This window comes from Nerophis lumbriciformis, linkage group LG02 (assembly GCF_033978685.3).
Source record: "Nerophis lumbriciformis linkage group LG02, RoL_Nlum_v2.1, whole genome shotgun sequence".
In the NCBI taxonomy this organism is placed as follows: Eukaryota; Metazoa; Chordata; class Actinopteri; order Syngnathiformes; family Syngnathidae; genus Nerophis; species Nerophis lumbriciformis.
Window position 1 is genome coordinate 33,619,225 of NC_084549.2, and position 144,179 is coordinate 33,763,403.

Below are 144,179 nucleotides of genomic sequence, written 5' to 3' on the forward strand. Positions count from 1 at the left end.
TCTCATATTTTTTAAATCTGTTGCAATATCAAAGCCCTGTCTGTACTTGGCTTAGAGGAAAAGCTGACTATAATTTTGACTGGTCCCCAGTAAATCACAGGGCGACGGTCAATGCAGCATTGAATAAAGTAAGTTATGTGAACCACTTCACTAGTAATGCAAATTTCCTCATCTGACTAGCTGACTTTAACTCCATAAATGGTTTGGGTTACAACCGTGTGTTGTTTTTCCTTTTTATTTTACTGCCATCTCTATATAGGATCCATGGAGTTCAGCTAAACAGTTTTGGGTCACCTCTTGCACCGAGGTTCTCCCTTGATACTTCAGTTTGGCTTGGTAGTCAGCTTTCGGATGAGTCGCAGTTGTCCCAAACTCCTGTCATCTATGAATTATAGAAGTCACTGTGCTCTTGGGAATAGTTGCTTTTTTTCTGTAGCCATGCTGGAATCACAAATCTCTAAGCTCTCCAGACAGTTATTTCAAACTCACTGCTCCTTTTTTGCTCTGATGTGCTTTGTCAGCACTGAGGCTCAAATACGTTAGCAACAATTTCTAGAATCCTGTGCTTTGCCAGCGAAGGAGGTCTGAATACTTCCTGATGATTGAATTCTAGTACAGCTCCAAGTAAGTTATTATTACTTGCTCAACAAGAACAGAGAGGTAGCTGGTCTAAGGACAAAGGGAAGCTAGTTATTCATTAGCTCATTCCGACAGCATCTTCATTTTGCATTGCTGCAGGAGGGATGCTTCATGACCACAGAGAGAAGGAAGAGTATAAGCATTGAAGACATGCTTACATGCTAGCCTTCCATTGATGATTCAACAGAAGAAAAATAACAGAAAATCAATATGTTGCTTACGGATGTCCTAAGATTTCACGGCCATGTTCATTTCCTTTCAGTGGCTTCATTGTTTCAAACAGTGTGCCAGCAGGACTAAGGAAGCAAGCAAACTGAATAAAAGATTGTAGAAGAACATCAATGACAAGTTGATGGATACCACAGTGCCGGGCATTGACTCCATCGAGTTTGCAGTCAAAGGCCCAATGAGACTCTGCTTGATGACCCCCACCCCCCACATGTGAGACGCTCAAACAACGGTGGGAAATAAATTATGTAAGGGAAATAAAAAGTGGAAGCCTTTCGTGTCACCCTTGAAAATTCAATGAAAGTCTCCCTCCGAATCTACAACTGCCTCTTTATTTCTTTACAGTTCTACTGCAAGAGGCAGAACTGGAGGAGGAGGAGGAAAAGGCAGAAAGGTTAGAATGCTTTGTTAACTGGCCAAACGTTTGTTACTATATGAAAATGAATAGAAGTTTTGTACCTTTCTCTTTTAATGAAGTGTGCTTCAACTGTGGATTAAAATATTAAGTCTATGGGATTTACAGTTTTCCACCCACTCCTGTATCTCTTTCAGAGTATTTTTTAAGAAGTGTAGCAGACAGCTTGAAGTTGTAGGTCTGAGTACACACGGCACAAGGATATAGTACACATGGCACAAGGATTTTTGGGGGCCAGGTCAAGCTGTGCAGTAGGTTTCGGAATGAGGGGGTGTGAGCCGGCATAATGTACATAGGAGCATTATCCAGGTTTAAAGGGGCGGTTTGGGGCGGCGTGGCTCAGATGGTACAGCGGCCGTCCCAGAAACTTGAGGCTACCCCCATCCTAGTCACAGCCGTTGTGTCCTTGGGCAAGACACTTCACCCATCGTACTCCTGATTGTTTGTGGTTAGCGCCTTGCATGGCAGCTTCTGCCATCAGCGTGTGAATGGGTGAATGTAAAGTATAATTTTAAGCGCTTTGAGTATCGTGCAGTTATAGTAAAGTGCTATATAAATACAGACTATTTACAATTAATTTGCAACTTGCTCACAATTAAATTTTTAAAGCAAAAATCTAAAAAGAACACCAATGGCTAGCCTATGTTACCATTAGTGGCTTGACAGAGAATTTGTTTTTTAAAGTGTGTATATTTGTCACAATTACTAATTATATTGGATAAAAAATTATTGTTGCCCCAGGGAATTTGTTTGTGTGCACATACACAAAAGTAGTCCCAGAGAAGGAACCAACAATTTGTAGTTTGTTGTTGTTACGATAGGCTATGCATTCAATGATAGCTAATGTTAGCTATCGAAATCACTATCATTAGCTAACAACACACAAAGCAAATGCCCAGGATGTTACATACGAGCGTAGTTACGTATGTCATTACGTGCTGAAAGCCAAAAGAAGTTAGGATATTATGCTGAAAACACTTTGGAAAGTTACACCCTCTTAGCATCCGCGTGAAGCAAGGGTGTCAAACTTGGCTACATCGCAGTTACGGCTGCTCTCAGAGGGCCGCTTGTAACAGAAAATAATATATGAATTTGCCTATGCATGTGATTATTATATACAATTTAAAAGCAATCTGTAGATTTAATGTAAAATATACAGTGTTTTTACAAGATATTACAGGAAATGGAAGACTTTTTTACAGTAAAAAACTGGCAGTTTATGCGCCTGAATTTTACTGTAAAATTTACGATGGCTTTTATAACATATTACTAAAAAAGAAAAACAGTACCGCTGTTTTTTTTTTATTCTGGCACTGAGCTGCCAGTTTTTACCGTTAAAAAAAACAACAATCCAAGATTATACGGTACAAAATTGGCAGCTTAGTCGACAGAATTTTACCGTAAAAAACAGTGGTAGAGATTGTTTAAATTTACAGTAATATGCTGTAAAAATTTGACCTTAAAATCTAATGTAATTTTTACGGTGTGCAGCTTGATAAATATCTTGCCTTAATATCATAAATCAAGCAGATATTTAAGTATTTCATTTTTATTTTGACAACCAAATTATTTGGAAATTATGATAATATATTATTTGTTGCAATGTTGAATTATGGGTTATACTTGTATAGCGCTTTTCTACCTTCAAGGTACTCAAAGCACTTTGACAGTATTACCACATTCACCTATTCACACACACATTGGCGGGAGCTACCATGCAAGGCGCTAACCAGCAGCCATCAGGAGCAAGGGGTGAAGTGTCTTGCCCAAGGACACAACGGACATGACTAGGATGGTAGAAGGTGGGGATTGAACCCCAGTAACCAGCAACACTCCGATTGCTGGCATAGCCACTCTACCAACTTCGCCACGCCGTCCCCAATGATATTGAAGTTCAAAAGGTATGGAATTTCATGCAGTACATTTATTTTTGTCTGTCAGAATGGAAAGACCGAATAATAATAATTAGCTTTATTGTCTCCCAGGAGAAATTTGTCTTGGACAACAAGCCACAGCATTTTACATACATACATACATACATACAGTTCATCCGACAATACAGTGACGACAGAGAACAGTGCGCAGCTACATCAATTAGTTATGAGATCACACTTTACACTCCCCTCGCAGTATCCCAATATTGCACTCCTTATTATTGCATGGGGTTATTACAGTAGTTTTCTGTTGTTAAGTGCTTTGATTGCCACTGGGACAAAGGAACATCTATACCTGTTGAGTTTGTATGTTGCTGTTCTGTACCGTTTACCATTTAGCATCAACACAATTTCACTTGAAGTACCGTATTTTCCGCACTATAAGCCGCCCCGGGTTATTAGCCGCACCTTCAATGAATGGCATATTTCAAAACTTTGTCCACCTATAAGCCGCCCCGGACTATAAGCCGCGCCTACGCTGCGCTAAAGGGAATGTCAAAAAAACAGTCAGATAGGTCAGTCAAACTTTAATAATATATTAAAAACCAGCGTTCTAACAACTCTGTCCCAAAATGTACGCAAATGTGCAATCACAAACATAGTAAAATTTAAAATAGTGCAGAGCAATAGCAACATAATGTTGCTCGAACGTTAATGTCACAACACACAAAATAAACATAGCGCTCACTTTCTGAAGTTATTCTTCATTCGTAAATCCTTCGAATTCTTCGTCTTCGGTGTCCGAATTGAAAAGTGTGTGTATAAGGTAAGACATATTATCTGACACTTTGTTTCGCAATATTATGCAAACACAACTTTTCTTACCTTCTGGTACCTGCTGATCTGTATTTGGGATCTCTATAAATCCTGAAAAATTGTGCGAGTCCGCCTTTGTAGTCCGTGACGACACCGTAGTCTATAAGCGTCTTTTCATGAACCGGAAACACCAAGAAGCACCACCTTTAAAATCATCCAGGTGAAGTTCGCTTGCTAGCGTTGTTGCCTTCATTCGAATAGTGATGGTGCTGACACTTCTGCTTGCTGCTCTCTGCTCAACAACCCACTGTTCGAGTTTGTCCTCCAACAGTTGCCATCTTGCTTTGTTCCCTCTGTTTTGTCTTCTTTACCTGGCGCAGGTCATCTTCTTGCTTCCTCCACCTACGCACCATTGATTCATTTATGTTATATTCTCTTGCTGCTGCTCTATTTCCGTGTTCTTCGGCATGACTTATTGCCTTAAGTTTAAATTCTGCGTTATACGCGTGTCGCTTAGTAGGAGCCATTTTGTGGTCTGGTCTTTACAGATGTAAACACACAAAGGAAATGAAACGAAAATCCGCGCGCTTCTTCTTCTTCCGGGGGCGGGTGGTTGCTTACAGTAGAAGAAGAAGCGCTTCCTGTTCTATGGGGGCGGGTGCTTACCTTGGCGGTTGCTTGCGTAGAAGAAGAAGCGCTTCCTGTTCTACCGGGAAAAAAGATGGCGGCTGTTTACGGAAGTTGCGAGACCGAAACTTTATGAAAATGAATCTTAATATTTATCCATATATAAAGCGCACCGGGTTAAAAGCCGCACTGTCAGCTTTTGAGTAAATTTGTGGTTTTTAGGTGCGGCTAATGGTGCGGAAAATACGGTATGTGGTGTGGTTCACGGGTGATTTTAAGACCCTGCTTCCTCACGGTCTTGTCGAATATTTCTCGACGGGAACAAATAATTTTACCAGCCCTTTTGATAAGGTTTTGTAGTTGGGTTTTGAGTTTGCCAGACAGATTTCCAAACCATGTGGAGATGCCATAATGGACGACAGATTCAATGTTTGCCTTATAAAACAACATCATGGTATTGCTTGCCACACCGTGGACCCTAAGCCTCCTTAGAAAGTGCAGGCGCTGGGGAATACTTCATTGACACATATTATTTTCAGGCATTCACGGGCCATTTAAAAATATGTGACTGGCCACATCTGGCCCTGGCGCCTTAAGTTTGACACCTGTGGCGTAAAGGTTAGAAACAGGCCCTTTAGAGCCCCGTTTTACACTAAGTAAATCACACCTAACCTTATCCGTGTCCACACACAACAATGCCACCGTTTAAGACCACCACCCCCCTCCGTTCGCCGGTGCAACGCGACCTAGTACGCATGCGCGGAAAATGCGCACGTCATAGTCACCTTTGTGTGCAAGTTCTTAAATTTAACTTATCTAAACAATATCCAGTGTTGTGGTATTTCAATTAACTGGAATTCAGTATGCTGCGGGGCCCTATTGTAGTGAATCACACCTGAGACATCATAAATTAATCAAACCATTATTAGACATGTAAATAATGTGATAAAGAACATTTAACATTAATCAATCTAGGGATCTAGACACTCCTCACTCCTTTGCCTTCATCTTCATTGTCCATTCGTTTTTGGTGACTTTATATACTCTGGACCGAGACGTTGAGTCCGCGACATACATGGCGGATAATAACTGATACAGTCTGCTTTGCCAGTCCAAATGCATTCACCGTTTTCCTCGACGACCAGGTAATTCAAAGCACACGCTATCTTTTTTATCAAATCCATGGGAGCTCGCATTCTCGTTGTCTCTCCTTCGACAAATGGACGAAGTTTTTCGCTAAGTAGCATCACAGCTGACCCGGCCGGACATTGGAAAGTTCTCTTGCCGTCTGAGAAGTGTTGTATCCCAAATAGCTGCAATCGCTTTCTCTTAAGGTATTCATGTGTGATTTCCACAAGCGTCTGTACATGTAGAAGAAGGAGAAACACAGGCATGTCTGGATGACTCGCCTTCATATTTGCAGTGGTTAGCTCCGAGCTACGAAACCGCTTCATTATGAAGCTGGCTGTGGCGCGTTCTTTCTGGCATCACTTCCTGTGTGGGCGCGGTCTTTCTGGCATCACTTCCTCTCCGAACTCACTTTGTAAATGATCAATGAGTCCATACAAAGCTAATAGCTTTGTATGAACGGCTGACTTACCCGTTTAAAAATTTGTCAGAGGAGGGGGACCTTAAACGATGGTTTAGTGTGGCTGAAACGGGGCTTAGGCTAAATAATTATTAATTTAAGGGGTTAAACGACTTAGTGTCGACATGGCCTAATTGTGAATGGTTGTTTGTTTGGCCTCATACTTGCATGTGAGTGTACTACTGGTTAACACACATAAGATTGTGCTAATATTTAAATTAAAATGTATCACGTGCTGTAAGAGGTCATGGGTGATAACCTCTCATTCTGTGCTATCATATAATTATATTTTAATGTGCATTTGTGGGACTGCGTGGCAATAAAATAAAGGTGTACTCACCTTGCTGTGACTGACTGTGGGAGTGGCAGGCAGGTGACTTCCTGGTGTGACGCCCACACATGGCTCACGAAACAAAATAGTGTTTATATTCGAATTCAAGTTAAACATTGCATGCATTTACTTGTTAGTTTGCTTTCGTGTTGTTATTTGCGACTTTTCGTGTGTCCCCCGTGACACCCGGAAATGTAGTTGCCCCCTTTTGAGCGGGAGATAGCGCGTCTTGGCCACCGGGGGGCGCTCTATCCGCGGTGCGGAGCCAGGGCCCCTCCTTTCTCAGCGTGGCTCCCCAAGTTTGAGTGACTTGAGAGCGGCCACGGGAGCAGCCAGACGGCCCATTTTTACGCGCTCGCATGGGCGGAGAAAGGCGGAGGCCCAAAGGCACTGCGGCCAGGAAGCGACTCGAGTTACAGCGCGAGGGGGGCCTCTGACACCCCGGAGGAGGGAGCGAGAGGGAGGGCAGTGTGTGCGTGTGGAGACGTAAGGAGGAGAAGACGCTAGTAAACCTGACAAAGCTTCTGCTGTCGGCGAAGAGAAGAGGACACACGCTGATGGATTTTAAGACGTTTTACCGAACCTCGTAATCCCACAACCCTTTTTTTAGTGACTTTCTTTTTACTTGACAAGTGCACAGTTGGATTGTTGGAGAAACTATTGGTGACGAGGAGGAAAGTTTCGGGGCTACTTCGTTGTGCCTTTTTTTTTTTTTTTTTGGAGCCCCACTTCCACGGATAAAATACCTAAAAGTGGGATTTTCTCTGCATGGCAGCGGACTGCTCTCCGAATCGAACTTGGAATATACTCTGTGATTTGTTCTGAATGTGGATTAGTCCAATCCGAACACATTTTTTGGTGCATTGAGGAGTTGGAGACGTTTGGATTGAGCCCATGTTCTGTCCTCCCTTCTTAACTGTGCATGCCAAAACAAAAAGCTCCACCACTTTAGCCCGCTTTGGTAAGTTTTATTTTTTTTATACTGTTTATGATCAAAGTCATTAATTTGGGCATTTTTAAACTCATTCTGCATTCATGCATTCCGAATTTAAATGTACCAAAACACATTAAAACTTTAGAATATGCTCTAATACCTTTTTTATTATTGAATTATTCCCCCCTCATAGTAAAAATCGACCTGTTTGTTTTTGAAGAACTATACGGCACCTTGCACCATCGCTTTAGAAGCCATTAGCATGCGTCCTGGTTATTTATTACTATGCTTCATTTTCTACATCGCCTTTATGGTGCCAATTATCCTGTGACCGCAGTTGTTTTCCACCGCTTTGGTGCCGGCGCCCTAAATCACTGAGCAGCTCCAAATGACCCCCCATTGAGGAAAAGCCAACTGATTTGCATCCCAATAGGAATTCAATCAGCGCCAAGAAATTTCATTCAAAGTCTGCTTTAAATGAAGTGTGGAGCAAAGCAGCAGGCTTGAGCACAATTTTTCTGATCAATTGCACATTGTATGCATTATTTATTGAAAAAGCCTCTATCTTTGCATCAAACTTTTTGTAAATTTCACGTTATTTGTGTTTGCCAGGTAAATATCAAATGCAATGCATGTAGATGACACGGTTAAGTGTCATCAACAAGTTACGGAGATTGATTGAAACTAAATATGTGCTGTGTTTTGTGGAAATATAATTGGTTAATACAGTGATTCTAAAACAGTGGTGGGGTACTCGGGCTCTATCTAGCGGTATGCCAAATAATCACTCAATTAAGTATTCAAACACAGTGTTACTGTTCAAACTGTGTGTAATGTTACAGTGGCCAAAATATACTTGGTAAATAAAACCTCTGCCTTGTTATTTTTTTTTATATTGAAGCCTACAACGCTATTGATTTTTAATGTTAATCATTATGGTGGTACTTGGAGAACCAAGTGTTTTCTGAGGTGATGTTTGGTATAAAAACAAATCCCAGAACCACTGGGTAATGCATTTGTAATTTACCTTGGGTTTAAAATATTTAGGAAGACTGCATCTTACTTAATCGTGTTGTTGTTTGGATGCACTTAATTATACATATGACCATTTTGTTTGACAACATTGTAAAACCTGCACTTGTGTTGACACTGTATACCTCACTAAAGTCCTAAAGTCATATCACCAATTCACAAACTAATGTATATTTTTTTATTCACAGATCGGGTGAATTCCACTGTGTGACAGGCGGACCCGACAGCAGTTGATGGTTGGGCGGACCCCCTCATATGGGATCAGTGTCCAGGAGGCGGTGGAGAAGGGGGATATGGGGAGCACTGGCAACAAATAACGGGATGGCCTCGTGGGCTTGGCTGCTAGCTGCCGTCCTGCTGTCTCTGCTGACTGTCAGCGTGGCCCGACCGCCCCTAACCACCACCAAGGAGGAGGAAGCCACCCTGGAACCCGAAGGTGAGCAATCGTTGCTGGATGGCACATATATGAAGATGGATCAGGATGTCAGAACCTTTTGTTGGGCTTGTTTTGACAGAGCAGATGGGTGACGGGAACAGAGCCTTCTCAAACATGAGCCACTGAGTTTAATTAGACTATTCAAAATAAATCAAATTGTGGATGCCTGTTTTATTTTAGGTTGTACTTGAGAGTGAAAGGCAGGTGGGTGGGACTGTGTTTGGTCTGGTGTCGCTCTCCTGTCCCGTCTGCCTGGAATTAGGCAAAAATGAAAGGGACAACATTTTGATATTGCTATAATCTTAATTGTACTGTATATGGAGGAGGTACAGTATGTAGTTATTTAGTGTTGATCCAAATTGGCATTAGTAGAGGTCTGTGGTCTTGCATTGTTTTTCTTCTTGTCATGGTGTCTGTTGATGAAGTAGTTGTTCAGAGTTTTTGTGTTAAGTAACCTTCCAAAGTCTTTTATCCTCTTATGCTAATTGTATGTTTTGACCATCAACAGGTTAAGAATGATTGCTTGTTGTGTTGATGAGAGACTGTCTCATTTTGCTGATGTGTCACAGATAGGTGCCGGTGCTTAAACATTGCCAGAATAGCCACTTAAAAAATGGATAAGACATACAATTGGTTTAAAAAACATAACTTTTGTGACATGCAAGTCAAACAGAAAAGTAATTTAAATACATCAATGATATACAAAAATGATACCCAAGTAACTAAATCTGCATTATAAAATGAAATCCAATAAAACCAGCATTAATACAGATCACCAACAATGTTCCAAAACACGACATGCTTTTGTTGTAATGTTGATGTGTTGAATTCTGGGGTTGGTGAATGCACCTCGTTTGCTGTTACTGTGAGTGGCGCATAATGAGGAAGCGTTATACGGAGAAATGTGTGTGCGGTGTTGGGACTGAAAATAACTGTTAGCGTGTTAAGGTCACCAATAAATATTCTTCAGATTATGTGTGACGACGCTACACTTACTTATGGCGAAAGTTTTTTGCACTAAGACGTTACTTGCACAATTTTTCTTTCATGCACTTGCTGCGTGTGGCTGGATTTGCATTAATTAAGTACTAAAATTAGGCACCTATAACTACTTCTCTCCATTTAGTTTTTACAGTGCCTGTGCCACTATAAAACCAACTTACGTTACCCATCCCTAGTCCCAGATAGAGGGACCTTTCAGACATTCCAGGAGGATTTGTGTATATTTTACTCATTCTTTAAACACTGAGATTTCATTTAGATAGCCAGCAGACAAATCATGAGACATCAGAGGCTCTTGGTCATGGAGATCATGGTTCAAACTCAGTCTTGCTCCCATGGGTGTCACCTGGAGGGCGTACATGTTAGCGAGCCAGTGTGACTGCTGCTGCCGCCTTCTCAGTCCTAATAACACCCCCCTACGGAGATGTTTGGGATTCCCTTCAGCGCTCTGTGCCCTGCAGCCACGCTACCTACGTGCATGTGTGTATAGGTGTGTCTATGGGAGTAAAGTAGCCATTGCTGGATGAGATTGCATATCAGTGTTGTCTCTGTAGAGCCTGTGTGGCTCTGCTAGTTTGTCTACCTGCTGTAATAGTTGTAGTCGAGCCAGCGTGGTGGTTAAGGCTTTCACAACAGAGCCATTGTTGTCACTGAGGCCTCTGCGGTATCTGTGGGAGCGTGTTTACCTTGTCCAGGCGCGCGCCAATTGCACTGTGATTGAAATAGTCTGACAATGGCACCAAACACTGTGCTTTACATCGGTTCTGTCTCATTTGCAGATCGGGTTTTTTGCTTTCGTAGAATAAAAGTGGCACAACTGGAAGACGGCCTGAAAGAGAGTGCAGCTGACAAAAGTTGGTTCATGACTTGGCCCTCGTCCTGCTCTCCCTGCCAAACTTTGTTCTTTAAAAAAACATTCTGAGCAGCAGGGAGACCGACTTCTCCAAATAGTTGAATGCTTAGATAATTAGAGACAGCTAAGTCGAGTCTTTCATGTTGAATACTGACACTGTTTATACTGTTGACTGTGTGGAAAACTATATTCGCCCTATTGCCACACACTACATGTTTTTTATAAATGTAATGCTTATAGGGTTAGTCCCCTGGTCAGGAGGTTGCAGAAACACAAAGAATGTGATTAAGAGTCTGTAATTTGGGTTACGGCTTCCAAATGACTGAAGTTGTGTAATAGTGTGTGTGTGTCTGAAGATGCAAAAGTTGTTGCGTCTTTCATTACCATTTTGTAACACTGCGCAATCTACATAGTAGGCGGGCAGCTGTAAAAGTATAAAAGTGTCAGTTGAATCACTAATGACATGAAGAATGTGTGTGTGTGAGTGAATGTTTGCTTGGGAGAATGAGGGAAGAGTGGGGGTGGGGTGACTGTGTTTTTGACAATAGACCTGAACTCCAAACTAACACCTGAAGTGTTACAAGTCCACAGCAGGAGGCAGATAAAAACAATGAAAGCGTTTACCGGTGTAAATTATTACTTAATGGAGTTTGCTTTAACACATACGTGTCACAAATATCAGCCTTTCACATTCACATCGTATCATCCTTTTTCTGTATGGTTCACTTTTTTTTGAGTCACTTAAAATGCAATCATGCATACACCGCCTGGTCAAAACATTAGCTATGCCTGCATACGTATGTTGCGTTAACATTTGCTATTTGCGTTGAAGGTGCACAGTTTAATGTTGATCCAGAGTGGAAGTCTACCTTCTTTTAAGTGTCAAAAGTTTTCATATACAATGTAAAACAATTACCAGGATTTCCCAGCATTTAACAGTATTATTTCCCAGTAAAATACTGTAATCAAAATGTACTGTAACATTAGAACAAACAACTGTAAAAATTACAATACCCTCATATTTCACAGCAATGTAAATTCAAACCGATTTGTCTCTTTAGGGGTTCTGTAGACTAAGTTGCACACTCTTTTTTTCAGTAGGTAGCAGTAGGCTGTTGAAACAAGGGAGTAATTAACGATACAATAGTGAAGTTACAAATATAGTTACAACTTTATTGTAATTAACTGTAAAATCACAGCTCTGCAGTTATAAAAATCACACTAAATTACTGTGTATGTTACTGTGAAAGTAATGCAATTAATCACCAGTAATTTGCTGTGCATTTACAATGAAAATGTTGACAGTGTAGCTCTTTATTGAATCTAATGGATGTGTGCAGGTGTGCCTGATGTTGTATCTGATGAATGAGCATTACTGTTCTGGTAATGTCCCATTAAAACAGGAGTGTAAGGTATAAGGAAGGGCTGATCATCCTAATCCTAATCTATAGAGAGATATACGTATCACTCAGAGTTAAAGGGGTCAGGTGAGGTTGAGGGCAAGCTTTGATTGTAGGGGTGAAGGGGTGGGCAAAATGAGGAGCTGTTGCCATGGATGTTAGCTGGGGGGGCCGGTTCACGAGCCTCTCTCTTTGTCATTGCATAAAAAGCGAAGAATGGATTTGAATGAGAAAGGACGTCAGAAAAAGAGGGAAAGAAAAGTCCGGGATTTTGCTATGTGAGCAGGATTTAAAAGGGATGTGAAGAGAATAAAAGGAAGGAGAGATAATTTGATTTGGACTGTGTGTGCATGCTGAGATGGGATGGCAGTCATTACATTTGGTCAATGAGAAAATAGGTAAGTAGACTTTGTGATGAACAAGTCTTTCTTCAGAACTAAATATACGAGCTCTGCTTCTTTCTACTCCTTTTTGGACATGTTGTAAAGAGAATCTGAAAATATGTGAAGTACAATTTGTTCGAAATAAATTTGAACTATAATGACCCTAATTATATTTGGGTAGTTATTGCTGTTTTAAATTTAGACACTTTCCACTCTGTCCACATCTCCTCTCAGTCTGGGCGTTCAAGGCAGGCCGACAGAAAGACAGGTAGGCAGCCGGAATGGCAAAGAGACACTTTCAGAATTACTTGCCAGGCACTCTTTTTTTTTTTTTTTTTTTTTTACAATGCAGAGAGAAAAGGAGAAGACCACTTTAATCTATCTCACTGATAGATGATGTGGACGGCAGGAAGAAAAAGCTGAATGATATTGAGGAAAATTATGTGTGTGTGTGTGTGTTAGAGAATGGGGAGATTCCCCACCCCCTCCTATGGCGCAGAGGGGGGTGCAGCTTTGCTGAGATGAAAAATCTGTCGTTTCAACTCTTCAACTGAGCACGCACGGTCGCACCTATCTATTTGTTTGTGTCAGTTGTGTGTGCTGCATCTATTGATCCTTGCAGTCATGTTTTTAACCCCAGCCCTTCCTTGGGCTGCTGATGTATTCACAGTATGTTTCAGCCTCCTCACATACGACATAGGTTCCCATGAACAGTCAGGCATGCTGGAAGTGTCAAAATGGTCAGGTCAGCCAGGTCAGAGGTGAGAGCGGGTGTGTGTGTGTGTGTTTGTAGAGGGGATGTTTGGGATGGGGGAAGGAGAAGGTAAAACGGAAAAGGAGGTGAAAGAGAGAAATGGAGGGGCAGCGGGAGGTAGGCTTAATGGAGTGGGACAGATGGACACAGCAGAGATAAGACAAGCAATGAAGGCAGAACTAACACATCAATGCTTTCTTTAATTAAACACACCATTTGGAACCCCACCCCTCCCCCTTATTTGTATTTATTTTCCCCCTTCCCACTCATATCAAATGTACAGTCGCGATCAAAAGTTTACATACACTTGTAAAGAACATAATGTCATGGCTGTCTTGAGTTTCCAATAATTTCTACAACTCTTATTTTTTTGTGATCGAGTGATTGGAGCACAAACTTGTTTGTCACAAAAAACATTCATGAAGTTTGGTTCTTTTATGAATTTATAATGGGTCTACTGAAAATGTGACCAAATCTGCTGGGTCAAAAGTATACATACAGCCAGAGGTGGGTAGTAACTACATTTACTCCGTTACATCTACTTTAGTAACTTTTGGGATAAATTGTACTTCTAAGAGTAGTTTTAATGCAACATACTTTTACTTTTACTTGAGTATATTTATAGAGAAGAAACGCTACTTTTACTCCGCTCCATTTATCTACATTCAGCTCGCTACTCGCTACTGATTTTTATCGATCTGTTAATGCACGCTTTGTTTGTTTTGGTTTGTCAGACAGACCTTCAAAGTAGGATCTATCGCATGCCTGCGTTTCACCAATCAAATACAGTCACTGGTGACGTTCGACTCCGTTTCACCAATCAAATGTAGTCACTGGTGACGTTGGACTCCGTTTCACCAATCAAACAGAGCCTGGCGATCACATGATTAACTGCACATAAAGTTTCAGCAGCAAACAACAACAAGCTCAAGCTTACATGAACTCAACGTCAAATTTGAGGAAGCACACCGCGGTAAGTAACGTTAGTAGATATTTTAGCTGTCACCGTAGGCTGATGTTAGCTTCCCTACTATGAATCACTGTCAAATGTATATCGTGTGGGGACATTTACTAACACACTGCAGCCTCATAGAGAGACAGACAGAGATACACACACACACACACACACACACACACACACACACACACACACACACACACACACACACACACACACACACACACACACACACACACACCCATGCATAGAAACACCAATCAGAAGTGCACAGTGTGTTCCCAGGTGCAGCCCACACCTATCAGTTTATGGTTTGCGTAAAGGCTAACTTGTTATTTTCCTTTGTAATCTCTGCCTACTGAGCCTATGGTGCTGTTAAGTTATAGCAATCAATCATAGTGGCTCAATTTGCCTTAATTTTTTTTATGTTAATGTATTATTATTTAATATATATTATTGTTTAAGTTGCTTAAGAGATATTCCTGGCTCTGAATTTGTTCAGTGCTATTTTTATGTTTTTGTGCATTATTTGTTGCCGTCATCATTAAACGAACAGGTTACTCATCAGTTACTCAGTACTTGAGTAGTTTTTTTACAACATACTTTTTACTTTTACTCAAGTAAATATTTGGGTGACTACTCCTTACTTTTACTTGAGTAATACATCTCTAAAGTAACAGTACTCTTACTTATAAATGATAAATGGGTTGTACTTGTATAGCGCTTTTCTACCTTCAAGGTACTCAAAGCGCTTTGACACTACTTCCACATTTACCCATTCACACACACATTCACACACTGATGGAGGGAGCTGCCATGCAAGGCGCTAACCAGCACCCATCAGGAGCAAGGGTGAAGTGTCTTGCTCAGGACACAACGGCCATGACGAGGTTGGTACTAGGTGGGGATTGAACCAGGGACCCTTGGGTCACGCACGGCCACTTTTCCACTGCGCCACACCGTCCCTTGTTTTGGTTTGTCAGACAGACCTTCAAAGTAGGATCTATCGCATGCCTACGTTTCACCAATCAAATACAGTCACTGGTGACGTTCGACTCCGTTTCACCAATCAAATGTAGTCACTGGTGACGTTGGACTCCGTTTCACCAATCAAACAGAGCCAGGCGATCACATGATTAACTGCACATAAAGTTTCAGCAGCAAACAACAACAAGCTCAAGCTTACATGAACTCAACGTCAAATTTGAGGAAGCACACCGCGGTAAGTAACGTTCGTAGATATTTTAGCTGTCACCGTAGGCTGATGTTAGCTTCCCTACTATGAATCACTGTCAAATGTATATCGTGTGGGGACATTTACTAACACACTGCAGCCTCATATACTTGAGTATAATTTCTGGCTACTCTACCCACCTCTGCCTACAGCAATGTTAATATTTGGTTACATGTCCCTTGGCACGTTTCACTGCAGTAAGACGCTTTTGGTAGCCGTCCACAAGCTTCTGGCAAGTTTCTGGTTGAATGTTTGACCACTCCTCTTGACAAAATTGGTGCAGTTCAGCTAAATTTGTTGGTTTTCTGACATGGACTTGTTTCTTCAGCTTTTTCCACACGTTTAAGTCAGGACTTTGGGAAGGCCATTCTAAAACCTTAATTCTAGCCTGATTTAGCCATTCCTTTACCACTTTTGACGTGTGTTTGGGGTCATTGTCCTGTTGGAACACCCAACTGCGCCCAAGACCCAACCTCCGGGCTGATGATTTTAGGTTGTCCTGAAGAATTTGGAGGTAATCCTCCTTTTTCATTGTCCCATTTATTCTCTGTAAAACACCACTTCCATTGGCAGCAAAACATGCCCAGAGCATAATACTACCACCACCATGCTTGACGATAGGATGGTGTTCCTGGGATTAAAGGCCTCACCTTTTCTCCTCCAAACATATTGCCGGGTATTGTGGCCAAACAGCTAAATTTTTGTTTCATCTGACATCACATGGACAAAGATAAGACCTTCTGGAGGAAAGTTCTGTGGTCATTATGTTCTTTACAAGTGTATGCAAACTTTTGACCACGACTGTATGCAACATGGAATTTTTAAGGTCAAACACGATCCATTCTGATGCTGGGTGACATTTTGTTTGGATGTCGGAAAAAAATGTTTCCCGTCGGAAACATTGAAAATAGAACTAATCTGTTCCAGAGTCAAACTGTCACCATCATGAAATATTTGACATTTGTACTGACAGTCTTTGAACACTGTTGACTGTCCTACAACTTACATGATAAATATACAAGGTCCCTTCAGCAACGATCTAATTTTTTAGTGTTCTTATTTCTTTACTTCATTTTCAACTTCTCACAGAAAAAAGGTTAACTATTGTAAAACCTGAAATCTACAAAACACTGTCTGGTACTTTGTCAATACATAAGTGACAATGCATAGAAAGGGTAGTAATGAATTCGCTCTTTCACAGGATTTATTCTTCTATTAGCATCCATTGTCTTGACGGCTAAGGAAAAAGCAAAAAGTGCAGTCAGTCATTTGATGCTGTCTGAACTCAGCTTTCTTTTGAGGTACACTGAGGTATTGTGTAATCTACTGAAATATCACATAATGCTGTACATGACTGTTTGTATAAAAAAAAACTGTACAACTTTTGTCTACACATTAGTTAGAATTGTACAACCTTAAGGGGACATGAGTTTGGATTTTTATTTGTGTTTGTTAGTGTTGATGTAACGTATGGTAACACCAAGGCAGTGTTTCTTGTACTTTATTTGTGGTGGTCTGCCTTTAATACATTTGGACTGCCACAAATAGATTTGGCTTCACCTGTTCGGTGACAGTATGAATTGTAACGTCACTTCTTGACAGAGCTCATACACACCTGATCTGCCAGAGAATAAAAAGACGAAGTAGGAGTATCAGTGTTGCCAACTTAGTGAGTATTCAGACCCCTCTTGCCCAGACACTTTTCCTGTGTTGGATAACACTGCTCCTTTTCCAGTGAACAATGTCACCCAGTTGTGTCCAAAGTGCATTTGCAGACCGTGGCTTGTTTTTTTGTTGTCCATGCAACGTGTTAGAAATAAGATGGAATAATAATTGCAAAAGGAGATAATGTATTGAGAAACGCTAAAATGACACTAAAACCTAGTAATAATTAGGGATCTGCTGATTAATCGGCCACCCATTAGTATTGGATGCTTTTTGGGAGAAAGTATTTGATCGGCCACTTAATACCGATCACAAACGCTGATACGCTGACAAACGGCTAACAGCTAAGTAAGCGTCTCCATACACACTGTGAAGCTGCTCCCCTAAACTAATAATAACCACCTCCATTACGACAAATAGACTGCATTTCTTAGTACATTATGTATCCCTATCAAGTTGCATTATCATTGGAGGACGAGGCAAAACATGTCACACATCAAGAGAGAGCCAAGAGCAGGCATGCTAAGAGCTAAGCTAACCTAGCTTTAAACAACACCAAGAAATAAGTGCTTTGTAGATTATGCATTGCAGCAGACATCCATCCATCCATTTTCTACCGCTTGTCCCTTTTGGGGTAAGCTGCATTCTGGCGGAAGGCGGGGTACACCCTGGACACGTCGCCACCTCATCGCAGGGCCAACACACATAGTAAGCAGCTATTACTATGAAATTAACATGTAGATTAATAAGAGTTTAGAGAAAGGATAGTATAACAACACATACAAAAAGAGTAGGATTAAATCGATCCATAAGCTGGTGGTGTTGACATTTACGATAGTATCAGTATATGAGCAATACAAGAGTGATCAGATCTATATTTTCATTTTCTGAAAATAATTTTTTTTTTGTTTTTGTTAACGTTTACAAACTCGGGAAATAATTCCAGGAGGACATTGAGTGCACAAAACATAACTTTAAAAAGTAATAGAGAGTTTTGTTTAGTTATTGTGTAGGATTGTTCCGACCGGATATTTATTTATTTATTAATTTTTTATGGTGAGTACTATTGACAGCGTAAAGCGGCCATGTCAGCAAACTGAGGGCTCCTGGTTCGATCCCCAGCTTCCGCCATATTAATCACGGCCGTTGTGTCCTTGAGCAAGACATTTCACCCTTGCTCCTGATGGGCCGTGGTTAGGGCCTTGCATGGCAGCTCCCGCCATCGATGTGTGAATGTGTGTGTGTGTGTGTGTGTGTGCGTGTGTGTGTGTGTGTGTGTGTGTGTGTGTCTGTGGATGGGTGACTGTGTAAAAAGTGTCAAATCCTCATTTGCCCAAAACTATTCGTCTTTGTTGTCTGTTATCAAGTCTGCTATGATTAAAGCACACTCGCGTTTGTTTATTTTTTTTATTAGGATTTTAAAGAGCCCTGCGATGAGGTGGCGACTTGTCCAGGGTGTACGCCGCCTTCCGCCTGATTGTAGCTGAGATAGGCTCCAGCGCCCCCCGCGATCCCAAAGGGAATAAGCGGTAGAAAATGGATGGATGGATGGAGGATTTTATAGATGATAAAAAAAACTGCTTGAAGATGCGACTAATGGGAGTCACCATTGTAGCCTTTCAAGCTCTCTAACACAACTTCACAACCCTCTATCAACGTTTTGTATACACACTGCAAGTATATAAATAATGTAGTAACAGACACGTTCGTAACAATATGAACAATATGTTCAATATTTACCGTACTTTGATCATTTTATTCAATGAATACTGACTTCTTCCACGCATTGATTTCTGTTTTCATAGCAGCGCACGTCTGACTTCTGGCAACAAATGTGTGTTCCTACTTCCGGAAACAAAACGTTTGAGTGTGTTTTAATCATGGTAGACTTGGTAACAAACAACAAAGACGACTATTTTTGGACAAATGAGGATTCACAAACTTATCTTTTTGAACCTGAAATAACGGAGGATGAACTGCTGCTTCTAGAAGCAAGCACGAAGAGAGTGTGAATTGTTGGAGCAGACGGATGTTAAGAGAGTGAGATGAAAGCGACTCGATGCTGCAAAGGTGGACTTTGGAGACAAGCTATTTCAACATAAATGACGTGCCTACCCGAAATAAACCATAACAAACATACACCGGCCAGCTGGACTAAAGAGACAACTGTCCATCGAGTGAGTCACACTTTATATTGATCATGATTTACGCAGAACATCGTGCGTGTATATCACAGGATACGCTGTCTGGCTAGCTCTGTATAAACAAAACATGAAATGTGAGCTAATACTTAACCGATATTGTAATATGATTGTTCAATGTTTTTCAGTCAGCACAGATTGGTGTCTTATCGCCTTGGGTTGTGCATTACAAACTCAAACACTTTTCGTCTTGATGTATAAGCTAGCTTACATCTTGCCGTAGCTAGCTTTCACGGCTAATACCAAAGCACACCGATGTGTTACTACAATATAAAAACAGTTCCTCAGTGTTCACTCTTACAATAACAATGTTGCTACAGTTTGGTTATAATACAGGTTAAGGAATGTGAATTAAGTATTCCTGACGGTTTATGAATGCATTTTAAAGTGATTTAGAGGTAGAATTGATTGCTCCCATTAGCTGCATTGCTAGCTACCTAGAACGAGCCAATTTTTACATGTTGGAATTAGGGCTGGGCGATATGGCCTTTTTTTAATATCGCGGTATTTTAAGGCCATATCGCGATACACGATATATATCTCGATATTTTGCCTTAGCCTTGAATGAACACTTGATGCATATAATTACAGCAGTATGATGATTCTATGTGTCTACATTAAAACATTCTTCTTCATACTGCATTAATATATGCTACTTTAAAACTTTCATGCAGAGAAGGAAATCACAACTAAAAAAATCATAATTTTTTTTATACGGTGTTGATCTGGAAATGTTTGCCTGGGCATTTTGATGGTTAGGGCGTGTGGCACCGAATGGAGATGTTGACATCCTGAGTAAGCACTGTTCATTCTCTAGCAGGTGACTTTTCAAATTATGCTACATATTAGCAGTAATGCTACTTTTTATAGCAACGCTTTCGCCCCACACTTGACAAATTACGGTTGTCTGTTCGACATATTCCCACTTGAAGCCAAACCACCGCCAGACGATGGACCCCCTGCTATTTTTTTGGGGAATTAATTATTCCTTAATTTTTACCAGATTCGCACCTTCTTTCTCTCATATTACCGCTAGCATCACAGCTAACGTTAGCCATGCTGCTACCTCTTTGCTGCGCGAGGGCGTATACGTGTGTGACGTATGTCGTGACAGTATGTGACGTGTGTAGAAGCTGCGCTTGCTGTCTGTGAGAAGGAGACACAGGAAAGAGCGAGTAGAGCCTGTAGTGTAATGCCCGCAGCTAAAAGCAACTGCGTGAGAACGCATACTCGAATATCACGATATAGTCATTTTCTATATCGCACAGAGACAAACCCGCGATATATCGTGCATATCGATATATATCGCCCAGCCCTAATATATATATGTATATTTATATAACATGTTGATGGAGGGTTTTATAGTTGTTTTAGAGAGCTCTGCGGTGAAGGTTACAATGGTGACTCCCATTAGCCGCATCTTGCAAGACTTTTTATCATCTTTAAAGTCTTAAACAAAACACAGACGTTTGTTCTTGTCTCTCATAATGATTGTGAATGATAGACAACATTTCCCCAAAAATGCTGTTCCCCTTTGATGTTTTTTTGTTGGTTTATTTTTATTTTGTTTTTTGCTCTATGCTCTTTTAACCTGTAAAGCACGTTGGTTCAATTTAAAAGTTGTCGTAAACGTGCTATATAAATAAAGTTGACTTAACTTGACTAACGTACAATGGACAAGCTTATTGACAGGCTAATGAAAATTAGCAGGGCCGATCGCAGGGCACATATATAAACACACAATCATTCACAATCTAAAATTGTTAAAGTAAAGCTAGAGGGCTAAGCATGGAAAAGTGCTGTAAAGTGTGAGGCAGATCCAATTATTTATCGAAAGAGCTCCACCCGCTTATCAGACCACACATGCAGCTCAAGGTGGGCGAGGGAGGGGTTAATTATTTCCATATCAAAGGAAAGAGAGAGAGAGAAAAATACAATACAGGAACTGTACCTGTGTGTGTTTACTCGCCCAGGGGGAACATTCAGAGGCATGCACACATGCCTTCACCGCTGGCTTGCAGCAGAATTTCCCTTCCTGTTGAGGTTAGAATGTGTATACATTATACTTAACACACATATACACACAGCCAGACATAATGTGGGTGCAATGTAGTTAAAATGGTGTATTAAGGCACAGGAAAGGCAAGGAGTGGCACAGCCTCCATAATTATACATGTCGACCTGTTGCCAAATGCTGAAAATACACATTTATCCCCGTGCAATTCCATTACCCAATTTTCCCTTTTCCTACTGCTTTCCCTGTGTACTTATATACATTTTTGTGCTATTGTGCACAATTTGTTTCGAGTTTTACAGCTGTAAAGGGTTTTAAAGAATTGTATTTGAGCACATCCATTATTCCGATATATCGAAGTACAGACAACGTTTTGAGATATTGAAAACAAAGAAGCCATGTCTCTGACAGTTTTCAGTGTCTAGAAGTTGAGATAGACAGACAGAAACAAAGGAAAGCTTCCCTAAAACAAAACAACAAAACAGAGCACCTCATCCTTCCCTCTTCTTCCTGACAATTTCCATCACAAACCTTTCTGTCTGCTTCTTTACTCTTATAGGTACATTAATGTATAATATATTACCTCTTTTTAGGCTGTCTGTCCGCCAGTCCTACTCACCCATACTTGTATGCACACAAACACACACACACACACACACACACACACACACACACACACACACACACACACACACACACACACACACACACACACACACACACACACACACACACACACACACACACTGCTTGGCGTCTAAGCAAAGGTTAATTGGGTGAAGAGGCTTTTTCTCAAAACCCAATATCCAGTTACTACCTGCTAACAATGCATTTTATTAATATATATTTTTTACTCTACAAATAACTTTGGCTTTTAACTGCATGCTCTCCACCGTAAATGCTAATCACACTGTGCACTTTGTTTTGGTACGGCTGGTATTTTCTCAGGGCTCCATTTCAAATGACTCACTGGGATTTTGTGGGTATGTCATGCTGGTGTTTAGGAAACATGGCCTTTTCTGTTTTTTTCACTGCCTGCATAAGTTGATGGAAGTGCATCCAGTTGGTGGTGTTGTGGTGTTTTTGTTTCTTACACTTTGGCTTGTTTCTTCCTCTCCCACCTCTGCATCCTTTTCATCCATCATCTCCCCCCCTTCTCCTTTTCCTCCACCATTCGCTCTCCAGACGCATCGAACAAATACCAAATATCTAAGCCCACGGTGTGCTCATTGCACCCGGGGGAGGTTCTGAAGCTGAACTGCCCTCTGCCGTCAACGGGGATCATCACCTGGACCAAAGATGGCAGCTCTCTGGGCACCAACAACCGCACACTGATAGAACAGGAGGTGCTGCAGATCCGTGATGCCACGTCCAAGGATTCGGGCCTGTACGCCTGCACCAGCGTGGGCAAAGACGCGGTCTGCTTCATAGTCAATGTCACAGGTGAGTCAGGGACTAGGCGAGAAGGGACAGGATTTGAGAGTTTTGACGCATAGACTTTGAATTCAAAAAGTGTCCAAGGAGTGGATTCCTTCTTGGGGTTCGGTTGGTACTGACAACGTGTTGCTGTCAGTCTCTGTGTGTATCATCACCACACTTTCACAATAGCATCGGACAAAAGCTATTAAATACAATTTCCCACTGAAGAATATCCTTCAAGTCTACCAAATTGCAATGTGGCTGCATACATATGACAATATGTGTGTGCAGACGTCCACAGCCTGAGTAAGGGTGGCGGTAACCCTAGTTACTCTGTGCAGATGCCATCTCGTCGGGGGATGATGAAGACGATACAGAGCGATCAGAAGACACAGGGGCAGACGGAGAACAGCTGAGTGAGTATGGAAGGGACAAATTACTTATACTCCCATCCACTAACTACTGTTAGTGCTTAAATGGCCAAGTTGTTGTCGGCAGTTTCCTTTACTTTAAAAGCTCTGGGTTGTTCGGTATAGCGGTACTAATAAAGTACAGCGGTGCTAATTAATTAAAAAAGGTACTATACTGTCTTTGAAAATACCGGTAGTTTTATTTAATCTGTATGCTGTCGTACGGCGGTGGCATACAAAGCCGAGGCGCATCTTAAGTGTGTCAACACGCACACACAGAGCACATACAAGCACTAACAGTCAGGAGAGGAAGAATGCCAAAAGTGGCAATTTTTCTGGTTAGTAAAGAGTGCGTGAAGCGCAATATGGAGGTATTTGGACTTCAAAAATAACAATAAAGATGAAGCTTTGAACATGAACGCTCCATGCTGCAACAGGTCCGTTTTCTTGCTGCCCTGCAGTCCTCTTTAGGGTTTAGGGTTAGGGTTAAAATAGGCCTCCGTACCGTATTCAACTTTTCATATATTGAAAAGTAAAGAAAATTGACATCAATCTCCTTTATTATTGTTGTTGTTTGAGTGTCCTAACCTGTTCCCACTAAGACATTTTATTGTATTATTTTGAAGTAAAAAATCGACCGCCCCAACCCAATGCGAGTAGAACAAAGTGGCGCTAAGCCGATTATTATTTTAAAACTGTTCGAATCAAATGACTACATATTGTTTCTATACTCAACGAAAGCAATATTGGCAGTGTTTTATTACTGTAGTTAATACTGTAGGATCATGGTAAAGGAAAGACAGCGAGTTGAGCCGCCTAATTCTACTGGGATTTACAATGAGCAGAAGTTTGTAACACCAAAACGTGTGCACCCGCTTAACTGCTGACCATTCTTGTCTAGACTTATGCTAGGCGTGTGTGTGAGTGTGAGATGCTCCAGGGAATACGGAGATTCCTGACATTCCATTAGGTAGACAGGCCTCATGGACCCATCCAGCAAGCCAGTCAGTCAGCTGGGCTCATCTATTATAGAAGAGACCCATGTGGACCCAGTTACTCACCTGATGAGCTTGTGTATTTGAATGTGTGTGTGCACGAGAAGGGAAAGTTTTATCCACGTGTGTCTGTGCTAGTAATATGTTTACGGAGCCAAACACACACACACACACACACACACACACACACACACACACACACACACACACACACACACACACACACACACACACACATGCAATGTCCGCATACACACTCTCAAAAATGGGCTGAAGAGAAGATGAGGGGTTCCACATCTTGTTAAAATTCTCCACACGCACCACGCTATACCATCAGTGCTCCTCCGCCTGTATTCTCGGGCTCACCATAATTGCCTGAAAACCATTTAAAATAGGGAAGAAACCCAGCAAGAACACAGTAGAGGGGAAAATGAAAATAATTATGTTGGTAATAAACCACAAGTAATGTTGTTGTTCCAATACATGCATTGTCTTGCTTTGTGGTGTTGAATATTCATAAATGGGATTATTTATTAAACAAATTAGTGAGAGGATGGTGGAGGCAAGATAAGGGCGTTTTTTTTTGGACAAAAAAACGTTTTCTCTGAGTGTAGTATGATGCTTAGGCCCCAAGTTGAGGCCTGAAGCAGAGTGTGAGCTTGTAGGCATGGTAAGAATGGGCCTGTATTGTTGTTGTTGTTTTTGTTGTTCATGGCTTTTAATTATTTCTGGAAAATCATGAAAAGTTTATTCATTCCACTCAATAAGTAAGATTGAGCAAAAAATCTTGGTTTATGAAAGACATAAAATGAGAGTTTTTCTGGTTAGCAGTCGAAGGTTTTAGAGGAGACATGCCGAGCCTCTTCACTTGAGGGAAAATGCGGGTGGCTCATGCTGATGTCATAAAGAAGGCAATGAGCTACACATTTGTTACAATTTCTCTTGTTGACAACAATCCTCATTATGGTTTACATTTGCTGTTGGTGGGCCTCACATTTAAATAAATCTGCATACTGTTTTAAAAGAATAGCCAATATTTTTTTCTCATACACTGGGTTAAATGTGAGCAAAATAAAGGATGTGCAGGAAGTTACTACAGCAATTCAAACAAAACCACATTTCCCCAATTTTTGCGCTTCATTTCTTGGATGAATATACTCCCACTTTAACAGCACATTTGAACACTATTTGGAGTAGATGAAGAATATTTCCTAAAAGATGAAAACAGGAGCAAACTTTCCATGTGCAGATACTTGTTTTTCACCCAAGATTACCCATAGTTTCGACTTGAAACGGTACTGTGGATGTTTTTTTCCCATATGCTCAGATTGTACAGTAGTGATTTGTGCAGCCTGACCAGATATGGGATATGACAACACTGAATTACTACTTTGGAACAGTGACTTAGCTCTCAGGAGGACTTTATGAAAGAAAAAAAAAGGTTGACTCATAGTCCAGGAGTTAGATAACCTCTGCTCACCCCGAGCCATCATAGGATAACCAGCCATGACTGTGGCTCCAGATGCATGGCGCATCAGGGTAACAGGGGGTCCTGGGCGCCACAGCAGTTGGCCACTTCATCCGGTGAGAGGTTGGAGGGTCATTTTGTTTGAAGTTCTGCCCCTCCGGACGGAGGGCATGGGAAACAGCAGCGCTCACCTTTCATGTCTCAGCCTCATCCTCTAACCTGGCTGCCACTTTAGGGTCAAAGGTCGTTTCGGAGAGACAGGCTTGCAATGTGACAGTCTTCACCTAATCGGAGTCTGTGGGAATGGAAGCAGTGCTGACAAGGAGAGTGGAATTGAAGACAGTGAGGGGTGAAGATACAGAGGAAGAGCAATACAGATAGTGAGGGTGAAGGGATTTCAGAGGAATGACTAATTATAGTTTGAGCACTGAGCATACACTGTATGCACCTATCCAGGAAAGAAGAATGCTGTTTACTGACTTTGCTATCCAAGTATGTGCTGCTTGTCTGGATGTAGATGCCAGAAAAAAAATATGATAATACGCAGACTGGACAGGCTCTACAGAGAGTTAATATTCTCCTGGGCGATAAACATATGTTTGACGGCAGTTGTGGACTTATTAGTGGGAATTCCCTCTGTTGCTTGTCTGCTATACAAGAGAGGAAGTGATGGCGTGGTAGGCCGTTTACGTTGTTGTTCAACTTTCTCTTTCCCTCTCAGTCCCATCTGCTTTGGTAATCACGACACCAGGTGCAGGGAGAAAGTGGCGGGCGGGGTGCTGGGAGGAAAATCCAGCTGTCTAAAAGACAAAAATGGGGGAAAACAAACACAACACAGCAAATCTGTCAGATTTCATCAAAAGTGTTTGGTCGTCAATCTGAACTAATGGGCTCTTTTTTGGTAACTTCTGTTTTGGTCTCTGACAGCACATAATGGTTTTCCAAGGGTGATAAGCATCCGTACTCCTGCTGTCTGCATCGTGCCAAGTGACGGGCAGATAAACATGGGGGCTATGGGAATTGGAGGAAGTCAAGAGAGAAAGAAAAGCTGCTAAGTTGAATGAGATGAAATTGAATGTGATGGTCCAGTAACCCTCTTGGCCACGCCCATTCCCCCTTAGAGGCGATGTTTTTTCCTACTCTGTAACACAGAGTGGAACTTTCAGGAAAATACTGTGTTTTTGTTAAACTGTGCAGCTCTGTGTGGTTTTATTCCGACAGTGGGTCATTTAGTGTTGTCAGGGTGGGTGTCTGGGAGTGTTCTTTGTTGGCTGGTATACTCCGTGTCCGAGGTCCTGAAGCGTTAGCATTGAGGACATTTTTAGGAATTTCAGCCGAACTGAACACAAACTGCTTTGTGTTTTCTAGGTTCCCCGTACTGGACTTCGTCGGCTAAAATGGAAAAGAAGCTGCATGCGGTTCCAGCTGCCAACACAGTCAAGTTCCGCTGTGCTGCAGGAGGCAACCCCCGACCAAAGCTAAGTTGGCTTAAAAACAGCAGGCCTTTCCGCCAGGAGGACCGCATGGGAGGTTATAAGGTAAGACAAACACTAACAAATCTGACTTTTAAGAATCTCAGATGTCACACTTCTTAATCTCTGTGCTACGAATAATTCCAGCTATTGATGATTGTGCACGTGACAGGTGTCAAAGTCTTTTTTGTAATGATTATGATTACTATTCTTTCTCCTCATTTTCACGCTTTGCTTGCGACACGAGGGCAGTGTTTCTGGTGTGTAATTGGAATTGCTCATCCTTGAGCCGCTTCTCACCAGGATTCTTTGCAGAGTCTCTGACTGTAACTATTAGAGAGCCAGGCGTGGGACCTAAGGGTTGAATACACCCCACAGACAGTAAAGAAAAATGAGGTTGAGTCAGGGTTGAGATGAGACTGCTGAGGTAACTCAAATTAGGGAAAACAGGTCCCACTCGCTTTTGGTATGTCTATGACTGCAGTGTCTAATTCTATTATTACGTGTGATTCACTAAATAGTTAATGATTCATCTGTAGGAGGTTTATGTTGATCCTGCATGTGACAAAGCAACTGTGTGTAATTGTAAGATTAGAATGAAGTTAACAATTGTGGCTCAGATAGTAGCGCAGCCGTCCAGTAACTTGAGGGCTCCTGGTTAGAATCCAGCTTCTGCCATCCTAGTCACGGCCAGTGTGTCCTTGGGCAGGACTTTTTACCCACCTTGCTCCAAGCGCCGCTCACACTGGTCTATGAATGTGCATGAATGTTTGGTGTAGGTGCAAATTGGCAGTCACGCATCGGTCAGTCTACCCCGTCAGTCCACCCCAGGGCAGCTGTGGCTACAAATGTAGCTCATCACCATCAAAGTGTGACTGTGGAGTGAAAGACTGATGGGTTCTCAGTTCTCTCTGTAAAGCGCTTTGCGTGTCTAGAAAAGTTCCATATAAATCTAATCCATTACAATTATTAAAACATTAGGTTTCTTGTTACAAAGCAGGAATAGGACCTTTTACATCCTGGGAGTGGCAGCTCTATTTTGCTTTGTCATAAGAATAATTCCACAGACAACTTCTTCGAAGATACTTGCCAGGAGAGTATAGGGTGTAGATTGTGTTAATGAAACTGGTAAAGTTGCATCTACTCCGCCTTTTGCAGGTTTTTCACAATGTAGACAAAAACAGCCAGGCGAAAATTGATACAGTCAGCCTGCTAGAAAAAAACACGGGTAGCTTATTTCCTTTTTTTTGTCAACAAATGTTGGACAAAAGCTATACCTGAGCCCAACCCTGTGGAATAATCTCCTCTTTGTGTGAAATGTGGGCTTGTCTTGCAACAGTCTCTGCTTGTAGATCGAAATAATTAGATTGTTTGGTTGTTAATGTGAATTTTGCATATTCTAATGATAATACGTATGAAACGTCTTTGGTATTAGTTTATTTTGTACATGCATAGAGTTACAATGTGGTGCATCACATACACACAGTTTCTCATTACATGTCCATAAAGGAGTAGGAAGAAGCATAGTGTCTGTAGCCTTCTAAGAATCTATCTTTTCTATGGCATGCATTTTTAATTTATATTGGGTATTTGGGCTCTTTCGAAGCCAATTAGTATAAAAACAAAAACAAGTTGAAAATTGCCATCTGAACTTTTGGATGTGTTTTTAGCCATCTTGAATCTAGCATGTGATGTGGTATGCACTTTATCCATCAATAACTGACTGTATAAAGTCCTCTTAAGTCAAAACCAAGGTTTTGTAGAGAAAAATGTTGCATTGTGGTCCACATACTGCAGGGCTTTTCAACTGGCGGGGCGCGGGCTACATAAGGCCCACCAAAGTTTTTCATTTGGCCCGCCGAACATCACCCAACCAAACCATTAAAACTAGGCTGGCTCATGTATGCAGTACCTGTCACCCTGCAGGGAGAAACAGTGAGGCAAATGTGTCACAATGAAGCAGCAATGAGATTAGGAGAAGAAAAGTACTCAAAAAATGGCACTGTACACTTTAAAAACAAATCTAAATAAATGGCGAAAATCTGACTTTTAACAGCGACTGGACAACAAATTTTGATAGTTCTGCCCCAAGCCACTGCTTGAGTCATTGTTTTCTGCTAGACATCTTCAGCAGCGAACACTGTTTCAGACCAGCAACAACGGTAGAAATCCACACGTGTAAGCTTCATCACAAAACTTGGTCAGATCTTTGTAAGTAAATATATTGCATAAATATATTACATTTGTTTTGTATTTAAATATATGACTTTGTGATGTCTCTAGTAGTCGTGGTCATGTTATGTGTCTGAGTAACTCTGGCGCACAAAGCTCGTTTAATACATGTAGCGCAACATTTTACCAGTAGAGTGCGATAACGCTACACCTTAGGTTTAATTGTGTTTAGCCACATTCATGTTTGCTGTGGATGTTTTTAATTTCTATATGCGTAAGCATCCATATTTTATTGTGTGAATGTATTAACACTAAACCTTCTATTTTATTTATGTAAAATACACAATGGGCATTATTTATGTATGTAATACACAATATACTTTTGTAATGTTTATTTTATGTTATAGTTTTAGTCTTACAGACCTAAATGAAGGAAGAAGTGTAAATAAATAAAATTAGGAAGGAACATAATTTAAAAAGGAGGAACATCAATCCTCAACAAAACTTCTGGATCTTCTGTTTCTTCATGCTGTTAACTATCTGTCTTGCTGCACATGCTGGGAACGAGTAGCAAGGGCTTAATAATGAATTTATTGATAGCCCAGTGTGAAAGGTAACCAGTGTAGGCACTTTCTGACAAAACATCCACATTTCGATGTCCAGTCCCTGAACCCTTGCCCTTATGTAGTTGAATAGCCTTGACATAAAGTATGTGGACGCCAGGTCCTTGGAGGTTAAGACAAAGGGTGGGATTTGTACTAGCAAGATTACCCTTACTGGTTTTGTGTCACTTTATTCTGTCTGTCTAACCATTGGGCGCTCATTGGAATACTTGTTTGTACCTGAGCTTTTTCAAAATGTTTAATTATTATGTTCTTAATCACTGCCTTGTTTTTACAGATACGAAGCCAGCACTGGACTCTGATCATGGAGAGTGTGGTTCCATCAGACAAGGGCAACTACACCTGTCTAGTGGAGAATGAGTTTGGAGCCATCAACCACACCTACACCCTGGATGTTGTGGGTCAGTAGCAACATAAACATACAAATCTTAGAGCTCACACAGGAAGGGTAGAGGAAGGCGAAGCCGATGGAAGAAAGAATTCTGGCATTGACAAATGAGTGCGTATTTGATTAATCAGTGACTCTTAGACAAAGGTGCGAAAATAACAGTGTCCGCATGTCATAGGCTTCAACTTTTATAGTTATTTATTGAAACCCCAGCATGATAATGATCTGAGTAAGCAATTGAAATAGATGATTGGGATCAATTCCAAATGGTTTGCATGATATCAATATTAAATGATCATTTAACTTTTACACCACTTGTGGCAGTAATAATCTCAAACAAACAGAAGAAGTGTTAAGCTAATCACATAGAGAAGTTTCTTAAGCGCAAAAATTATAAAAAATGATGGTGAAGCTGCATTTTCATTTGAGCTATACTTTATTTACAGTTTAGTTAAAAACATTTTTAGCACTATATAATTGTGTATACAATTATTTTTCATTAGTATTTATTAGTCACTTCTTTTAAAGTATAGTTGGTTAGTACTTATTTTTCTAATCAGCCTGACATTTACCTAATGTTACTGTGTTAATCACAAAAAAATATTATTTATTTAACACATGCTTTCATATAATTGATGACTAATTCGGTATCACCTTTTGAGTAGATGCCAGGGCCCTTCATAGTGGAAAAGTTGGGCCCCCGAGGTAAAAAAGGTTAAGAGCCCCTGGTCTAGTAATATGTTTATGTATATGCTTTGTTGTAAATTTGATAGTTGTAAATCTTGCTCCACAATCACTTTTATAACACGTTTTGTTAGTCTGTCTGCAAGATGTTCATTCCAAGATTGCAAATGAAACTACATCCAAACCCCTCCAAAAGTATCTTTTGAAAATATACAGTGTTTGAATATATATCGGGCAGCACGGTGTCACAGGGGTTAGTGCATGTGCCTCACAATACGAAGGTCCTGAGTTCAAGCCCAGGCTCGGGATCTTTCTGTGTGGAGTTTGCATGTTCTCCCCGTGACTGCGTGGGTTCCCTCCGGGTACTCTGTTTTCCTTCTACCTCCAACGACATGCATCTGGGGATAGGTTGATTGGCAACACTAAATTGGCCCTAGTGTGTGAATGTGAGTGTATACTATGCATAGCGAAAGCTATTTATCAACAACACCCAGAAAAGTGAATGTGAATGTGAGTGTGAATGCTGTCTGTCTATCTGTGTTGGCCCTGCGATGAGGTGGCGACTTGTCCAGTGTACCCCGCCTTCCGCTCGAATGCAGCTGAGATAGGCTCCAGCACCCCCCGTGACCCCGAAACTGACAAGCGGTAGAAAATGGATGGATGGATGAATGAATATATATCTTGACGATGTCACTGCAATTTCTTTTTCGGACATGGTCAAAAATGAACTTCATAAACATTATATAGATTCAACCATTCACAACATTAGGTATACTAGCACACGCTCTGATCGTATCAGACCTGCATGAAAAAAGCTGCTTTCTCCAGCATTTATTCCACTGCATGTCGCACAATGTCGTTATTATGTGCATGCCAAGATTAGATGAAAATAATACTTTATACTACCTTTGCTCTGCTCTTCCTGCTCTGATTGAGAGCTTGATTGAATATCCAAATAAGTATGTCCACCTCACGTTGACGTCAAAACGCAGCCACACTGCAAAACCTCGCTAACAGTGGCATTCAAAACTACATGCAAGCTCATGCCAAAATGCATGTACCTTATGATTTGACGCTATGGCATTGTTTAACACGAGTATCCAAAATTGTAAAAACATTTTTAAGTCAGAAAAGACTAAATTATTTTTTGGTCCCTCTTAATGTCCCTCTCTGAGTCCATAACAGCCGGCGCGTTCAGATCATTACTACCACACAGTTCACATTTAACTTGGTCCACACTTTCTAATGACCTTTGGAGCACACAAAGCAAAGTGTGTTTTTCTGCCGAGTAGGCAGAATCAATAGACACTGGGATAAAGATAGTGGATCAATTTGTGTATGTCTGTTAGAGTGCAGATCATCTCTACTTTGGACTTGCTTAACCCACTATACCAATAATCAGAGCATATGGACTCAGTTATCTGGCTGACGAAAAGTCAATAATACATACAGTGTAAGTGGGATGGTATTTAGTAGAATATGTTTGATCCTCATAAAGATGTTTAAGGTTCCACTAGTCATACATGCCTCTCAAACTCTCACCATTGTCCTTAGCAGACCATGTTTTCAACAGTACTTCTCTCTAACAGGCAGTGGTTTATCAAACTAAATACTTGAGGCTTCTTGCACAATGAGTGTATAGCCAGACGCACATTCATACACGCTCATGCTCCCTAATTCAGGCCCCCTGCTCTGGTCCGCTCGTGAGCCAAATCTCTGCTTTAGACTGCATATTTCTGTATTTGTTTCGTTTTATAGCTGAGCAGTAAAGCCTTTAAATGTCTGGCTCCACAGCCACTGCCCCCTGCAACCTCTTGCTTCATTTTACCCCTTTATAGTGCTGTGACAAAGGGAGGGGAGAGACTTTGGAAGAGAAAAGGAGGGGAAATAGACAGAAAGGTCTGCTCTTATCAGTCTAAGCTGTGAAAACAAGGAGAAACCAGTGAATTCTGGCTCAGAAAGGACAACAGTTGGACAACCATTAGGGACATGCACGATGAAAAGACATATATCGTGAGGGGTGGGGAAAGGGGTTGTCAAAAAGGACACACACACTGGCTGCTGTGACGGTTTTTGCTTGTTGTCCTGTGCCATGCTGCTCCCTTACTATCCCTCAGCCCACACCTGTCCTTTTAGAGCTGAGTGTGCTAGAGTTCACCTGGCCTTTGTCTCCTTTTCATAAAAAAATATAAACTAAACAAATGATTAATATCATTTGCTGAAATAGATCTAATCAAAGATTTTGAAATGTAACAATAAATTATAGCTTCTTATCGAGCCACAACAAACGTCGCCTGGTTCTCTTCTACTTTTAATCTCTTTATCAGCTTTTTTAGGAGCAAACAGGTTTCTAGTGATGACCAAATAAATTCTTAAATTAACATTCCCTGCTAATAATTGATCAATGGATGTACTGTTTCCTTTCATACTGGAAATGAATCCCCATCATGCTTCAGGGAGGGTTTTATTTGGGTTCCTGTATGAAATTGACGTCTTCCCTCCTTCAGTATAGCCCCCTTGTGTGAAGGATGGGATGTCTTGCCAATGACCCCCTTAATGATTGTTCCGGTTGAGCATACTTTCACAGGACATTAGATGGTGACAAATTCTTCGGCTTTTGCCAGTTATTTTATTATTGCTAGCAGTTTTACATTAACTTTGGAAAAGTATGATAAACCTTGTGAACCCCTAGCTCTGTAAAAGATTTAAAGGGAGAGAATATAAGTAATATAAAAAGTGCACGAGAGAGATAATAAGGGAGGAGGGTTAAGGATGAGGAGGAGGAGAGGTAATCATCTTATCTTACACATTGCAGAAAGATAGAGTGTAAAGACAAGCAAGGAGACACTTTCCAACTGTTCATTACTTCTCTTCGTTTAGTGAGTCCCCTAATTCCTTTTGTCTTTTAGTCATTCAGTCTATAGCTCTTACCACATCCTCACACGCTGACCATTAGCCATAAGCCTCACCCAACTCATAGATGCACATGCTCATACATGCACACAGTTCAGTTCACAGAATGAACTTTCAGGCTTTGTTTTAAAAAGGCATCACAGTGCGTCAGGCTGTAGGTGATATCATTCTGTGTGTTGTATGTAAGTGATGGCAGCGAGTGGTTGCTGTCAGTGTGGGGGTTGGTATGCTCCTCAGCGCGCTTGTGACGGCCTGGCGCTGTTTGAAAGGGAGCATTGTTCAACAGGTCTCGCTCTGTTTGGATTCATAGGCCAAACGTTTGCCTGCTTGGGAATGCAAATAGCAGGACATTGGGGGTACAAGGAAGGTGCTTCACTTATGTGAGCATACTCCGCTACTCAGATGCAATATAAACACCTAACTTAATGGACGTCCTCCTCCAGCCTGAATACCTTAAAGGATATATGTCCACCTCCTTGTATAGTGTGAGGCTTGCCAAATTCTTTTAAGATAAGATGAGAACTGTCATGTTTCTACATGTCTGAGTTTGCTGGAAAATCTTTGCAGAGTTAAGAGGTCCTGGAAATACTATGAACATGTAAAAGCAATGGACATCCATCTGGTGCACAGACATTTAATGACACTAGAACTACATTTCTACGAAGTCGTACAGTTCTTGTGGCTTATGTTTCCGCCATGGGGTGCATATAGGTGGAATAATATAACTGCGTCAGCAATGTAAGTAGTGTCAGTACACCACTCCAACAGAGTGTAACACCTAATTTAGTTCTACAAAGCAGACTAATAGGTAGCTAATGACAACAATGGAGGACATATAGCCAAAGACCAACATTGAAAAACAACAGTCGCGTAGTAAGGCACTGTAGTAGTCTATTGCTAAAAGAGACAGGTATGATTTTAGTCTACATTTAAAACACTTCCTTGTGGTCTAGATAGTATATATTGGATTTTCTTTGGTGTAAATTTTGCGTAAATTTAACTCAACAGTCACATTTATAACCTGTTTTTATGAGTCTGTATGCAAGATGTTTGTTTCCGGAGGTGTTTCTAGACTGCAAATGAAACCACGCCCATCCTTTACAAAGGTGTCATATTTTATCTTTAGAAAATGAAAACCGTTTAAATATATATCTTGAAGTTGTCACCACTATTTTTGTCCAGACACGGTCAAAAATTTACTTAATAATATATAGATTAACCCGGTCACAACATTAGGTAGACTTGCACACTCTCCAGTCGATTTAGACCTGTTTAGCAGCTGTTATTATGCGGATTCCACGATTAGACAAATATAATACTTTTATTCTACTTTTTTATTTGTTTCCTCATTGCCTGAAGTAGAGGGGGAGGAGTTAGACTGAGAGCTTGACTTAAAGTTCAAATAAGTATGTCCACCTCACTGTGATGTCAAAATGTAGGCAGACTGCAAAACCCAGCTAACAGAGGCATCCAAAACTGTGTGCAAGCTCACGCCAAAATGCATGAACCTTTTGATTTGCGCTTAGTTATTGTTTAACACAAGTATCCATCTTTGTAACACCATTTATAAGTCAGAAAAAACGAAGTTCATTTTAACACTTAGGTCGGTCACCCATTGCATGGTGCAGAAAGATGTGTTTCGGGTGGATAAACTGATGTGGTGATAGTTAGTTCCATTCTACACAAGTAGACGTATCAAATTACTGCAACCAATTATAGTATTGCAAAGATCTTTCACATTTATTTTTAGGCAAATCACAGCTAAAACTTGCACCTCAACTCAACAGACCCTTCTCTCTCCACAGAGCGGTCGCCTCACCGGCCCATTCTTCAAGCTGGCCTGCCCGCCAACACGACTGTCTATGTAGGAGAGGACGCCCGTTTTGTCTGTAAAGTGTACAGTGATGCCCAACCTCATATCCAGTGGCTGAAACACATCTCTCAAAATGGGAGTCGCAATGGTCCCGATGGGAACCCTTATGTCAAAGTGCTCAAGGTACATTCCTTTGATTTTATTCTAATTCCTCCACCCTTTCTTTCTATTATTTCCCTAGTGACAGCAGCAAACTGATGATGATGATGATGATAATCTTTCCTCCCCTTTATATTAACAGGTCTTTTCTGTAGTGGTTCCTGGTGTCTTCTACCTTGTCCTGTTAATGCATTCTTGTAGCTGTTGTCGTCATGTTACATGTCTGTATGCTTCAGGTTTTGACCCGTTTCTGTAATAATCTGTGAATTTCAGCGTTCAGGCATTAACAGCTCTGACGTGGAGGTGCTCACCCTCTCCAACGTGACGGAGGATGATGCTGGGGAGTATATCTGTAAAGTCTCCAATTATATAGGCGAAGCCAGTCAGTCAGGCTGGCTGACGGTCATACCAGGTAACCCAAAGACGTGACCCACCCCCAACCCCTCCTCTCCTGGTGTGGTTTCCTGGGCTTCATCCTTGGCCTGCTGTGCTGTGGCGGTCCTGTTGGTGGTGTCTTTCCTGGGTCCTCACAACCTTCTCTCCCCTAATTAGACATTTGTGTTTCAGTTGCTGAGGCTGGTTCAGTCTTGGAGGCGGAGCTGTTTACCTTCACACTAAAATCATCACAACACTTATTTTGTTTCTGTCTTCCTCACCTGTAGGCTGTGTCAATATATAGTTGATGTACTAGTTCTCTGTGTGTTTGTCTGTGCATGTGCCTGGTCTAATGTACGCATTAGACTGCTTTAGCATTAGTCTCTTGTTATGGGAAGTTTTTTTGGTTTATTTAATGTTGGTTTTATATTCCCTTGTTTTGGTGACACATTGGGCTTTCCATGTCTTTTGTTACACCCCACTTTGCCATCCCATAACGCCCACCCGATATAAGGGATTCAACGATGGACACCACCCTTATTTCTTTCTTGGTGTTTTGGGTCTCATTTGTATTCTCTTCTCCCTCTGTTCTCCCCCATCTTTCTCTGTGACCTTGCTTTCCACCAACCCTCCCCATCTCTTATCTTTTACCCTCTCTTTCTTCTTTTCCACCTCCTCCTTCTTCTTCCTCTCCCCAGACCGCGGGTGTAAACACCACAGATAAGGAGATAGAAGTTCTCTACTTGCCCAATGTAACATTTGAAGCTGCTGGGGAGTATACGTGCTTGGCGGGTAATTCTATTGGGATCTCCTATCACACTGCTTGGTTGACGGTGCTTCCAGGTATATACACTATTTTACTCTCTTCTTATTCTTTTTCTTCCATCAGCATAGTCAAACATGTCCTCCCTCTGAAGCACAAGGCACACAGCTCCAATTGTCAATTACTCTAATCTAATGAACTTGCATGGTCAAAATCCAAGATAATGTCATGCAAGAGCATCAAGGGGCATATATTCTTTAATATTGTCTGGATTGGAGAGCTGTTGAAAGCTCAATGCAGATAAGAGGCTCGTTTGCAGACAAATTATTATAACTCAGGGACGGAAGTGGAGCTCCCAGAGCAGCTTGAGTGTCTACAGACTCCAAAGGGAGGGAAGGGTTTGTCTTCCACGTTCCCCTCTGTCACATCTCTCTCCTGTTCCTTAAGGAGTACCAATTTTTTTTTCCAATTTAACATGTAAAATATCTCATTGCATGAGTTTCTTTTATGCTCTGGAATTGAGTGCAGCACATTCTCTTCACTCTTCTCCTGGCTATGATAATTGTCGGTTTTTGAAGCTTTATTTCTAATAGAAATAAAGAAGGAAAGTTAAAGCTCAACCTGTGCATGAAGTTGGTTTTGCTTTCTCAATTATCAAGGGCCAGCAACTGTCAGTTTCTAAACAAAAACGCATGCATGCTAATGACGGTTTGTTTGTGTTCATTTATCAACTTCTTGTCATACTATTTTAGCTCATTGCTCCACAACAAGCCTGCAATTATGCATACCAGAGGATCAAATGTAGACAATTTTTGAGTAGCTTTTAGCAGCTTAACCCACACTAAAGGAAGGAGTGTTTTTGCTTCACATCAAGATGCCATCCATCCATCCATCTTCTTCCGCTTATCCGAGGTCGGGTCGCGGGGGCAGCAGCCTAAGCAGGGAAGCCCAGACTTCCCTCTCCCCAGCCACTTCGTCCAGCTCCTCCCGGGGGATCCCGAGGCGTTCCCAGGCCAGCCGGGAGACATAGTCTTCCCAACGTGTCCTGGGTCTTCCCCGTGGCCTCCTACCGGTCGGACGTGCCCTAAACACCTCCCGAGGGAGGCGATCGGGTGGTATCCTGACCAGATGCCCGAACCACCTCATCTGGCTCCTCTCGATGTGGAGGAGCAGCGGCTTTACTTTGAGCTCCCCCCGGATGACAGAGCTTCTCACCCTATCTCTAAGGGAGAGCCCTGCCACCCGGCGGAGGAAACTCATTTCGGCCGCTTGTACCCGTGATCTTGTCCTTTCGGTCATAACCCAAAGCTCATGACCATAGGTGAGGATGGGAACGTAGATCGACCGGTAAATTGAGAGCTTTGCCTTCCGGCTCAGCTCCTTCCTCACCACAACGGATCGATACAGCGTCCGCATTACTGAAGATGCCGCACCGATCCGCCTGTCGATCTCACGATCCACTCTTCCCTCACTCGTGAACAAGACTCCGAGGTACTTGAACTCCTCCACTTGGGGCAAGATCTCCTCCCCAACCCGAAGATGACATTCCACCCTTTTCCGGGCGAGAACCATGGACTCGGACTTGGAGGTGCTGATTCTCATCCCAGTCGCTTCACACTCGGCTGCGAACCGATCCAGCGAGAGCTGAAGATCCTGGCCAGATGAAGCCATCAGGACCACATCATCTGCAAAAAGCAGAGACCTAATCCTGCAGCCACCAAACCAGATCCCCTCAACGCCTTGACTGCGCCTAGAAATTCTGTCCATAAAAGTTATGAACAGAATCGGTGACAAAGGGCAGCCTTGGCGGAGTCCAACCCTCACTGGAAACGTGTCCGACTTACTGCCGGCAATGCGGACCAAGCTCTGACACTGATCATACAGGGAGCGGACCGCCAAAATCAGACAGTCCGATACCCCATACTCTCTGAGCACTCCCCACAGGACTTCCCGAGGGACACGGTCGAATGCCTTCTCCAAGTCCACAAAACACATGTAGACTGGTTGGGCAAACTCCCATGCACCCTCAAGGACCCTGCCGAGAGTATAGAGGTGGTCCACAGTTCCACGACCAGGACGAAAACCACACTGTTCCTCCTGAATCCGAGGTTCGACTATCCGGCGTAGCCTCCTCTCCAGTACACCTGAATAGACCTTACCGGGAAGGCTGAGGAGTGTGATCCCACGATAGTTAGAACACACCCTCCGGTTCCCCTTCTTAAAGAGAGGAACCACCACCCCGGTCTGCCAATCCAGAGGTACCGCCCCCGATGTCCACGCGATGCTGCAGAGTCTTGTCAACCAAGACAGCCCCACAGCATCCAGAGCCTTAAGGAACTCCGGGCGGATCTCATCCACCCCCGGGGCCTTGCCACCGAGGAGCTTTTTAACTACCTCAGCAACTCCTCTCTGAGCTGCCACCTTACCGTGGTAGAGGAGTTTGCGTGTCCCAATGATCCTAGGAGCTATGTTGTCCGGGGGCTTTATGCCCTCTGGTAGGGTCTCCCAAGACAAATTGGTCCTAGGTGAGGGATCAGACAAAGAGCAGCTCGAAGACCTCCATGACGAATAAAAATAAAGGACCCAGATTTCCCTCGCCCGGACGCGGGTCACCGGGGCCCCCCTCTGGAGCCAGGCCCGGAGGTGGGGCACGATGGCGAGCGCCTGGTGGCCGGGCCTGTCCCCATGGGGCCCGGCTGGGCACAGCCCGAAGAGGCAACGTGGGTCCCCCCTCCAATGGGCTCACCACCCATGGCAGGGGCCATAGAGGTCGGGTGTATTGTGAGCTGGGCGGCAGCCGACGGCAGGGCACTTGGCGGTCCGATCCTCGGCTACAGAAGCTAGCTCTTGGGCACATCAAGATGGAAGGTTGGATTCCTGTCATGGCTTTAAATTCACTGACAGTAGTTGACTGCCAACTATTGTCAATCCTTCCTAATGCTAGATTGTTGCTCATATGACATTAAAATCACATTAAGTAAAAATAGTCTAATATTTAATTAGAATAAAGTCTTGATTTTACGAGAATAGATGTCTGATATATGAAAGTGTGTAATTTGTATTAAAATAGAGAAGTAACAAAACAAGGACACATTCCACTTCTTCTTTTTATTAGTTAAGTGTTTCAAACACATATTTTATGGCAGGTCTGTAGAGAAGGGTGACGGTTCTGTCCTTTCCTAATTTTACCTTTAGTCCTAATACTGCTTCAATAAGACACTCACTCAGGGAGTAATATGTAATATATATTACCCCTCAACAGGCTTTATATCCACCACAAGCCTACGCCTTATTTTATTTTTTTGGCTCATAAGGTTCCCACATGTAGCCTCACCCCATCTGGATGGCCACTAGGCTTCTTGATTAGACGCACACTAAAAAACAGCATGCTTGTGATTTTGAGGATTCATACACTGTGGCGCATCCCATCTTTAGAGCACTAATGCCCACAAAATAAGTTAGTTTTCTTAGTTTTTTCATCCATGAGCTTGCAATCTCTCGTGCGTGAAATTAAGTGAGGCAGGTGTTGTCCTTTTCTTGGTGTGCTTACATTAGCTCATCTCTCACATGATACAGTTGGCGTGCTGGTACCTGGAGAAGAGAAACAGTTTAGTTTAAGGTTAATGGTGATTACATTTACACATGAGTCACTAGTGTGGCATCTGTCTCTGTCTATCTTGTACCCATGTGTGTTTATTTGAATGGAGAACATCCATCATATCTCTTCCTCCAATTAAGTAATCCATCTCACTGTCTTTCCTTTATTTGCTTTAGCTGCAGAGAAAAATGCAGAGCCCCTTCCACCCGACTATGTGGAGATTGCTATTTACTGTGCAGGCGTCTTCCTCATCGCCTGTATGGTGGGCATCGTGGTGGTGTGCCGCATGAGGAACACGGCCAAGAAACCAGACTTTGGCGGCCAACCTGCAGTTCACAAACTGAGCAAACAGATCCCTCTGCGCCGCCAGGTAACAGAAAGTAGATAAAGAGTTCGATTGCATTAACACCTCTAGAGGAGCACATCAGCCACATTTCATAAAAACACTATAGCTTTAAAGCATGTCCCCCTGAGGACCAGCATATTAAGTCATATGCTGGTCATGGCTGCTTTTTTCTCTGATAAAATAGACCAAAAACAAATTGCAGAGCTAGCTGGTTCTCAGGAGGCTGTAGTGTAACCTATTATAAATCATACAGTATGAAATATTCAAGATTTTAATCATTTAAAAAAAGATGCATGACTGGTGAAACCTAATATATCCTTAACTAGAAACTCCACTTCAGTGTCAACTCTACTACATAAAATTTACTACACTAGATTTTCATGATGTGTGTGTGTTTAAGTCATGCTTTCCCCTCAAGTGAAATCAAAAAAGTGTTGGATTGCCCCCTGCATGCAGACTGAGTCCAGTGTGGAGGTAAGGTGAGGGTGGAAAAAAAGACAAATGCAAGGCTGCTTATCTATCACACATTCTTTGTGCTCAATGTAATCAAAACTGATTCATATCTGTTAAGATAAAACAGACATTTTAGAAATCAAGCATATCAGTGTGCCGAATTGCCAATATTGATGGTAATGTCAATATAAGTCTTACAGACGCAGTTTTAAGTGACTCCTCTTCTCATGTTTTAGGCTTTCTGACCTTTGAACCTAGATAGTGGTGATCAGCCAATCTTTTTTTACCTATAGGTGTCAGCTGACTCCAGTGCTTCTATGAACTCCAACACACCTCTTGTACGTATCACCACACGGCGGAGTTCAGCACACGATGACCCGATTCCTGAGTATGACCTTCCTGAAGATCCACGATGGGAGTTCTCGAGAGACAGGTGACCATATGTATTTTTATCGTTGACACATATTCTTACAACAGATCATTGTAATGCATTTAAAATTGATATTGCACTATACCTAAAACGGTTTTAATGCAACTTTAAGTGTTGTTTTGGGGTATTGGCTTCAACTCTGCAGCACTCTATCCTCACTATTGTTACACAAACACCTTCCTGAAGGATCAACATTTTCCTACAAGTTGCGTTTCATCAAGAAGAGATTGACTTAATTAATGGTGGTCCGTTTAAAGCTTGTGTTCAATAAAGCAATCAAGTTTTGAGTAATGAAAAACTCACTTGGAGTCTATTGAAACCAAACAAGAAGGTCTCTTAGCATTTTATTAATTTAAATTAAATGTTTTTTTAGACTGAATTCATCTTGGTGTATTTCTCTTTGGGTCTTTATACTGCGCTTGTCACCCAGTGCCTGAGGGATCATGTCGGAATTGCAGAGTGCCGAGGAATGCAAACATTTGTGGCTTGTGCGGAGGAAAAATAACATCAATTATGTGCGGCTGGACGGACAGAATGGTTGCCATTGAGTGTGGCGAGTGTGTGTGGACAGATAGGGGATTGTGTTACTGTGGCAGGGCGCCGACCTCAGGTCCTGGCCCTCTCCCGGCGCGCATTGAGAGTTTACATAGCCAGGATGCTAAAACTTATGGGAGGAAGCGACACTTGTCAAATAAAGGAGGAATTAAACAAAAACAAACAAAACTAGTAATGAGTTCTAGAATATGCAGTGATTGTGAAAGGTAGACTGTTGACTGCTTATCTTGCAGAACTCAACTACCAGACATGTTTTGAACATTACATTCAATCAAACAAGAAATATATCTTACAGGACTGATTGTGTTGACACATTTACCTTAACACATATGGGTAATATGTGTCCATATAGATGCTTTATAATGTGGATGGAATGTATTCGACTGTTTCTTGACATTTATCTACTTTGCCTATTTTCTACCAGACATGTTGGGCGTTAATATAATATTATTTTTCCAATTACATCTGACTCTGAACTAAAAGCCTGTAAACCCTCAATTCGTGCTTAACTATAATACTGTTTACATTTACATTATGGCACACTAAACACACAAAAATAATGACATCTCTATCTGGTACTGAAATGAGCCCCAAAAGTATGACAGGACTTGGCAGCTGGCTTGTGCAGAATTCTAAATTGAAATGTATTGAGAATGTCTCACAAGTTATTTCAGAATTATGCTTTGCAGTAGACCATATTCCATATGGATTTATATATTTCATAGAAATATTGTTATTGTAAACCTCATATGCACATTTAACTACAGCAAAAGTTTTTCTTTAACAATTAAAGGAGCCATATGTAATAATGTGGCCAGAAATGGTACTGCAATCACAGTCAAAATTATGTAGTCCCCTCTCTCTCTCCCTGACTGAGGTTGCCAGATACGCAGCCGAATCCAGCTCGATCGACTGGGCTACTCCAAGGAACTTCAAACTTCCACTGCCTCTTACTAGGGGTTGAGGTGCTGGGACCATAATAGCTGAATAGACAAGCGTTTTGTCAATAACAAATCTCTGACCAACACATTGGGCTAGTTTCATGAAGACGTACGTCATGCCTGCGTACATTATCACAACAAATGGTAATCATATGGTTATTGTCAGTACTATCAGAAAACAAAGACTAAAACAAAGTACAACCAACACTCACAATTGTTATACTGGTGAAAATAAGTAGAGCATGCGTAGCAGCCTAATGTACGCCCAAAACTAAAGAGGGGACATTTTACCAAGGTATGCCTATAGGCTACACAAATGAGGAATTATTTTATCATGTGATTTGGCTGTCTCCACATGTTTCACATTGCCACGATGAAAGCTGTGCTAATGTTGGAACCCATTTCCTCAGCGTATCAGCATATTGACAACGAAATAGGCACTGACACTACCCATATCCACATAGGTTTTATTTGTCGAAAATATATTTTGCCCTGTCAGTTTGAATACACATCAACATACAGGCTAATGGGCATATATTTCCCCCGTTAGTCTATATGTCAATGTGTCATTGACCGAGCTAGCATGCTAAGCATTACACTAGGAACTTAGCACCATCACACTAAGCATTCGTACAATACAGTTTAAGATCATAGACTGTATTGGACAATATAGTTTACATACGAAATGTCCATTTCCATTTATTACAAGTAATAAGAAAATGTAAATGCCTTACTTACCTATGAAGGAGAAAATTAGCAAGTTTGGCGTCAGATGAAAAAATCTTCTCCGCCTTCAATCGTCTCCATCTTTCAAAGGCACCCCCGATACAAATCCTTGTTTTGTTCCTGGCTTTGTCATGAATAAGTTGAGAATCGTAACGACGCCTTTTAGATTTACTAAGGTCTGATATGTTTAGTAACTTTACCAGTGGCAGTAGCCAGAAGAAGAGGACGGTGCTTAACTGGCAACCTAGATGTGACACGTTCACGGACTTTCTAATTGGTCAAACGATAGAAGGCGGGACATCGAAATTAAGATTTTGGGGCTGTAAATCTAATTTTGAAATGAGCATATCCCGGCTGAACTACTGTTATCAGTTATAGAGGTATTCGAAAAGAACATGATTTATTAATGCCTTTTGACATATCAGGGCCGTTTAATGATGACTTGACATGAAATTATTACATATGGTTCCCTCAAGAATAAAATCATATTCTATAACTGTGGTATCAAATGCTGTTATGGCTGCCCTCAGAGGGCTGATTGTAATGTATATGAATATTAGGGGTCCTCAAAAAATATATTTATCCGAATCACCTATTTTTATTTATTACAATTCTAAATCTACTCAGTTTGTTAGAAACACATTTTTAACAAGATATTTTTTGGCCATCTTTGTGCATACTTGCGACGCTTATACTGTATGTCATACATCAGCAAAAAAGGGGTGCTTTTGTAACCTGTTTTGAAAAGGTTTTATATTTTTTAGACCAAATATGTTGCGAGAATCAGTTCGAATTGAGAATCGTGTTGAATCGAGAATCGCTTCTGAATTGTGAGTTTTTGTAAAAATCACACCCCTAATGAATACAAAAATAAAATCACCTTACACAATAGCCTATGCATTTGATCATTATTTTGGTATGTACAATTGGATGGATACCTTGCTTTGAAATCATGAGTTTCTATGATTAGCAGATATTTAAGTATTCATATTTATGCTAACACAAAATGTTTGGCATTTATGATAGTATATTGTAGTGTAATATCTGTTCCATGATCAGATATTAAGGTCTGCAATTGTGCACTACATGCACATGGGGTGAGTTTTTCCTTGCCCGTATGTGGGCTTTGTACCGAGGATGTCGTTGTGGCTTGTGCAGCCCTTTGAGACACTTGTGATTTAGGGCTGTATAAATAAAGATTGATTGATTGATTGATTGATTGATTTTCTGTCAAAATTTAAATGACAACATTTAGTAAAAAAGATTACTTGCTTTATTGACACACATTATTTATAGGCTTTCTCGAGCCACATACAATTATTTGGCGGGCCAGATCTGCCTCCTGGGCCTTAAGTTTGACACATATTCTATAAAACAGATAATTTATTTAAATGTATTAACATTTTGGAAAATGGTGGGAAAGTACTTGCATAAAATGGATGTTCTCATTCATCCAGATCCATCATTCTCAGGGCATTCAATCAATCGCAACTGGACTGTTTGGTTTGTCTTAGAAGACGTTTCGCCTCGCAAGTCCAATCTAAGTCTATGATCATTAACTGATGAAGCCTCCTTGGACGAGAGACAAAACGTCTTCTAAGACAAACCAAACAGTCCGGTTGCGATCGATTAAATTATTTGTATTATTCAAGCCAATACTTTAGTTAAAAGTCTTCCTGTTATTTGTTTAAATTGAATTTCTATGAACTGTAATGAATTTAATTTGACTTCCTGTAATTCAAATTCATCAATCTGTCCTGTGGGGTACATTCAACATAATTCAAATTCGTCAAAAGGATTGAATAGAAATGTGAAATTCTTCACAAGCCTGCTTATCAGCAATCCCCCATTAAAGATGAATGTGTCTGTGCTGATATAAAGCCAGTTGCACAAGTAATTGTATACTTTAGCACTTGCCAAAGCAAGGTAAACAGCTTAGAAGCAAGTGCCTTCACCCTGCTTTATCAGATGTTTATCGGTGCCATGCTTGCTTTCCTACCAGCTTCTCTGACTGCAGTCAACGTGCCAATACAGCGCACACACACACTCACTATCTGATTGAAACAGAGTGCACAATGTGTTAGAAAATATGTATCCACTTGTACCACAGCAGTTGTAGGCTGTTTTCATTTGTACTTCAGCTGCTAATCAGTCCTCTGGGGGGTTTTTGTGTGGTGACTGCAGGTTGACCCTGGGCAAACCCCTCGGTGAGGGCTGCTTCGGCCAAGTAGTAATGGCAGAAGCTCTTGGCATCGATAAAGACAAACCCAAGGAGGCTTTAACTGTCGCTGTTAAGATGCTGAAAGGTAAGTAGATCCTGCTTCACAATCACAGTGTCTGATTTGGTCCAACAATGGGACGACTGGGATGTGATGTACACCAATTCATGATGTATGTGGGCAACTAGAGCACGTTTTATGTGATATATTCTCCAGTGAGAGTTAATAACCGGGTAAGGTGGAGCCTATTGTGGTCATTATTTATTATTGGTGCTTGCTGAGTGACACCTATGGGAAAGGCGGCTAGTATAGGTAAGGGTTAGGGGCGGTCACATAGCTGACCCCAGAGCAGCAGCTGGCTGGGGCTCATTCAGCACCCACACAAAGAGGCGAGTCACACTGCTGTTATTAATGAAGGTAGCTGTAGATCAGGTAGTGCGGCAGACCAACCTTGTCCAAAGAAATGGTCTTTAGTTAAGCTGTAGCAGTGCAGAGGAATGCAGACAATGCCATTCTACCTCTCTGTCCTATGAAAAGGGAGCCTTTGCCACAGATAATGAATCCAGATTGAGCATCTTTAAGTCATTCATTTCTCCTCCCTTTGGCACTGAAAGGGTGCTTCTGAAGTCTGCACAAGGAGCTCCCCTCACTGCTGTAACTTTAGTCCACATTGTCTGTCAGCTGCATTTAATCAGAAGCACCCTACAAAACAAGGTGCTGTCTGACTGGCGGCCAATGGAGCTGTGAGTCAAGGGTTAGAAGGAAGGCAGGATGTGGGCGTGTTTGTTTTTCTAAGCAACTTTCCATCATTCCTCTGCTCTTAGATGACGCCACCGAAAAGGACCTGTCTGACCTGGTGTCAGAGATGGAAATGATGAAGATGATTGGCAAACATAAGAACATCATCAATTTGTTGGGGGCCTGTACACAAGATGGTAAAGATGGCACAATTAAATTATATACCATCTCACAATCAAGCTATGTACAGTATTTGTTTTTTCAAATATTTTAAAGTACTGCAGGTCCTTTTTTCCTCTGTGCGATTTTCAGTGATTAGAATTATTCCTCCCATGCAGGCCCTTTGTATGTGATAGTGGAGTATGCTTCCAAAGGTAACCTTAGGGAGTACCTCCGAGCCCGCCGACCTCCTGGGATGGAGTACTCCTACGACATTGGCCGTGTCTCTGACGAACAGCTCACTTTCAAAGATCTGGTCTCATGCACTTATCAAGTGGCACGGGGCATGGAGTACCTAGCATCCCAAAAGGTAAGAGGGTACACATACTCTACATGAACACACATATTCACCCCGTCTCGTTTAGGTGACTTAAAGAGATTTTTATGCCAAAGTGATTGTGTTGTATCTAGGAAAGAGTTTGTGACACGCTGTGCTTGTGCGTCACTGTGGGAATTCTATCTCCTAAAAACACTGATCTCAACCCCTACCAAACCCCTTCATTGTGTCTCATTTCACAACAAAGGCTCTCTGTGTGAAGGAATTGTCATTTTTTCACAATAGTGGTGCAGCCATGTTGTCCAGATACAGCCTCACGCTCCTGCTCACTGTTGGAATGTGACACTCTCACTTGCACGCACACACACACACACACACACACACACACACACACACACACACACACACACACACACACACACACACACACACACACACACACACACACACACACACACACACACACACACACACACACACACACACACACACACACACACACACACTTTCTTGCACATGCATGATCTCTAGATCTGAGTCCAGCTTGTGAGGACTTATTCAGACATATACTTACAAGTACAGACTTAATGAGGTGATGGTATTTAGTGCAGCAGTGCTACCTGTGGTCAGACAATTTCATTTATTTGTAGAATGACGTAAATGTCTTGTTTTTCTCTTGCCCTCATTTTTCCGCTGTGACCCCCTCCCTTTTCCCCCTTTCCCAATGGCATTTTTCACTTCTCACTCTCTCTTTTCCTAGTGTATACACAGAGACCTGGCAGCCAGAAACGTCCTGGTCACAGAAAGCAACGTCATGAAGATAGCTGACTTTGGCTTGGCCCGCGATGTCCATAACATCGACTACTATAAAAAGACGACCAATGTGAGTCATCACCCTGCCTCCTGCAAACATGGCATGATGTTTGTGGAGCCACAGAGTGTGATTTACCCATCCCTCTAATTCACTCATCTTTCTTTTTCACTCTTTACTTGGAGTTGTGTCTTGGCAGCAGCAGTAGGTTCCCAGGCAGCCTGTGAATGTAGGGATTCTGGAGGCTGCCTTGTTTACCCCTCTCCCTTTAGTTCCATAGGCACTTATACAATTACACAGAAAAAGAGATGCAGCAAGCAGGGGAGCGGTTTAAATATAATTGACAACTCCATAGCAGCCCAGTGGTGTCTTTCTTTCCCACAGCGGAGCAGCCTGGTCCGCACACCCTCATTTAGTATGCATGGTTGCCGTTTCATCGCATGCACCATCTTGCAGAGAACAAGCTGTCAACAACAACAATATGTAGCGATGTTGAGAAGAATGATGAGTATTTATAACAATGGCTGCCTTGACAGTGACGAACACTTACGTTGTTAAATCTAGAAACCAGAGGTCTCTCAACAAGTAGCCTGTGAGTTTACCGTTGGCTCGCAGGCTGTTTTTGAGTAGCTCACAAAAGGGTAAAAAAATATTTGCCTGAACTCTCAGAATTTGTGTAGCTGTTCAATTCAGACAATATGCCATGTAATGATACATCTCAAAATAGCACGAAGACAATGACCTCACTGTGTGAGTGGAGATCTGCTTCCTAATTAAAGTACAATTTAAATGTTGCCAGTTATTTAAATAAATCACAAAGGGCCTGATCTACTAAGATCCAAATAATACCCGCTAAACACAATAGTGTGTGCAAACTATAAAATAGGTGTACTATTTAGTGGCCGTGTTGTGGGTGATCAACTAAGACTTTGTGGACAATTGATAACAAGTGCAAAAGTGGTGCAGACTGTCCTTTTTAAAATGAGGTTTTTGCATGTACTTTCAGCACTGTGTGCCCATGGAAACACTAATTTCCCTCCACATTCATGTTATCATGCTACTACCTGTAGGGTTTTGCAATTTTGCACAAGAAGCACACATCTATAATCTGTAACACCTTTTCTGCAGTATAGAATCGCAATTTAGACAGCAGAAACAATTTTTTGCACATGGAAGATGCGCTCTACAGGGAGGAGGTGAACTATTACAACACCGCAGCGCATTTATGCATCGGATATTATACAAACGCAAGAAAAGGCATCATGCAAGATTTTTTTCATATAAACATATATGATAATAATACATTTCCTAAATTAAAAAAACTAACTCAATTAAGAAAGACCAAAAACTATCAGTTGAATTTGTTTTAATCAGCCCCTTAAGTAGCTCTGAAATTATGAAAGGATATTGCTGAATAGACAATATTTCTAATATTTTTATTTTTGACCGTCCAAATATGTTGACAAGCATACTGTATGTAGGATGGAGCTATAGCGCGATCACCTCCTTTCTTACAGCCATTTCTGTGGAACTGTCAGTTTGCACGTCCTTTCTTTCAGAACAGTTTCAGCCTTGTTAAATCACACTAACTGTGCTAAATAATTATATTTGTATCTTCTCCTCCCAATATTGTGGGAATTCTGATGATCAGCATATATTCTGCATATTCATGAAGACAGACGCTAAATGGATTTCTGTCTCTATTTTGTTTATTTAAGAGACGCAATACTCAGTTTGCGCGCGCTATCAAGTTTGCATGTGTTTTAAGACGTGGCAACCTTTAGTAGCTCAGGCCCAAAATCTTTTCTTTTTGTCAAAGTAACTAACAATAATTTAAAAAATTAAAAAAAGAACTAGAAAGAAATGCAAACTGTTATGTTATTTTTGTTGTGGCAAACAAAGCCTACTTCTTTTGTTTGGGTTGAAATAAGATATGAAAATAAACATTACAAAAACGAGTAACTATTGGCCTTTTTTATTTTGTAAAAGTAACGCTCAGAAGAAAAAATGTTGGATATGCCTGATCTAGACAGTCATCATTGGTGAGCTGCTCTTGCTCTTGTTTAGTTCTTTGACATTGCCATAGAAACATGACATTCTAGATTTCCCTCTTGCGACTATAAACGTTTTGCACATATACATCTGTTTTTCATTTAGAGATCATTTAACTGAAGCATGAGTCACCATTAAGCCACCAAACAAATATTGATTGTGGCTGCCTTTGCCTTCCTGCTATTGCTTAAATATCACAAAATAAACTGCATTATCCAAGACTTGTTTACCAGATTTATTGCTTGAACAAACGGTTCCTTAGGGAATTACCCTAATGCCACTTGCGTATATCGGTCTTTCTCAAACATCCCAGCAGAGAGAGGACAAACAAAATTTAATTTAAAAATTAGAATTGAATTGATTATTTTGTTTGACATCTCTCCTTTCTTTTGTCTACAGGGTCGTCTTCCTGTGAAGTGGATGGCTCCCGAAGCGCTTTTTGACCGAGTCTACACTCACCAGAGTGATGTGTAAGTAATTCAAAACAGCAAATGCAATTACCTTCAGGCATCAGTGATAGTCTTACACTCAGTTTTTCACTGTCATGCACACAATCCACTACCTGGAGCTTTAATGTGGCTGTTGTTGTGGCTGTGGCCTGAAACTGCAGGGTTATAGGTAGACGACAATGCGGTCTTGGGTGGGTGGAGTGTTTGCTGCCTATAGGGGGCTAACGCTGGCCAGTTTGGGGCAAAAGTGAGGATTTCACGCTAGACTTGTAACCAATGCTGTGTTACTAATCTGAGTAGCTTCAAAGGGCCCTGGAAGGAGCCCAGAACCCGACAGAACCTCCTCCCCCACTGATTCAGGTTTTGCTCCTCCGGCCTAACTCGGAAGTCTCCCCTCTTTTTGGGCCCCCTACGCACATGTCTAAATGCGACCAAGCTGCAGTCCTCCTCCTGCTTGAGCCCCTTGCCTTCCACTCACTTTGAACATGAGGCTCATCGTTTTGAAGATGCTCAAAATAATCCCTCGTTGAATCTTTCACCCCCACCATTCTTATTTTCATTCATCTGGTATGTGAATTGCTGACCCGTCGCTGTCTCCCTTTTTTTTAAAGTTCAAGACCACTCATTCTAAAAAGAGAACAAAGGAAGAGCATTACTCTCTTTTTGGTGTTTGAGTCGTATGCGACCTGACAGCCTTGTTTGAAGTTTCAGCTCCAGAAGCAAGCGGCAGAGGGTGTATGTGGCAATTAGATGCATGCCTTGCATGCTGACCTCTGGAAAAAGAGATTTTGCCTGCGTCTTTAAGTCATGCACCAGTAGCAGTCTAAACAAGCTTATTCAATTAGGTTTATTTTGAGGCTCTCTTTTATGTCGGCATCTGTATTTGTTGGGTGCCTTACACAATATGTGCACATACCGGTACTTATGATGATTTGTCCGTTCCACAGAGCAGTGCTATTCAATCAAAACAGTCACCGTTAATTAGAGTCCATCACTTACTTTTAGGTAATTGTTTTTCTTCTCTTATATAACACATGAAAGCAAAAGGCAGCCTGTAGGGGGGTGTTCTACTCAACATCAGAGGGGCAGGCGTTCCATATATGACATCAGATTAAATGAATAAATGAATTACAATGGGAGTCGTCCCTTGTTGGACTGACAAATCTTGCTGTCATATGTAAAATGTTTCAGCTCAATGCCAGAGAGATGCTTTCTTGGCCAATCCCGGCTTATATAGACTTCAATTCATCCATTATTTTCTGAAATGTTCTGAATTATTTTGTGTCATCCATATTCATGATCCTCTTTATCACTATCATAAAATAGGACACAAAGCGTAGGAAAAATGTGGCGACTTATAGTTCGCAATTTACGGTAGTTGTTGAAGGAAAAAGTGAACTTTGTGATGCGTCTGTTAAAGCAATGCACCACTGTATGCTTAAAATGAGCAAAATATGTAAATATTACAAAACACAAAACCAGTGAAGTTGGCACGTTGTGTAAATTGTAAATAAAAACCGAATACAGTGATTTGCAAATTATTTTCAACTTATATTCAATTGAATACACTGCAAAGACAAGATATTTAATGTTCGAACTGAGAAACTTAAATTTTTTTTGCAAATAATCATTAACTTAGAATTTAATGGCAGCAACATATTGCAAATAAGTTGGCACAGGGGCATTTTTACCACTGTGTTACATGGCCTTTCCTTTTAACAACACTCAATAAACATTTGGGAACTGAGGAGACCAATTTTTGAAGCTTTTCAGGTGGAATTATTTCCCATTCTTGCTTGATGTACAGCTTCAACAGTCTGGGGGTCTCCGTTGTCGTATTTTACGTTTCATAATGCGCCACAAATTTCAATGGGAGACAGGTCTGGACTACAGGCAGGCCAGTCTAGTACCCGCACTCTTTTACTACGAAGCCACGCTGTTGCAACACATGCAGAATGTGGCTTGGCATTGTCTTGCTGAAATAAGCAGGGGCATCCATGAAAAAGACGGTGCTTGGATGGCAACACATGTTGCTCCAAAACCTGTATGTACCTTTCAGCATTAATGGTGCCTTCACAGATGTGTAAGTCACCCATGCCTTGGGCACTAATACACCCCCATACCATCACAGATGCTGTCTTTTGAACTTTGCGCCTATAACAGTCCGGATGGTTCTTTTCCTCTCTGGTCCGGAGGACACAATGTCCATAGTTTCCAAAAACAATTTGAAATGTGGACTCCTCAGACCACAGAACACTTTTCCACTTTGCATCAGTCCATCTTAGATGAACTCGTGCCCAACGAAGGCGGAGGCGTTTCTGCGTCCATCCATCCATTTTCTACCGCTTTCCCTTTTCGGGGTCGCGCGGGGTGCTGGAGCCTATCTCAGCCGCATTCGGGCAAAAGGCGTGGTACACCCTGGACAAGTTGCCACTTCATCACAGGGCCAACACAGATAGACAGACAGCATTCACACTCACATTCACATTCACTTTTCTGGGTGTTGTTGATAAATAGCTTTCGCTATGCATAGTAGAGTGTTAACTTGCACTTACAGATGATATCCTTTACACACTGATGTCAGTTTTGATGCTTTACCGCCTGAGGGATCGAAGGTCACAGGCATTGCCGCTTACATGCAGTGATTTCTCCAGATTCTCTGAACATTTTGATGATATTACGGACCGTAGATGGTGAAATCCCCAAATTCCTTGCAATAGCTCGTTGAGAAATGTTGTTCTTAAACTGTTCAACAATTTGCTCACACATTTGTTCACAAAGGGGTGACCCTCGCCCCATCCTTGTTTGTAAATAACTGAGCATTTCATGGAAATTGCTTTTATACTCAATCATGGCACCCACCTTTTCCCAATTAGCCTGTTCACCTGTGGGATGTTCCAAATACGTGTTTTATGATCATTCCTCAACTTTTTCAGTCTTTTAAGCCACTTTTGCCAGCTATTTTGAAACATGTTGTTGGCATCAAATTCCAAATATGCTAATATTTGCAAAATATAACTTTTACCAGTTCGAACGTTAAGTATCTTGTTTTTGCAGTGTATTCAATTGAATATAAGTTGAAAAGGATTTCCAAATCATTGTATTCTGTTTTTATTCACGATTTACACAACATGACAACTTCACTGGTTTTGGGTTTTGTACATTTAACCGTTGCCGATATGCCGATTGATTGTAGTTTGTTGTTGTTGGCTAAAATACACGAGAGGTCAGGTGGTAGGGCACTCAAAGTGACCCAAAGCATGTTTGTTTGTTGAGTAAAGGATTGGTGCACGTGGACATGGGGAAACAGGGCGACACAGTACTGAGATGCATTTACAAAGTAGCCCAGAAAGGCGAGACGAGTGTGTCAACAAGAGGAGAGACCAGCATAGACCTGGGGCTGCTTGTGTAAACAGATGAAGGAACTGATATACACCAGTCGCACCCGCGTGTTGCTTTCTAGCACCTTGCTTGTATCCCCCTGTGTTCATCAGCATGCCTTTGTTATAGGTGAACACTAAAAGACTGAGTGGCTATGTGGGTCCAGTCTGTTATTTAGACCCGCAGCAACCGGCTCATAATCATAGTTACAAGGGATGTTCCGATCAGGGTTCCATGCTGACAAACCCGATCCCGATCATCCATGAGTGAGATCAACCGATACCAAAACCTATACGGATCACAAGTAATAACTGTTTATTTTTCACTTCATTTATGGTGAGTGCTATTTACAGTTTTACAATATCAGCAACAATAAGTTCCTTATTCTCTTGTAAATAACTAAACAAAATCAAAATAAAATTTCAATTACTCATTAAAATAATTTTGCCCCAAAGTCTTCCTATGTCCAAGGACTTATTGTCTAAACTTGTAAACACGCACAAAAACAACAAAAAATTATTTTGGGAAAATAAAAATCTTGATCTCATCACTCTAGTATCGATCATATACTGATACTAACCTTGGTATCGACGCCACCAATTACGGTTTGATCTGCCCTTTTCGTTTTGTGTACTGACTGTGACAATGCTGACACACCAACAACAGTGGTTGTTATATTATCATCTCACTAGACCACATGTATCAAACTCAAGGCCCGCTGGCCAAATGTGGCCCACCATATCATTGTATGTGGCCCGCAAGAGCTAAAAAGGTATGTTTAATGTTTTTGCGTAACACTCATTTTGAGACCTTTTATTTTGAAAGTGTCAATTCCGCTTCTGGTTTTGTTTACGTTAGATGCGGTAACTTCTCTTACTTATTCATCCGGTGCACAAGTCTTTAAAGGGGAACATTATCACAATTTCAGAATGGTTAAAACCATTAAAAATCAGTTCCCAGTGGCTTATTATATTTTTTGAAGATTTTTTCAAAATTTTACCCATCACGCAATATCCCTAAAAAAAGCTTCAAAGTGCCTGATTTTAACCATCGTTATAAACACCCGTCCATTTTCCTGTGACGTCACATAGTGAAGCCAACACAAACAAACATGGCGGAAAGAACAGCAAGCTATAGCGACATTAGCTCGGATTCAGACTCGGATTTCAGCGGTTTAAGCGATTCAACAGATTACGAATGTATTGAAACGGATGGTTGTAGTGTGGAGGCAGGTAGCGAAAACAAAATTGAAGAAGAATCTGAAGCTATTGAGCCATATCGGTTTGAACCGTATGCAAGCGAAACCGACGAAAACGACACGACAGCCAGCGACACGAGAGAAAGCGAGGACAAATTTGGCGATCGGCTTCTAACCAATGATTGGTATGTGTTTTTTTGGCATTAAAGGAAACTAACAACTATGAACTAGGTTTACAGCATATGAAATACATTTGGCAACAACATGCACTTTGAGAGTGCAGACAGCCCAATTTTCATCAATTAATGTATTCTGTAGACATACCCTTATCCGCGCTCTTTTCCTGAAAGCTGATCTGTCCAGTTTTGGAGTTGATGTCAGCAGGCCAGGGAAGCTAGGGTCGATGTGAGCCAAGACATCCAGAGGGTTTAGCTCACTCGTCTGCGGGAACAAACTTCCGCCATCGCTTGCCGTGCTACCGAGGTCTTTTGTCCCTGAATTGCTCACACACTCCGGCAGATTCAATGGGGGTCTGGCGGCAGATTTCTTTGACTTTATCGTTGGAAATGCATCTGCTTTGAGTGTCGCAGGATATCCACACATTCTTGCCATCTCTGTCGTAGCATAGCTTTCGTCGGTAAAGTGTGTGGCACAAACGTCCAATTTCTTGCCACTTTCGCATCTTTGGGCCACTGGTGCAACTTGAATCCGTCCCTGTTCGTGTTGTTACACCCTCCGACAACACACCGACGAGGCATGATGTCTCCAAGGTACGGAAAACAGTCGAAAAAACGGAAAATAACAGAACTGATTTGACTCGGTGTTTGAGAAAATGGCGGATTGCTTCCCGATGTGACGCCACGTTGTGACGTCATCGCTCCGAGAGCGAATATTAGAAAGGCGTTTAATCCGCCAAAATTCACCCATTTAGAGTTCGGAAATCGGTTAAAAAAATATATGGTCTTTTTTCTGCAACATCAAGGTATATATTGACGCTTACATAGGTCTGGTGATAATGTTCCCCTTTAATGGTTAGTCTTTTATGAGAAACATATTTGAAGCATTAATGGCTTTTTCTAAATTTTTGTAATGTTTATTATTGTTTTGACAAAAAAGTTATAGCTGTGTCATTTAGTAAAGAGCATATGAAGGCGACTTGAATAACTATTATTGCTGATTTAAAGCAACAATATAAATAATATAAATGATAAATGGGTTGTACTTGTATAGCGCTTTTCTACCTTCAAGGTACTCAAAGCGCTTTGACACTACTTCCCCATTTACCCATTCACACACACATTCACACACTGATGGAGGGACACTGATGGAGGGAGCTGCCATGCAAGGCGCTAACCAGCACCCATCAGGAGCAAGGGTGAAGTGTCTTGCTCAGGACACAACGGACATGACGAGGTAGGTACTAGGTGGGGATTGAACCAGGGACCCTCGGGTCGCGCACGGCCACTCTTCCACTGCGCCACGCCGTCCCTATATATAATTCATTCTATGGTTTTGTGCAGCTACTGTATGTTAGCTGCTGTTGTTTGTATTGATATTCACTTTCTATAGATATAAGATACACTTTGAGTTTAGTGTTTCAAGTAAAGCTTTACAACAAACCACAGCCCAAAAAAAACTGAGTTGTTTAACAATATATTCTATTAGACGAAGACACTTAATTAGCTGTTAGCTTTTCAGCCGGGGGATTAGAAATAAGACATACAGTAGGGGATTGGCTTTGTGATCGGCATTAAAAGTCATTAACCGGCAATTGTGATAACTTTTTTTTTTTTAAAGAAAATCTGCCAATACTGATCGGTGGCTGAGTGACACGTCCCTAATATTTACAAAAGGGAAGTCAGTAATAGTTTATTGTAAACGAGTTGGTTGCCCTTTCCTCCTTTTTCTATCATTGGGTGGCCCAGTTTGTTTTTGTGTGGTGTGAGTGGACAATGCCCAAACTGTGTGACTAAACTGCCAGGCACAAAAGCTATTGTTGAGCGCCATTGCACTGGGAATGGGTCGGTGTCACAAGCTGAAACTACCGCCATTCACACATGACCTTATGTAAATCACAGATAAAGACTGGATGCCTTAAAATACAGTAATACTGTATGCTTTTCCTTTTGGTATGATTTTGGGGTTTCTGTGGGAGCTTTTGTTCATTCACCAAGGAGAGAATGTGTAATATTTAGGGATGGTAATTCATAAATGGTAAATGGGTTGTACTTGTATAGCGCTTTTCTACCTTCAAGGCACTCAAAGCTCTTTGACACTATTTCCACATTAACCCATTCACACACACATTCACACACTGATGGTGGGAGCTGCCATGCAAGGCCCTAACCACGACCGATCAGGTGTAATGGGAAAACCGCTCTATCAACCGAGCCATGCTTCTACCACGAGCGGGGACAAAAAGAGAACAACAAGGTGGATTGGCATACAATTTAGTTTAGTTAAGAAGTAACATGACTTTACAAAGCCTACGGTGAGGCCTTAAACGGGAACTTCACTTTTTTTGTAATTTTGCCTATTCACAATCATTAGGAATGACATGTCGACAGATGGATTTTTTTAATGCATTGTAACAAAGTCACAGCAGAACCAATGGGAGGTCCTCTAATCCGCCCATAAAACCCAATAAAAAAAAAAGAAAAAAAAGAAAGGGTTTTCAAAAACTGTAAGCCATAATCATAGAGATTATAATAAAGGCTTGTCATATCTCACTTTGCATGTATTGAGTTAATATCAAATATTAGTTTCATATTTGAAGTTGAATTGCTGACAATATTCTAATTTTATGAGTTTCACATGTATAATGGAAATGACTGAAAATTTGGTTGGAGGAAAACTTGCAACTTTTCTCTGATTACAATTGAACATTCACCTATTGTAGCAAATATATGCTAGCTTTTGACCACAAACTTAGTCCCTGCTCGGTGACATTAATTAATCTAGCGGCAGACGTGAACTGGAGCGAGTACTGCCCGCATGGGAGCCAGTCAGAATCTGTCTTTTGTCATTCGCATCTAAATGAGAAGGCATTCCTTTCGATTTAACAGATAATAGTGCTAACATGATAGGCGGTGAGTTAGTACTTGTTCTATTCAGATGTCGTACTAGCGTTACTGCTGCTGGGATGAGATCGGCGCAGTTAAAAAATGTGACATTCATTTATAGTTTTTGCATGCTGTGTGTTCAAATGTTTCAGCATATTGCTCACATTTCATCCTAATGAATTAGCAGCCTTATAATTATTACAGGTTGTCCTGTTGCAATCTTTTCTTGAATATTATTGCCAAACTTTGGAGTGTTTCTGCGACCTGGTCGCCATGTTGCTGTCTGACGTCACCACACATGTTGTGTAATAACAATATTCCCACCTGCAAGAATTGTTAAGGGAATCGTTTGAAAAAATGGCAAGCGATTCCAAGGAATTGATACACTGGAAACAGGTTCTGAAAAAGAAACGGTTTTCAATTGCCAGTAATATTGGCTGTGACTTTACAAATGTCTGATGAGAGAACCTTCATTGTTTGTTCATCACAAAGGTGTTTGTTTGAGTTCCGGACTCTCCAGACCTTTTACATCAAATTGATCAAAACTTGAAGCCGAGTTTATTAAGAATTTAAGATACAGGAAGAACTAAGTGATTTGCTCAACCCCTAGGAATGGGTACGGACCAAAGTTTTACGTCACGTCTGGTTGCATCCACGACACTGCCTCAAGCACTTAACCAAGCAGTCAAGCATTCAGCACAAATTCCGTCGGACTGTCTCCAGGTGATGTTACAATTTTCAAAGCCAACAAAGTGAAAAATAGGCGCTCGAAAATAGACTAAGGGTCCACTATTCAAAATGTGCTTGCTCTATGCTAATTTACATTGGATTTGCTATAAAAAATACTACAATTTACATTTTACATGGTGTTTTTGTCACTTCCAAATTTGGTAATCAAAACCACAATCAAGATGCATGTTACAATCAAACAGCTGGTGATAGGTACAATACTTACAGTATAACGACTTTGTTGGCTCAACAAAAGAAAAGACTGGCATATTCAACTTGATGGCAAAGACTGCTTCCTGGTTTAGGCAGCATACTGTAATCTCCACTACTGCCGTCAAACTTATTGGGATTGCAACTGCATGCAAAGTCTGTAGAACGGCCGTGCCAGAAACTTGAGGGTTCCAGGTTCGATTCCCGTCTTTGGCCATCCAAGTCACTGCTGTTGTTTCCTTGAGCAAGACACTTGAGCCTTGCTCCCCGTTCACACTGGTGAATGAATGCTGGTGGTGGTCGGCGGGGCCGTAGGCGCAAATTGGCAGCCACGCTTCCGTCAGTCTACCCCAGGGCAGCTGTGGCTACAAATGTAGCTTACCACCACTTTAAGTGTGAATGTAGAGTGAACGAATAATTCAGCTCAACCTCTACCTGATCTGAACCACTATTGATCCCCATCAACTCTTCAAAGCATCAAACAGCTTTATATGTGGTTATAGTGTATATATATTTTCTCATTCTGTTTTTCACACTCTTGGAGTCAACATGTGCATAGTCATGTACATAGTGTATATACCACCCCCCATTTTTTCTATATATTGTTTTTCAAATCACCTGAAATGTATACTGTGTATATGTACATAATTTATAAAAAAATGTTAAACCTAATTTTTTATATACATGTTACAGGTTATATATATTATATTATTGAATGTATCAAATGTGATGAATATTTAATGGTCCACAATGGAAACAAGACTTTTGGCTTTGTGTGCCATCCATTTGCCTTTTTAAAGCATTACATGGATTACATTCTTTAAGATATCAATAAACTTCTCAATCAATCAAAAAGTAATGGGTTCTCACTTCTCTGTGAGCGCTTTGAGTATCTAGTTTAAAGAAATGCGCTATATAAATCTAATCCATTATTTTTATTATCGTTATTATTATAAAATACAGTACAGTGCAGTGCAATCACAGAAGTGTAAGAAAACAATAAAACGTCTACAGCACTGTTTAATATCACGGTTAAATGGGTGATATTATGGTTTTCTTTCACGTGGTCTACATAACATGTAATGGTGGTTCTTTGGTCAATTCTTTACATAGATTATGTTTTGCAGACCATCTTCAAGCTGCTTTCTGTTCCGTCTCTTCAGGATGCCCTATTTTGTGGGCGGTTTTGTTTACAGTCCTCCACTTCAACTGCTTCCTCTCCCCGTCAGCCATGATGTAGTTTTTAGCGCTTCCATAGCGTGCCTACTGACAGATATACAGGACTGTCTCAGAAAATTAGAATATTGTGATAAAGTTCTTTATTTTCTGTAATGCAATTAAAAAAACAAAAATATCATACATTCTGGATTCATTAAACATCAACTGAAATATTGCAAGCCTTTTATTATTTTAATATTGCTGATTATGGCATACAGCTTAAGAAAACTCAAAAATCCCATCTCAAAAAATTAGAATATTTCCTCAGACCAAGTAAAAAAAAAAGATTTATAACAGCAAAACAAAATCAAACATTTGAAAATGTCAATTAATACACTCAGTACTTGGTTGGGAATCCTTTTGCACGGATTACTGCATCAATGCGGCGTGGCATGGAGGCAATCAGCCTGTGGCATTGCTGGGGTGTTATGGATGTCCAGGATGCTTCAATAGCGGCCTTTAGCGCATTTGCATTATTGGGTCTGGTGTCTTTCAGCTTCTTCTTTACAATACCCCACAAATGTATGACATTTTTGTTTTTTTTAATTGCATTACAGAAAATAAAGAACTTTATCACAATATTCTAATTTTCTGAGACAGTCCTATAAGTTTGAACTACACGCTACTTTGTATTAGAAATGGCAACAGTGCAGAATGCATTTGCAATCAATCAATCAAGCATGTACGAGCCTGTCTACACCACAACAAGAAGATAGAGAAAAGGAAGGAACTTATGACTACAGCGCGGACTACCGGTACAATGGTGGATTTGAGCAAACTTAACCATATATTGACATTAGCGACATTACCGCTGACTTCACAAAGAGGGCAAATTCTAAACAGCTAGTTAGGAGGAAGAATGAAGGAAGCCGTTATTGTTTTATAAATATCTCCGCCATGCCTACATGGTTTGATTTTCAAATTTTCGGACTTAAACACACAAAAACAGGGACCAGTAAATAAGATAAGTTGGTTTTGTTACGATCCGCTGCCCGGATCATAGTTTGTTTATGTTTGAGTCACATGTGTTTTCAGCACCTTGAGTTTCGTTTGTTTCTGTTGCCATGTCAGCAGATTATACACACCTGCCTCTGGTTAGTGTCCGGGACGCGCACCTGTTGCCCGAGCGCTAATCAGAGGGCTATTTAGTCTTTGTCCTGGCCTCACTCGGTCTGGCTTCTTAGTTTGTTTTTATGCAACAGTTGACGACTTTTGTTCTGGCTCTGTACCTGTTAGCTTCCACGCTAAACTCCTTTTTTACCTTCTAGCTCCCATGCTAGCTCTTTTAGTTTTTGCCTTATGTGCTATGAGCACCCTTTTCTTTGTTCCAGTATAATTTATTCCGGTAAATAAATCATTTATTTTACCTTCACGCTGTGTCCGAAGTCCGTTGCATCCTGGGAGAACGAAACCCCGCATCACCATGCGACCAGGTCGTTACAGTAGGAAGCCAGCAGATGACAATTCTCCCGCAACGACAATCGAGGAGTTCGACGAAGGTACGTGGGAAGTGTTGCGAGCGATGGAGGCGGAGACTCTTCGCTATTCCCCCTCGGAGCGCCAGGACCTGATATGGGGTCCTAACGTGCTAAACCGCAACCTCCTGCACGGCCACCGCCACCAGTCTTTCAGCGTGCTAAGCCGCAACCTCCTGCACGGCCACCGGCACCAGTCTTTCGGCGTGCTAAGCCGCAACCTCCTGCACGGCCACCGCCACCAGTCCTTCAGCCTGCTAAGCCACAACCGCCAGCTAGGCCACCTCCAGCTGCACCTTGGCTAGCATCTGCACCTGTTCCTGCACCTCGGCTGACATGCCAAGCTTCGTCTCCTGTACCTCCACCACGCCAAGCTCCACCACGCCAAGTTCCAAGGCTGGTTCCCACACCAGCGCCGGCTCCAAGGCTGGTTCCCACACCAGCGCCGGCTCCAAGGCTGGTTCCCACACCAGCGCCGGCTCCAAGGCTGGTTCCCACACCAGCGCCGGCTCCTCGGCTGGTTCCCACACCAGCGCCGGCTCCTCGGCTGGTTCCCACACCAGCGCCGGCTCCTCGGCTGGTTCCCACACCAGCACTGGTTCCCACACCACCGGCTCCAATACTGGTTCCCACACCAGCGTCGGCTCCAAGGCTGGTTCCCACACCAGCGCCGGCTCCAAGGCTGGTTCCCACACCAGCGCCGGCTCCAAGGCTGGTTCCCACACCAGCGCCGGCTCCAAGGCTGGTTCTCACACCAGCGCCGGCTCCAAGGCTGGTTCCCACACCAGCGCCGGCTCCAAGGCTAGCACCAGAACCTGCTTCCACGGCGACGACGACTCCTCCTGCTTCCACGGCGACGACGACTCCTCCTGCTTCCACGGCGACGACGACTCCTCCTGCTTCCACGGCGACGACGACTCCTCCTGCTTCCACGGCGACGTCTGCTCTCTCCTCGTCTCCGGTGGGCTTTTCCAGGACGCCGCCACCTTCCTCGCCCTCATCGTCGTCTCAGCAATCTCGACTGGTCTGGCTGCGCAAGCGGCGCTCTCTGAGGTTTGTGTATGGACGCCAGTGGCGCAAACAGCAGCGACACCCGAGACATAGACTTAGAACTCTCCGGCTGCTGAACTTCTGGCGCCACTCACGCCCACCTTCTCGGCAGCCACGAATGTGGCCTTTCCGTGGTCGCCCGCCTCGCCTGCGGCAGCGGCGTTCCACTCGCCACCGCCACCTGACTCTTCCCCGGTGGATTCGGGGACACGTGGCCTGGCGACCCACCACCAAATCCTCCCTCCGCCCTCCCTTGACTCTCGAACTATTTCTTGTTTTTTGGGTTCTAGTTTTATTTAGTGTCAAGGGACATCTGGAATCTGTCCTTTAAGGGGGGGGGTACTGTTACGATCCGCTGCCCGGATCATAGTTTGTTTATGTTTGAGTCACATGTGTTTTCAGCACCTTGAGTTTCGTTTGTTTCTGTTGCCATGACGGCAGATTATACACACCTGCCTCTGGTTAGTGTCCGGGACGCGCACCTGTTGCCCGGGCGCTAATCAGAGGGCTATTTAGTCTTTGTCCTGGCCTCACTCGGTCTGGCTTCCTAGTTTGTTTTTATGCAACAGTTGACGACTTTTGTTCTGGCTCTGTACCTGTTAGCTTCCACGCTAAACTCCTTTTTTACCTTCTAGCTCCCATACTAGCTCTTTTAGTTTTTGCCTTATGTGCTATGAGCACCCTTTTCTTTGTTCCAGTATAATTTATTCCGGTAAATAAATCATTTATTTTACCTTCACGCTGTGTCTGAAGTCCGTTGCATCCTGGGAGAACGAAACCCCGCATCACCATGCGCCCCGGTCGTCACAGGTTTTGCACAATAGGTCCCCTTTAAAAGATTTTAATCCTTTTTTTGTAAAACAATTTACATTTACACCCACAAGTTTTGACTTCCATGTTAAATTGATTCAAATGTGAAAAGATTGATATATTTTAAATAAAGGATTAGACCCCACAATTTATCTCCTGTTTCATCCTTTTTTTTTTAATCATGTTTTGCGTTGTGGATAACAATTTCATAATTGGTCATTGATAATTTTGATGATTGATTTTGGGTTAATCGTGTCTTGAAGTGAAATGGACGATGGAAAAATAAGAGCACACTCGGCTGCAACCAGCAGAGGCGCTGCTGATTTGCTGCCTAACGAAGCACTTGTCAGTTATGTGAAGTTGAGCCACATTGGCAAAACCTCCACTATGGAACATCTTTCTGTTTATTTTGACCTTAGGTTGGAAACAGGAGTCCAGAACATTCAGAAGAAGATTTGATTCGCCCATGCCTTTAAGAAAACAATTGATTCATGAACTAAATTCGCCCTATAGTCGATTGCTTATCCCTAAACATGCTTATATTGTTTTCTTTACACAGGTGGTCTTTTGGGGTGCTGATGTGGGAGATCTTCACCCTAGGGGGGTCCCCATACCCTGGCATTCCAGTTGAGGAGCTCTTCAAGCTGCTCAAAGAGGGCCATCGCATGGACAAGCCTGGCAACTGCACCAACGAGCTGTAAGTCTGCCAAGCATTCAAGAAGCAACAAACGCACTGGTCCTCTTACGGCCACCATCAGATCTATGACTTTGCACCAACTCGGTCTCCTCTGTCCATTCTGTCAGTGTCACAGCTGCCACTGAGTGCTATTCGTGTTTCACACTGAGGACGATAGCACAGCTTTCTAAGTGTTGGTGGAAATCTAAAGAGAAAGCAGAAGCAGAGGAAAATAGTATTTGAAGGTTTCAGAAAACCTTTTCACGGTATGAAAATTGGATATTGCTGATGTTTTCAGCATAGAAATTATGAATGTTTTGATCAGGGTTTTTTGCTGCCGATTCAAATACCGATCATCCATGTGCAAGATCGTCTGATCCAATCACATGTATTAGCTGTAAAAGTTTCAATGTATTTATCATGAGTATTAATGACCGTTTAACAATATCAACACAATATTTGAACTAGTTCCTTATTCTCTTTTATTGCTGACAATTGTTTGATCAAAGCGAAGTCAATAGTACACTATAACTAAACTATTTACTACTCATTAAATAATTTCCTATTGTGCTCAGGGAATTACTTCCTCCTGAGTTTGTAAACATTAACAAAAACAAGAAAACAAGGATTTTGAGAAAATAAAAACATTTCTACCTAATCGCTCCAGTATCAATCATATACTGAGGTGGTATCGGTGGTATCGACGCCACCAATTTATGGATCAATCCGCCCTCTTCTTACATGTCGTGTACTGACTGTGACATTTGTTGTTATCCACTCTCTAACTCTTATCTACTTGTTAATTTCCTGTTTGCATCTGCATACTTTCTGCTGCAACAAGGTTCCATCTACACTTCTTAAACTTTACTAAGCACTTATTTCTTGGTGTTGTTAGCAATTATCCTATCTATTAGCATGCCTGTGCCGCGCTTGCTCTCCGTGTGCATAGCCTCGTCCTCCAGTGATAATGCTACTTGATAATGCTACTTAAGATACTAAGAAATGCAGTTTATTTTCCATAATGGAAGTTAGTAGAGCAGCTCCACACTGTGTATGGAGACACGTAATTAGCTGGCGCCCTCTTTGTCAGCTGGGGCACTAAAAATAAATGCAGTGTCAAAATAGAAAAATACTTTTAATAACACTTTGTTTCTCTTTTCCGCTTTGTGTCTCTTAGCTACATGATGATGAAAGACTGCTGGCACGCCATCTCATCCCATCGACCAACGTTCAAGCAGCTCGTTGAGGATCTGGATCGCATCCTCACCCTCAACACCAATGAGGTTAGCGCAGCTTTAATAGTTTCCCACAAAGTTCCCAAAATAATTTAGGGTGCTTCCAAGCCATACTGCGCTAATGTTATGGTTTCCCGGCAAATGGAATTTGGCCCTTTTATGAAAATAAAAAGGAATAATATGATACATTCCTACACTGCGTAACATGAGTTTCCATCCAACCCAAACCTCCTGCAAGTGCATGCAGGGTTCAGCAGATTGTTGCTGAAAGTTTTAGGAGCGCTGTCAGCGTTGTTGGTACTAGGTCCTAATAGTCACCCCCACTGGCGCACGAAAACACTCCAAATGATTTGATCCAGGCCCACCATGACCGCCAAGACTCTGCAACGTTGACCTATCATTGCAACCATGCTCCCTATGCTGCGCCCCATTCCCCTTCCTGTCTTTTGCGGTATCCGCTGGCTTAGCTGCGGAGATGGAAAGCTGTCAAAACTCGTCTCTCCTCTGGAAGATGTTGAATTGGAGCCAATAAAGCCCAAGTTCTTTCATTTTGAACTTTTGAAATGCAATAAACCCCCAACCCACCATTCCCTCTGCCCTAAACCGCTGGCAGATGTGGAGGTCTTTTGGAATGTGAGCCGGAGAAAATGGAAGCCAGTGCTTGTTTCGAGCAAACCCCAGTAAAGGCGTCTCTCTCACAAGTCGACCCAGAAACAGTCATCAAAGACAAGGCGGGGACAGAACAAAACGTCTTCTCTGCTGGGCCGCGATAGAATTAATAACAGGACGTCTGTGGTTTCATCTTCTTTCAAGTGATGTGTTCGTTTTTCCTATTGCTGTTAGATGGGGATGAACTTCAGAGCACTGTCAAGTGATACTGGATCACAGTGGTGTCCAAAGTGCGGCCCGGGGTCCTGCAGCTACTTTTTATTGACCCTCTGCATATTCTACATTTAAAACTAATATATTTTGAATGATATATATCAGTGGTCCCCATTGGTACCGGGCCGCACAAGAAAAAAAAAAAAAAAAAAAAAAAAAAGTTTTATTTATTTTTTATTTTTTATTAAATCAACATAAAAAACACAATATATACATTATATGTCAATATAGATCAATACAGTCTGCAGGGATACAGTAAGTTTGTCAAATATAAACACAAAGCTAAGATGTTTTGTCCGAAAGATTAGCATATTGTGACATAAATTGGACTGATTTTAGCATCTTTAATGTGCAAAATGTATCAAAGTGGCCCGTCCAATAATCTTACTGTGCGTGGCCCTTAGTAGAAGAAAAGTGTGGACCTCCTCTGATGTGAAGCTTATAAACATCTAAAAATGTTTCCTTGACATATGCATACCGTATTTTCCGCACTATAAGGCGCACCGGATTATTAGCCGCACCTTCTATGAATTACATATTTCATAATTTTGTCCACCAATAAGCCGCCCCGGACTAAAAGCCGCGCCTACGCTGCGCTAAAGTGAATGTCAAAAAAACGCTGCGCTAAAGTGAATGTCAAAAAAACAGTCAGATAGTTCAGTCAAACTTTAATAATATATTGAAAACCAGCGTTCTAACAACTCTGTCCCACAATGTACGCAAATGTGCAATCACAAACATAGTAAAATTCAAAATGGTGTAGAACAATAGCAACATAATGTTGCTTTAACGTTAATGTCACAACACACAAAATAAACATAGCGCTCACCTTCTGAAGTTATTCTTCATTCGTAAATCCTTCGAATTCTTCGTCTTCGGTGTCCGAATTGAAAAGTTGGGTGAATACGGGATCCAAAATGGCCGGTTCCGTCTCGTAGAAGTCATCGGGAGTCAGTGTCGCTGTTGTTCTGTGAATCCTGCCTTCCGGAAAGCTCGGACCACAGTTGTGACCGAAATATCTGCCCAAGCATTTACGATCCACTGGCAAATGTTGGCGTATGTCGTCCGAGGCTGTCTGCCCGTCTTAGTGAAGGTGTGTTCGCCTTCGGAGCTGTGTGAAAAAAGCCACCCGGCCTCTTCGCGTAAACTTCCCTTAACCACTCGCTCATCTTTTCTTCATCCATCCATCCCTTCGAGTTAGCTTTTATGATGACGCCGGCTGGAAAGGTCTCTTTTGGCAAGGTCTTCCTTTTGAATATCACCATGAGTGGAAGTTAGCATGGCAAGCTAGAACCACAGTGAAGGATGACTTCATTCCCTGTGGTGCGAATATTCACCGTACGTGCTCCCGTTCCACAGTGCGGTTCACAGGAATATCAGTTGCTGTGAAATACGGTAGTAATCCGTGTGCGGATGGAGAGATTGCGTCTTTTTATGAACCGGATCGCTTATTAGGAGCCATTTTGTGGTCTTTACAGATGTAAACAGGAAATGAAACGTACGGTGATATCCGCGCGTTTTTTCTTCTTCTTCCGGGGGCGGGTGAAGAGCTTCCTTTTCTATGGGGGCGGGTGAAGCGCTTCCTGTTCTATGGGGGCGGGTGAAGCGCTTCCTGTTCTATGGGGGCGGGTGCTTTCCTTGGCGGTTGCTTGCGTAGAAGAAGAAGCGCTTCCTGTTCTACCGGGAAAAAAGATGGCGGCTGTTTACCGAAGTTGCGAGACCGAAACTTTATGAAAATGAATCGTAATAAAGCGCACCGGGTTATTAGGCGCACTGTCAGCTTTTGAGAAAAATTGTGGTTTTTAGGTGCGCCTTATAGTGCGGAAAATACGGTACTTTTTTTTAAAAGCAGTCACATAGGTCAACCCTGCAGCTACTGAATTCTGCGTGTGTTTAAGGAATTCTTGCAAATCCATCTATGTTTACAGTATATAATCCTTTGGCCACAATATTAGGTGCACATACACAATATAAATACAGTATATTTAAGTCTTTTGTGTTAAATTTGTGTTATTATTCGTGTTATTTGTGTTGTTTCATATGCAATACTTATCACAGAGCCACATATTTGCAGGTATCTTGAAAGTGTTACAATATTACACACTACTTTTAGGCAGCTCTTGCTCCAACATATGAGTACCATCAATAAGTACTGTTCAAATTGTCCCCCAGGACCATACATATTTACATTTCTTTGTATTTGCTGTTAAAATACTAATAAAAGCTGGCACACAATAATTTGTTAACTAGTTGAGTCTATATTTGAGTAATCTGCACCTTCTTAGGTGAAGGAGGAGCCCGTTTTGAAGACATTTTAGTTGCTCATGCAAACATGGTAATACTCCGATATCGAATAGGCTGTCATAAATCCTGTGCCCCAAGAAGGTGAAACATTATATCGCATTTGAAGTTTACGTTAACATTAAAAAAAACTATAAAAAGTATTCTGATCGCCTCAATTGAGACACCTGCAAACTTTCATTGAGATAAACATAAGGACCACAATGCCACTGTGTATCAACTATCAAAAACCTACAGCGTTTGGACATCCAGGGACATTTATTACATACGATTTCAGTTGGACCGTGATCACTGAACTGTGTGGCTATTTAATAGAAATAGCATTTATCAGACGCTACAAAAAAGGCAGAGGAGTTAATCATCATTGATCACTTTGTTACATAATAATGCACATGATCAACAAGAATGTAGCAAGCATAGTAACTGAAAATGTAATCAATTTTAATGATTTGATTAATGTCAAACTGTCAGCTATCACTCTCTGACTTGTGTTCACACAAACCAGCGCAAACACCATGACACCAAGCAGGCGCGGCCCTAACCAATCTGGCGCCCTAGGCAAGATTTTAGGTGGCGCCCCCCCCACATCGGCAGTGAAGTGTATATACTCACAAGAAACCGAATAGCTTTGTCTTTGACCTTTTTTTTTACTTAAAGAAAGCAAATTAACAATCAGAATAGTTAACAAGATAAAAAAAATATGAATAAATAAATGAATGCAAAAAATGAATATATGAAATACAATATTTTTTACATACATATTGCTTAATTTACATTAATGATGTGCACTTTAACAACTAGGCTTACAACTATACCTAATATATAAAGGGGTGGAAAAGTGACTATTACCTGCAGGGCAAACATTAGCTAACCAGAAGGCAATAACAATGTAAACAAAAAACACCTGCTTAAAAGATCTAATACAAATGTCCCTGAGGAATGTAAGGTGGGAGTACTGTAATTACCTAACGTTATATTATTATTTTCCATAACAATTTAGCCCCCTCCACAATATTAACCCGACGTTAAAACAGAACTAGCTATTTATTGATTAGCAATTGCCGAATCATGTAACATTAGCTTAATGCTAAAAAGCCAGGTTACTATCACATTCTGTAACAGACAAATAATTTCATGTAGGCTAACGTTACCTACCTGCTACCTCTTGTCTTTTTCTCGTTTCTCCTCCTCTTCTTTTCTCTTATTTCCTCCCTGGGCACCTGACAGTTTTGGCCGTTTTGACATCTTGTGTTGATTTTTCGATGTGGTGACGTCCAAAAAGAGTCATGATACGGGAAGGGAGGGGGAGGGGGGGGGCGTAATGTTGTAACAAATAATATTTCTATTATATAGGCTTTACTTTGCATTTTAATTAACGTGGGATTATTTTTTGTATTTAGAAATAATAGTACCAACTTTTTTTTTTTTCTCCAACATTTGTGGCACTGGCGTGGCGCCCCCTGATGGACGGCGCCCTTAGCATTTGCCTATACGGCCTATGCCACGGGCCGGCCCTGACACCAAGTCATCATGACAACACACGTATACATGCCATGCACTGCCTGGTTGGATACGACTTTTTTTACATGTAAAGTGTTATCTTTTCATGGATTTCAACGACATTCATAAGTGTTAGTAAAACTTTTCACGCACCCGAAAAAAAGGCGCCACGGCAAAGTCGGCCTCATCAGTATTGAGCCCATCTTCATTGCAGACTTAAGCACTTTCACCTGACTTACGGGCAGGGGTGTCTCCAGGCTGGATGGGAGAGCATGAATAAGACAAAACGTGCGCGTAAAAACACTTAAACGCAAATGGGAGACTATACGACCAAAATCTAAAACTTATTTTGCCTTTAACATAACTTAAATGGTCGGGGGTAGGGCGGGTGGCGTGGTTAGGGGCGGGGGCGTGATTAGGGGCGTGGTTAAGAGAGGAGGAGTATATTTACAGCTAGACTTCACTAAGTCAAGTATTTCATATATATATATATATATATATATATATATATATATATATATATATATATATATATATATATAATAAAATATATAGCTAGAATTCACTGAAAGTCAAGTATTTCTTAGATATATATATATATATATATATATATATATATATATATATATATATATATATATATATCTAAGAAATACTTGACTTTCAGTGAATTCTAGCTATATATTTTATTATATATATATGTATATATAAATAAAATAAATACTTGAATTTCAGTGATCATTTATTTACACGTATACACACACATAACACTCATCTATCTACTCATTGTTGAGTTAAGGGTTGAATTGTCCATCCTTGTTCTATTCTCTGTCACTATTTTTCTAACCATGCTGAACACCCTCTCTGATGATGCATTGATGTGTGGCACGCACAAAAGTGCTTTCATCGAATGCATTAGAGTCTGGAATCTTCCATCTCTCCATAGCATGGCCCAAAACCGGTCAATCTTTGCTTTCTGAGGAAGATCTTCATTGCCAAGCACTTGGTAGTCCACTACTTCGTCCTAGAGGCTATTCAGGTCCAATCGCAGCTGCGGCTTGGAACTTACAAGCTGTTATGAGAGTAGCGTATGTGTGTGTGTGGCCCTTTAATAGGTGAGCATGTGAGGTGAGTGACGTCAGTGAGTGTGTGGGCGAGAGAAGAGAGGGAGCGGTAGCGTGAGTGCGGGCGGGACTAGTTTGTTTTGTGTTGGATTGGCTGTGTGCAAGCAATCAATAAAGCAAGATTTGCAACTAATCGCCGGACTCAGGCAGGAAAGGTGCAACAAAGCGTATTTCTTCATCTTACTCGTCGTCGGCGTCGCCATGGCTGTATCTTCCTCGTTCTTCTGCTTCGTCTCCTTGCTGTGTGCGCAGTTGTGCACTGCACTCTCTAAAAGCCGTATATGTTATTGATGTTATGGATGGCAGTATTGTCCTGTTTAAGAGTGTCACAACATTGCTGTTTACGGCAGACAAACTGCTTTACGGTAGACAAAAACATGACTGCTGTTGTTGTGTGTTGTTACCACGCTGGGAGGACGTTAATGAAACTGCCTAACAATAAACCCACATAAGAAACCAAGAACTCGTCCTCGATCATTCTACAGTTATAATGTGTTTGGGGAGGCACACTGTTTATATCGTGGGAAAGCGGACTCAGGTCCGCAAGGAGCTGGAGGGGGAGTGGCCTCCAGCTCCGCCTGAGTTTCGGGAGATTTTCGGGAGAAAATTTGTCCCGGGAGGTTTTCGGGAGAGGCGCTGAATTTCGGGAGTCTCCCGGAAAATCCGGGAGGGTTGGCAAGTATGGCAATTGGTTTGCTTCCTTTATCGAGGGTAGAAGTGGAGCACTGCAGTATTACACCACTGCAAACTACTAACATATTGTAATTGTAAAATATATAGATTAAAGTCCAATGCATTGTGAAGGTGTATCCAATGTGATATTATTAACCTTATTTTGGTTTTCATTTTTCATTTACATATGATGTCATCCCTGTGTATTCAGGAGTACCTGGACCTGTGCACGCCCACAGAGCAGTATTCTCCAATCTTCCCCGACACTCGCAGCTCCTGCTCCTCCGGCGACGACAGTGTCTTCTCCCACGAGCCCTTACCGGACGAACCTTGTCTTCCCAAGTATCAGCACATCAACGGCAACGTCAAAACATGAGCCGCCCCCAACACCCTTTACCCAAACGCCACACTCTGCCCCATTTTGTCCACCCTCTGGCTCCCAGCTGACTTTCGGACCACTTCGGGACCGGGCTGGCAGCAGCGCTGTTGCACTGCCATTTGCATACGCTACATTCTACACACCCTCGTATCTTAAGGAAAGGAGAGGAACCTTATACAAGCTGAGCTTTTATACGGACGGAATGAACTGACATTCCTTCTCTCTCTTTTTGTCATATGAACAAAAACGTTGATCATATCAGATTGTCCACAAGAGGTTGGGATGATGTCTGGAGACCTCATTCCAGCGGCTGGCATTCCACGATTGTTTGTTTTTTTTCACTCCTGAACAATGGTATGGACCAATGTGAACTTAAAGCAGATGACTATAAATAGGAAAAGGACTAAAGAGAAAAAGCTTTGACTAACAAAAAAAGAGAGTAATAGAAGGAGAGCATGCATAGAAATGGCTTCCCTGTTTATTTTGTAATATTTCCTTTTCTCTTCTCTTTCCCGATTATTGTAGAGAGAAAAAATACACAGTATAATGCAGTATAATGTGTAGTTCTGGGTATATTTGTAAATATCTCCAAATATGTATAAATATATATTATATATTTACAATGAATTATTTTTTTGTATGGACTCAAGAAAAAAGGTACTCACCCCAGACCTTAATCCACTCCCTTTACCCAATTTGGAGTACATATTGCACATATTTTTACATACACATACACACACCTAAAACCCTGTTTTTACACTCGCTTAATAACAAACAGTTAAATATTGGCTTTCAGGGACTAAGGTAGCATGTTAATTTATTGATTTGTGATTTGTTTTTGTATTAATCAGAAAGTCTGGAGAGAAAAAAAATCATAATATTAATAATGTCTAAATAATCCATGAAATGTATTTAAAATGATCCCTCGGCAGTAACAGAAGAAAATGTCTTATTTCTAGTGGGATTGACAGAATCATGTTTTGTCAGTTTTATGTATGAATGTGAATATTAAGTTAAATGTGTACATTTTATAGCCAGCCAATCCCTTTCTCGTGTATCAGCGAAGGCATTTCTACCCCGACCTTTAACACATTCTTAGCATGACCTTAGGATATCAGAGTTGTCACCTGTTACTGGTTTAAAGACGCCACTTCGCCGCTGCCTCGTGTAAATTCAACGTCAAATGTGTTTTTTAAGTTTTCTCCACTCAATCGAACACAACAGTATGACATCATTCAAGTGGTTTTATTTTCTACAGGACCAACATTAAGCTGTTTCTGTGCAGATGTTCATGTCGCATTTGCAAATAAATAATTGAAAAATATATTTTTGTTCGGATTTATTGTAATGATAATTGTCTGTTTTGTGTTACATTTTAACTGCACAATCTTCAATTTGGTACAAGTATTAAAGTATAATTTTGCAAATATGAGTGATTACACATATAGACTAGGAAAAGACTGATTTGCAGCTATTACTTTAAATATTTGTCTGCTTCTCATAGCTAATGAATTGCAGTGCATCTGGAAAGTATTCACAGTGCTTCACTTTTTCCACAATTTTTTATGTTTCAGCCATATTCCAAAATGGAATAAATTCATTTTTGGCCTCAAAATTCTATAGACAAGTTTTTTAATTTTTATTTTTTTTATTTTGCAAATGTATTAAAAATAGAAAAAACACATGCACATAAGTATTCACAGCCTTTGTGCAATACTTTGTTGATGCACCTTTGGCAGCAATTACAGCCCCGCGTCTTTTTGAATACGATGCCACCAGCTTGGCACACCTATTTTTGGGCCGTCTCACCCATTCATTTCATCCAGGATGTCTCTGTACATTGCTGCATTCATATTTCCCTCTATCTTGACTAATCTCCAAATTCCTGCCACTGAAAAACATCCCCACAGCATGATGCTGCCCCCACCATGCTTCACTGTAGGGATGGCATGAGCGGTGCCTGGTTTCTTCCAAACATGACGCCTGGCAAAGAGTTCAATCTTTGTCTCATCAGACCAGAGAATTTTGTTTCTCAGGGTCTGAGAGTATTTCAGGTGCATTTTTTCAAACTTTTTTTTTTTTTTTTACTAATAAATGGCTTCCTTCTGGCCACTATATCATACAGGTCTGATTGGTGGATTGCTGCAGAGATGGTTGTCCTTTTGAAATGTTCTCTTGTCTCTAATTCTGACACAGTGACCTTCGGGTTTTTGGTCACCTGCCTGAATAGACTAAAATCTGTCACCAATTCTGTTCATAACTTTTATGGACAGAATTTCTAGGTGCAGTCAGGGCGTTGAGGGGATCCGGTTTGGTGGATGTAGGATTAGGTCTCTGCTTTTTACAGATGATGTGGTCCTGATGGCTTCATCTGGCCGGGATCTTCAGCTCTTACTAGATCAGTTCTCAGCCCAGTGTGAAGCGATTGGCATGAGTACCTCCAAGTCTGAGTCCATGGTTCTCGCCCGGAAAAGGATGGAGTGTCGGGTTGGGGAGGAGATGGCACAGCGATGCGGACGGTGTATCGTTTCGTCGTGGTGAAGAAGGAGCTGAGCCGGGAGGCAAAGCTCTCAATTTACCGGTCGATCTACATTCCCATTCTCACCTATGGTCATGAGCTTTGGGTTATGACCGAAAGTACAAGATCACGGGTACAAGAGGCCAAAATGAGTGTCCTCCGTCGGGTGGCGGGGCTCTCCCTTAGAGATAGGGTGAGAAGCTCTGTCATTCGGGAGGAGCTCAAAGGAGCCAGATGAGGTGGTTCGGGCATCTGGTCAGAATTCCCCCTGGACGCCTCCCTGGTGAGGTGTTTAGGGCGCGTCAGACCGGTGGGAGGCCACGGGGAAGACCATGTCTTCTGGCTTGCCTGGGAACGCCTTGGGATCCCCCGGGAGGAGCTGGACGTAGTGGCTGGGGAGCTGGAAGTCTGGGCTTCCCTGCTTAGGCTGCTGCCCCCGTGACCCGACCTCGAATAAGCGGAAAAAGATGGATGTATGGATGGATGGATGGATGGCTTCCAATCCAACTTGATGGACCTTGAGAGGAGAGGAATCGGCAAAACTGCCCAAAAATAGGTGTGTCAAGCTTGTGGCATCTTACTCAAAAAGACTTAAGGCTGTAGTTGTTGCCAAAAGTGCATCAACAAAGTACTGAGCAAAGGATGTATATGTCTTTTTCTATTTTATTTTATTTTATTTTTTTAATACATTTGCAACTCAAATTATCTTTATGGGTTATTGTGTGTAGAACTTTGAAGACAAAAATGGATTATTCCTTTTTGAAATTAGGCTGTAACATAACAAAATGCAGAAAAAGTGGAGTGCTGTGACTGCTTTCTGGATGCTCTAACTTGTTATATTTGACTGCCTAATATTGTAAATGTATTCTGTGAATGCTTTGATACTCTTCTTGCTATGCAAAGTAAGGCAATTACCATCATGTATAAGCTTCCAAGCTGGAAGGATGGCATGTTTTGTAGCATCGCTACTTAAGACTACTTTACTCTCATTAGGAGATGGGGTTATCTTAAAATACTGATACCAACCTTTTTAAAAAAAAGCAAAGCTCAGCACAAGGCACACAGTAAACACAATCAGGTCAGATAGCGAATGTATGCAAGCGGTCAAAGCCATTTTGTTAATGAAGAAAGAAGTCATCTTTGTCATTATAGCATCACTCTGTGTCCTGATCTGCTGTCAGACAAAGAGCCATTGTTAGTTACTTGGCAGGCTAATGAGCGCTCTAATTGGCTGATTGGTTTTGTTTGCTCTTACCAGAACAGATTTAATTCTACAGAGTGAGTCTTGCATCTATAAGCACTCAGTCACGTTTATCAACACTGATTTATTGGGAGGCAATATTGGATGCGGTGGCACTACTGACCCATTACCATCCACCATGGGTGTTCTACACTGAACAAAAATTTTGTTTTTGCTCCCTTTTTTTCATGATTGTACTCTGAAACTCTTACTATATACACAAAATACCTATTCCACTCAAATATTGTTCACAAATATGTCTACATCTGTGTTAGTGAGCCTTTCTTTGCCAAGATAATCCATCCCACCTCACAGGTGTGGAAAATCAAGATGTTGGTTAAACAGCATGATTATTGCACAGGTGTGCCTTAGGCTGCTCACGATAAAAGTCCACTCTGAAATGTGCAGTTTTATCACACAGCACAATGCCACAGACGTCGCAAATTTTGAGGGAGCGTCCAGTTGGCGTGCTGACTGCAGGAATGTCCACCAGAGCGGTTGCCCGTGAATTGAATGTTCATTTTTCTACCATGAAACGTCTCCAAAGGCGTTTCAGAGAATTTGGCAGTACATACAACTGGCCTAACTACCACAGACCACGTGTAACCACACCAGCTCAGGACCTCCACATCCAGCAGATACACCTCCATGATCGTCTGAGACCAGCCACCCGGTCAGCTGCTGCAACATTTGGTTTGCATAACCAAATAATTTCTGCACAAACTGACTTGAGTGGGCAAATGCTCACTTTCGATGGCGTATGGCACGTTGGGGAGGTGTTCTCTTCACAAATTAATCCCAGTTTTCCCTGTTCAGGGCAGATGGTGGACAGCGTGTGTGGTGTCGTGTGGAAGAGCGGTTTCTGATGTCAACGTTGTGAATCGAGTGTCCCATGGTGGAGTTATGGTATGGGCAGGCGTATGTGACGGACAACGAATGCAAGCGCATTTTATTGATGGCATTGAATGCACAAAGATACAGTGACGATATCCTGAGGCCCATTGTTTTGCCATTCACCCGAGACCACAACCTCACGTTGCGGCATGACAATGCACGGCCCCATGTTGCAAGGATCTGTACACAATTCCTGGAAGCTGAAAACATCCCAGTTCTTGCATGGCCAGCAGAATCCCAGGAGTATGTTTGGGATGCTGTGGATCGGCGTATACGACAATGTGTTCCAGTTCCTGCCAATATCCAGCAACTTTGCACAGCCACTGAAGAGGAGTGGACCAACATTCCCCAGGCCACAATCAACAACCGGAACAACTCTATGCGAAGAAGATGTGTTGCACTGCATGAGGCAAACGGTGGTCACACCAGATACTGACTGCTTTACTTTAGGTATGAAGCAGCACACACACATACGAGTATTAGGCACTACGGTGCAGATATCATTAAAGAATAAATATACGATTGTTTGTTTTTATTGCCGCTATTTTTACTGTCCTTTGTTTTCATGAAAAATTATACTTTGTTTTTTTCAACACTGGGCCTGTCCTTGCTTTTCAATGGGCACAAGTTAATTAGTTATTTTTGTTTTTGTAACAGCCTAATGAGCAGCACAGTTGCAGTATAAAAAGAAATTCTGAATCAATTAGTCATCTTTGTTTGTTAGCACATACCAAAAATATTCTAAGCTAATGGCTAAATAAGTGCTACTGAATAAGCCTTTTAATGTAACTGACCTTATTATTTTTGCTGATCGGACAATAAACTGCAGTTGAATGTGATACGGCGGGCGTACGCGAGCCAGCAGGTGCTGCTGTCTACCCAAAGCAAGACACAGCTATGGTGGCTGGGAAGGACCAGAAGGTGGGAGCACATTACACCAGTTTTAAAGTTACTGCATTGACTTTCCGTTCGCTTCAGGGTTGGTTTCTACGTTCTATTATTACTTTTTAAATGTCTTAAATGCCTTGCGCCTGCTTACCTATCTGACCTGATTTTACTGTATCAGCCCTTGCCTATCCTGAGGTCCTCTGGCACCAAAGTTTATCTTCACCAAATACCAGAATAAAGACTTACGGTGAGGCTGCATTTAGCCACCATGGCCCCCACCTGTGGAACAACCTGGAGAGCTGCAGAACTGCAGAGAACATTTGAATAAAAAATAAATAAATACAAGTTTGAAGGCGCACCTTTTTAAATTAGACTCTTTACTGATCATGGTAAACTCTTCTTATGTTTTTATTTTTTGATCATATTTTTATTTTTATTTTTATTCATTCGTACTCCTATTTTTTCAGAGTTACCCATCCATCTACTTTCTACTGCTTGTCCGTTGGCAGGGACCTATTCAATGTTGTTTTTATTCATTTATTCATGTATTATTTATATTTTATTTGTTCATATATTTTATAATATATTTCATACTATTTTTAATTTAAATGTATTTTTAAATTACGTTAATTTGACATATTTTTCAGTGTGGACGCCTTAAAGGTGGCATTTTTCCTCAACCCTTAGTGCCATGCCATGTTTTGTTATTGTTAATAGTGCGGCGTGGAGGTGTGTGAGTGTGTTTTCATCTCTTCTTTCTTCCTCTTTTTCCTTTCCGTAAAGCACTTTGTGTTGCCACTTGCCTGTGCATGAAAAATGGTATAGAAATAAAGTTTGATTGATTGAAGAGTGAAACAATATCACAAAGTGACTGAGAGACTGTTAAAACTGAAAGAAAATAAGGAGGACTTTAACACATAAAGGATAGACACATGTACGTCTTGTAAAAATAAAGGTAAGAACACAAATGTTATTTTTAGACAAAAAAAGAATAAAGAATTGCAAATAAGAAGTAATTGAACAATTTTTTTTTACTTTAAACATCTAGGGGACTGAAATTTTACTAATAAGTTTTCTTTATCTATTTTTTGCTGCCAAAAATGAATATGAATATGAATACTACCTACTCAGTGGCCTAGTGGTTAGAGTGTCCGCCCTGAGATCGGTAGGTTGTGAGTTCAAACCCCGGCCGAGTCATACCAAAGACTATAAAAATGGGACCCATTACCTCCCTGCTTGGCACTCAGCATCAAGGGTTGGAATTGGGGGTTAAATCACCAAAATGATTCCCGGGCGTGGCCACCGCTGCTGCCCACTGCTCCCCTCACCTCCCAGGGGGTGATCAAGGGTGATGGGTCAAATGCAGAGAATAATCTCGCCACACCTAGTGTGTGTGTGACAATCATTGGTACTTTAACTTTTTTAACTTTAATATGTCAGTCATTCCCATAATATCAATTCGTTTTTGAGTTAGTTAGAATGGTACATAACTAAGTGTACTTGGAACACCCCCTTTTCCATGGCCAGACTCGAAATGCCGTCCCTCTTGGTGTGACGTCATCTACAAAGCTGGAGCCCATTTCCCAGCATGGACACTTGTCCAAAAAATGTATTTTAGTATATATATATATATATATATATATATATATATATATATATATATATATATATATATATATATATATATATATACATATACCTGTATGTATGTATGTGTATGTATATATATATATATATATATATATATATATATATATATATATATATCATATATATATATATATATATATATATATATATATATATATATATATATATATATATATATATATATATATATATGTCTTAATAAGGTTATCCAAAAAATAGTGCTCGATACCGTAGTAGAGCGCAATATATGTATGTGTGGGAAAAAAATCACAAGACTACTTCATCTCTACAGGCCTGTTTCATGAGGGGTTCCCTCAATCATCAGGAGATTTATCTCTTTTAATGTTTCCTGTCCAGCCACTCAGGCAAATCATTATGTTGATGTGATGCCCATATCTGCACAGCTGTTTATCTATTTTATGAAGGAATGTATTTAATGATAAAACTGGCATCCAATGTTATTAGAAAGAATTGATTCTGAATCGAACATCGTTTTGAATCGAGGATTCAAATCATTTCCTCCAAGAATGGAATCACATTGAATCATGCGGTGCCCAAAGATTCACAACTCTAATAGACAGTGTGGATAAAAGGCATGTAAAACTATTATTTTGATCACTTAATTGCATGTTTTTGTTGCCCTGGTCCATGATTATTTCAAAACTGACATAGTTAATAAGAAAATAAAACAATATAAAATAATTGCCATTTCCGGACTTCCCTGCTCTTCCATCTCCTCTTCCATAGACACCATAGCCTGTGTTTCCTCATGCTCTTTCAGCATTTCCTCAAGCATCTTGAGGAAAACATCAGTAGAAGAGGACACAAAATAGAATACTAGCATCTTTCTTTATTTTTTTTCTCATGCTCTGCTCTTCTTTCTCCGTTTTTCCATCGGCTCTGACTCAGTCTTTCTCCCTTGGATGGTGCTCCTAATTTTCAGGCTTGGGTGTTTTAATTTGTTTCCATCCAAACGCTGACCAAACTTCTTCAAAGTCAGAATCATTAAAATGTTGGCTGCATATTACACTCCTCTTGCCTGGGAAATTTGACTGGAGAGGTCCATACTTTCCTCATATTCCCATTTATTTGGAAATGTTTGCAGGCTGACCCCTTCTTTAGTTTTATTGTTACAACCAGCAACTATGCATCTGGCAGACATATTTGATAATTCCTTCAAATCCCGCATAAAAAAATAGCACGATTCAGATGGAGATGCTACCAAAACCCGTACTAAGCAATATGAAGTTGCTCAAGTCTTCTGTAGGTGACGTCTGCAGGCCCCACATTTTGGGGCTGAAAGTGGGCATTCCAAAATGTGCTGAAACTTGTTAGAAAACAAGCCTAAAACCACTATTGTGTCTAGATCAAGCGTGATGGGTCAAATGCAGAGAATAATTTCAGTTTTATAAAATAAGTGTTAATGTTGTCAGCATAAGAAAGGCTTTTAAAGTAAACTATTCTTGTCATCCTCTCAATAAGAAAAAAAATTGAAAGTCAATGCCTCATCACGGCATGTCTTGACTGCAAGTGTACCTAATGATGTGTCCATTTAGTGTCTAAATAAAAACAGCACACTCAACTTGGGAAATTTAGGGCAACAACAAGAAGAAGAAAAAAAACATCTTTATCCATCCTATCACCAGGTTCCATCTCAGAACACAAACTAGCGGCAAGTCTTCCACTGGACGTGCCTCCTCATGTCTCCGGAACCTGAAAAAGAGCTGGGAGGGGAAATTCACTGTGAAAGCATTCCTCTTATTCCACTGAATAAAAGAAGAAAGGAGCTAAAGCCCTGAAGGATTGCAGGGGGAACTGAAATGTGGAAATGGAGAAAAGTGTCAGGATAAACCTGCACCTCACACACTCATTAAAGACGGATATCCGCACACACTTTCATTAACATGGCCGTCGAGTGTGCGTTGGTCTGATGGCAGGAGAAGTGGTGAGAGAGGATTGGATTGTTCCATTGTTCTTTTGATTTGATCAACACGTCAGCAATGTTTTAATCTGTTGCTTACATTTTGATGTAGGATGAGATAGAGTGGAAGCCATGACCTCATTCCATTCACTGGGAAAGAAAGAAAGCTGAATTGTCAGATGACAAACATTGACAACCAATCCAAAGCTGCAAGAATGCGTTTGAATGTTTGTCAGCGGTCGTTCTTTTCTGATGTTTTCTTCCCTCCTCAAATTCCCAAGCAGTGATATTTTCCTTGACCTGATCTGATAAACATGACCCACCACGGTCACTCCAAGCCTTAAATTACTTTTTCATTTGAAGAGCTTTTGGCTCCATATGCTGCCGAGATTAACCTTTGACCCTCCCCAATATTAGTTTTAATAGTCTTTAGGGTCAGTAGCCCCAATATGTTATGTGTATATATTTCTTTGAATTTTACTCTTTAGCTCAATCAAAGTTTGTCAGTGTAAAAGATACTTTTTTTTTTTAAACCTGGGGTCTACAAGGGTAGTTTGACAAATTATCGTGTTGTTTTTTCCTGTCCTTCATAGTCCTTCTCGGTCTTCTTCACCCTCGCCTTGTCCTCCCTTGCGCAGCCATCTGGTGGGCCTGGTGTGTTTGCACAAATCTTGGTCCTCTGGAATGTCAACACACGGCTTTGTGTAAAGCCTGAGGAGCCCAAATCCACTGCAGATAAGACCCCACCAAACCAAAGACCAAGCGGGGGCTGGGGTTTAGTGGGACGGACTTGAGAAAGGGTAACATTATTTTTCGGGAGACATATGCTTCAAAGGTTGCACAAAAACTTGGTTGTCAAACATCATCGTGTGTGACGTCACGCAAGGCCTCTGCAAAGTTTGGCAGACTTCAGCTCAGTGAGCATCTAAAGCAGGTGTCAAACTCAAGGCCCGGGAGCCAGATCTGGCCTGCCACATCATTGTATGTGGACCTCAACATCAATTAATGTGGTCTTCAACATCATGGTTCACTATTTCAAATAATTTGGCCCATCACATCAATCAATGTGGTCCAGCACCTCATTCAATGTGGTCTTTCACGTCATTTTATGTGGCCCGTCATGTCATTAACTGGTGTCTTTCACGCCATTTAATGTTGTCTTCCACATCAATAATGCGGTCTTCCACATCATTTAATATGGCCTGCTACATCATGTAATGTATGTCTTCCAAGTCATTCAAAGTTGTCAACCACATAATTCTATGTGGTTTACCCCGCATTCAATGTAGTCTTCCACATCATTCAAGGTGGTCCACCTTTTCAATTAGATGGCCCCCCACGTCAATCAATGTGGTCCAGCACGTCGTTCAAAAAGGTCTTCCACAGCCCGTTACATCATTCAATGTGGTCCGCCACATCATTTATTGTGGCCACATCCTTTAATGTGGTCCGTCACGTTATTCAATATGATCTTCCACGCCATTCAATATAGTCTTCCACATAATTTGACGTGGTCCACCAAATCATTGAATGTGTTCTTCCAGATCATTCAACGTGGTCCGTCACATCATTCAACGTGGTCCGCCACATCTTTTATTGTGGTCCATCACGTCATTCAATGTGTCTATGAATGTTCTCATTCATCCAGGTCATTGTAATCTCAGGGCATTCAATCGATCGCAACTGGACTGTTTGGTTTGTCTTAGAAAACGTTTTGCCTCTCATCCGAGTAGGCTTCATCAGTTCATGCTCATAGACTTAGATTGGTCAGATCTAGTCTTACATTGGTCAGATCTAGTCTTACATTGGTCAGATCGAGTCTAGCGGCTGGTGCCAATACCACAGTAGGCTTCATCAGTTCATGCTCATAGACTTAGATTGGTCAGATCTAGTCTTAGACTTAGATTGGTCAGATCTAGTCATGAGGCTGGTGCCAAAACCCAAATATTTATACTCCAAAACCAGGAGGGTGTGTCTGGGCAAGGATGGTTTTGCCCTATTGTAGTGAGAAAAACAACTGATGCAAACAAGCAATCCTATTGTCAAAGCCAACAACAGTCGTTGAAGTTTAATTTCCCCTCAAGCATTGAGGTATTGTGTGGCAGAACGATCGCTGTGGATCGACTACTGCCAGTCCAAAATAGTCGGAATCCCCCACGTTAGCATTCCATTCAGTTGTAAGCAATGGTACAAATGGCATTCTAACTCCTGTTATTTGTTTGAGGCTAAATTGCAGAGTCTTTTAGGAATGGTTGAGAGGACAGTGTTGTATGTGGGAGACAGGTGGTGTCCCTCAGTTCAGGGACGGCTTTTTTCAACCTTGAAATAGATGACTTCCCTCACTCCTCTTCCATTACCATCCGCCCTCACTGTCCAGAATCTGTACATTTTTGTTCTCAAATGAGTGCTGTTCCTCCCTAAGGTGCAGGTAGACAGCTGAGTCTTGGCCTGAAAAGTTTGCCCGTTTACGCTGTGCCATGCGTCGGCTTAGTGGTTGTTTTGTTTCCCCAATATATGAATCAGTGCATTCATCATTACACTGGATAGCGTCCACCAAATTGTTTTTGTGGGTGTGGGGTGTCCAGTCTTTAGGATGTGCCAGTCTCTGTCTGAGGGTGTTGCCTGGTTTGAAGTGTACTGGGATGTTGTGTTGGTTAAAAAATTGTCTGAGTTTCTCAGATAGACCTGATACTTATGGAATGACAATATTTTTGAATTAGCACTTGCGAGTGGCGAGTACTTCAATCAATGTTTCATGACAAAAAAACCTAACCATGCCATATAGAAAACGCTCTAAAGTGTGTCTTGTCTTTTCCTAATGGGATGCTGATGCAGATTATGCTCTCTGCAGTATTTGAGACGTAAACATCAAGGCAAGTGGCGGAAATACTTCAATCTGAGGAAGCACCTGGTTAAACACAGGATTTTTCTCATGGCTGAAGAGTGCAGATTTTAGTTAGTCATACTTGCCAACCTTGAGACCTCCGATTTCGGGGGGTGGGGTGGGCGTGGTCGGGGGTTGGGGTGGGGGCGTGGTTAGGGGCGTGGTTAAGAGGGGAGGTGTATATTTACAGCTAGAATTCACCAAGTCAAGTATTTCATATATATATATATATATATATATATATATATATATATATATATATATATATATATATATATATATATCGAAGAAATACTTGACTTTCAGTGAATTCTAGCTATATATATATATATATTTTTTTTTTAAATTATATATATATATATATATATATATATATATATATATATATATATATATATATATATATATATATATATATATATATATATATATAGATATATGTATATATAAATAAAGGAAATACTTGAATTTCAGTGTTCATTTATTTACACATATACACACACATAACACTCATCTATCTACTCATTGTTGAGTTAAGGGTTGAATTGTCCATCCTTGTTCTATTCTCTGTCACTATTTCTTTAACCATGCTGAACACCCTCTCTGATGATGCATTGATGTGTGGCACGCACAAAAGTGCTTTCATCAAATGCATTAGAGTCTGGAATCTTCCATCTCTCCCTAGCATGGCCCAAAACCGGTCAATCTTTGCTTCCTGAGGAAGATCTTCAGTGCCAAACACTTGGTCGTCCACTACTTCTTCCCGGAGGCTATCCAGGTCCAATCGCAGCTGCGGCTTGGAACTTACAAGCTGTTATGAGAGTAGCGTATGTGTGTGTGTGGCCCTTTAATAGGTGAGCATGTGAGGTGAGTGACGTCAGTGAGTGTGTGGGCGAGAGAAGAGAGGGAGCGGTAGCGTGAGTGCGGGCGGGGACTAGTTTGTTTTGTGTTGGATTGGCTGTGTGCAAGCAATCAATAAAGCAAGATTTGCAACTAATCGCCGGACTCAGGCAGGAAAGGTGCAACAAAGCGTATTTCTTCATCTTACTCGTCGTCGGCGTCGCCATGGCTGTATCTTCCTCGTTCTTCTGCTTCGTCTCCTTGTTGTGTGCGCAGTTGTGCACTGCACTCTCTAAAAGCCGTATATGTTATTGATGTTATAGATGGCAATATTGTCCTGTTTAAGAGTGTCACAACATTGCTGTTTACGGCAGACAAACTGCTTTACGGTAGACAAAAACATGACTGCTGTTGTTGTGTGTTGTTACCGCGCTGGGAGGATGTTAATGAAACTGCCTAACAATAAACCCACATAAGAAACCAAGAACTCGCCCTCGATCATTCTACAGTTATAATGTGTTTGGGCAGGCACACTGTTTATATCGTGGGAAAGCGGACTCAGGTCCGCATGGAGCTGGAGGGGGCGTGTCCTCCAGTTCCGCCTGAATTTCGGGAGAAAATTTTGTCCTGGGAGGTTTTCGGGAGAGGCGCTGAATTTCGGGAGTCTCCCGGAAAATCCGGGAGGGTTGGCAAGTATGTAGTTAGTCGTGCGGCTGCAACTCCTGCATTTGGCACCTTTAGCAACTCGGCTGCAGCCAACAACACGGGGGAAGGAATGGCGTTAACATTTGGTGACGATAACAGCGACATCATCATCCTCTACGTCTGCTCCAAGTAAAAAGCCTACTGTATAAGAATACATTATCTTTGCATTTTAACTATCAATAGTTGTCATAATCAGCTCGGGTCCTTGTACTGTACTTTGTAATGTTAATGTAAAGTTTTTGCTTCACTTTCATTTGTACCGTATTTTTTCAGACTATAAGGCAGACTTAAAATCCTTTCATTTTCTCAAAAATTGACAGCGTGCCTTATAACCCGGTGCACCTAATGTACGGAATAATTTTGGTTGTGCTAACCGACTTCAAAGCTATTTTATTTGGTACATTGTGTAATGATAAGTGTGAACAGTAGATGGTAGTCACACATAAGAGATACGTGTTGACTGCAAAATGACGCTAGTAAACAACACCAAAACTTTAAATGTTCCGTTGAGAATATAGAAAATCTGTCAAAATGTTTTAGTACGACTTTGGTAAGCTATGAAGCTGCACCGCTTGATGGATTGTCGGAGCATTACGGCTACTGTAGTCAGATGTACTATGCTTCAACATACAGGTTTTATTTTGGTGTGTGTATTAGGACCGCAAAATGGCACCCATTTGCAGACATATTATCTGGTGTTTTGTTTCGCAATATTATGTAAAACCAACTTTTCTTACCTTCAGGTACCTGTTGACGTGTTGATGTGTATTTGGGATCTGCATAAGTCCTGAAATTTTGCGCGCGTCTGCCATTGTAGTCTGTACTGACGCCGTAGTCAATAAGCTTCTTCCTTTTCTCTATCTTCTTGTTATAGGGCATTCATAATCCATTGTCAGAAAGTGAAGATGGTCTGTAAAACATAATCTATGCAACATTTTGACCAAAGAACCACCATTACATGTTATGTACACCATAAGGAAGTGTATTACACTTGGAAAAAAAAATCATCATATTACCCCTTTATAATGCGCCTTATAATCTGGTTTGCCCTATGTTCCGTAAAATAGGGTAGTTTAATAATTTTGAAAAAAAAAAAAAAAGGTCTATATCTTTACTCCATCCTCTTTTGCTCATTTGTTTTTAACTTAATTGCCTCCATGGAACCCCATCACATATTTTCCAGAATGAAAAAGAAAGGAGTACATGGAACCGAGTTTTATTTTGTGCAATACTAGGAAAATAACGCTGCATTGTTGTAGATAAGTGTTCTTATGTTGAAAGCATTGGCAAAACAATTGCAAACATGTTACTATACCAATAATTGGATATTGTTTTAATATATTTGATAACCGATCGATAAATAGAAATAAATATGTAACATTTAAACATTTTAAGATTTCATTATGTCACAAATAAACATTTTCTACCACATGAACACACATAAACGTACCAAAAATTGGGACCGTTGAGTACCGGTATCGATTCCTAGGTACCGGGAACTGGTACCGGATCGATTCAAATGTGAACGGTACCCGTCCCTATTTGTCAGAGATGTTTTGTCATGTTATTCTGTGATATTTGCACCTAAAGAAATGTTAGTATGTCAGTTGAAGAATATGGAGGGGGATTTTTCTGGCTGGCTGAAATATTGTGTAAATACAAAATCTGGCAAGACACCAACACACAGTAGGCAATTTTTTGTCATTAAATCGTGTTTGTCCTTTTTGTGTTGAGCTGTTTAAAAAAACATATGTTTAAAACACATTTAATTAAAGCAAATCCATTGTCCATTTATGGTGTTAAAAAGTGAAAATTATCTGTCTAGGGTGCACTTAATTATGATGAAAAATTATATATATCTGCGATTAATCGCAATTTGTTTTTAGTTAACTACGAACAATGCAATTAATTGCGATTAAATATTGTTATTGTTTGCATGTTTAGCCGCACCGGACCATAAGCCGCAGATATATACCGGTATGAAAGATTTTGTAAATGTTTATTTACATACCTTAATTGTTTCCAAATTGTGTCGTAACATGGCAGTAAAAGGGCTGATCAAACAAAACAGAAGTCATTGGCATGGACCTACTAGCTGCGGAAGCTAGCTCTCCAATCAGCTAAACAGACTCAATAACTCCACGGTGCCTTTTTGATGAATTTACGAAACTGAAACAATACAAAACGAATGTCCTTGTAATTTACTAATGCTAACACACTTGTTAACATGTGAGCATATTCGCTACTGCTAACGATGCTAACTAGATTACATTGCGATAGCACATGCAAATATGCATGAAAAAGCTCATGGGATGGTTTAGTCAGTTTGAATTGTTTTAGTTATATTGTAAAACTTACAAATGTTGCTTAGAGTGATGAATGAAGAATCATTTTAAGCAGAAACGCTGCTGCTGAAAAACATCCCTACAACATGATGCTGACACCACCATATTCCACTGTGGTTATGGTATTGGGTATTGTCTACGGAATTTTGAGGCCAAAAAGTAATTTATTCCATTTTGAAATACGGCTGGGACATAACAAAATGTGGAAAAACTGAAGTGCTGTAAATACATTCCGTATGCCCTGTGTGTCCACATGACGTAAGATATATCCATCTCAGGAATGTCCAATTTTCACCTCTGAAACAATATCGATATTACAGCTTTGAATGTTGGCTGGTTGAGATCAATCCCATACTATATTAGTAGAAATAGCTATCTATTACATCACGTGCATGGGAGTATTTTTTATTTTGTTGCCCTTATTTTACAGTAGACGTACGTCTTTATATTTGTTTGACAGTGATGCATATTAAATTATATTCTCAAAAATCGACAGTGCGCCTTATAACCCGGTGCACCTAATGTACGGAATATTTTTGGTTGTGCTTACCAACCTCAAAGCTATTTTTTTTGGTACATGGTGTAATGATAAGTGTGACCAGTAGATAGAGATACATGTTGACTGCAAGATGACGCCAGTGAACAACACCAAAACTTTAAATGTTCCATTGAGAATATAAAAACATCCGTCAAAATGTTTAAAACATAAAGGATAGACACATGTACTTCTTGTAAAAATAAAGATAAGAACACAAATGTTTTTTTAGTCAAAAAAAAGCATAAAGAAATGCAATTAAGAAGTAATAGAAAAATTTTTTTTTACTTGAAACATCCAGGAGACAGAAATTTTACCAATGCGTTTTCTTTGTCTACTTTTTGCTGCCAAAAATTAATCTGTCAGTCATTCCCATAATATCAATTCGTTTTTGAACTACTTAGAATGGTACATAACTAAGTGTACTTGGAACGCTCCCTTTTCCATGGCCAGACTCGAAATGCCGTCCCTCTTGGTGTGACGTCATCTACAAAGCTGGAGTCCATTTCTCAGCATAGGCACTTGTCCAACATTTTTTTTAGTGTATATATATATATATATATACATATATAAAATAAATACTAGACTTTCAGTGAATTCTAGCTATGTATATATATATATACAGGTAAAAGCCAGTAAATTAGAATATTTTGAAAAACTTGATTTATTTCAGTAATTGCATTCAAAAGGTGTAACTTGTACATTATATTTATTCATTGCACACAGACTGATGCATTCAAATGTTTATTTCATTTAATTTTGATGATTTGAAGTGGCAACAAATGAAAATCCAAAATTCCGTGTGTCACAAAATTAGAATATTACTTAAGGCTAATACAAAAAAGGGATTTTTAGAAATGTTGGCCAACTGAAAAGTATGAAAATGGAAAATATGAGCATGTACAATACTCAATACTTGGTTGGAGCTCCTTTTGCCTCAATTACTGCGTTAATGCGGCGTGGCATGGAGTCGATGAGTTTCTGGCACTGCTCAGGTGTTATGAGAGCCCAGGTTGCTCTGATAGTGGCCTTCAACTCTTCTGCGTTTTTGGGTCTGGCATTCTGCATCTTCCTTTTCACAATACCCCACAGATTTTCTATGGGGCTAAGGTCAGGGGAGTTGGCGGGCCAATTTAGAACAGAAATACCATGGTCCGTAAACCAGGCACGGGTAGATTTTGCGCTGTGTGCAGGCGCCAAGTCCTGTTGGAACTTGAAATCTCCATCTCCATAGAGCAGGTCAGCAGCAGGAAGCATGAAGTGCTCTAAAACTTGCTGGTAGACGGCTGCGTTGACCCTGGATCTCAGGAAACAGAGTGGACCGACACCAGCAGATGACATGGCACCCCAAACCATCACTGATGGTGGAAACTTTACACTAGACTTCAGGCAACGTGGATCCTGTGCCTCTCCTGTCTTCCTCCAGACTCTGGGACCTCGATTTCCAAAGGAAATGCAAAATTTGCATGGTTGGGTGATGGTTTGGGGTGCCATGTCATCTGCTGGTGTCGGTCCACTCTGTTTCCTGAGATCCAGGGTCAACGCAGCCGTCTACCAGCAAGTTTTAGAGCACTTCATGCTTCCTGCTGCTGACCTGCTCTATGGAGATGGAGATTTCAAGTTCCAACAGGACTTGGCGCCTGCACACAGCGCAAAATCTACCCGTGCCTGGTTTACGGACCATGGTATTTCTGTTCTAAATTGGCCCGCCAACTCCCCTGACCTTAGCCCCATAGAAAATCTGTGGGGTATTGTGAAAAGGAAGATGCAGAATGCCAGACCCAAAAACGCAGAAGAGTTGAAGGCCACTATCAGAGCAACCTGGGCTCTCATAACACCTGAGCAGTGCCAGAAACTCATCGACTCCATGCCACGCCGCATTAACGCAGTAATTGAGGCAAAAGGAGCTCCAACCAAGTATTGAGTATTGTACATGCTCATATTTTTCATTTTCATACTTTTCAGTTGGCCAACATTTCTAAAAATCCCTTTTTTGTATTAGCCTTAAGTAATATTCTAATTTTGTGACACACGGAATTTTGGATTTTCATTTGTTGCCACTTCAAATCATCAAAATTAAATGAAATAAACATTTGAATGCATCAGTCTGTGTGCAATGAATAAATATAATGTACAAGTTACACCTTTTGAATGCAATTACTGAAATAAATCAAGTTTTTCAAAATATTCTAATTTACTGGCTTTTACCTGTATATATAAATAAAATAAATACTTGAATTTCAGTGTTCATTTATTTACACATATACACACACATAACACTCCTCTACTCATTGTTGTATTTGAAAGTGCAATGCTTTGCAGCCAGTAGCACAGCCTTTGAAGGAGCATAGGTATGGGCAGCATCTGTGAAATTTAATATGCAGGAAAGGAGTGAGTTGTAGCTGAGATAGGCTCCAGGGCCCCCGCGACCCCAAAGGGAATAAGCGGTAGAAAATGGATGGATGGATGGAGTGAGTTTAGGGTTGAATTGTCCATCCTCGTTCTATTCTCTGTCACTATCTTTCTAACCATGCTCAACACCCTCTCTGATGACTTGGAAGCGTACTTCTTCTTCTTACTCGTCGTCGCCATGACTGTCTCTTCTTCGTTCTTCTGCTTCGTCTTCTTCTTGTTGTGTGTGCAATTGTGCACTCTCCAAAAGCCGTAGATGTTATAACGTGACTGGGCCGGCATGCTGTTTATATGGAGAAAAAGCGGCCGTGACGACAGGCTGTCCTCACTCAGGTCCGCATGGACCCGGAGGGGGCGTGCCTTGTTGTCCGGCTGGAAATTGGGCGAAATTCGGGAGAATGGTTGTCCCGGGAGATTTTCGGGAGAGGCACTGAAATTCGGGAGTTTCCCGGGAAATTCGGGAGGGGTGGCAAGTATGATTACGGCTACTGTTCAACACATTGAACTATTGTCTGTACATTAAAACAAGTGTCATGAGCAGCAACCAATTAAAAAGTTGACCTGCATCATAAAAGAGAAGTTCTGTTATGCTTTTATAATAAGTCATTAGTTATTCATGCCAATTATCAATATTTTCATCTTGATTATAAGTTGGAATGTAAGAACACTTTGTCAGTGGAATCAGACTTTCGTATTCCTCAGCCTCATATTTGCATGGGGCAGCAGATAATGAATGGTTCACCGCCAGGTCAGTGTGTGTTTGTGGACTTCGAAGACACCACGTCTGGTCGCGCATGAAAGGACAACCTGGTCCAGTATGTTTGTGTTACATGTGCGAGTAAGGACGGACGAGCTTTGTTGCCCTTTGGGAACTTCTAAACATTTACAGTTGCTGCTGACACGTCCCACTTTGAGTTGCTTTATAAGCTGACGGGACCACGTCTGAAGTAAGAGCTCTGTGTGAGTAATCAATGGGGAAGGAAGAGTGAGAATTAAACTGTTTGGAGAAAGATAACAATCCGGGTCTGAAGAACAAACACATTAATGCAGTATTTAGACTGACTAGATCGGTGGATAATAATGTGTCTCGGTTTAAGAATGTTTACTACACTTATTATGAGTGCTGATCTGTTACACGTAGCATTGGGATTTCATGGCATGTGTTACAGCTTTGGGCGTGTTCTATAAACCATTTTAGTCATAATGTTTGGTGTGCTGGGGTGCCAAGGACAACACTGTAGTCCAACGTCAGCCTCACTCCCCTTCAAATTGTCCTGCACTGATGATGTCAATCGTGACTGCCAAAGCCTAAAAACCGTGACGCAGATGAGTGATACTCAGCCAATGTGTCCAACACAGACTTTCATGTGGTTAATCGTCTTAATAAATTGCATGCACAAACACAAATAGTAATTTATGAGAGTGCATCTGTCATTAAATGATCTTAACAGAAAAAAACTTCACCCAAAAATTACTTTAGCATTTGGAAGGGCGACTCTCTGCAGTTTACTGTTGGCCTGGAGTACTAAAATGCAAGTATATTCATCCAAAATATCGTCATTGGAGTCGGTAACGTCATTACAATCAAGTAGGAATTGCAAGAACTTAAAGGGAAACTACACTTTTTGGGAAATTTTGCCTATAATCCACAATCCTTATGTGAGACTACAACACAAATGGTTTTCCCCTTTCTGTGCATTCTAAATAATGAAAAACAGCGAGTAAAAGGCGGCTAACAATGCAAGTAATGAGAATACAAAACGATTCCGCTTATACAGCACTTTAAAAAACCTCCAACACCGTTTTATATACATGCTGTAAGTACATAATGTATGTACTTACCAGTGACGTGCGGTGAGGTTGATGGCTGGTGAGGCACTGACTTCATCACAGTCAGATTTACAAACATATGAACCCTAAAGAGTATCTTATTCACCATTTGATTGGCAGCAGTTAACGGGTTATGTTTAAAAACTCATACCAGCATTCTTCCCTGCTTGGCACTCAGCATCAAGGGTTGGAATTGGGGGTTAAATCACCAAAAATGATTCCCGGCACGGCGCTGCTGCTGCCCACTGCTCCCCACTGCTCCCCTCACCTCCCAGGGGGTGATCAAGGGGATGGGTCAAATGCAGAGGACAAATTTCACCACACCTAGTGTGTGTGACAATCATTGGTACTTTAACTTAACTTTAACTTTACACATACAAACTGTAGCACACAAAAAAGCACATTTAATAAAAAAAACTTTATTATGGTCTTACCTTTACTTATAAATGAAGTCCATGCGCCGCTCCTTCTGAACAAAAGCATTGATAACTTGTTTATAGAAGTCTTCCTTATCTTTCTTCAGTTTTAAAAGTCTCTCTGTCTCGATGGAGATCTTCCTTTAATTATTACCTCCTGCTTCGATTGAAAGTCCAGTTTAGAAAACTGTTTTATTTTAGATATGTAATCCTCCATGTTAAAAGTCCAGCCGAGAGGAAAAAATAAACGGTCGCTAACTGTTGCTGCTTGTTGTCACTTTTTCTGCGGCTGAGTAGTCGCAAAAATGATCTCTGGGAACACTAGCGCCCTCTACCACCATGAGGCGGGATTACTGCGAGCCTCAGCCAGTGCGTCTTCGCAGCCGTTTTATGATTGCTCAGCACAAGAAATACGTTACACACATACAGTTGTTGACAAAATACACTGTACATTATATACCTCAGCTAACTAAACTATGGAAATGTATAATATAATTCATATAGCAATACGATCTCACTGCACAGCAGGCCAGCAGTTAGCCGAGTCATTGCGCAATTTATGGTGAGGCTCCACTGGCTGTTGATCACCACAAGTCTCTTCTCAGTATTTGAACGGCAAATGTGAAAATTCAGCGATTTTGAATAAAAATAATCTAAAACTGGTGAAATTAAATGGAAAATAACTTTATAGTATAATCACTGGATACATATAACAATTTAATTAATTGTTTTTCTTTTTACATTTTTTTTCTTTCCATGATGGCAGGTGAGGCGGGGCTGACTGCACGTCACTGGTACTTACTTATTATGAATGTACATTCATACTAAGTTGGAATATTTATTGTGTTTTTAGCATTTTTAAGGTAACCTAAACTTCTTTCCTGGTAACATTGATTTCACAGAGCACATAGCAACGATAGCGTTGGTTGCTATGCGCTCTGTGAAATCAATGTTAACAACAACATAGAGAGCACATTCTGTGCAAAACATGCAATATGCAATATGCAAACATGCAATATTCTGTGTTTGCTCGCACCAATGGCAGACTTTGTGTGAGCCTCAGAGCGTTATCATTTAGCACTGTTGCTAAACGTTTCAAATAGGAACATTAAACAGTGACTCACAATGTCCGCTCTTACTGGGATGCTGACGGATGGGATGTTGTATCTTTCAGCACTTGTACTCTCCACGAGCTGCCAAATTCAGAATGATCCTCATTCCTCAGTCCTCATATAAAGAATGCTCCTGAGTGATGGTGTCATGCTGAATTCCATTTGTTGATAGCCAAGCTGAGATCCACACAGTATCAAGTTGGCAGGGTGTGTATTTTCAAAGTTGACCACAACCTTCTACTGTACAGGTGAGATGCATGATTTATAATTTAGCATGAACTTTTCCTAACTCAAACGCAATACAGCAGAAGCAGCTCAAGCTCCTTCCTCTTTATCAGGTTGCAACTTGAGTTATTGCTAGCTCAGGCTAGCTAGTAGTCGGCTACTATTAAGTGGTCGGAGAAGCAGCCTGAGCAAGGCAATGTGTCACGACGCAAAAAAAGTAGTTCCTCTGCGTTAGCGCTTACAATAACAATGATCTCACAGGTGGGTTTATACGATCATGTTACTTCTCAACTAAACAAAGCTAAAGAACCTGTTTGTTCCCCCCCCCCCCCAAAATAAGAATGAATAAAGAACTGAATGTTAAGAAGAATCCAAAATGAAATCCAAATCATATACATGTTATCCTTTCCAATCCCTATATGCAAACATGCAAGCTTCACAGGAAACACCTGCAGTTCATTCCTCACATACAGTTAGTACCTTGGACTGTTGCTGGAAAGAGGATAAAGGATTTCCGAGCAGCTTTTTTGAAAAGCTGGACTTAATTTTTTTCAGCAAAGTTGCAACGTTCTTTGTAACTGTGACACAATGTTATAAATGGTCACAAGATGCAATGTATTTGTATTTAAGAGCCTTTATGTCACAGGTGTCAAACTGAAGGCCCGGGGGCCAAATCTGGCCCACCACATTATTTTATGTGGCCCGCAAAAGCCTGGAAATACTATGCGTTGTTAAAATGCTTCATCTTTTCTTACTAAATATATTTGTTCTTTCCCTTTTGAGATTAAAAATCATGCACTGCATGCACTTGCGTATCTTTTAAAATTCAATATTATCAAAATCTAAATATTATATTATCATGTATTCCAAAAATATTTTTTTGTTAAATTATAGATAAAACTTGAATATCTGCTTGACTTATGATTTCAAAACAAATTATCAATCAAATTGTTTTTTACCGTAAAATCAACATTGGTACTGTTTTTTTTCCCATTTACAGTAAGACATCAAAACATTATAAAAAAATCCCCCCCAAAAAAACATTAAAACAAGATTTTACGGTAAAAAAAACAAAAAACTGGCACCTTTGTTACTTGAATTTTACCGCTAAAAACAGTGGTATTGTTTCTCCATTCCATTCCATTTATTTGATTTTTTTTATATGCTGTAAAAATACCACTGCATTTACTGTAACATTCTGGTGACTGAGCTGCCAGTTTTTAAAGTAAAATCTAAATATTTTTTTTGCAGCTTATGTAAAAAAAATTAATTGTTATGGAGAAAGTCCATAAAGTGGTACAAAGGCATGTTTGCATTCATTTCATAATGAGGCTTTTAGGCTCTCACGTTTACTTTTACAAAGAAACTCCTTCATTTTTTACCACTTATCCTGTTTTGTGGTTCATGTAAACTGGAGCCTATGGCGGACATTTGGGCGAGGTACTAGGTACTAGACTGGTATGCAATCAATCACAGGGCATAAACGCAGCCATAAAAAGTTTCAAAATGCTTATTCTTGATTCATGAAACTAGTGATGTGTCAAACGATACCGAAGCGTCGATGCCATGTGAAACACAAAGAGTGATACTGTCCCTCGATGTGTGTGTGACTGTAAGAAAAACTCATGTGACCAATACAGCAGTGGAATGAATGTGACTGTGAAGCGCCAAGCTGTGTTATCAGAAAAAGTGCTTCTTGTGATCAGTGGGAAAAGTGGGAAAATGTAGGTCTTAAAGCGCCAAATAAGGTACATGTTATTTTCCTGTTTACTATCTACATGGAATTGAATAGGCTTTATTGTCATCCTGCTGAGCAAAAACTCATATAGGTGTGGCACTCACCACCCACAGCGCAAAAGAAACAAACACAACAAAGCAATCAGCAGCAAGTGGTAAAGAGGCATACACAACTAAAAAAAAAAATAAAAAAAAAAAATATATATATATATATATATATATATATATTCATATATTACTCATTGTTAAAAGCGGCCCTCTGAGGGCAACCATAACTGCGATGTGGCCCTCAATAAAAATGAGTTTGACACCCCTGCTTTATGTTCTACTTGATGAACACATTGGGAGTTGTGTCTTCATTTTACCACCAGGGTGCTTTGCCATCTCATTGAGTTAGTATTCTGTTCTCGGCTTCTCGGAAGATCTGAGGGGGACCTATGGCGGTGATTCTTAATGGTGGACGATGATAGCTTATCATTACACATTGACATCTCTGTCAATGTAAATACGGACGTGAGGATGGGGGGAGCGGGGCATATTGGACCGGTTATACAGGGACATATTTGATTAGTGAAATGATGATGATTGATTGTTGGTTGATTGGTTGAAACTTGTATTAGTAGATTGCACAGTACAGTACATATTCCGTACAATTGACCACTAAATGGTAACACCTGAATACGTTTTTCAACTTGTTTAAGTCAGGGTCCACGTTAATCAATTCATTGACCAACATGTGTGGGGTTTGGACAAAGTTACAAGACCGTGCATAATGCGCAGGGATTGGTTGAATTTGCGCAACATTGTGACATTCTGGAGGGTCTGAAAAGGATGGTTTTAAAAAGTCTGTTTGGTCCATTGAGGGGGCAACCTGGCGCAGATGGTACAGCGGCCATACCAGCAACTTTAGGGTTCCATATGTAATTCCATCTTCCGCCATCCTAGTCACGTCCTTTGGGTCCTTGAGCAAGTCACTTCACCCTTGCTCCTGATAGGTCGTGGTTAGCGCCTTGCATGGCAGCTCCCACCGTCAGTGTGTGAATGGGTGAATGTGGAAATAGTCTCAAGGCGCTTTGAGTACCTTGAAGGTAAAAAAGCGCTATACAAGAATAATCCATTTACCATCGACTTCATGTCAGGAGACAGACTTGGACTTAACCAATCCTGCTGCACCCCTAATGTCAGGAGTAAACATTCTGTAGACCAGCCAGTAAAAAACACTTGTAAAAGCAAACAGTCCTCATAAATGATGGTTAACTGGAACTGTGCAGGAGAGCAGTTCGTCAGAGCGATGGCTCCCAGGAGGCGTCAAAGGGACGAAGAGGAGGAAGCATAAAAACATGCATGCACCAAGCGGTGCAGTTCGGTTTGGAAAGGCAAAGTCTGATCTGTCTTGCGAATTCATTGCCCTGTGGATCGGAGGGACTGTGATGGCTGTGACCAATGTAAAGATACAATTACATCACAGCCTGGTAGATGGTGGTCTGTGAACCTGAAACAATCCATAACTCAATGGCAGCATTGTAAATTGTTTGTCTTCAGTCACGTGACTTTTGCTGAGATGTTTACTTCCGGTGAACAAAGTGGTGGTCAACTAAACCAACATTGATACTGTGTGTGAACTTTTTAAGTACACAAGAGGCCTAGATCTTACACTAAAAGCAGGTACAAGCAACAAAACAAAACAAAAATCACAATATGCAATGAAATCGTTCACTGTACTTTATCAAAAAACACATTTTTCGAGTGTTCTAAAGGATTATCCATCGGTCGAGTTCCCAGACATGTCGAACTATCTGGTGCTGTAGACTTCACTCCACACGGTAAAACAGATGAAAACTTGGAAAAACATGGAGGCCTACAACTTCTTTGTGTGTTGGAAATTTGTATTAAAAGACTCTCCCGGGTAAATCGTGCGTTGGTTTTGCTTGGGCAAGGTTGCATTTCATGATTTAACTTGGCGTTTTGCAAGGACACGTCCCTATAAACAAACTGTGAGTAGCACTCGATAGCCTTGATTCACTGTTTTTCATCTTTCCATTATGTTAACCACTCATAAACATAATCAGAGACACCACTGAAGATCTGTCTGGTTGTGAAAGAAGTTGGAGAAGTGATCACAGCTCAGTGTAACAGCATGGTCGGCTTTCTTGTTGTTGCACGTTTTGTTATGCATGTTTTTCTCAGTCATATCAAAATATAACTATAGATGTCAACATTGTGTATGTGCTGAAAGCTTCATTTATGATTGCTGCCTTTGGTAAAAGTTTAACACATTAGGGTGGTGCTCGCATCTACTCTCATTTATTTAGGCTCCCCAAGTTGGTGCTTTATGAAACACATTTGTTTTAAGAGCTCTGAAAAAGGATAAAATACAAATAATATCAAGCTAATACGGGAAATACTAAACGTTAAAAGTATATCAAACAAACCTTTAACAAATAACGAGCATAGGGCATTTTTCTTTGAAAACGGCAAAACACCGTTCAGTATGCCTTGACAACAAATGCTTGCTTGACCACCACTTTGAGCCAAATATATTCAATGAGTCAGACGTGACGTCAGGTGAATACAACATATTGATAAGCTAATAAACAAGTATGTTCAAGCGTGTCTTGTTGTAAAAGAAGCAGAAGGTTATATATTTGCCTTAAGAGTCCTTTGAAACTTTTCTCGTCCCACGAAAATATTTAAAGAGTAAATGTCAGTGTTTATCACAGCAGTAGCAACATTTTAGACTTAGACTTCCTTTTATTGTCATTCAAATTTGAACTTTACAGTACAGATAAGAACAACATTTTGTTGCATTAGCTCATGGTAGTGCAGGACAAAAGAGCAATAAGGTGCAGATATAAATAAATAGATTACTGTACAGATAAATATATTGCACTTTTGCATATGCATCCACGTTTATGGATGTATGTCATATTGTCTTTTTATTCCTGCGAGTTAATCTGTTTTTGGGGGAAATTGAGGGCATTATTATGATGCGTTCAAGAGTCATATGGCCTGAGGGAAGAAGCTGTTACAGAACCTGGAGGTTCTGCTACGGAGGCTGCGGAACCTCTTTCTAGAGTCCAGCAGTGAAAACAGTCCTTGGTGGGGGTGGGAGGAGTCTCTGCAGATTTTCTGAGCCCTGGTCAGGCAGCGGCTTTTTGCGATTTCCGGGATAGGAGGAAGATAAGTCCTGATCATCTTTTCCGCCGTCCTCACCACTCTCTGCAGAGAGTGGATCCCATAGCGTTAACTTGTTAGCATTAGCATTGAGCTCACAAGGCTTGAGGCTAACTCAACAAATGGCGAGTCGCTGACTACTCTCTCAGCATCTCCATCCATCCATCCATCTTCTTCCGCTTATCCGAGGTCGGGTCGCGGGGGCAGCAGCCTAAGCAGGGAAGCCCAGACTTCCCTCTCCCCAGCCACTTCGTCCAGCTCTTTCTGTGGGACCCCGAGGCGTTCCCAGGCCAGCCGGGAGACATAGTCTTCCCAACGTGTCCTGGGTCTTCCCCGCGGCCTCCTACCGGTTGGACGTGCCCTAAACACCTCCCTAGGGAGGCGTTCGGGTGGCATCCTGACCAGATGCCTGAACCACCTCATCTGGCTCCTCTCGATGTGGAGGAGCAGCGGCTTTACTTTGAGCTCCTCCCGGATGGCACAGCTTCTCACCCTATCTCTAAGGGAGAGCCCCGCCACCCGGCGGAGGAAACTCATTTCGGCCGCTTGTACCCGTGATCTTGTCCTTTCGGTCATAACCCAAAGCTCATGACCACAGGTGAGGATGGGAACGTAGATCGACCGGTAAATTGAGAGCTTTACCTTCCGGCTCAGCTCCTTCTTCACCACAACGGATCGATACAGCGTCCGCATTACTGAAGACGCCGCACCGATCCGCCTGTCGATCTCACGATCCACTCTTCCCTCACTCGTGAACAAGACTCCGAGGTACTTGAACTCCTCCACTTGGGGCAAGATCTCCTCCCCAACCCGGAGATGGCACTCCACCCTTTTCCGGGCGAGAACCATGGACTCGGACTTGGAGGTGCTGATTCTCATCCCAGTCGCTTCACACTCAGCTGCGAACCGATCCAGTGAGAGCTGAAGATCCTGGCCAGATGAAGCCATCAGGACCACATCATCTGCAAAAAGCAGAGACCTAATCCTGCAGCCACCAAACCAGATCCCCTCAACGCCTTGACTGCGCCTAGAAATTCTGTCCATAAAAGTTATGAACAGAATCGGTGACAAAGGGCAGCCTTGGCGGAGTCCAACCCTCACTGGAAACGTGTCCGACTTACTACCGGCAATGCGGACCAAGCTCTGGCACTGATCATACAGGGAGCGGACTGCCACAATCAGACAGTCCGATACCCCATACTCTCTGAGCACTCCCCACAGGACTTCCCGAGGGACACGGTCGAATGCCTTCTCCAAGTCCACAAAACACATGTAGACTGGTTGGGCAAACTCCCATGCACCCTCAAGGACCCTGCCGAGAGTATAGAGCTGGTCCACAGTTCCACGACCAGGACGAAAACCACACTGTTCCTCCTGAATCCGAGGTTCGACTATCCGGCGTAGCCTCCTCTCCAGTACACCTGAATAGACCTTACCGGGAAGGCTGAGGAGTGTGATCCCACGATAGTTAGAACACACCCTCCGGTTCCCCTTCTTAAAGAGAGAAACCACCACCCCGGTCTGCCAATCCAGTGGTACCGCCCCCGATGTCCACGCGATGCTGCAGAGTCTTGTCAACCAAGACAGCCCCACAGCATCCAGAGCCTTAAGGAACTCCGGGCGGATCTCATCTACCCCCGGGGCCTTGCCACCGAGGAGCTTTTTAACTACCTCAGCAACCTCATCCCCAGAAATAGGAGAGCCCACCACTCCCCAGGCACTGCTTCCTCATAGGAAGACGTGTTGGTGGGATTGAGGAGGTCTTCGAAGTATTCCCTCCACCGATCCACAACATCCGCAGTCGAGGTCAGCAGAACACCATCCTCGCCATACACGGTGTTGATAGTGCACTGCTTCCCCTTCCTGAGGCGGCGGATGGTGGTCCAGAATTGCTTCGAAGCCGCCCGGAAGTCGTTTTCCATGGCCTCACCGAACTCCTCCCATGTCCGAGTTTTTGCCTCTGCGACCGCTGAAGCCGCACACCGCTTGGCCTGTCGGTACCTGTCCGCTGCCTCAGGAGTCCTATGAGCCAAAAGAACCCGATAGGACTCCTTCTTCAGCTTGACGGCATCCCTCACCGCCGGTGTCCACCAACGGGTTCTAGGATTACCGCCACGACAAGCATCAACTACCTTGCGGCCACAGCTCCAATCAGCCGCCTCGACAATAGAGGCGCGGAACATGGTCCATTCGGACTCAATGTCCAGCACCTCCCTTGTGACATGTTCAAAGTTCTTCCGGAGGTGGGAATTGAAACTCTCTCTGACAGGAGACTCTGCCAGACGTTCCCAGCAAACCCTCACAATGCGTTTGGGCCTCAGCATCTAACAAACTAAATATCAAATATTAAAATGTGAGTCACCTTTGTTTAACGCATTTTCCTGCCCCCTCAATTTCGGCAAGTATCCTCAAACAATGTCGAGTCCTTTGGTCATCCGTCTTGTTGGTACAATAGTACGACTGTTTTTCATATTCTAATACCTTCCAGACACGGTTGTTTTCAGTCACCACATATGACCAAATATTCCACTGTTCAGGAAACAAAGTCTGTCCACCCGACTAGTTCAAACATTACGGCTGTGTAAAAAAACTGGAAGTGTGTTCCATTCGTCAGCGTTCTTCAGCAAACAGATGCCCGGCAAATGTTCCAGCAAGCCGGAAGTTCCAGGAAAAAGCTGCTACTCGCTACTTGGCCCAATTAGAATTTTTTTTATCCCATGGGTAATTTTCGGTGGAAAGTGGGGTGTCCAAACTGTTACCCGTCAGGGCTGCACACTGAACAATTTAAAGGATGTGGGGACCTTTTTGAAATATTTCATTTTCATACAATATATATAGACTTTAAAAAAAAAAAATAAAAAAATAAAAATACAGTTTGTCAGCTTTGTGTTATTAGTAGGGGTGCTCGATAAATATCGGACGGATATTGCCGTTCTGACAAATTATTAGGTATCACATCCATAAATCCCATAGAGCACCCATAGAAATATAGGGAAACAACTACAAATGTGCGCTTCATTCACTAACGGTGTTACAAAAATGATAAATTAGAATAATACATAATGTTGGATATAGAGAACATACAAACCCTTTATTTATTATATCATAAATATTGAAATTGAACGATTTGGTGCATTTGCAAACAGCTAAAATTATGTATACAAGTTTAAGTATAACCTGCTAGCCAAGAATGTACAACAATTCTTTACAAATTCTAACATTTGCAAATTCTGCCTATAAAACATCCAACCACCTCAATTAGGGTTTTATATACATGATGTAAGTATATATGTAATGCAGTAACAGGCACATTTATAATAACATTTAATATTTATGTTGTATTTATTTTAGGCATACGTGACATATTAATTAAAAAAATGCGTCATGACATTCGCTTTTTTTTTAAACTTCATCACTGCAGACGTTATGAGAGCCAACAAACATAATAAAACATCACTTACTGTACAATGTCTGCTGTCATTAGGATGCCGACTGCTAGATTGTTCATGTATTCTTATTTAGATGAAGAATGACTCATAATCTTCAGGAAGAAAAGGGGTGTGGAACCAAGCGTCTTTTCGTGTCGTTCTCGTCATATCCCGGGTATGAATTGGCTGTCAAAGTGTACCAACTTGTCAGAATACATCCTCGTCCTTCCAGGTGAGAGGTATTATCTATGAGCAAGGACAAAGTTTGACGAGCAAGGAAACAAGGAAGCAGCTGATCATTTTTTATAAATAAATGATAAATGGGTTGTACTTGTATAGCGCTTTTCTACCTTCAAGGTACTCAAAGCGCTTTGACACTACTTCCACATTTACCCATTCACACACACATTCACACACTGATGGAGGGAGCTGCCATGCAAGGCGCTAACCAGCACCCATCATGAGCAAGGGTGAAGTGTCTTGCTCAAGACACAACGGACATGACGAGGTTGGTACTAGGTGGGGATTGAACCAGGGACCCTAGGGTTGCGCACGGCCACTCTTCCACTGCGCCACGCCGTCCTATAAATGGTGGATTTATATAGGCTAGTAAGGTAAAGTTTTGTACCTGACACGTTTCGCGTGACACCTCTGATGAAGGCAGCCGAAACTTGTCAGGTTCAAAACTTTACCTTACTAGCCTATATAAATCAACCATTTACAAATACACATCAGTAGGCTAAATGAACCTTTTCAACATAAAAGCAGCTGATCAGTCGATCATGTCAACATTGGCACACACGCTCGTGATCACGGCGCCGCTATAAATAGTTTGTCTGCGTTAGCACATATAATAACAATATCAACAACACTTGGTTAATATTCAAGTCAAAAAATGTTGTATTGTTGGTGCTTTTTGGATGTTTTTAAAGGGTTTTATTGGCGGAATAAGGACCTCCCATTGGCTCCGTTGTAAGCTGATTTTTATTTACGTTTATGTACAAGTTAGAATGCATAAAGAAAAAAACAAAAACATTTGTGGTCATTTATTTCACATTAATTGTGAACAAGAGGCAAAATTCCAAAAAAAATGCAGTTCCCTTTTAAGGGACAAAAGAGTGTGTGTTGGTGTGCTGTTTTCACTGTGTAAGTGTGTGTGTGTGTGTGCTATTAAAAAGCTTAAAATTCATATCTCTTTTCAAACAGAAAGTAGATACTTAGGATGAAAAAACACTGATCCTGTAAGTTTACATCAACATTTCTAGGGTCTTTTGGAGAGAGTTCACTTCAGCTAACGCTGACCTTTGTGTCAGGCGGACTGTTTTCACAATGTGAATGCCAAATGATTGCCATGGTAATGTGGTGGTGAAAGATGGAATATTAATCACACGGGAAACAGGACAGGCCCTGTTCCTTGCCTTTTCACCTGCATCACACTTTCCAGCGCACAAGAAGTCTACTATAATCCCTAAATGCCAACACTTCTCGTTTCTATTCACCCCCTCCACCTACGACTCAATTTGTCACTTTCAAATATGCTTTCAACTTCCTGTTGGTTCTTTTGCAGACTCTTTCTTTGTTTCAGTCTTTTTTCAATGTGCAAAAAAAACCTTACCACTGTATTATGTTTCGTGAGCCTTGGTGATTGTGTGTTGACATACTGGAGCCAAGTAATGGGATACTTTGGTATTTTCCTTATCAATTGTGGACAGCAGGAAAGTAATTAAATAAAAGTGTTCAGTGGGTGAATTATTTGACACCCAAAACAACAGGAGCCTGTTCTCACCTGCCCAGGCAAAAAGGGATAATTATAGCACAAAACTTAATCACCGACTTCAAAGCCTTTGAGTATCCAACATTGTGCATCTTTGGATTTGCTGCCACCCCCCAATAGGTAAACACTCGTATTAATTACAACTCCGAGACAATGATGGGTGTGCACAAGGTGCGGAGGTGCATGCACAAGCAGTCTGCTTCGTGAACTGAACTGCTGATTGAGGCGCTGTGGGAGTATTGGGTTCAATTGCAGGTTAGCGCCTGTCCCAGTCTACCTTGGCCACACATAGAGAGTGCATGTATGAACAGATATGGGCTGTAAATGTTGCTGCAAATGTCTGTGTTTTATCTTTTACACCTGGCAACCTATGTATACTTTCCATCCCCCGTCTCCAAGAGGCGCCTAGCCCCAAGCCGTGCAGTACGAAGGAGGCAAAGCAACGCGGGCTCCTGAAAAGGTGCTTTGTGCTGCTTCAGAAGGGTCTAGTTGTGGTTCTAGGCCAACAGCCAGGCCTTCAGACGCTGGCAGAGGCTCAACTCTACCATCTGGAGGGGCTGCTTTTTCCTGCACACAACCAGGAGGGCCACGTTGTCGATGCCAGGCTGAGACACACCAGTAGCTTTTGCTGTCATTTGTCCGTGCTTTGCTTTATGTTTGTGGTTGTTTTCCTACAGGAGAATAACACACACTTTGGATAAGACCAGTTCATGCGACACAACTGTGACATTGTTCATTTGCCTGCAGCCTCAACTACATATGAATCAGAGGCTTGCAGGGTCATGCCGTGTTTAGTTTGTCAACTGTTAAAACAAAATATGAGATGGGTAAGGGGTATCATTTACATTTTAACCGATACTAGCAATGGTGTGCCGTCAGGGCCAGCAAGGCCTTCTCTGCTGGCCTGACATAACCAGAAATCATGATCATAATTAAAGATAAAAGTATTTTTTTATTTACTTTCCCTAAATATGTAAAAGTATTCATATTCTCTTCATGTCATACTATGCTCCTTCCAGTGCTGTTGTTCTTAGGTCGGAGTTTGTATTCAATCAGAATTCAGCTAACTGATGTTGCCATGCTGTACCAAAACTGCCCGGGACATTCAGAATCAACAACGCGGGCGTACATGCAACATACAGTTGATAGATGATTGCGATAGCCAATCAGATCACGAGTTGTTGTCAGTAAGGCCTTCAAGATGGCCTCACGTTGAACGTGACAATTACGCGTCCTGTGATGGGATACTCACCGGGACCGTTAGCGGACGAATTAGAGAACACATACAGCTGATAGTCAGTTGTGTATAAGAAACATATGTTTAATGTACCGTATGATTTTTTGTTAAAATAAAGCCAATAATGCTATTTTTTGTGGTCCCCTTTATTTAGAAAAGTACCGAAAAGTATCGAAATACACTAAGAGGACGTCAAATATAATTCCGGCGGCTTACTTTATTTTTCTCTCGTTTTTTTACCGCAGGGTTTGCTCTACTTTCTTCATTTTCCCACAGGTTCTGACTCAGTCTTTCTCCCCTTGAGGTTGCTGCGGATATTCAGGATTGCATGTGGCTTGAGTCTTGTAATGTTCTTTCCAACCAAACTGCGACCAAAACCTTCCTTCTTCAAAGTAAAAATCATTAAAACGACCGCGGCAAATTTCACTTCTCTCGCTTGGTTCGTCCCATCTTGCGCAAGTCAGTTTGACTGGAGAGGTCCATACTTTCCTAATTTTCTCATCATTTGGAAATGTACGCACGCTCACCCCTTCTTTAGTTGTATTGTTACAAACCGCAACAATGCATCTGGCAGACCTATTTGATAATGGGCATTTGATATTGGGGCGGTATAGCTTGGTTGGTAGAGCGGCCGTGCCAGCAACTTGAGGGTTCCACATTCGATCCCCGTTTCCACCATCCTAGTCACTGTTGTTGTGTCCTTGGGCAAGACACTTTACCCACCTGCTTCCAGTGCCATCCACACTGGTTTAAATGTAACTTAGATATTGGGTCTCACTATGTAAAGCGCTTTGAGCCACTAAAGAAAAGCGCTATATCAATATAATTCACTTCACTTCATAATTATGCACAAAAATAACGTGATTCCGGATTAAGATGCTACCAAAACACATACTACCCAATAGTGTTGTCCCGATACCAACATTTTTTCGATACTTTTTGGTACTTTTCTAAATAAAGGGGACCACAAAAAATTGCATTATTGGCTTTATTTTAACAAAAAAACTTACGCTACATTAAACATATGTTTCTTATTGCAAGTTTGTCCTTAAATGAAATAGTGAACATACAAGACAACTTGTCTTTTAGTAGTAAGTAAGCATACAAAGGCTCCTAATTTAGTCTGCTGACATATGCAGTAACATATCGTGTCATTTCAATTATATTATTTTGTCAACATTTTATGGACAAGTGGTAGAAAATGAATTATTAATCTACTTGTTCATTTACTTTTAATATCTGCTTACTTTCTCTTTTAACATGTTCTATCTACACTTCTGTTGAAATGTGATAATCATTTATTCTTCTGTTGGTTGGGGAATTTGAGGGGCGTTGGGAGGTTTGGCGGACCGGTACTTTTCAGAGGCGGTATAGTACCGAATATGATTCATTAGTATCGCGGTACTATACTAATACCGGTATACAGTACAACCCTAGTACCCAATACGAAGTTGCCTCCAGTCTTCTGTAGATGATGTCAGCATGCTAATGCAATCCCACACACTTTTTAGTTTTTGAAAGTGGGCGTTCCAAAATTGCTGAACCTTGCTAGAAAAAACAGCTAGGCAATCGTCAAAGGGGAACATTATCACAATTTCAGAAGGGTTAAACCCATTAAAAATCAGTTCCCAGTGGCTTATTTTATTTTTCAAAGTTTTTTTCAAAATTTTACCCATCCCGCAATATCCCTAAAAAAAGCTTCAAAGTGCCTGATTTTAACCATCGCTATATACACCCGTCCATTTTCCTGTGACGTCACATAGTGATGCCAACTCAAACAAACATGGCGCATAGAACAGCAAGCTATAGCGACATTAGCTCGGATTCAGACTCGGATTTCAGCGGCTTAAGCGATTCAACAGATTACGCATGTATTGAAACGGATGGTTGTAGTGTGGAGGCAGGTAGCGAAAACGAAATTGAAGAAGAAACTGAAGCTATTGAGCCATATCGGTTTGAACCGTATGCAAGCGAAACGGACGAAAACGACACGACAGCCAGCAACATGGGAGAAAGCGAGGACGAATTTGGCAATCGCCTTCTAACCAACAATTGGTATGTGTTTGTTTGGCATTAAAGGAAACTAACAACTATGAACTAGGTTTACAGCATATGAAATACATTTGGCAACAACATGCACTTTGAGAGTGCAGACAGCCCAATTTTCATCAATTAATATATTCTGTAGACATACCCTCATCCGCGCTCTTTTCCTGAAAGCTGATCTGCCCAGTTTTGGAGTTGATGTCAGCAGGCCAGGGAAGCTAGGGTCGATATTCTTCTCTTGATCATCTTCTGTGGCATAAGGGACGGTGTGAGCCAAGACATCCAGGGGGTTTAGCTCGCTCGTCTGCGGGAGCAAACTGCCGCCATTGCATGCCGTGCTACCGAGGTCCTTTGTCCCTGAATTGCTCACACACTGCGGCAGATTCAATGGGGGTCTGGCGGCAGATTTCTTTGACTTTATCGTTGGAAATGCATCTGCTTTGAGTGTCGCAGGATATCCACACATTGTTGCCATCTCTGTCGTAGCATAGCTTTCGTCGGTAAAGTGTGCGGGACAAACGTCCAATTTCTTGCCACTTTTGCATCTTTGGGCCACTGGTGCAACTTGAATCCGTCCCTGTTCGTGTTGTTACACCCTCCGACAACACACCGACGAGGCATGATGTCTCTAAGGTGCGGAAAACAGTCGAAAAAACGAAAAATAACAGAGCTGATTTGACTCGGTGTTTGAGAAAATGGCGGATTGCTTCCCGATGTGACGTCACGTTGTGACGTCATCGCTCCGAGAGCGAATAATAGAAAGGCGTTTAATTCGCCAAAATTCACCCATTTAGAGTTCGGAAATCGGTTAAAAAAATATATGGTCTTTTTTCTGCAACATCAAGGTATATATTGACGCTTACATAGGTCTGGTGATAATGTTCCCCTTTAAAAAGAGCTTCAGACTCTGCGGGCTCTGGACGCTACATTACTTATAAGACGTTACTTGCACAATATCACCGCCAAGCACTTGTTGCAGGGGACTGGGTCTGCATTCATCTAGCACCAAAATGAAGCACTGAGGGCTACTTCTTTTTTCTGTCTGGCTACGGCTGTTTACACTTTATATTATGGAACTAGGTTTTGGTACCCAACCCTGGTCATTATTGTCACATGTGCCGGATTATGTTTATAGAAGTTATCACCCTGGCTGAAATTCATTGTACAGCAGAGTCTCCTGGGTCCCCCATTCTTACTTTGCCCATTCAACCCCCTGGACCAAATAATTGGAGTTCCAGGCATTCATATCTTGGATTATCCAGAGAAACAAAGTAAATGTTAAAACTGTTCATGTTAGTGGATTGTTCCACCAACTGCTACCATGCTGGTACTCCCATCAAACTGGTGCTCCTCAGGGATACGTGCTCAGCCAACAAGCTGAATCTCAAATTAATTCTAACTGGTTGGTATTTTTTCAGCATGTTTAATCTAAACAAAGTGAAATTGTTATCTTTAAGAATAAAAAAAGAAAGAAAATATCCTGCACGGTGTTCAGTGATGGCAACATGAGACCCTGAAAACAAAAACTCCCAACAAACTGTAAGAGAAACAGAAAAGAGTACATTGAGTCTTGCACCGGAAGTGCTTGTAAAGGTTTCTATGAGGCCATATCCTGGTGTTCCTTGCTTTCTTTCAGCCACACTGCTTAACAAGGAATGAAATGGAAAAAAAAGTTTCCCCCTTTGACTGAGAAGCGAACAAATTCTTTCTCCATGATTTGAACCACATTGTGTCGAGTGTTTTGTGGGGTAATTCTCCATCACCGCATCCCCTCTGCCAACAGAATACATTTCCTTTGCCTTTCCATTGGCTGCCCAGGCCAAAGTAAATATGGACCAAAATCTTTTATATGAACTTGTGTCACGCAAAAACATTTCTGAAACCCAAATATGTTCATCTCAATTATGTTGCTTTCTTGAGGCCTACTCAGCGGAAAGGCAAACATTACAGCAAAAGTCCAATCTTCTGCAGAAGCCACTTCATAGAACACCCGCACACTAAACAATGTTGGGTTGAAAAAAATAACCCAATTTTAACCCAACTGCTGGTTCAGAAAAGGACAAACCCCTTATTTTAGTTATTTTAACTCAACTTTTTGGGTTAATTTTTTCAACCCAACTTTTGCATTGAATTATTTAACCAAAAAGTTGAGTTATGATAACTTAATGTTGGGTTAGTCCCAACCAAACTATTGAGTTGAATTATTTAACCCAAAAGTTGAGTTATGCTAACTCAATTTTGGTTGATTCATAAACCCAACTATTGGGTTGAATTTAATTAACCCAAAAAGCTGAGTTATGCTCACTACAATGTTGGGTTATTCCCAACCCAACTGTTGGGTTGCGCGATTTAGCGCTCTTTGGCCCAATAGTTGGTTAAAAATTATACATTTTACTGCTGGTTTGTCCTACTCTTTCCCAACTACTGATCAAAATTATTTTTATTCCATTAAAATATACTGAAAAGCAAGATATGTGTGACAATTTTTACAAGAATTACCATACATGGCAATTCTTGTAAAAATTGTCACACATATCTTGTTTGACAATTATAGTCCTTTATAGCATGCTCAAAGATTTTCATGTACATAAGATGTGTGATTGTAAATAATGTTAATGAGATTAAAAAAGAAAAAAGTAACTTTTTATTAAAAAAAAGCCGTTTACCCAAAAATGCGTTACTCATTGAAAAACAACCCAAAAATGGTTCATAATTTTGAAAACCCAGAAATTTAGTTAAAATAATACCCTTATAACCCAAAAATGGGTTGCTCTTCATAGAAAATAACTCCAAAATGTAACCCAACACTAGCAACTCATAAATTGGGTTATGAAAATAACCCAGTATTTTTTAGTGTGCGGGCACTAAGATTGCCCAAAATACAAGAAATTCATCCTGCCGAATTACTTCTATTCTTAAACCGCTACAATTGGGTCTGTTTAACAGACTTGTGCAATAATTCCGATTAATTAAATTTAATTGGAATTGAGATTTGCAAACAGGGAGTAGAAATACCATGTAATTCCTATTGATACATTTTAGTGTGTTCCAGAATCATACTTTATAGTGTATTCCATACATGACTCTTACACATATTTAATATAAATATTATTAGTGTAAACTTCATGTACACAATATGTTCAGTTTCTCATATTCAGACCTTCTAGATCAGACCCTGGCAAAATACGGTCTGCGGGCCAGGTACGGCCCCTTAAACGCCAGACGTTTACAAATAATGTCTACAAACCTTTAACATCGAAACTGTAACCATCGTTAAAATGTGCAGTGTCGTTTTAAAATGACCGTAAGTCTTGAACTTTAGAAAGTATTCCAACAGTGGGAATCTGCGCTTTTGAGTGATATACGGGTTATTACAGTAATTTACGTCACAGAAGCACCGCCCACAAAGCAGAGTGGGCGGGGCTTGTTTCCAGAGCAGCCAACCAGTGACAGGGGTGTCAGCGAAAGCAGATTTTTACAACAAAGTTCTGCAGAAAAGTGATCAAGACACTGATACAACGTTTAGTTCAGTTCAGTTCAGTTCAGTTTCAGTTTATTTCGAACATGCATACGATACAATGGTATGCATCACACAGTTCCAGTCGTTTCGATACAGCACTTCCGAAAAGTAGTAGGAAGAAGCAGAGCTTATTTAATCCTACCCCTTTTCATACCATAACAATTTTATTCTATTTCCTTGTTCTCTGTAACATAACAGTGAACAGATAAATAATAAATAAATAATGTACCATAGTAAACATACACATATTAAATACATAAATAAAATTTGTTTCAATAAAAAAAGGGGGAAAAAAAGGGTTCAAGATGTTCATGATAATTCTTGTTCTGTGTACTTTATGAACACTTATATTGGTGCTCTGTTTGAGTTTTTGGTTAATCCATTCCATAATTTAATTCCACATACTGATATGCTAAAGGTTTTAAGTGTTGTACGAGCATACAAATGTTTTAAATTAGATTTTCCTCTAAGGTTATATTTCTCCTCTTTTGTTGAGAAGAATTGTTGTACATTCTTGTGTAGCAGGTTATAGTTTGCTCTGTACATCATTTTAGCTGTTTGCAAATGCACCAAATTGTTGAATTTCAATAATTGTGATTTAATAAATAAAGAAATACAAAATTTGTATTATTCCCGAGGGACACGGTCGAAAGCCTTCTCCAAGTCCACAAAGCACATGTAGACTGGTTGGGCAAACTCCCATGCACCCTCAAGGACCCTGCCGAGAGTATAGAGCTGGTCCACAGTTCCACGACCAGGACGAAAACCACACTGTTCCTCCTGAATCCGAGGTTCGACTATCCGGCGTAGCCTCCTCTCCAGTACACCTGAATAGACCTTACCGGGAAGGCTGAGGAGTGTGATCCCACGTTAGTTTGAACACACCCTCCGGTTCCCCTTCTTAAAGAGAGGAACCACCACCCCGGTCTGCCAATCCAGAGGTACCGCCCCCGATGTCCACGCGATGCTGCAGAGTCTTGTCAACCAAGACAGCCCCACAGCATCCAGAGCCTTAAGGAACTCCGGGCGGATCTCATCCACCCCCGGGGCCTTGCCACCGAGGAGCTTTTTAACTACCTCAGCAACCTCAGCCCCAGAAATAGAAGAGCCCACCACAGATTCCCCAGGCACTGCTTCCTCATAGGAAGACGTGTTGGTGGGATTGAGGAGGTCTTCGAAGTATTCCCTCCACCGATCCACAACATCCGCAGTCGAGGTCAGCAGAACACCATCCTCACCATACACGGTGTTGATAGTGCACTGCTTCCCCTTCCTGAGGCGGCGGATGGTGGTCCAGAATCGCTTCGAAGCCGTCCGGAAGTCGTTTTCCATGGCTTCCCCGAACTCCTCCCATGTCCGAGTTTTTGCCTCCGCAACCGCTGAAGCCGCATACCGCTTGGCCTGTCGGTACCTGTCCGCTGCCTCAGGAGTCCTATGAGCCAAAAGAACCCGATAGGACTCCTTCTTCAGCTTGACGGCATCCCTCACCGCCGGTGTCCACCAACGGGTTCTAGGATTACCACCACGACAGGCACCAACTACCTTGCGGCCACAGCTCCAATCAGCTGCCTCGACAATAGAGGCGCGGAACATGGTCCACTCGGACTCAATGTCCAGCACCTCCCTCGTGACATGTTCAAAGTTCTTCCGGAGGTGGGAATTGAAACTCTCTCTGACAGGAGACTCTGCCAGATGTTCCCAGCAAACCCTCACAATGCATTTGGGCCTGCCAGGTCTGTCCGGCATCCTCCCCCACCATCGCAGCCAACTCACCACCAGGTGGTGATCGGTTGAAAGCTCCGCCCCTCTCTTCACCCGAGTGTCCAAAACACAAGGCCGCAAATCCGATGACACAACTACAAAGTCGATCATGGAACTGCGGCCTAGGGTGTCCTGGTGCCAAGTGCACATATGGACACCCTTATGTTCGAACATGGTGTTCATTATGGACATTCTGTGACGGGCACAAAAGTCCAATAACAGAACACCACTCGGGTTCAGATCCGGGCGGCCATTCTTCCCAATCACGCCTCTCCAGGTTTCACTGTCGCTGCCAACATGAGCATTGAAGTCCCCCAGTAGAACGAGGGAATCACCCGGGGGAGCACTCTCAAGTATTCCCTTGAGCGAATCCAAAAAGGGTGGGTACTCTGAGCTGCGGTTTGGCGCGTAAGCGCAAACAACAGTCAGGACCCGTCCCCCCACCCGAAGGCGGAGGGAAGCTACCCTCTCGTCCACCGGGTTGAACTCCAACGTGCAGGCTCTGAGCCGGGGGGCAACAAGAATTGCCACCCCAGCCCGTCGCCTCTCATTGCCGGCAACGCCAGAGTGGAAGAGAGTCCAGCCCCTCTCGAGAGAACTGGTTCCAGAGCCCTTGCTGTGCGTCGAAGTGAGTCCGACTATATCTAGCCGGAACTTCTCCACCTCGCGCACTAGCTCAGGCTCCTTTCCCCCCCAGCGAGGTGACGTTCCACGTCCCAAGATCTAGCTTCTGTAGCCGAGGATCGGACCGCCAAGTGCCCTGCCGTCGGCTTTCGCCCAGCTCACACTGCACCCGACCTCTATGGCCCCTGCTATGGGTGGTGAGCCCATTGGAGGGGGAACCCACGTTGCCTCTTCGGGCTGTGCCCGGCCGGGCCCCATGGCACGCCATCGTGCCCCACCTCCGGGCCTGGCTCCAGAGGGGGGCCCCGGTGACCCGCGTCCGGGCGAGGGAAATCTGGGTCCTTTATTTTTATTCCATACAAATTTTTGTCTGATTTTGGCGGTCCGCTCCCTGTATGATCAGTGTCAGAGCTTGGTCCGCATTGCCGGCAGTAAGTCGGACACGTTTCCAGTGAGGGTTGGACTCCGCCAAGGCTGCCCTTTGTCACCGATTCTGTTCATAACTTTTATGGACAGAATTTCTAGACGCAGTCAAGGCGTTGAGGGGATCCGGTTTGGTGGCTGCAGGATTAGGTCTCTGCTTTTTGCAGATGATGTGGTCCTGATGGCTTCATCTGGCCAGGATCTTCAGCTCTCGCTGGATCGGTTCGCAGCCGAGTGTGAAGCGACTGGGATGAGAATCAGCGCCTCCAAGTCCGAGTCCATGGTTCTCGTCCGGAAAAGGGTGGAATGCCATCTTCGGGTTGGGGAGGAGACCCTGCCCCAAGTGGAGGAGTTTAAGTACCTCGGTGTCTTGTTCACGAGTGAGGGAAGAGTGGATCGCGAGATCGACAGGCGGATCGGTGCAGCATCTTCAGTAATGCGGACGCTGTATCGATCCGTTGTGGTGAAGAAGGAGCTGAGCCGGAAGGCAAAGCTCTCAATTTACCGGTCGATCTACGTTCCCATCCTCACCTATGATCATGAGCTTTGGGTTATGACCGAAAGGACAAGATCACTGGTACAAGCGGCCGAAATGAGTTTCCTCCGCCGGGTGGCAGGGCTCTCCCTTAGAGATAGGGTGAGAAGCTCTGTCATCCGGGGGGAGCTCAAAGTAAAGCCGCTGCTCCTCCACATCGAGAGGAGCCAGATGAGGTGGTTCGGGCATCTGGTCAGGATGCCACCCGATCGCCTCCCTCGGGAGGTGTTTAGGGCACGTCCGACCGGTAGGAGGCCACGGGGAAGACCCAGGACACGTTGGGAAGACTATGTCTCCCGGCTGGCCTGGGAACGCCTCGGGATCCCCCGGGAGGAGCTTGACGAAGTGGCTGGGGAAAGGGAAGTCTGGGCTTCCCTGCTTAGGCTGCTGCCCCCGCGACCCGACCTCGGATAAGCGGAAGAAGATGGATGGATGGAAAATTTGTATGTTCTCTATATCCAATATGATGTATTATTGTAATTGATCTTTTTTGTAACACAGTTAGTGAATGAAGCACATATTTGTAGTTGTTTCCCCATATTTCTACACAATAACTAAGATATGGTAACACTAGTGAGCAGTAGAGAATATGAAGTGATTTTTGGTCGAGAACATCTATTGCTTTATTCATTATTGATTTGTTTCTTGCTACTTTATGTTGTATATTTTTTACATGAGATTTCCAATTAATTTCAAAGGTCACGTTGACATACATGTCCTTTAAAACTGACTTTGAAACACCGCTGCGAAATAGTTGTATTTGTAAATTGAGACAACGTTGATGCTCAACGTTGGATCCACGTTGTTGGTTGGGAAATGAGCAAATTTTAAAGGTCAAATCAACATCAAAACCCAACATTGATTAAACGTCGTTAAAAAAGCATGTTGTTTCAACGTTATGTTTAAATAGCTCAGCGTCAGGACCTAATTGAACAAGTTCTCAACATTGTTTTGGGATATTATATTGATTGATTAATTGATTGAGAATTTTATTGACATCTTAAAGAATTGAATCCATGTAATGCTTTAAAAAGGCAAATGGATGGCACAAAAAGCCAAAAGGCTTGTATCCATTGTGGTCCATTAAATATTCATCTCATTTGATACATTCAATTATAAAGATTCAATATCAGATTGTAGTTGCACCTCTCTACATTCTGTAGCTACACACAGAGGCGGTCGTTATGGCTTTGCCAACATTTTATTTCAATAATGCAAAAGATCGAAGAAAAGACACAAAATTCACTTTTTCCCCAATGCATCTATTGATACCTAATTATATTCATATTTGTGAGGATGTCTGCTAATTTATCATGGCGATCATTTCTGCCACACATTTAGTGCCTCATATCCATGTTTGTGAGGATCTCTATAAATTTATGGAGGTGAACGTTTTGACAGCCATTGCTGTCACAATGTGTTCTGGTGACTCCAGCAGAGCTTGCAAGGCCAGCGGGGCGAACAGCTGCAGCAGCCGGTGGTTGCGGCACATTAATGGCACCAGAGACAGTGGAGAAATGGCTCGACTTTGTGTTGCTGCTACCGCAAGTTGCCTTCATGTGTTGTAATAATAGATTAAGTAATAAAATAAGAGCCAAAGTCTTTTGGATTATTTTTAATATGCTGCAATGTTTACATTTAAAATATTTCCAAGAAAATAATCCATCATTTTCACATGAAACTCCATGAGCAGGCTACTGATGAACACATGTTTGACACTGTTTTGTCTTCTTCTTCACCTTGTTCCTGGTGTAGTACCACTTATTTCTTATTTGTTCCTGTGTACGCTTCTCTGACTCCACAGCATTGACAGCCTCACACACTTTTTTCCACTCAACCCTTTTTCGTTCACTGTGAAGAGAGCCATCGAGTATATTTTGGTGCGCCTTCGCTTCAACAAAAAGCACCTCCAACTCTTTGTCTGTGAATTCCTTCATTGTGGCCGTTCTGCACAGTCTCTTTGTGTCTTCTGGTTGTGCAGAATATGGGATCTCAAGTCCAATGGCTAATTTAAATATTATTTTCGGGTCTCCCTATATCGAAGCAATAAAAGATTACAGTTGGTACAAAATGCGGCTGCTAGACTTTTGACAAGAACAAGAAAGTTTGATCATATTACGCTTATACTAGCTCACCTGCACTGGCTTCCTATGCACTTAAGATGCGACTTTAAGGTTTAACTACTTACGTATAAAATACTACACGGTCTAGCTCCATCCTATCTTGCTGATTGTATTGTACCATATGTCCCGGCCAGAAATCTGCGTTCTTATTAGTGATTCCCAGAGCCAAAACAAAGTCTGCGGGCTTTAGAGCGTTTTCTATTCGGGCTCCAGTACTCTGGAATGCCCTCCCGGTAACAGTTAAAGATGCTACCTCAGTAGAAGCATTTAAGTTCCATCTTAAAACTCATTTGTATACTCTAGCCTTTAAATAGACCCCCCTTTTAGACCAGTTAATCTGCCGTTTCTTTTCTGCTCTGCCCCCCTCTCCTGCGTGGAGAGGTTATCAGGTGATCACAGATGAAGCGCTAGCTGTTCAAAGTCGGGACCCGGGGTGGACCACTCCTCTATGCATCAGTTTATGATGTCTCTGCGTCCTGACTTGTCTCCATTCAAGATGATCTCCTGCTGGACTGGACTCTCACACTATTAACTAGATCCACTCACCATCCATTGCACCGGTCGCCTAGGGGGAGAGTCCCCCCATCTGCGATCCCCTCCAAGGTTTCTCATTGTATTCCATTGGGTTGAGTTTTTCTTGCACTGATGTGGGATCTGAGCCGAGGATGTCGTTGTGGCTTGTGCAGCCCTTTGAGACACTTGTGATTTAGGGCTGTATAAATAAACTTTGAATGATTGATTGAAATATGATTGGTTCATTTAAATAGGGGAATGGACTGGGAGTGGCTGTGCCATGCCAACACTCAACGCTCAATTCCACCTTGATTGGGATTTATAACAACATTATACTTGGATTTATATGTGCGCACACTTTAATATATCAGCATTTTTTTGTGCATACAACGTTTTCTGGATTTGAGCATACACCATGTTTTAGTCGGAAATCCACGCAAATCGTATACAGTCAATACATGAGGCCGCTGGTCTTGTTACACGTTACTAATTCTTTCTGTTACTTCGCTATAAGGAGTTTCTCTAAATTCCAATTACCTTGAATCGACTTCCTGTAATTCTAATTGTGGCGTTGGAACCAATTCAATTAAATTTCAGATCCTTGAAATGATTTCAATTGAAATTCCACATTTGGACATTTTACACAAGCCTGCTGTCTACTACAACTGGAAAAAAATAATAGAATTGAAAGTCGCTACATTTTTCTTTTTTAACACCTACGAGTGGGGCTTGTTTCAGATGAAGGCCACAAGAAAGAAAAAAACACTTACACTGAGTAAGGTGTTTGGAAAGTTTGTAAGATATATTGTTAATGTATATTTGAGTCAGATATGGAATTTACGTTGAGGTACAGGTTCCACTGTTATGATCCGCTGCCCGGATCATATTTTTTGTTTACGTTTTCAAGATACTTGTGTTTTTGGTTAGTTTTGGACTCCTTGAGTGCCTGTTTTGTACACCTGAGTTTGGTGCCATGGCTGCTTATTATTTTCACCTGCCACGTTTGTTCCCGACACGCACTTGTTTGTCATCACTGACATTATTATTTAAGCCTTCCTTCCCTGTCATTCGTTCTTGCTTCGTAGTTTGCTTTTTGCAACAGTTGACGACTTTTGTTCTGGCTCTGTACCTGTTAGCTTCCACGCTAGGTTCTGTTACTCGCTAGCTACCACGCTAGTCTTCCTTAGTTTTACCTTATGTGCTATGAGCACCCTTTTCTTTGTTTCTTCTGAGTTATCCCGTAAATAAATCATTTATTTTACCTTCACGCTGTGTCCGAAGTCCGTTGCATCCTGGGAGAACGAAACCCCGCATCACCATGCGCCCCGGTCGTCACATCCACTTTACTTAGATCAAAAAACAGGGTATCTTATAAATGAAATAAAAAACGTTAAACCTGGAAAATATATATATATATATATATATATATATATATATATATATATATATATATATATATATATATATATATATTTATTTTTTTACATAAAAACATATCAAAGTAACACAATGTATTAATTGATATACTGTAAATTGCCTATTATTCGGGTACTACTGATTAGTGATGCACCAAAAATTCAGCCACCGAGAAAAATACTTAGATCAATGAAACAGCACTGATGAAGCAGGATGTTGTGATGACGTCAGCAACACACACATGATTGTCTGAGCAGAGGCAGCATCATTGAGATGTGGACGTGCTTAAAACAATATTTGAGATAAATGGATGGATCGATGGCCGTGTACAGCGATCTACAAATTGTGCAATGTGCAAATATTAAAGAAAACAATAGTGGCTTTTAATAAGATAAAGTGCAGTTGGAGCAGCAGAGTAACCAAGTAAGCATGTGTGACGTTGCTTGATGTTGACATCAAGCGACAGAAATAACGAGTCTCTAAACATGAGTACAGTCTCCAATAACACCAGCAAAAGATGCTAGATTTGTTGCTAGTTGTTTTTAAGAAAGAAAAAGTCACTAGACGGATTGGAGAAGTCTCTATAGAAACTTGAAAAATAAAAAAATCGAGCAAAGTGACATTATGTAAGAAAAAATATATGTTAATAAAGTTAGTTAAAGTCCCAACGATAGTCATACACACACTAAGTGTGGTGAAATTATCCTCTGCATTTGACCCATCCCCATGTTCACCCCCTGGGAGGTGAGGGGAGCAGCTCGAGAATCATTTTGGTGATTTAACCCCCAATTCCAACCCTTGATGCTGAGGGAGGCAATTGGTCCCATTTTTATAGTCTTTGGTATGACTCGGCCAGGGTTTGAACTCACGACCTTCCAGTCTCAGGGCGGACACTCTAACCACAAGGCCACTGAGCAGGTTAATATTTACTAATATTAACACCGATTTGTTTTTTAAATGTATGTATAGCATTTGTTTGGCCTTTTTAAAGAAAATATATGTATCATCGCAGATTACACAAATTATATGATGACGTCATATTAATTACGTCCCCATCTTGTCCCTAGCCCCGCCTCCACCGACACAGGTATGTTGGCAATATGGGGGAATGCTGAAGAAACAATAATTTTCTTTAAACAGGGCATGGCATAAACATTCTATGCGGTTGTTGAGTGCCACAATGATTAGAAAGGCTTTGACCTTTGTAGCTTTGGGGGTTTGAATTGGATAATTGTGTGAATGCTCCAAAGCATTTTCTACACCAAAATTCATCTATTTATTTATTCAACTTATTCTTCTTCTTCTCCAGATTTTGGCGCGTTCTACATTCCACATTTTACATCCAATTAAAAACGTTCCAACTTCAAACTGTTCAGCCTATTCGGGAATCACGGGCTTTCCCTTGAAAAATAAAAAAAAATCCCAGATTTTCCAGAATTCCAGGTTTTCCGGGACATTTTTCCCATTCAAAATGAATTGGCCATTTTTCAAAATTCCACCATTTCCACATTCTTCAACCCATTCAAACCATTCCACCTTTATCACATTCCACCATTCTGGAAATTCAAACTATCCTTTTTCCATGTTCAAAAAAATTCCAGATTTTCCCGAAATTCCCTAATACCATTTACTACTTCAACATTTCTTGCCCGATTTTAACAATTCCAACCCCAACCAATTCAGCTCATTTAGGACATTCATGCTCCTAATCATTTTCGAAAATCCCGCTTTTCCCAAAATTCCCTTCTTTCCAGAAAGTTCCCATTGAAATGAATGGGACATTTTTCCAAGTTGCACAATTCCCACATTTTTCAACTTATTCAAACCATTCTACAATCAACACATTCCACTCATCCTGGACATTCAAACTAACACTTTCCCAAGTTCAAAACCAAATTCCGGTATTCCTGGAAATTCTAATGCTTCAACATTCAAACCATTCCAACATTCAAACCATTTCAATGTTAAACGATTTCAACATTTAAACCATTTCTTCATTCATCCTACATTCCATTAGCATTTCAGTTCAGCGTCAACTCTTCAACATTCAAACCATTCAAGCATTCAAACTATTCTTTCATTCATAATACGTAATTCCTTCAGGAATTGCCTCTTCTAGTTAACTTGTATAATCAAACCTTAGTAATATTAAAGACTAAAATGGAGCCACAAACAAATACTTGCTACAGGGGCACCAAAATCATTGAGCTGCCACTGTCTCCAACTAAAAGTAGTCAATTGAAACTTCCAAAAGTGGCTGCTTCATATGATTGATGCAATAGAGTAGACGACGTAAGCGTTGTGCCTGGCACCACTATCAACAGTCCCCGGGAGACCACCCTCATTGACTCTCTGTCCCCCAGCTTTCACCTCTAAGGTTCAACTTGGTGTGAAGCACTCAAATGGCCCTGTTGTTTACAGTAGTGTTAAGTGCATGCCCCTCCATGATCGGTCAGGGCCATAATCCCCTCTTCATTCCCACTGAGACCCAGAGTGTGTGTAAGTGGACATGGGTGATGGCAGACAGGGAACGGCTCAGCAGCCCACCCATGCAGGCATGCAGCTTCAAACAAACTCACCAATAAGAAAAAAAAAAGGCTCACATTTGCTTTTATATTCACGCTCTCACACAATCAAGATCAAATATCCATCCAATCAGAGGGTTGGAATTGGGGGTTGAATCACCAAAAATGATTCCCGGGCGCAGCCACCGCTGCTGCCCACTGCTCCCCTCGCCTCCCAGGGGGTGATCAAGGGTGATGGGTCAAATGCAGAGAATAATTTCGCCACACCTAGTGTGTGTGTGACAATCATTGGTACTTTAACTTTAACTTTAACTTTTACATTTAAAATGACTAGGAATGACTTGAGGATTTGTCATCAAAAACACAGAAGATTAATTTTAACCCTGGTATGTGGATTATTTCCTGTCTTTTTGTATTTCTGCTAAATGGTATACTCTCTTTTCCGTCCTTCACACAACCTCGCTCGTTCTCTCTTTTTTATGTCATGTCACCTTGTAAAAGGCTTTATGGTCTTCCCTTCATGGCTGCAAGCGTGGTCACAGGGTCTGGGAAAACTTTAGAACTCATCATAGAACTTGCTGTAGTAGGATTTGGAAATGTTTTCAACTTTTCCCAAGAAGTACAAGGCTTTGCAGTAGGTTAAGGTTTTAGCAAATACTTTAAAAAGAGTTAAACCAAGGGGAAACAACATCGTTATGGCCTTTCATCCACACAGGAGCAGCAGACCGGGTGGCCTTAGACTTAGACTTAGACTTGGACTTAGACTTAGACTTAATTTTATTTTCATTCAAATTTGAACTTTACAGGACAGATAAGAATGAAATGTTGTTGCATTAGCTCGTTGTAGTGCAGGATAGAAGAACAATAAGGTGCAGATATAAATAAATAGATTACTGTACAAATAAATATATTGCACTTTTTCAAATGCATCCACGTTTATGGATGTATGTTATATTGTGTTTATATTCCAGCGAGTTAATACATTTTTGGGGGGGAATTGAGGGAATTATTTTGATGCGTTCAAGAGTCTGATGACCTGAGGGAAGAAGCTGTTACAAAACCTGGAGGTTCTGCTGCGGAGGCTGCGGAACCTCTTTCTAGAGTCCAGCAGTGAAATAAGTCCTTGGTGGGGGTGGGAGGAGTCTCTACACATTTTTTGAGCCCTGGTCAGGCAGTGGCTTTTTGCGCTTTCCTGGATAGGAGGAAGAGGAGGCCTGAAACGAGCTCCAGAGTGGGAAAGGGATAACGCGACTTGTCGTTATTGCTTGGACAAGCAAACTACTACTTTTTGATAATGGAAAAAAGTCATGTGACCACAAAAACAAAATAAGACTGCAGCCAGCAGCTGCTAACAACAATGGTGAACAACAAAGCTGTGTTTGTGCTGTAGTTACTTCCATGTAACTGTGATCAACTACACGTGCAACACAGGCGCATATACAATTAAAATTAATACACACATCATATTCTTTTAAATCCCAAAGCTATGTCAAGCAAGGACCACCAGAAATACAAACCCCAAAGCCAGTGAATTTGGCAAGTTGTGTAAACCGTAAATAAAAACAGAATACAATGATTTGCCAGTCATTTTCAACCTATATTCAATTGAATAGACTGCAAAGACAAGATATTTAACGTTTGAGTTAGAAAAGTTTGTTATTTTTTGCAAACATTAGCTCATTTGGAATTTGATGCCTGCAACATGTTTCAAAAAAGCTGGTACAAGTGGCAAAAAAGACTGAGAAAGTTGAGGAATGCTTCTCAAATTAAGAGGACAGAACATTTTCAAGTGCATCGATGTTAGAAAAAAAGAAACAGATTTATTTTATAGGGTAACTAAAGAAATGAGGCAGCACGGTGGAACAGGGGTTAGTGCATGTGCCTCACAATAAGAAGGTCCTAGGTTCGAACCTCGGGCTTGGGGTCTTTCTGTGTGGATTTTGCATGTTCTCCCCGTGACTGCGCGGGTTCCTTCCGGGTACGCCGGCTTCCTCCCACCTCCAAAGACATGCACCTGGGGATAGGTTGATTGGCAACACTAAATTGGCCCTAGTGTGTGAATGTGAGTGTGAATGTTGTCTGTTTATCTGTGTTGGACCTGCGATGAGGTGGCAACTTGTCCAGGGTGTACCCCGCCTTTCGCACAATTGCAGCTGGGATAGGCTCCAGCAACCCCCGCGACCCCGAAAGGGACAAGCGGTAGAAAATGGATGGATGGAGGGATGGACTAAGGAAATGTTGAATGCAAACTTAATGTGGACGCCCGAACAAAATATGAGAAGAGAATGACACACGTATTACAAATTTAAAGAATAATAATAAAGCGTACACAAACCTCGTCACTAGGGGTGTGGGAAAAAATCGATTTGAATTTGAACCGCGATTCTCACGTTGTGCAATTCAGAATCGATTCTCATTTTTAAAAAATCTATTAATTTTATTTTTATTTATTTTCTTTTTTTTTAAATTAATCAATCCAACAAAACAATACACAGCAATACCATAACAATGCAATCCAATTCCAAAACCAAACCCGACCCAGCAACACTCAGAACTGCAATAAACAGAGCAATTGAGAGGAGACACAAACCAAAAGTAGTGAAATAAAAATGAACATTATCAACAACAGTATCAATATTAGTTACAATTTCAACATAGCAGTGATTAAAAATCCCTCATTGACATTATCATTAGACATTTATAAAAAAAAAAAAATAAGAGAACAATAGTGTCACAGTGGCTTACACTTGCATCGCATCTCATAAGCTTAAAAACACACTGTGTCCAATTTTTTCACAAAGATAAAATAAGTCATATTTTTTGTTCATTTAATAGTTAAAACAAATTTACATTACTGCAATCAGTTGATACAACATTGTCCTTAATAATTATAAAAGCTTTTTACAAAAATCTACTACTCTGCTTGCATGTCAGCAGACTGGGGTAGATCCTGCTGAAATCCTATGTATTGAATGAATAGAGAATCGTTTTGAATCGGGAAAGAAATCGTTTTTGAATCGAGAATCGTGTTGAATTGAAAAAAAATATATACATTTTTGAATCGAATCGTGACCCCAAGAATCGATAATGAATCGAATCGTGGGACAGCCAAAGATTCACAGCTCTACTCGTCATGCAGCATTTCCAAACTGATTAACAATAACTCTGCATTCCACATCTGGATCAATATGTCGGGGCACGGACGGTCTTTTCCTTCAGATTTAAAACTCCTTCCGTTTGCTGCCTTATGAATGAACTCCGAGACGTTCAAAAGTTTTGTTTTCAAGATTCTTGGTCCAAAATTTTCTTTGAAAAAACTCTCTGCCGTGGGTCTTTCTTGACTTCGGATCTGCTTCCGCTCCGATGCATTCTTGGTAGTAGCGTCATGTTTGTAGTGCAATCCAAGATCATTTCTTGATGCTGTCTGCTATTTAACATCAGCATCGCCATTACAGACGTAATATTTGTAATCTGTGTCAATAGTACAGCGCATATCACAACATAGCTCGGCTCTTAGTATGTTAGAAGCCACAGACGCCTAGTGTGACGTCATGTAGGTCCACCGGAAAATAAACAAATGAACTGCGCTAAAATTAAATAACCGCTCCCCTGTGTACAGGACGCACACTGCCTATGACCAATAGTCCCATGTGAGAAAGTGTATGGACACTTGGACTTCACACATAGGTGTGAAAATATATATTTTTTAAAACTATTTGAGAAATCAGACTAATTTAGTGCATGGAAATGTAAAGTTTGACTCGAAGATCTTCTGTCATGTCTCCTCTCACATCCGATGGTCTTGGTTGCTGGCAAAGCACCCCAGATATCCTCAGAGCGAAAAAAGAAAAAAAATATTAGGACCACTCATCTGTGGGCAGGGCAGCACAGATAATAATAAATAACCATCCAAAAAGTGCCAACAATACTCAATTTACATTTTGTGACTTGAATACTAACCAAATATTAGTGACAATGTTATTATAAGCGCTAACGCAGACAAACTACCGTATTTTTCGGAGTATAAATCGCACTGGAGTATAAGTCGCACCTGCCGAAAATGCATAATAAAGAAGAAAAAAAAAACATATATAAGTCGCACTGGAGTATAAGTCGCATTTTTGGGGGAAATGTATTTGATAAAACCCAACACCAAGAATAGACATTTGAAAGGCAATTTAAAATAAATAAAGAATAGTGAACAACAGGCTGAATAAGCATACGTTATATGACGCATAAATAACCAACTGAGAACGTGCCTGGTATGTTAACGTAACATATTATGGTAAGAGTCATTCAAATAACTATAACATATAGAACATGCTATACGTTTACCAAACAATCTGTCACTCCTAATCGCTAAATCCCATGAAATCTTATACGTCTAGTCTCTTACGTGAATGAGCTAAATAATATTATTTGATATTTTACGGTAATGTGTTAATAATTTCACACATAAGTCGCTCCTGAGTATAAGGCGCACCCCCGGCCAAACTATGAAAAAAACTGCGACTTATAGTCCGAAAAATACGGTATTTATAGCAGCGCCATGGTTACAAGTTTAAATGTCTATGTTGACATGATCGACTGATCAGCTGCTTCCTCGTTCCCCTGCTCGTCAAGCTTTATTGTACTTCATAAGTTATGCCTCTCACCTGGATAGTAGAAGAACTTAAGTTGGTACACTTTGACAGCCAATTTAGACCCTGAAATGGGGAGAACGGCACGAAAAGACGCCTGGTTTTACCTCCCTTTTTTGCGAGGATTATGAGTCATTCTTTATCTGAATGGGAATATAATACGATTCAATAAATCGGCATCCTAGTGACAGTAGACATTGTACAGTAAGTGGTGTTTTTTTTTATGTTTGTTGGCTCTCATAGAGTCTGTAGTGAGTAATAATTAGTGATGTTGTTAAAAAAAAAAAGTGACCGTTGTGATGCGTCTTTGAAAGTAAAGCGCCGCGTATGCTTAAAATGATCAAAATAAGTAAATAATAAATGTTATTATACATGTGCCTGTTACTACTGTACTTACAGCATGTATATAAAACCTTAATGGAGGTGTGTGTAAGTGTTTTAAGGGCTTCATAGGCATGAACAGACTTTTGATTGCATTTGTTTAATATTTAAAATGCATTAGAAAAAAATACATCCGTCTGCATTGTGAACAACAGGCAAAATTCCACAAACAAGTGCAGTTCCCCTTTAAAGAGATAGTAACGTGCACGTCTGTCCTAACAGAAAGCAACATGAACATGTGATAAATCAAATATTGTCACATTACTTTTAACTCATCACTATGTCTTGATCTACTTACAAGAGATGGGATGTCACGTTTTCTCAAAGAGATTAAAGCAGAGACAATTGACAACCAGAAAAAAGTATGTCAATTGTGTTAGGCTATTGCAGTTTGTACGTATGCTGTACCTCAATTTAGGAGTGTTTTGAGATAAGAGCTGTCTTTCAGCTAATTGTTATGTTTTAAGTTGCAAGCAAAACTTGGAGTTATAAGCACTCCCCCGTTGATTGGAGTCACAAAAGTCACATTGAACCCTATAAAGTCTGCCCAAAACATCTGGTCATACTGGCTAGTATCAGCTTATAGCTAGAGATCAACATACTTTTGTTAATCCAACCATGGAAAGGATGAAAGTGAGTGTAAAGAAGAAGTGGATGATATTCATCAGATTAAGGAAAGTAATCATCAAAAACACAATCGAGTGTGTAGTGGACTTGGGGAAGCACTTTAAGCGTATCATTGCATGTCATTAAAAAAAATATGTTTAGATATTGTGGAGGGGGGCGTGGCCTGCAGGCCTGCAGCGAAGCGGGGTGTGCCAGGACCGGCTTCGAAATCAGCGACAGGTGCGTGGATGGCCCACCTGGGCCTGGTTATCTAATCACCTGTCGCTCTGTTAAAAGGCAGCAGCCGGGAGGAGAGAGGGGTTGGAGTGGGAGTTGGAGCTGGAGGAGAGTTGAAGCGAGAGCGAGAGAAAAAAGACAATTGCTGAAAAGCCACAGAAAAACTTTATTTGAAAAAATAAAACGACTTTGTGAACCTGAATCCTGCTCTAATGATGATGATATAAAATATTTCTTATCTCAAGTTTGTTTTTAAAAGCTTGTTTGCATGTTAATATGGTGCTGTTTTGGGGGCACAAGCACCAATTGAATTGTTTTCAATTCATTTCAATAGGAAGCGTTGATTTGAGATACAAGTGTTTTGAGTTGAGTGCCTTGTCGAAAAAAAACCCAATTACGCTGGTAAGTTGAGGTACTACTTTAAATGATGAAATTTACTTTTGTTGCTTATGTTTCACCCCTATCGCAACATCTGAATATGGAGATAATAATTGTTAGCTATGCATAGCATATGGTGTGGTATCATAAATTACTCTCAGCCCCATACAGTACTAGTGTTGCCTAGCAGTGAGGTCTTGTAGGCAACCTGTATTTCTTTAAGCTCCTCCTCCTTTACCTCCTCCTCCCTTAGCGTTCCCTTCATGTGCTCGGCGTGCTAGCCTGCCTGTACAACATCTACAAAAAGTCAGCGTGGGGCCAGTGTGAGGTGTTCCACAGCTATGCTTGAAATTGTGCAATTAGTGCTCAGCCGCAGGATTTATGCCTCACTTTATATACGACAGCCTCAGGGTGATGATCCTATAAAAAAGGCTCCTACAATAAAATCAGTTTAGATTTTCCATTGCACAATCGCTTTCGGTACAATTAGTGCAGTTTCATGCAACATTTAGCTAAATCTGCTTTATTTAAAGCAAAGCTAAAAGGTGCCATGCAGTTTTTTATTTTTACAAAATGTGTTTAAATCAGTTCTTCATGGCCTAAAAAGTGCCTTCTAAAGACAGTAGTTTAGAGCAGGGGTTCCCATATATATATATATATATATATATATATATATACGTTAGGTCAAGAAAAACACACTGTTTCATCCCTACAAGCCTGTTTCGCAGGTTTCCCTGCTCTTCAGGGGATTTTTTAAAATATTTATAATTTTTGAATAATTTCTAAAATTATATATGCATATATATATGTGATATATATATCACAGTAACCTCGACTATATGTACGGTATATATGTACACATATATACCGTACATATATGTATGGTATATATGTACATATATGTACATATATACCGGATATATATATATATATATATATATATATATATATATATATATATATATATATATATATATATATATACATATATATATATATATATATATATATACATGCATATATATATATATATATATATATATATATATATATATATATATATATATATATACATATATATATATATATATATATATATATATATGTATATATATATATATATATATATATATATATATATATATATATATATATATATATATATATATATATATATATATATATATCCGGTATATATGTACATATATGTACATATATACCGTACATATATGTACGGTATATATGTGTACATATATACCGTACATATAGTCGAGGTTACTGTGATTTATCCGTTATACAGTGCTCAATACAGGGGTAAAGCGGAATATACGTTAGGTCAGGAAAAAACACAGAGGCTATTTATATATAATAAATTATATGTATATATATATATATATATATATATATATATATATATATATATATATATATATATATATATATATATATATATATATATATATATATATATATATATATATATATAATTTATTATATATAAATAGCCTATACATATACACAGAGGCTATTTATATATAATAAATTTTATATATATATATATATATATATATATATATATATATATATATATATATATATATATATATATATATATATATATATATATATATATAATTTATTATATATAAATAGCCTCTGTGTTTTTTCCTGACCTAACGTATATTCCGCTTTACCCCAGTATTGAGCACTGTATAACGGATAAATCACAGTAACCTCGACTATATGTACGGTATATATGTACACATACATACTGTTTAAAAAAATCAATCCTGTTCAGCCACGCAGGCAAATTATATTGTTGATATTGTTTACAGATTTACTTAACAAAAGAGAAGTGTGTATGTATGTGTATATATATATATATATATATATATATATATATATATATATATATATATATACACACACATACATACACACTTCTATTTTGTTAAGTATAAATATATATATATATATATATATATATATATATATATATATATATACACACACACATACATACACACTTCTATTTTGTTAAGTATCCATCCATCCATCCATCTTCTTCCGCTTATCCGAGGTCGGGTCGCGGGGGCAGCAGCCTAAGCAGGGAAGCCCAGACTTCCCTCTCCCCAGCCACTTCGTCCAGCTCTTCCTGTGGGACCCCGAGGCGTTCCCAGGCCAGCCGGGAGACATAGTCTTCCCAACGTGTCCTGGGTCTTCCCCGCGGCCTCCTACCGGTCGGACGTGCCCTAAACACCTCCCTAGGGAGGCGTTCGGGTGGCATCCTGACCAGATGCCCGAACCACCTCATCTGGCTCCTCTCGATGTGGAGGAGCAGCGGCTTTACTTTGAGCTCCCCCCGGATGGCAGAGCTTCTCACCCTATCTCTAAGGGAGAGCCCCGTCACCCGGCGGAGGAAACTAATTTCGGCCGCTTGTACCCGTGATCTTGTCCTTTCGGTCATAACCCAAAGCTCATGACCATAGGTGAGGATGGGAACGTAGATCGACCGGTAAATTGAGAGCTTTGCCTTCCGGCTCAGCTCCTTCTTCACCACAACGGATCGATACAGCCAGGCCCGGCCCTAACCAATCTGGCGCCCTAGGCAAGATTTTAGGTGGCGCCCCCCCACATCGTCAGTGAAGTGTATATACTCACAAGAAACCGAATAGCTTTGTCTTTGACCTTTTTTTTTTACTTACAACTATACCTAATATATAAAGGGGTGGACAAGTGACTATTACCTGCAGGGCAAACATTAGCTAACCAGAAGGCAATAACAATGTAAACAAAAAACACCTGCTTAAAAGATCTAATACAAATGTCCCTGAGGAATGTAAGGTGGGAGTACTGTAATTACCTAACGTTACATTATTATTTTCCATAACAATTTAGCCCACTCCACAATATTAACCCGACGTTAAAACAGAACTAGCTATTTATTGATTAGCAATTGCCGAATCATGTAACATTAGCTTAATGCTAAAAAGCCAGGTTACTATCACATTCTGTAACAGACAAATAATTTCATGTAGGCTAACGTTACCTACCTGCTACCTCTGTCTTTTCTCGTTTCTACTCCTCTTCTTTTCTCTTTTTTCTTCCCTGGGCACCTGACAGTTTTGGCCGTTTTGACATCTTGTGTTGAATTTTTTGATGTGGTGACGTCCAAAAAGAGTCATGATACGGGAAGGGAGGGGGCGCACCGTGCGCGGGAGGGGGGGGGGGGGGGGGGGGGGGCGTAATGTTGTAACAAATAATATTTCTATTAAATAGGCTTTACTTTGCATTTTAATTAACGTGGGATTATTTTTTGTATTTAGAAATAATAGTACCAACTTTTTTTTCTTTTTTTTTTTCTCCAACATTTGTGGCACTGGCGTGGCGCCCCCTGATGGACGGCGCCCTTAGCATTTGCCTATACGGCCTATGCCACGGGCCGGCCCTGGATACAGCGTCCGCATTACTGAAGACGCCGCACCGATCCGCCTGTCGATCTCACGATCCACTCTTCCCTCACTCGTGAACAAGACTCCGAGGTACTTGAACTCCTCCACTTGGGGCAAGATCTCCTCCCCAACCCGGAGATGGCACTCCACCCTTTTCCGGGCGAGAACCATGGACTTGGACTTGGAGGTGCTGATTCTCATCCCAGTTGCTTCACACTCGGCTGCGAACCGATCCAGTGAGAGCTGAAGATCCTGGCCAGATGAAGCCATCAGGACCACATCATCTGCAAAAAGCAGAGACCTAATCCTGCAGCCACCAAACCAGATCCCCTCAACGCCTTGACTGCGCCTAGAAATTCTGTCCATAAAAGTTATGAACAGAATCGGTGACAAAGGGCAGCCTTGGCGGAGTCCAACCCTCACTGGAAACGTGTCCGACTTACTGCCGGCAATGCGGACCAAGCTCTGGCACTGAGCATACAAGGAGCGGACTGCCACAATCAGACAGTCCGATACCCCATACTCTCTGAGCACTCCCCACAGGACTTCCCGAGGGACACGGTCGAATGCCTTCTCCAAGTCCACAAAACACATGTAGACTGGTTGGGCAAACTCCCATGCACCCTCAAGGACCCTGCCGAGAGTATAGAGCTGGTCCACAGTTCCACGACCAGGACGAAAACCACACTGTTCCTCCTGAATCCGAGGTTCGACTATCCGGCGTAGCCTCCTCTCCAGTACACCTGAATAGACCTTACCGGGAAGGCTGAGGAGTGTGATCCCACGATAGTTAGAGCACACCGTCCGGTTCCCCTTCTTAAAGAGAGGAACCACCACCCCGGTCTGCCAATCCAGAGGTACCGCCCCCGATGTCCACGCGATGCTGCAGAGTCTTGTCAACCAAGACAGCCCCACAGCATCCAGAGCCTTAAGGAACTCTGGGCGGATCTCATCTACCCCTGGGGCCTTGCCACCGAGGAGCTTTTTAACTACCTCAGCAACCTCAGCCCCAGAAATAGGAGAGCCCACCACAGACTCCCCAGGCACTGCTTCCTCATAAGAAGACGTGTTGGTGGGATTGAGGAGGTCTTCGAAGTATTCCCTCCACCGATCCAGAACATCCGCAGTCGAGGTCAGCAGAACACCATCCCCGCCATACACGGTGTTGATAGTGCACTGCTTCCCCTTCCTGAGGCGGCGGATGGTGGTCCAGAATTGCTTCGAAGCCGTCCGGAAGTCGTTTTCCATGGCTTCCCCGAACTCCTCCCATGTCCGAGTTTTTGCCTCTGCGACCGCTGAAGCCGCACACCGCTTGGCCTGTCGGTACCTGTCCGCTGCCTCAGGAGTCCTATGAGCCAAAAGAAACCGATAGGACTCCTTCTTCAGCTTGACGGCATCCCTCACCGCCGGTGTCCACCAACGGGTTCTAGGATTACCGCCACGACAAGCACCAACTACCTTGCGGCCACAGCTCCAATCAGCCGCCTCGACAATAGAGGCGCGGAACATGGTCCATTCAGACTCAATGTCCAGCACCTCCCTCGTGACATGTTCAAAGTTCTTCCGGAGGTGGGAATTGAAACTCTCTCTGACAGGAGACTCTGCCAGACGTTCCCAGCAAACCTTCACAATGCGTTTGGGCCTGCCAGGTCTGTCCGGCATCCTCCCCCACCATCGCAGCCAACTCACCACCAGGTGGTGATCGGTAGAAAGCTCCGCCCCTCTCTTCACCCGAGTGTCCAAAACATGAGGCCGCAAATCCGATGACACAACTACAAAGTCGATCATGGAACTGCGGCCTAGGGTGTCCTGGTGCCAAGTGCACATATGGACACCCTTATGTTTGAACATGGTGTTCGTTATGGACAATCTGTGACGGGCACAAAAGTCCAATAACAAAACACCGCTCGGGTTCAGATCCGGGCATCCATTCTTCCCAATCACGCCTCTCCAGGTTTCACTGTCGTTGCCAACATGAGCATTGAAGTCCCCCAGTAGCATGAGGGAATCACCCGGGGGAGCACTCTCAATACTCCCTCGAGTAAATCCAAAAAGGGTGGGTACTCTGAGCTGCGGTTTGGCGCGTAAGCGCAAACCACAGTCAGGACCCGTTCCCCCACCCGAAGGCGGAGGGAAGCTACCCTCTCGGCCACCGGGTTGAACTCCAACGTACAGGCTCTGAGCCGGGGGGAAACAAGAATTGCCACCCCAGCCCGTCGCCTCTCACTGTCGGCAACGCCAGAGTGGAAGAGAGTCCAGCCCCTCTCGAGAGAACTGGTTCCAGAGCCCTTGCTGTGCGTCGAAGTGAGTCCGACTATATCTAGCCGGAACTTCTCCACTTCGCGCACTAGCTCAGGCTCCTTCCCCCCCAGCGAGGTGACGTTCCACGTCCCAAGAGCTAGCTTCTGTAGCCGAGGATCGAACCGCCAAGTGCCCTGCCTTCGGCTGCCGCCCAGCTCACATCGCACCCGACCTCTATGACCCCTGCTATGGGTGGTGAGCCCATTGGAGGGGGGACCCACGTTGCCTCTTCGGGCTGTGCCCGGCCGGGCCCCATGGGGACAGGCCCGGCCGGCCACCAGGCGCTCGCCATCGTGCCCCACCTCCGGGCCTGGCTCCAGAGGGGGGCCCCGGTGACCCGCGTCCGGGCGAGGGAAAGCTGGGTCCTTGTTTTTTATTATTCATGGAGGTCTTCGAGCCGCTCTTTGTCTGATCCCTCACCTAGGACCAGTTTGTCTTGGGAGACCCTACCAGGGGGCATAAAGCCCCCGGACAACATAGCTCCTAGGATCATTGGGACATGCAAACTCCTCTACCACGTTAAGGTGGCAGCTCAGAGAGGAGATTTTGTTAAGTAAATATATATATATATATATATATCCATCCATTTTCTACCGCTTATTCCCTTCGGGTTTGCGGGGGGCGCTGGAGCCTATCTCAGCTACAATCGGGCGGAAGGCGGCGTACACCCTGGACAACACAGATAGACAGACAACATTCACACTCACATTCACACACTAGGGCCAATTTAGTGTTGCCAATCAACCTATATACATATATATATACTGTATATATATATATATATATATATATATATATATATATATATATATATATATATATATATATATATATATATATATATATACATATATATATATATATATATATATATATATATATATATATATATATATATATATATATATATATATATATATATATATATATTTGTATATATACACACTTCTATTTTGTGAAGTAAATCTGTAAACAATATCAACAATATAATTTGCCTGCGTGGCTGAACAGGATTGATTTTTTAAACATATATTATTTAATTTTTTTTACTTGGAACGGACGGACCTGAATGTTAGTTTGGGCACCTCTGGTTTAGAGCAATGTGCAGAAAAACACTTACACGGCAAATGTTTGCAAATTGCCATTATAGCCCATAAAAGCTGTTCTGTTTTTATCGTCTAATAACATTTCTTAGTTTTTCTTTCTGTATCTTTGTATTTCTGTCGTCCAAATAGCTTCACATGCTCTGGAGTCATTTCTGTCTCCGTCAATGTAAATAAACACAAGGAACAGCGAGCATGAATTTTACAATGCTTATACAAACACTTGTTTTAATGGTGCATTGCTCAACCGAGGAAGCAAATATTATCATTTTACGTTCTTTCAGATCTCACAGATGTACAAACACATGTGTGTGAGAAAACACATCTCCTGCATTCGTATCAATATTCATAAAGTGATCCTGATACTTCAGCATGGAAGTATAGCAAGCTTTTGTGGAGATCAGTGCAGCTGCTTCACTGACACATTCAGACTCCATTTATTCATCATATCATATGAATGACTCCTTATTGATGGGAGTTTTAAGATGTTACCCACATATGCGGTCCTCTCCAAGGTTTCTCATAGTCATTCACATCAACGTCCCACTGGGGTGAGTTTTTCCTTGCCCTTTGAGACACTTGTGATTTAGGGCTATATAAATAAACATTGATTGATTGATTTTTTGTTGTTGTTTGTTTTTTTGTTTTGTTTTGTTTTTCCCCAAGATGGAGCTGCTGTAGTGGCTGCTGGTTGTAGGAGCTCTGTGCTCTTGTCTGTTTCCCTCTTGTTTTCATGTGTTTTTTGCCTTTTGGTTTGGACCCCTGGGACTGCGCAACAAGGGGTGACACTTTCGTGACTTCTGCACTGCTTTTGGTGCTTTGATATGAACTTTGGATTCTGCCTCGGGGCATGGCCATGTTTGCACTGTAGACCAGCTGCTGGCACTCTGCCACACCGGACTCCACGTGGAGAGACCCTCAGAGATGCGGAGGAAGAGGAAGAGGCTGTGGAGCGAGCATTGAGCGTCGGGATGGACGAGCTTCACAAGTTGAATGAGCATGAATCGGACACTTCTGTCTACCTAGACGAAATTACTGCTCATCTGCGCAGACTGGACATTGGCCGAGAGCTAGTGGGCGGAGTTGGCTCTCTTGGTTGCTTTGTTGGGTCTGTTCCTGTCTCTGGCCATGCGGCTGTTTTGTTTTGTTGCTTGTCTATGTTTATTGCAATTATATGTGCGCAATATTTATTATTTATAACAAATTTTTTTGGTTTTCGTTCTTTTTTTTACTTTGTAGCTGTTTGTAGAAATGGCGCTGCTGATGTTGCCGCGGTTGTTGATTACCTGACTGACAGACCACAGTACGTGCGACTGCAGGACTGTGTGTCTGACAGACTGGTCAGCAACACCGGGGCCCCGCAGGGCACAGTCCTCTCCCCCTTCCTCTTCACCATCGATTTCCACTATCAGTCAGAGTCCTGCCACCTTCAGAAGTTTTCTGATGACTCTGCGATAGTGGGGTGCATTGAGGATGATGACGATGAGGAATACAGGGCACTGGTGGAGGACTTTGTCACATGGTGTGGAAAGAACCACCTCCAGCTTAATGTGACGAAGACCAAGGAGCTGGTTGCGGACCTGGGAAGGAGGAGGACTACTCCGGCGACCCCTGTTTCCATCAGGGGGATCGATGTGGACATGGTTGAGGATTATAAATACCTCGGAGTACACATCGACAACAAGCTGAATGGGTCAAAACACGCGCAGGCACTCTACAAGAAGGGACGGAGCCACCTCTACTTCCTCAGGAGGCTAGGATCCTTCAACGTCTGTACAAAGATGTTGAAGATGTTCTACGAGTCGTTGGTGGCGGACGCCTTCTTGTACGCCGTGGCCTGCTGGGGCAGCGGGCTGAGAGCGAGGGACGCAAACAGACTGGACAAGTTGGTAGAGAAGGCCAGTAACGTGGTGGGAGTGGAGCTAGACTCTCTGGCGGTGGTGTCAGAGAGGAGAAGTCTAGCAAAACTCCTAGCCATTATGGACAACACCTCCCACCCACTACACTCGGGCCTTGCGGGGAGAATGAGTACGTTCAGTGGAAGGCTCAGACTCCCAAAATGCAACACGGAATGACACAGGAGGTCCTTCATACCGACAGCCATCAGACTGTATAATGCATATGTTCCTTGACTGCACTTAAATGTAGAGTATATGTAGAATATATTTATATTATTTATATATTATATATATAATATATTATATATATTGTATTATTTATTATTATTACTGACTATTGTGAGTGAACTGTGGTGCTGAATTTCCACCAGGGATAAATAAAGTACTTTCTATTCTATTCTATTCTATTCTATTCTATGAAGTGGCAGCGAGTTGCACCAGCTTTGATATTTTAATGTCTTTTATGTCCTTTGTGGCCTTTGATGTTTACCTTTTTTGTCTTTTTTTTTACTATATTTTTTGTGGACTTTTGTATCTGCACTGCAACCACATAATTTCCCCATTGATAAATAAATTATATCCTACCGGTATCTTATCCTATAACTTAGTATTTTTAATCAATTATCAACAGATCCTATACCAAAACAGTTGGTACTTTTGCTTTGATTTGGATAAATACAATATTTTTCTGCTGGTCATTTCAGCATGTGTCGTGTGTGTGTGCGTGTGTGTGTGTGTGTGTGTGTGTGTGTGTGTGTGTGTGTGTGTTGTAAATGGTTTCCTGTGCAGCACACTCTCCAGGTTGTGCTCTCGCAGAAAATTTACGACGGAGGATGTTTGGTCTTCCTCTGGCTCCGGGGCAGGAAAAGTTGCAAAATATCTGTAAGCAATAACATAAACCAGAATGTTGTGTTAACACATACTAATAATATGCGTGAAAACGCTTATTCAACTCATGTTCGTGTGTGATTGTATTGGTTTTGTTAGTGTGTATAATCTGTGAGGCTCTATTCAAACTATATTTTTCTTAGCCCATTAAAAATGCCAAATACTTTTTACTGCAACAACTCATTTGTAATGATTTCTGAAATAAATCAACAAAAATGTATTAATTTCCTGAGACAGAGACTATCCCAGGTGACTTTGGACGAGAGGCAGGGTCGGTTTAAGAGTCAACAATATTACTAAAAACACGTGTTTCAATTGTAAGCATGGGATCCATTCAAATTAGGGCTTTCAAATGAGTAACACATATAATCATATTACAGTGTTAAATTTTGTGAATCATAATTAATCACTATTTGCAACTACATGTGAAATATGCTTATTTTCACTGTCATATATATTTGACATACTCTATGTTTATTAAGGGCTTCAAAATAAAATGACAATTGAAATCATGTAAAACATACTACACACCTTTAGGAATGGACATTGTATTCTGGTCTTTTATAGGTACTGTCGTGATTACGTCGGTATACCGGGTACCGGGTTGCATGAGACGTTAAGTCCGGTTGCAAACTCGGCACCAGCTCAAACACTGGGCCGGGGACGTGTTCGTAGTGGACTGCCTATAGGTAATGTCGCGATTGTCTATGCCATAAAGCAAACATCCCCAAGAGAAAGCACTCAAAAGTAAGGCTCTACTTTTCAAAATGCACGATATAGTTCGATGCTAAATTATATTGCATTTGCCTTACACTTGCTTCTGATTAGCATTGGCAATTTTACATGCCGATTTCAACACCTCCAAATTTGGAAATGGAAACCACAACTAGGATGCACATTAGAATCAAACAGCTGGTGTGTAAAACGTACAATACGTACAGTATTAAGACGGTGTAGGACTCAACAAAATAAAAGACTGGCACATTCAACATAAAGGCAAAGACTATTTTTTTCAATAAGACAACACACCGAGGACAAACTGAAATTAATGCATACTTTCAAATGAGACTCCGAAGTGTAAGCAAACGAGATGTTAACATCTGGACAGTAGAGTTGTCATTATCAGCCCACTGTTACATGTATATGAGATTTTATTCCAAAACAAATGAACACTTATTACCACCTAATTACACACAAAAGTAACGGAAATTGGTACCGTTGAGTACCATTATCGATCTTGTACCAAGAATTGGTAGCGTATCTGTTCAAATATGAAAGGAGATGGCCTGCTGATGGGCGGTGCCTGGTTTCCTCCGAACATGACGGCTGACATTCACACCAAAGAGTTCAATCTTTGTCTCATCAAACCAGAGAATTTGGTTTCTGAGAGTCTTTCAGGTGCATTTTGGTAAACGTTTTACTAAAAAATGTCTTCCGTCTGGCCACTCTACCATACAGGCCTGATTGGTGGATTGCTGCACTGCAAAAACTGAAATCTAAGTGAGATTAAATATCTCAAATAAGCGTGATATTTGCTTATTTTCTGACTGATAAGATAATTCTTCTCACTAAGCAGATTTTATGTTAGAGTGTTTTACTTGTTTTAAGTGTTTTGGTCCTAAATGATCTCAGTAAGATATTACAGCTTGTTGCTGAGATTTGATGACCTATATTGAGTAAAACATGCTTGAAACTAGAATATCAACTGTTGCAAAGCTGTGTCATCAACACTCACAAGTATAAAACTACTTTTATAAAGTAATAATTTCTTATTTCAAGCATGAAATAAAAGATCATGACTTTGACACAATTGTGTCTCATAATTAAAACAGATGACAGCCAAATAGACTTTGCTGTTTCATTTTCAATGAAACAATAGAACATACGTACTCATATAGTAGTACAGTTGGCACAGTACAGTAAACTGACAGTTAATATTTAAACATTTAACATGTGACATTTCTAACAATTTTGAACAGAAAAGGTTCATGCACATTCAGATGAATTCTTCAAAATTAAAATAACATTTTTTTTTTGGCCGGGGGCCGGGCTGTATATATGCGCACTAATTGACTGAAAGAGCACGCACTTGGCGCGATGATGTCATGTTATCGATGGAAAAAGGCATTTTTAGACTATATGATTTGCCTGAGCGACTAAAGTTAAAGTTAAAGTTAAAGTTAAAGTACCAATGATTGTCACACACACACTAGGTGTGGCGAAATTATTCTCTGCATTTGACCCATCACCCTTGATCACCCCCTGGGAGGTGAGGGGAGCAGTGGGCAGCAGCGGTGGCCGCGCCCGGGAATCATTTTGGTGATTTAACCCCCAATTCCAACCCTTGATGCTGAGTGCCAAGCAGGGAGGTAATGGATCCCATTTTTATAGTCTTTGGTATGACTCGGCCGGGGTTTGAACTCACAACCTACCGATCTCAGGGCGGACACTCTAACCACTAGGCCACTGAGTAGTAACAAGAGGTTCCCTTGTTGCCTTTCCATTAAGAAAAATAAATTAGTTTTTAGTAAAAGTTTGCTGGTTCCAAGAAATGTAATGCCGAGCGCATATCATTATGTCAAGATAATGGCACTAGCATTTACTTAATTTAAGAATATTTTTCAACATATTGAACAAAAAGGTCTCATTTTTTTTTTTCTACCAAGAAAAGTGCACTTGTTATTAGTGAGAATATACTTATTTTAAGGTATTTTTGGGTTCATTGAAGTTAGCTAATTTTACTTGTTTTGGAAAGTCTTGACAAGCCAAATTTTCTTGTTCTATTGGCAGATAATTTTGCTTAGTTTAAATAAAATACCCCTCATTTTTGTATTTCTTTTTCTTGTTTTTGAACACTGACTTTTTGCAGTGTGCAGAGATGGTAATCCTTCTGGAAGGTTCTCCTCTCCACAGTGACCATCGGGTTCTTGGTCACCTCCCTGACTAGACAAAGACGAATGCAGCAAAGTACAGAGACATCCTGGATGAAAACCAACGCTTCCCACCATACGATATGGAGCTTGAGAGGTGCTGCAAAGAGGATTGGGTGAAACTGCCCAAAGATAGGTGTGCCAAGCTTATGGCATCGTATTCCAAAAGACTTGAGGCTGTAATTGCTGGTTAGCGCCTTGCATGGCAGCTCCCGCCATCAGTGTGTGAATGTGTGTGTGAATGGGTGAATGTGGAAATACTGTCAAAGCGCTCTGAGTACCTTGAAGGTAGAAAAGCGCTATACAAGTATAACCCATTTATTTATAATTGCAGCCGAAGGTGCATCAACAAAGTATAGAGCCAAGGCTGTGAATTCTTATGTAGATGTGATTTTTTTAGTTTTCATAAATTTGCAACTTCAAAAAAAAAATGTTTTTACTTTGTCATTAACAGATAGTTATTGTTTGTAGAATTTTGAGGAAACAAATGTGTTATTATCGGGTTGCATGGTTGCATTCCCCAGGATGCGGAAATGCAGGCAGGAGAAGCAGCGTACAGGTTTGACTTTTATTCCACAAAAATAAGGAACAAATCCACAAAGGGAGACAGTGCCGCTAGCAAACGTGTACGTGGAGTTTAAGGCCACTTGAAGCAAAACTTGCACTGCAAAAAGTCAGTGTTCAAAAACAAGAAACCAAATACAAAACTTAGGGGTATTTTACTTGAACTAAGCAAAATTATCTGCCAATAGAACAATAACATTTGGCTTGTTAAGACATTCCAAAACAAGTACAATTAGCTCACCTCAATGAACCCAAAAATACCTTAAATATTCTCACTAATAACAAGTGCACTTTTCTTGGTAGAAAAAAAATAGAGACCTTTTTGCTCAATATGTTGAAAAATATTCTTAAATGAAGTAAATGCTAGTGCCATTATCTTGACATAATGATATGCGCTCGGCATTACATTTCTTGAAACCAGCAAACTTATATTACAAACTAATTTATTGTTCTTAATGGAAAGGCAACCGCTTGTTACTCTCGTGGTCTCCTAGGCAAATCATATGGTCTAAAAATGCATTTGTCCATCGATAACATGACATCATCCCGCCAAGTGCGTGCTCTTTCAGTCAATTAGTGCGCATATATACAGCCCGGCCCCCGGCCAAATTTTTTTAAATTTGAAAAATTTATCTGAATGTGCATGAACTATTTCTGTTCAAAATTGTTTGAAATGTCACATGTTAAATGTTTAAATATTAACTGTTAGTTTACTGTACTGTGCCAACTGTACTACTATATGAGTACGTATGTTCTATTGTTTCATTGAAAATAAAACAGCAAAGTCCATTTGGCTGTCATCTGTTTTAATTATGAGACACAATTGTGTCAAAGTCATTTTTTATTTCATGCTTGAAATAAGAAATGATTACTTTAAAAAGGTAGTTTTATACTTGTGAGTGTTGATGACACAGCTTTGCAACAGTTGATATTCTAGTTTCAAGCAGGTTTTACTCAATATAGGTCATAAAATCTCAGCAACAAGCTGTAATATCTCACTGAGATAATTTAGGACCAAAACCCTTAAAACAACACTTTAACATAAAATCTGCTTAGTGAGAAGAATTATCTTATTAGACAGAAAATAAGCAAATATCACCCTTATTTGAGATATTTAATCGTACTTAGATTTCAGTTTTTGCAGTGTGGTGTCGCTTACAAAGAAAGGGAGTCACGAGGGGATAGCATAGTGTACAAGCTTACTGTCGTCGAGAGAGGCTTCACCGCTAATAGTGAACAAAGTATCTATGACAAGTCCTCAGCGTCCTGGTGACCATGGTCTGATGATCTCTTGGTGCAGATGGCTCCTGTGATAGTGTTTACTCACATGTCTCCTTTGTACTCAGCCATGCAATCATTTGTCCATATAGTTGCATATGTGTGTATGTTGTGTGTGTGTGTGTGTGTTTGGTATCTGTGTCCTTGCGTACGTATGTGATAATGGGGGATATGGATCACTGGGGTATTGTTTTTAAACTTTGTAAAGCACTTTGCGTTTCACTTCTTTTATGTATGAAAAGCGCTTTATAAATAAAGCTTGATTTGATTGGATTTGAAGTGAATGGCAAAACTATCACTAAACGAGGGCAGGGCAATAAACCAGAAAGTAAAACATAACAAGGAGCGCTGAAACAGAAATAGCCCTGAAACATAGGAAAACTATAACATATACCAAACAAGACAAAATACATGTATTCCATTTTAGAATAGAGCTGTAACATAAAAAAATGTGGAAAAAGAGAAGCACTGTGAAGACTTTCCAGTTGCAGTGTATACGCACAGAGAGTAAGCATGCAGATGGCCCAAAACGGCCTTTTAAAAATTGATTGCTAAGAAAAAATAAATACATTATATAATTTTTTTAAATCAAGAAACAAGCGGTAGAAAATGGATGGATGGATTTTTGAAAATGATGAATCGATTTAGAATCGGTATAAATAAGAGTCACAATTCTGCTCTGAATTAATTTTTTGAGCACTCCGTCTGATTATTCTCTATTAAATGTGTTTTATGTTCATATAATTGGGTGTCTGGAATGGATTAATGGATGTATTTTATTTCTTATGGGAAAAGTTTGGTTTCTGTACGACTCAGGCCATGTCTACACTAAGTCGTTTAACCCCTTAAACGAATAATTATTTAGCCTAAGCCCCGTTTCAGCCACACTAAACCATCGTTTAAGGTCCCCCTCTTCGGACAAATTTTTACACGGGTAAGTCCGCCGTGTATTTCTTGAAACCGACTCTTAGCTTTGTATGGACTCATTGATCGTTTACAAACTGAGTTCGGAGAGGAAGTGACGCCAGAAAGAACGTGCCACAGCCAGCTTCATAACAACGGAGCTAAAAAGATGGATGCGAGTCATCCATACATGCCCGTGTTTCTCCTTCTTCTACATGTACAGACGCTTGTGGAAATCACACATGAATACCTTAAAGAGGAACATTATCACCAGACCTATGTAAGCGTCAATATATACCTTGATGTTGCAGAAAAAAGACCATATATTTTTTTAACCGATTTCCGAACTCTAAATGGGTGAATTTTGGCGAATTGTGACGTCACATCGGGAAGCAATCCGCCATTTTCTCACTTTCGTCGGTGTGTTGTCGGAGGGTGTAACAACACGAACAGGGACGGATTCAAGTTGCACCAGTGGCCCAAAGATGCGAAAGTGGCAAGAAATTGGACGAAATTTGTTCAAAATACGAGGGTGTGGGGAAAGCCGACGAAATGGTCAGTCGTTTGTTCCGCACACTTTACCGACGAAAGCTATGCTAGAACAAAGAACTCTGT

At 41.4% G+C, this 144,179-nt stretch overlaps 1 protein-coding gene and 1 long non-coding RNA gene across 7 annotated transcripts in view; both read left to right on the top strand.

Annotated features, from left to right (window-relative positions):
* The window catches only part of LOC133607817 (uncharacterized), a 6,184-nt gene extending 5,090 nt beyond the window's left edge, over positions 1 to 1,094 (top strand). Inside the window, exon 3 of the long non-coding RNA XR_009815458.1 lies at positions 902 to 1,094. This is a non-coding gene — a long non-coding RNA (uncharacterized lncRNA). The remainder of the gene's footprint in view (positions 1 to 901) is intronic.
* A 5,752-nt stretch (positions 1,095 to 6,846) lies between these two features.
* Positions 6,847 to 74,080, top strand: fgfr2 (fibroblast growth factor receptor 2). 6 transcript variants are annotated; one of them, XM_061961407.1, is made up of 18 exons: positions 6,847 to 7,479; positions 8,673 to 8,920; positions 22,570 to 22,827; positions 23,145 to 23,219; positions 27,045 to 27,214; positions 30,221 to 30,344; positions 35,734 to 35,924; positions 36,174 to 36,312; positions 40,813 to 41,012; positions 41,729 to 41,868; positions 46,272 to 46,393; positions 47,131 to 47,241; positions 47,383 to 47,573; positions 48,301 to 48,423; positions 50,803 to 50,873; positions 64,545 to 64,682; positions 65,839 to 65,944; positions 72,587 to 74,080. In XM_061961407.1, exons 2-18 carry the CDS (start codon positions 8,740 to 8,742, stop codon positions 72,749 to 72,751), a joined length of 2,505 nt encoding a protein of 834 aa, XP_061817391.1. In that variant the 5' UTR covers positions 6,847 to 7,479; positions 8,673 to 8,739; the 3' UTR covers positions 72,752 to 74,080. The 6 variants fall into 6 exon arrangements, with proteins under 6 accessions (XP_061817391.1, XP_072772167.1, XP_061817374.1 ...); XM_072916066.1 differs by having other exon boundaries at positions 40,813 to 41,006; XM_061961390.1 differs by lacking the exon at positions 36,174 to 36,312 and adding an exon at positions 36,974 to 37,118 and having other exon boundaries at positions 6,849 to 7,479.
* The last annotated feature ends 70,099 nt before the right edge of the window (positions 74,081 to 144,179 follow it).

Bases quoted from the DNA above. Each gene is read 5' to 3' on its own strand.
- fgfr2 (XM_061961390.1), top strand. From the start codon at position 8,740: ATGGGATCAGTGTCCAGGAGGCGGTGGAGAAGGGGGATATGGGGAGCA. The intron at 27,215-30,220 runs GTAAGACAAACA...TTGTTTTTACAG, and splicing joins ACCGCATGGGAGGTTATAAG to ATACGAAGCCAGCACTGGAC. The intron at 47,574-48,300 runs GTAAGAGGGTAC...CTCTTTTCCTAG, and splicing joins AGTACCTAGCATCCCAAAAG to TGTATACACAGAGACCTGGC.